Raw genomic sequence first — 144179 nt, 5'->3', positions numbered from 1 at the left:
AAAACTGTGAAGGACCTCGGCGTTACTCTGGACCCTGATCTCTCTTTTGACGAACATATCAAGACTGTTTCAAGGACAGCTTTTTTCCATTTACGTAACATTACAAAAATCAGAAACTTTCTGTCCAAAAATAATGCAGAAAAATTAATCCATGCTTTTGTTACTTCTAGGTTAGCCTACTGCAATGCTCTACTTTCTGGCTACCCGGATAAAGCACTAAATAAACTTCAGTTAGCGCTAAATACAGCTGCTTGAATCCTGACTAGAACCACATTTTTTAAAATCATATTACTCCAGTGCTAGCCTCTCTACACTGGCTTCCTGTTAAGGCAAGGGCTGATTTCAAGGTTTTACTGCTAACCTACAAAGCATTACATGGGCTTGCTCCTACCTATCTTTCCGATTTGGTCCTGCCGTACATACCTACACGTACGCTACGGTCACAAGACGCAGGCCTCCTAATTGTCCCTAGAATGTCTAAGCAAACAGCTGGAGGCAGGGCTTTCTCCTATAGAGCTCCATTTTTATGGAATGGTCTGCCTACCCATGTGAGAGACGCAGACTCGGTCTCAACCTTTAAGTCTTTATTGAAGACTCATCTCTTCAGTGAGTCATATGATTGAGTGTAGTCTGGCCCAGGAGTGTGAAGGTGAACGGAAAGGCTCTGGAGCAACGAACCGCCCTTGCTGTCTCTGCCTGGCCGGTTTCCCTCTCTCCACTGGGATTCTCTGCCTCTAACCCTATTACAGGGGCTGAGTCACTGGCTTACTGATGCTCTTTCATGCCGTCCCTAGGAGGGGTGCGTCACTTGAGTGGGTTGAGTCACTGACGTGATCTTCCTGTCTGGGTTGGCGCCCCTCCTTGGGTTGTGCCGTGGCGGAGATCTTAGTGGGCTATACCCGGCCTTGTCTCAGGATGGTAAGTTGGGGGTTGAAGATATCCCTCTAGTGGTGTGGGGCTGTATTTGGTAAAGTGGGTGGGGTTATATCCTTCCTGTTTGGCCCTGTCCAGAGGTATCATCGGATGGGGCCACAGTGTCTTCTGACCCCTCCTGTCTCAGCCTCTAGTATTTATGCTGCAGTAGTTTATGTGTCGGGGGGCTAGGGTCAGTTTGTTATATCTGGAGTATTTCTCCTGTCTTATCCGGTGTCCTGTGTGAATTTAAGTATGCTCTCTCTAATTCTCTCTTTCTCTCTTTCTTTCTCTCTCTCGGAGGACCTGAGCCCTAGGACCATGCCTCAGGACTACCTGGAATGATGAATCCTTGCTGTCCCCAGTCCATCTGGCCGTGCTGCTGCTCCAGTTTCAACTGTTCTGCCTGCGGCTATGGAACCCTGACCTGTTCACCGGACGTGCTACCTGTCCCAGACCTGCTGTTTTCAACTCTCTAGAGACAGCAGGAGCGGTAGAGATACTCCTAATGATTGGCTATGAAAAGCCAACTGACATTTACTCCTGAGGTGCTGACTTGCTGCACCCTCGACAACTACTGTGATTATTATTATTTGACCATGCTGGTCATTTATGAACATTTGAACATCTTGGCCATGTTCTGTTATAAACTCCACCCGGCACAGCCAGAAGAGGACTGGCCACCCCTCATAGCCTGGTTCCTCTCTAGGTTTCTTCCTAGGTTTTGGCCTTTCCAGGGAGTTTTTCCTAGCCACCTAGCCACCTACACCTGCATTGCTTACTGTTTGGTATTTTAGGCTGGGTTTCTGTACAGCACTTTGAGATATCAGCTGATGTAAGAAGGGATATATAAATACATTTGATTTGATACCCGGCCAAAACATAGAAATACAAAAACATAGAAAACAGAACATAGAATCACACCCTGACCAAACAAACTAGAGACATAAAAAGGCTCTCTAAGGTCAGGGCGTGACAGACCCTCGAGATCCTTGTTGCTGGAGACCCTCGTTGCGGGCCCCGGATGGGGACCCTCGTTGCGGGCCCCGGACTGGGAACCCTCGTTGCCGGCCCCGGACTGGGGACCGTCGCTGGAGGCTCCGGACTGGAAACCGTCGCTGGAGGATCCGGACTGGAGACCGTCGCTGGAGGCTCCGGACTGGAGGCCGTCATTGGAGGCTTCGTGCCATGACTCCTCACTGGAGGCTTCTTGCCATGGATCCTCACTGGAGGGTTCTTGCCATGGATCATCACTGATGGCTTCTTGTCATGGATCATCACTGGAGGCTTCATGCCATGGATCATCATTGAAGGCTTCTTGCCATGGATCATCACTGGAGGCTTCTTGCCATGGCTCATCACTGGATGCTTCGTGCCATGGATCATCACTGGAGGCTTCTTGCCATGGATCATCACTGATGGCTTCTTGCCATGGATCATCACTGGAGGCTTCTTGCCATGGATCATCACTGGAGGCTTCTTGCCATGGATCATCACTGGAGGCTTCTTGCCATGGATCATCACTGGAGGCTTCGTGCCATGGATCATCACTGGAGGCTTCTTGCCATGGATCATCACTGGGGGCTTCTTGCCATGGATCATCACTGGAGGCTTCGTGCCATGGATCATCACTGGATGCTTCTTGCCATGGATCATCCCTGGAGTGAGGAGACGTATGGGCAGCCTGGTGCGTGGAGCTGCCACAGTGCTCACCAGGCTGGGGAGACATACAGGAGGCCAGGTTCTGGGAGCAGCCACAGGACTCACCAGGCTGGGGAGACATACAGGAGGCTTGGTTCTTGGCGCAGGCACTGGATACACTGGGCCGTGGAGGCGCACTGGAGGTCTCGAGCGTAGAGCCTGCACAACCCGTCCTGGCTAGATGGTTATCTTCGCCCTGCAAATGCGGGGCGCTGGCACAGGACGCACTGGTCTGTGCAGACGCACCGGAGACACAGTGCGCAGAGCCGGCGCAGGATACCCGGGGCCGAAGAGACGCACTGGAGACCAGGCGCGCTGATCCGGCATCATCCGTCCTGGCTGGATGCTCACCCTAACCCGGCAGATGCGAGGAGCTGTGATGTAGAGCACTGGAGACACTGTGCGCTCCTCCGCATAACACGGTGCCTAACCAGTACCTCACGATAAGCACGAGGAGTTGGCTCAGGTCTCCAACCTGACTCAGCCAATCTCCTCGTGTTCCCAAACAAAACAATTTTGGGGGCTGCCTCTCATGCCTGCTTCGTTGCCGTGACTCCTGGTATCGTTGTCATTCCTCCCTTGCTACTTCCGCCTGTTTCCATGGCAGGGTCTTGTCCCCTGCCATATCCTGTCCAAGATGTCCTCCACTCTCTCTTCTCCCGGGCCCAGGATCCATGCTCCTCCTGGCCAAGCTGCTTGGTCTTTTGGTGGTGGGAAGTTCTGTCACGACCGTCGTTCAAGGAAGACCAAAGTGCAGCGTGGTCAGCGTACATTTTCATTTATTTAGTAAAATGTCACCAACAAAACAAGAAATAACAAAAATGACTGTGAAGCTTACAAGGGCTATAGTGCCCCTAACAAAGACAACTTCCCACAATGAGAAAAGGGAAAAGGCTGCCTAAATATGATTTCCAATCAGAGACAACGATAGACAGCTGTCCCTAAATGAGAACCATACCCGGCCAAAACATAGAAATACAAAAATATAAAAACAGAACATAGAATGCCCACCCAAATCACACCCTGACCAAACCAACTAGAGTCATAAAAAGGCTCTCTAAAGTCAGGGCGTGACAATTCCTCAACCCCATTGAGGAATTATTTTCCTCGTGGAGGTGGAAGGTTTATGACCACCATCCACATGATCAAATGTCCCTCCTGGACAAAATTAATGCTGGATGCCTGGACATATCTGCAGAAGATTGCCAGGGATGAACCAGGCATGCCAAAATATTATTTCCTATGTGTATTTCCCAAGATGACATAAGATGTGATGTGGATGAGAACCTGTGGCCAAATGCAGAAGACAGGGTTGACTAGCATTGCTACTGTATCTGTAGATGGTGAATATAGAAATTATTGTATTTTGCAATCACTCAAGGCCAAAAAATGACATAAAACATATTGAAGCATATTGCATCATGTCTGATTCATTCCTGTAACATATACTGAAGTGAATTCTAAACAGTAGAGAGGTGTCATTCTTGTTTTGTAAGAAATTTTACAAAAGAAAACCTTTGTGTAATGCTACCTATTGTTAGTATTTTTTAGGTCATTGTTAAATGAGTGACAAAGTGTGCTTGTTGGGTGACAACCTTTGCTGGTGTTATGGAAGAATTAGTTGATTTGAGACATGTATGAAGTGTTTTGGTAGTTTTACTACATTTTGGATGTGAAATTAACTACTGTGCCAAGCTGAAAGTTGGTTAGGAGAACTGTGTGAAGAGTTTTTAAAAAGTGACGTAAGTATTGAGAAATGGGTCCTAGCGATTGTAAAGAAAGTGGAAAGCAGCATCATTCTTGTCTCAAACAATTTGTTGACTGCATTTGATCTAACAGAACAGCATGCAAATGTATGTATCTAACTTTGAATCTAACATTGAGGAGAAGGAACTGCGCCGCTTGCGTGACAGAGGGCGAGGCTTTGTGTGTAGGAAACATCCGCAGCAGGAGAAAGGGAGAGAGATGACAATGAGAGTAAACTATAAAATGGGCGTTACACACAGCCCTAAAAACAACCATAGTTCCTAAAAACATGAACACAAGGGCAGGGGAGTAAAGTACTTAAGTAAAAATACTTGAAATGACTACTTAAGTATTTTTTGAGAGTATCTGTACTTTACTTTACTATTTATATTTTTGACAACTTTTACTTTACTACATTCCTAAAGTAAAGTATGTACTTTTTACTTCATACATTTTCCCTGACACCCAAAAGTAATTGTTACATTTTGAATGCTTAGCAGGACAGGAAAATATTCTAATTCACACACTTATCAAGAGAACATTCCTGGTCATCCCTACTGCCTCTGATCTGGCGGACTCACTAAACACATGCTTCATTTGTAAATTATGTCTGAGTGTTGTAGCGTGCCTTTGGCTATCCGTAAATTTTAAAAACAAGAAAATGTTGCCGTCTAGTTTGCTTAATATAAGGAATTTGAAATGATTTTCCATTTACTTTTGACACTTAAGTATATTTAAAACCAAATACTTTTAGTCTTTAACTCAAGTAGGTTTTTTATTGGGTGACTTTCACTTTTACTTGAGTCATTTTCTATTAAGGTATCTTTTACTCAAGTATGACAATTTTTCCACCACTGCACAAATATCATGGAACTCTCACCTGTAGTAGTTCTTGTGCTGTGCCAGTGGCTCCTCTAAAAGGCCTGAGAGTTCTGGAGGAACATACACATCCTGGTTCTCACTGTTCACGAAACTGGGCCTCTCTGCCCACATCTGGGAAAGCTCCACTACAACACAGAACAAATGGGATGCAGGCCTCAGTAAAACCACTGACAAACCAGATGAAGACACATACTGTATGTCTGTGTCACAGGTGGGATCTAAACCCCAATCTACTGCTCGGGAAACCGACCCTTAAGCCAAAAGGAAATTAACTTTTGGGCCAAGGGTAACATTGATTTTGAAGTTGCAGGCAGGGCTACCTCATCCCAAGAGCGTGAGTCCAACTCACCTCCACTCTATATATTACAATACATCTAACAGCCATCCCTCTCATGAAGTGAAGGATGGAATGAGCATTCCTATTGGATAAACTTAGGTGCAACACCCTCTATGTCTACTGAACGTCAACCAGCTATAGAAAATAGGAATGAAGAGTAAAATGCATTATTTAATGATCCTTTTATGTTCTTGTTTCAGAGTAAATTGTTCATATCAATGTTCACCAATGTAATATCCACCAAACAATATTTCAACAAATTAAATGCCTAGGAATAGAGTTACTGTACATTTTAAGGGAATTTGTGAGCAATTTCTGCAATGCAGCATTTAGTCATACACATCCGTAATGGTGTTTGCAAGAGTCAACGGCTGTCTAAAGTTGCATAGCTTGACACAGTTATAACTCACATATGGTCACAGGTTTCCTCCGACTTATGGATGCTCTGATGATGTCAGAACCATGGATCCTGTCTCTGTGACGCCTTGATTTTGTCTCATAGAACCACTCTCCAGTCAGGTACTTCAGCTTGCCCTTGTCACGTTCTTGCTTTTGTAGATTCCTAAGTGGAGAGAGGGTAAACGTTCAAAATATGGACACTTAACAATAGAAAACCAGTAATGGAGACCAGGCAGAGGCAATACAATAAGTTGATGACAGCTTATGTCAGAACCTGGAAAACCTTATTGAGTTCCCTGCTAGTAGGGGCATTTACAGTAACATAAGCATATGTGCTGTTTTTTTTAAAGAAGGTGCATGCTATTGGTTATGAATCTGTGATGTAATCCTTGTTATGAGTCCCATGTATTACAGTTGTTTCACATGATTGCAACAATACCTTGTCAACATTTCTTGTGAACAAAACACAGTGCAATCAAGCACACGTTTGAATTAATGTTGTCTAAGTGCGTGTGTGTGAGAGAGAGAGAGACAGAGAGAGAGAGAGAGAGAGAGAGAGACAGGCAGGCAGAGAGAGAGAGAGAGAGAGAAAATGTAATATTCAAACCATTTATATGTTGAATGAATTGTGAAAAAGTAGTAGAAGATACACCCAGTAAGTTTTTAAATACAAAAGCTGTAGAAGGTATACCCAGTAAGTTTTTTAATACAAAAGCAGTAGAAGGTATACCCAGTAAGTTTTTAAATACAAAAGCTGTAGAAGGTATACCCAGTAAGTTTTTAAATACAAAAGCAGTAGAAGGTATACCCAGTAAGTTTTTAAATACAAAAGCAGTAGGAGGTATACCCAGTAAGTTTTTAAATACAAAAGCAGTAGAAGGTATACCCAGTAAGTTTTTAAATACAAAAGCAGTAGGAGGTATACCCAGTAAGTTTTTAAATACAAAAGCTATAGAAGGTATACCCAGTAAGTTTTTAAATACAAAAACAGTAGGAGGTATACCCAGTAAGTTTTTTAAATACAAAAACAGTAGGAGGTATACCCAGTAAGTTTTTAAATACAAAAGCAGTAGAAGGTATACCCAGTAAGTTTTTAAATACAAAAGCAGTAGAAGGTATACCCAGTAAGTTTTTAAATACAAAAGCAGTAGAAGGTATACCCAGTAAGTTTTTAAATACAAAAGCAGTAGAAGGTATACCCAGTAAGTTTTTAAATACAAAAACAGTAGGAGGTATACCCAGTAAGTTTTTAAATACAAATGCAGTAGAAGATACACCCAGTAAGTTTTTAAATACAAATGCAGTAGAAGGTATACCCAGTAAGTTTTTAAATACAAAAGCAGTAGGAGGTATACCCAGTAAGTTTTTAAATACAAAAGCAGTAGAAGGTATACCCAGTAAGTTTTTAAATACAAAAGCAGTAGAAGGTATACCCTGTAAGTTTTTAAATACAAAAGCATTAGAAGGTATACCCAGTAAGTTTTTAAATACAAAAGCAGTAGAAGGTATACCCAGTAAGTTTTTAAATACAAAAGCAGTAGAAGGTATACCCAGTAAGTTTTTAAATACAAATGCAGTAGAAGGTATACCCAGTAAGTTTTTAAATACAAAAGCAGTAGAAGGTATACCCAGTAAGTTTTTAAATAAAAAAGCAGTTTGAATTCTGTCACAACTTTGTGTTTTTATTGTTTATAAATATCTCAGCAGTATGTTTTTTATTTTAAAATGCCTTTGTAGTCAACCCAAACCAACATTTTTATTATTAAACAAATTAGGATAAAAATAATAAGGAAACAGACATATCTATTAAATACATGCTCAATAACTTTGGTGACTAATAAGTATTTTTTAAGCTGGATGTATCAATGTATAGTTCAAACGTTCATAATCTATGAGCACAATTATTGTCTTACCTCAATTAGCCACGTTATCCCTAAAAACAACTGTTTTTCTGCATGCTGTTCTGCACCATTTTCCCTTATATTTTCCCCTACATGGGCCAGCCCCCTAGCAATTTGAGTTCTAGCCAATGAGCTACAGCCCCTCGCCATTTGAGTGACAGCTAGCAAAACATACACACAGTAGAGTGAGAGAGAGAGAGAGCAATGACGTGGTGCACATATCTGCACATATGTGCGGTAGTACGCAATTTTTGGGGACCACTTTTGGGGACTACTTTCAGAACCACAGAACTACTGGCTAAAAAAGTATACAAAGGTACCGGAGAATCTCTTTAATATCTTGGCGTTTCCCCACACTGCTATAATAATTTTCTTTAACCCTGCCACTGTTTTCCAAGGCGTGTCCTCAGGGCATGTGCTTACCATCTGGCAAGCATCTTCACAGACATTTTCAACCTCTCCTTGTCCCAGTCTGTAATCCCCACATTTTGAAGCTGACTATCATCATTTCTGTTCCCAAAAACTCTAAGGCATCCTGCCACAATGAATACCGCCCTGTAGCACTCACATCTGTAATAATGAAGTGCTTTGAAAGGCTGGCACACATCAACTCTATCATCTCAGATACTCTGGACCCAATCTAATTTGCACACAGCCCTGACAGATCCACAGACAACTCAATCTCAACTCTAAGGCATCCTGTGAACTCACTTCACACGCTGTTCCTCAGCCCTCTTCAGATCTGTGTCCCTCTTTAATACGGACAGGATCATCTCCTGCTCCTCCTCCGTCAGGTAACTCAGGTCAATCATGGTGCCAAGCCCACTCTGCAGGTCTTATCTCTTCTCAGAAAACAAAATGGTTGCCAATTCCACTCAAAGCCACTGTTCAGGGTGTCTGTGATGGTGATGGTTCTCCCTAGTTTGGGTCAGTGGCTTGGTGGAGAATCCAGGTATAGTTATGGATATGGGTTATTGGAATTCCAGCAGCCCCTGGTACAGAGGTCCTTGAAGTCAACGTATGGGTTAGTGAAGGTGGTTTATGTGCTAAAGTCCAGGCGTCAGTTGAGTTTCCAAAGGCTCATATTCAGTGGGTAGATGGCTGGATGAGAGGACCTCTGTCTCAATCTCAGTATTACTGATTCACTTTTTGCACTCTCCTTGCTGAAGGGGAATGTATTGCCAGGTTTGTATGGACGCGGTAGGGTTAACTTGGTGCAGCTGCTCGTATATGTGTGGTGGTGGTCTGTCAGTGATCCATCATTAGCACCTGTAAAACACAGCAAAACACAATATAAGAGTCTAATTTTAAAAAATCTATAATAATAATACTTCTTTTAGACGGACACTAAAACATACAGACCTGCATCTTCTTACATATTCTCTAAACACTTTCATGATCTTTTATTGAAAACATTTTTCCCTTTAGTAGCTTTTTATTCCAGAGCCTTTTCATCAAGTATTCAAATGTAATAATTTCCCATGATTGGGGTAACAGGCAGGATGCCATTTTCCCATATCAACCTCACGAGTCAGAGTGAGGCGTTGTGATTATAGGAGACATGTGATACGGTATTGTCAGCTGACTGAGAGAATGTGGCGTTTGAACACTCTTAAAAACATGTTGAGTGGATTCCCTTAGAGAAAGCCCTAGTTGTTCTAAAATTGAATTAAGCTTAACTCAAATTAGGCACCAGTTTAGGACTTGTATCCATATGGAAAGGCCATTTTATTTTCCTACAATCAGTTTTTGTTTCAGTTACGGTTTAAGTTATAGTATCAGTAAACGGTTCAAATGACGAAGAATTAACTTGTTTAGGTGAACTTCGAACTGGAGCTGATGTATGACGAGACAGTAGGACAGTGGAATGGTGCTGTAATGGATAGCTGCCGTTTTACGGAGAATCCTCGATGAAAGGTGAGTATCGGTGAGGACACTTCTGTTTGCCTACTAACAAATTGACATCTCCTTGACCACTTATTGGTTTCCGGGTCACGGAGGAGAGAGGGCGGAGGAGAGAGCATAACATTACTGAACGTCGTCACTTCCTTTTGAACGCGGAACGAGGGAGAACTTGGTTTGTTGTTTTGGAAAGTTTTGAAAGTCTCTGAAAAAGTGATCTATTGAAAAGGTTTTGTTACTAGCTAGCTACTTTTTGAATTTGGATCCCGCAACGGGGTTGGCATCCGTTGCTGGGACTGCTGCTATCTGTCCAGGGATCCTGCCGACCAAGGGTCTGATGAGCTGCTTGGTGTAGCAGCTAGCCTAGCTGCCACTATTAGCTGCCTATCAAGCTAGCAAGGTTTCCATGAGGGCTAGAACGCATACCATGATACAGTTAGACCTTGTGGATGGAACCGAGCATTGTGTTGGGCTTGTGACTGTCTAGATCCATGCTGTTTGTTTCTATTTCCATTATCACTGCGACCTGCTCTGTCCGGAACTGCGAGGACTAACAGTGTAGCCTACGTTGCTACCATGACAAAGACCAAAGCCGGTGGGAGTGCTGTTGAAGAAAGTGGTTTCTCTCTATCACGGGTGAAGGATCTTTTAAACAAACAAAAAGACTTCTAACAGCAGTTGTTACAAAAACTAGAAAACAGCTTCAAGTTTTGTGCCCAACACTGGTGGAGTCAACTAATAAAATAATGGACGACCAGACCAGAGAGGTCCAGGACCTGAAGAACAGTTTGCAGTTCTCTCAGGGTCAGCTCGATGAGTTTAAACAGGAAACCGGCAAGATGACAGCAATCTGTAAGTCATTGAGAGAGGACATCAGTTCTGTATGTGAATCCATGATAACAATGACAGAGAAATCAGATTATCTCGAGGGACAATCAAAGCAGAACAACACTGTTGGGGACGGAATTGCAGAATGTCCACATGAGACCTGGACGCAGTCTCAAGACAAAGGGAGGGAAATGATCTTGGAGAAACTGAAGATGGACCACAGGAAGATTGAGGTAGAGCATGCCCACAGGACTGGAAAACCCACCCCTGGCCCAGGTGACAGACCCAAGCCGATAGAGGTCAAGTTCCTGAGGTTCAGGTACAAGGTAGCTGTTCTGGAAAGAGACAAAAACTTGAGAGGAACATACTGTATATCTTCCTAAACAACGTCTATCCGGAAGCTGTGCACCAGAAGAGAAATTAACTTATCCCGGCCATGCAAGCTGCCAGAGCGAGTGGGGACATTGCTTACATCCGCTACGACAGGCTCATTGTCCACCCTCCCTCCCAAAAGCCTGGAATGGATGAGAGAACCAAGCCTATGGGTTTGTAGCTTCAACCCCACAGCACACACACACACACTTACACACACCAACTGATTAATGGACTGCTGAATGTTTTCAAAAAATATATATCTTGCTTTGTTTGTTCTTTTCCATATTAATATGCCTTGCAAAAGTATTCATCCCCTTGGCGTTTTTCCTATTTTGTTGCATAGCAACCTGTAATTTAAATGGATTTTTATTTGTATTTCATGTAATGGACATACACAAAATAGTCCAAATTGGTGAAATGCAATAAAAAAAAAAAAACTTGTTTAAATTTTTGTTTTTGTTTTTTATAAAGGGAAAAGTTTGCCCTATGCTATGAATATATGTATTCACCCCCTTTGCTATGAAGCCCCTAAATAAGATCTGGTGCAACCAATTACCTTCAGATGTCACATAATTTGTTAAATAAAGTCCACCTGTGTGCAATCTAAATGTCACATGATCTCAGTATATATACATCTGTTCTGAAAGGACCCAGAGTCTGCAACACCACTAAGCAAGGGGCACCACTAATCAAGTGGCACCATGAAGCCCACGGAGCTCAACAAACATGTCAGGGACAAAGTTGTGGAGAAGTACAGATCAAGGTTGGGTTATAAAAAATATCAGAAACTTTAAACATCCCACGGAGCACCATTAAATCCATTATTAAAAAATGGAAAGGGCCTCCCGGGTGGCGCAGTGGTTAAGGGCGCTGTACTGCAGCGCCAGCTGTGCCATCAGAGTCCCTGGGTTCGCGCCCAGGCTCTGTCGTAACCGGCCGCGACCGGGAGGTCCGTGGGGCGACGCACAATTGGCCTAGCGTCGTCCGGGTTAGGGAGGGATTGGTCGGTAGGGATCTCCTTGTCTCATCGCGCACCAGCGACTCCTGTGGCGGGCCGGGCGCAGTGCGCGCTAGCCAAGGTTGCCAGGGGCACGGTGTTTCCTCCGACACATTGGTGCGGCTGGCTTCCGGGTTGGATGCGCGCTGTGTTAAGAAGCAGTACGGCTGGTTGGGTTGTGTATCGGAGGACGCATGACATTAAGCCTTCGTCTCTCCCGAGCCTGTACGGGAGTTGTAGCAATGAGACAAGATAGTAGCTACTACAACAATTGGATACCACGAAATTGGGGAGAAAAAGGGGTAAAATTCAACAAAAAAAAATTGGAAAGAACATGGCAAAACAACAAACCCACCAAAACTCAAGGAGGGAATTAATCAGAGAGGCAACAAAGAGACCAAAGATAACCCTGAAAGAGCTGCAAAACTCCACAGCAGAGATTGGAGTATCTGTCCATAGGACCACTTTAAGCCACACACTCCACAGAGCTGGACTTTATAGAAGAGTGGTCAGAAAAAAGCCATTGCTTAAAGAATAAAATAAGCAAACACGTTTGGTGTTCGCCAAAAGGAATGTGGGAGACTCCCCAAACATACAAAAACTCAACCACACAAAGCACTAGCCAGAATGTTCTTGGATTAAAACAAAATACAGGAAGGCTATATAGTTTGTTAACACCATATGCTCTAATTTGCTCACTAAACAGTAACTCCAGAAGATCCAAATGTATATTCCCATGAAACTGATTGAGATCAAGTGATTGGTATGCAGACACAGTTTGAAGATTCACTGGTAAAACGTGAAGAATTATCATTCACAATTGACAGTGATGATAGACTATTTTGGTGTGGGGGTGCTGCCCACTCTAGCTCACATCAACACCATCATCCCAGGCACCCTGGACCATTAGAATTCACATAACGCCCCAACAGATCCACAGATGACGCAATCTCTATTGCACTCCACACTGCCCTCTGACACCTCTGTGAGAATGCTGTTCATTGACTACAGCTCAGCGTTCAACACCATAGTGCCCTTCAAGCCCACCACTAAGCTAAGGACCATGGGACTGAACACCTCCCTCTGCAACAGGATCCTGGACTTCCTGATGGTCCGCCCCAGGTGGTGAGGATAGGCAACAACACATCCGTCATGCTGACCCTCAACACGGTGGCCCCTCAGGGATGACTGCTTAGTCCCCTTCTGCAGTCCCCGTTCACCCATGACTGCGTGGCCGTGTACGACTCCAACACCATCATTAAGTTTGTTGACGACACGAAGGTGGTAGGCTTGATCACCGACGACGACAAGTCAGCCTATAGGGAGGTCAGACTAATGGCAGTGTGGCGCCAGGACAACAACCTCTCCCTCAAAGTCAGCAAGACAAAAGAGCTGATTGTGGACTACAGGAAACATAGGACCGAGTACGCCCCCATTCACATCGACAGGGCTGTAAGGATCTATCATGGTCCACACACACCAAAACAGTCGTGAAGAAGGCACAACAATGCCTTTCCCCACTCAGGAGGCTGACAAAAATTGGTATGGGCTCTCAGATCCTCAAAAAGTTCAACAGCTATACCATTGAAAGCATCTTGACTGGCTGCATCACCGCTTGGTATGGCAACTGCTTGGCATTTGACAGCAAGGCGCTACAGAGGGTAGTGCGTACAGCCCAGTACATCACTAGGGCCGTGCTCCCTGCCATCCAGGACCTCTATACCTGGCAGTGTCAGAGGCAGGCCCAAATTTTTTTGTCAAAGACTCCACCCATCCAGGTCATAGACTGTTCCCTCTGCAACCGCACGGCAAGCGGTACCGATGCACCAAGTCTGCAACGAACAGGACCCTGAACAGCTTCTACCGTCAAGCCATAAAACTGCTAAATAGTTAGTTAAATAGTTGCCCAGACCCTTTTTGCACAAACTTGTTTTTAACTAATCACATAGGCTGATGCTACTGTTTATTTTCTATCCTGTTGCCTAGTCACTTTATTCCTAGTTATATGTACATAGATAACTCAATTACCTCGTACCCCTACACATCGACTTGGTACTGGTACCCCGTGTATCTAGCCAAGTTATCATTACTCGTTGTGTATTTATTATTACTTTTATTATTACGTGTTTTACTTTTCTATTATTTTCTATTTTCTTTCTCTCTCAATTGTTGGGAAGTTTCACTGTTAGTCTACACCTGTTGGTTACGAAGCATGTGACTAATAAGATTTTATTTGATTGGGTTCCTTTGACCACACAGTCACACAGCCCCAGATCATTGGTACTCTGTTGTAACATGCAAGCATTCCTTTTGGTGCTCTAAGAGTTTCCTTCAAGACAGCTCGTGGTGTATGAAGGAGATTGGCGCTCGATAGTTAATTTCCATTCGATGTTAATCAGTGGGCTCGTCACAAGGTAGATTTGTCATACACTACATGACCAAATGTATGTGGACACCTGCTCATCTAACATCTCATTCCAAAATCATGGGCATTAATATGGAGTTGGTCCCCCCCTTTGCTGCTACAACAGCCTCCACTCTTATGGGAAGGATTTCCACTAGATGAGGCAACATTGCTGCGGGGACTTGCTTCCATTCAGTATTGCTTCCAAGACCATTCGTGAGATCGGGCACTGATGTTGGATGATTAGGCCTGGCTCACAGTCGGCGTTCCAATTCATACCAAAGGTGTTCGATGGAGTTGATGTTAGGGTTCTGTGCAGGCCAGTCAAGTTCTTCCACACCGATCTCTACAAAACACTTCTGTAGGGACCTCGCTTTGTGCACGGGGGGGCCTAAGGGCCTACCCCAAACTGTTGCCACAAAGTTAGAAGCACAGAATAGTCTATAATGACATTGTATGCTGTAGCATTAAGATTTCTCTTCACTGGAACTACTGCACACTTATTTGCCATAGAATGATACGTGGCTGGCCCGGTTGAGATCTAAACACCTGATAAAATCTCACCATTAGCACAAAGCAGGATATTATGCAACATCAGTGAGAGGTGCCTTTGACTATATTTGGAAGCAAAATTGTTCTCTATTCAATCACAGAACTGTTGAATTCTGCTGGCTCTGAGGTTGAGTCATAAGTGAGCCATAAAGAGGTGCTTCATTGTGAGGTGAAAAGGGAACAGATAGGGAACAGACAGGGAACAGGGAGGGAGGGGCAGCATCCCAAATGGCACCCTATACAGTATAGTGTATTACATGTCACCAGAGCCCTATAGGCCCTGATCAAAAGTAGTGCACTGAATAGGGAATGGTATGCAACTTGGGACCCAAGCAAATCATCCCCAACTTGTTGTATCAATAATAATCAAATAATATTTCTGTATTTTGTAGATCTCTTTTGACAAAGACAAGAAAGACACAGTGTGCAACTTTGCATCCATAAAGCCTCATTGGCCACCCCTCCAATAGCTGTGGTGTTCTTGAGCAATTTAGATACATTTAGATAATACTTTTGCTAAAGACCATGTAATGGAACCCAATTCATAATGTATAATTGTGTCATGTATGAATTTAGATGTAGAGTATAGTTTAAATAATCTGAAATTATTGCGCACAAGATGATTTAATAAATTGTCATCACAGAGAGAATCTGCTCAACCTGGAGCAGGGTGAAGTTGCCCCTAGACGCTGATCTTGGGTCAGTTTAGCATTTTCCTTACCTAATGGTTAAGATTAGGATTGGGGAGGGGAAGCTGATCCTAGATCTGTACCTAGGGGCAACTTCACCACGGGGCGCACAGCCTCATGAAATACATGTTTCCATTTTCCATTTTCCATCATTTAGCAGATGCTCTTATCCAGAGTGACTTAGAGTTCTTGCATTCATCTTAAGATAGATAGGTGGGACAACCTCATATCACAGTCATAGTAAGTACATTTCTCCTCAATAAAGCAGCTATCAGCAAATTTCCATACTGAACATGGTGGAAATTAACTATCAATCTCCTTTACACAACTGGTGAGTTGTCTTGAAGGAAACTATTAGAGCACCAAAATTAATGCTTGCATGTTACAACAGAGTACCAATGATCTGGGACTGTATGACTGTGGTCAAAGGAAACCAAATCAATGTGACTGGCAAAGCTTGAGGTACTAGGGGATTACCAATCATCTTCACCATTTTACAAAAATTTAACTAGGCAAGTCAGTTAAGAACAAATTCTTATTTTCAATGACGGCCTAGGAACAGTGGGTTAACTGCCTTGTTCAGGGGCAGAACAACAGATGTTTACCTTGTCAGCTCAGGATTTGATTTTGCAACCTTGCGGTTGCTAGTCCAACGCTCTAACCACTAGGCTACTCTGCAGCCCATAAACAGAGCACATCATTAACTTTAAAGAATGCTACAAATCCTGTTTTCCCCAAGGGGACTGGTTGCTTTGCTATGTACACAATCAGATTAGCCTTCATTTCCTTACTTGCAGCAGTAGCACTTCCTTCAGAGAATGGAAGTTTGAACCAAGACAACTATGCCAGTGATAAGCAATATGGGCACATATATTGCTTGTAGTAGTCCATGTGTCTTTCAATGTTGTAGCGAATGTATCGTAAAATAGGTTAGAACAAAATGGCTAATGGAGCTACAGTAAAATACTTCTATTCGTTCTTTGTCACCGGATGAAATGCATGAGACTGAAATAAAAACAGACAACTAATGTATAAATCTACTAATTAAGTTCCACAATCAGAGGGCAGTACACTTGGGATGGCAGGTAGGCTAGAGGTTAGAGTGTTGGGACAGTAACCAAGAGGTTGCTTGTTTGTAATCCCTGAGCCGGCGAAGTGGAAAAATCACCCGTTCTGCCCTTGAGCAAGGCAGTTAACCCCACAACTGCTCCCTGATGATGTTGATTAAGGCAGCTCCCTGCTCTTCTTTGACTCAGAGGGGTTGGGTTAAACACGGAAGACACATTTCGGTTGAATGTTTTTCAGTTGTGCAACTGACTAGGTGTCCTCTTTCTCTACACTGGCCTTTAAATCTGACATGTTTTCCCAATGCCCGTAGGGGCGGATCAGTCTATGAATAGGCAGCTAAGGAAAGATCTCAGATAAAATATGCATAACTATTTTCATTTACAATCTAGACTACCCTTGGTTTAGGTTTGTTATACGCTGTTGAACACATTTAAAAATCTGGCGTTTAGATCTCACCAACCACATATCATTCTATGGCAACTCGATGTACTGTACAAATTATTTGTATGCTAGAAGCAGGATGTATGCTTATAGGGATTTTACCCCCCCCCCCCCCCCCCCCACCTCCTTTACACAACTGGTGAGAAGTCTTGAAAGAAACGCTTAGAGCACCAAAAGGAATGCTTGCATGTTACAACAGAGTACCAATGATCTGGGACTGTGTGGTCGAAGGAAAATATCTGAAAATATGTGAGATCAATGTTAAGCCACAGGTTTGCAGAGAACATAACACAAATGTCAATGGAGTGTACCATTTTTTGGTATTTGTTTACGGTGGTTTATGGTTGTAGGTGAAACATCTAATTAGTGTAGCTTGCATAAGCACGTCTGCCCTGTGCTTGCTCACTTCCGAGAGCTCACCAATTTAGAGGTTGACTTGAGCATGCAGCATCCAAGACTCCTGGCACAAGTATTTTAAATTGAGACCAATGGAAGCTGATATTTTAAAGGAGGCCTGTCCACCTGGGCTCTGGAGTTGAAGTTTCCCCTAGGTACAGATCTAGGATAAACTTTTCCTCCCCCAACACTAACCATTAGTGGAGGGAATTCAAAACTGACCCCAGATCAGGGTCTAGGGTCAAATTCACACACACCATGGCCCTTGGATTTAACAAGACCTTGGATTAATTTTTAACTGGCCTTTCAACAAAGCATGAACATGCATGAAAAATAATCCTTCCCAAAATGTATGTCCTCCTATCATTTTAATGTTGTGATCTGATATTTTTTCTAGAGTTTGGGCATACACATTATTTTTCACTGATTTGATTCATTTTAGCAGAGGCTACTGGGAGATATACAGTTGAGTTGGAACTTCAATTGAATTTACGTAACAATGGGGAAATGGCAAAATTATCAGTTTGCAAGTTTTATTGAATCCAGGAAACAAAATTTACACGACATAAACCAAGTGCGGCAGTTGATTTACAATATGTAACATTTCCCGCAATGTATTGTTTTATGGCAAAAATATTGCGTTAGTTACAGTATTCAGAAATAGCCTTATTAAACCACGACTGTCATCATCGCACGCAATACATAGAGACAAATAAACATTGTTTTAATTTATAATCAGAAAAGGCAGATAACACTTACCCAAGACAAGACAACTGCGTTGCACCGTGAGAACAACTTCTTGAGTGGTCCCGAGGAGATGGATTATGTCCAAACCCAAGCACGAGGCTCAGTTGATGAGTCGAAACTCACAGCATGAAAGATTTCGTTAGATGCTGACATTTCCTGGTGAGCCTCGCTACTCAATGAAAGATTGTTGATGATGAACATGTCATAAAGAAATATGAATGCTGACTTCGTTGTTCTATTGGTTTTGTGACTGTTTAAATTAGTTTAAACTAATTTATTAAGTCTGGGTGGGGATTGCGTTAGTGTGTGTGTGTGTGCATGGGAATGTATAGTTTTTTGGGGGGAGAAATAACGGAATACATACATACATACTGTACATACATACATACACCTTGCCTTTCTACTTTATCCGAAATGTAATGTGCTGCTCTACCAGCTAACAATCATAGGGAAAGAGAACGGGTTTATAATGTTACCCGTAATGTTCCCCTAATGTTTGAGTGTCCAGTTTTCCGTTAGTTAGTGGAACATTCAGGAAGCATTCACACCCCTTTACCTTTTCCACATTTTGTTCTGTTACAGCCTGAATTCAAAATGGATTCAATATATTTATTTATTTATGTCACTGGCCTATATACAATACCTCATAATGTCAAATTTGATTTAAAAAATAAATAAATTATATTGTAGTTACTCCACAATACTAACCTAATATTTTAGGTTATGGGTATGCTTGTAATCTTTACGGACTGGGGAGTTCTTCAGGATAAAAAAGAAACGGAATGGAGCTAAGCACAGGCAAAATCCTAGAGGAAACCTGTTTCAGTCTGCATTACACCAGAGACTGGGAGATTAATTCACCTTTCAGCAGGACAATAACCTACAACACAAGGCCAAATCTACACTGGAGTTGCTTACCAAGACAGTGAATGTTCCTGAGTGGCTGAGTTACTGTTTAGACTTAAATCTGCTTGAAAATCTATGGTAAGACCTGAAAATGGTTGTGTAGCAATTATCAACAACAAATTTGACAGCTTGAAGAATTTTGAAAAAGATTATGGGCAAACGTTGCACAATCCAGATGTGGAAAGCGCTTAAAGACTTACCCAGAAAGACTCACAGCTGTAATTGCTGCCAAAGGTGATTCTACAAAGTATTGACTCAGGGGTGTGAAAAAGTATGTACATGAGATAATTATGTATTTGATTTTCAATACATTTGCTAAAATGTATAAAACATGTTTTCACCCAGTCATTATGGGATGTTGTGTGTACATATTCACAGAACATGGTTACCATGTTCTCAGAATACAAGACATTCATGTTCTAGACACGTTACAGGGGACGCTGCAGTAACAATGTGTCCAGCTTTAGGAGAATATTCCATCAACTTCCCACCAAATATGCACACAACATGGTTGCCACTTGCTCAGAATATAAGATATTCATGTTCTAGACACATTTAATTGGAATGTTGCAAGAACATTTCTGTGTATATCAGTTGTCAGGACGTCACCTGATGGTCCCAAAGAAACGTTCTCCAAAAAAGAAAGACACATCACACCCTGTTATTGTTGCCAAGCCCATCAAGGTCCTTATTGGTGAGCCACTGATCCATTCACAGCTCTTTTGTCAGTTGGCAAGGTTAGTGATACTCACATGTTCATTTATACAGTAATTATTATTCAACATATCTTCACCTAGAATATGAACTCCCAACCTCTTGGTTCACAGCATTTAGATATTCCTGCTATGCCACCATGTCTGTGTCAGTTATCTGTTCATTTGACTATTCTCTCATCATCAGCTATCTGCATAGTTGTCTAATCTTGGTGGGGCATATTAACCTGTTTTAATGATACTTCTGAATCACTATAATTAATGGAAAAAAAAATATTCAGTGTACTTTTAACAGAGCTGAGATTTACTTCAAAGTGCATTCCCCGTATTGCTTACACCTATCAAGTTGTTTCAGATCTACACCCGTGGAGGGGGTAGGTGTCACGACTTCTGCCGAAGTCAGTCCCTCTCCTTAATCGGGCGGCATTCGGTGGTCGACGTCACCGGTCTTCTAACCATCGCCGATCCACCTTTCATTTTCCATTTGTTTTGTCTTGTCTTCCCACACACCTGGTTTCAATTCCATCATTACATGTTGTGTATTTAACCCTCTGTTCCCCCCATGTCCTTGTCCGGAATTGTTTATTGTAGTGCTTGTGCACGTTATGCTGGTGTGTAATGGATTTTGTTTACCCATTGATTTATTGTTCTGTTTACTGTGGTTTTTGTTTATTAAACTGAGCCGTTGTAAATCAGTTTTTGCTCTCCTGCGCCTGACTTCTCTGCTGCCAGTACACACCCCCTACAGTAGGATTTCTTCTGGACATGGCCTAACTATACTGGCCCAATAAGCACATTCCCTAGAGCAGGAATCATAAATTAGATTCAGCCACAAGCCAATCTTTTCTTGAGCGGATGATGACGTAATTCCAAATAATTTGTAAATTAGCCGCAAGAAGCCAAAACAGACATATTACTAAAACATAATAATTTCAAACTTTGCTTACATTTGTAGACAATCACGTGTCTCTAAATTATGCGTGGGAATATTGGGAACAAATTTCCAAAATTAAAATGACTTAAGCTGATTTCCTGGTGTTTTTACAGTATTTCATGTTCTTTTTAAAAAAAAATGTAATTTTACCCCTTTTTCTCCCGAATTTCGTGGTATCCAATTGTTAGTAGCTACTATCTTGTCTCATCGCTACAACTCCCGTCCCGCTCGGGAGAGACAAAGGCTGAAAGTCATGCATCCTCCGATACACAACCCCACCAAGCCGCACTGCTTCTTAACACAGCGCGCATCCAACCCGGAAGCCAGCCGCACCAATGTGTCAGAGGTAACACCGTACACCTGGCAACCTTGGTTAGCGTGCACTGCGCCCGGCCTGCCACAGGAGTCGCTGGTGCGCAATGAGACAAGGATATCCCTACCGGCCAGACCCTCCCTAACGACGCTAGGCCAATTGTACATCGCCCCACGGTTCTCCCGGTCGCGGCCGGTTACGACAGCCTGGGCGCGAACCAAGAGTCTCTGGTGGCACAGCTGGCGCTGCAGTACACGCGCCACCCGGGAGGCCCAGTATTTCATGTTCAACAATAAAAAAGCAAAATAAAACCACCTTGCATTTCTGTCTGTAACATTCCTAATATGCTGCTGAAACATGTCCCAGAAATGTGTATATTTACAGTACCATGTCTGTACTTTCTCACATTTTCCATTTAAACAATGATGATGCCAGGTATACCAAAACAATACACAACACAGAGTTCCATCTCCAAGTTTTAATGTGGAAAAACAGACAAATTGCAACAGAATCACTTAGGACAAATCACAGAAATCACAATATGTTAAATCTCCAATCTGCAGTTGCTACATCCATTTTTTTTACTTTTAAATTAATAATATACATGGTATGTGGTGTGGATTTCAAGAAGACAATCGAGAGATGCTCAGCTATATTGAATGAATCAATACTGATAACATATCAGAGTTAGTGGAAATGTGGTCATAATTCGTGCTAAAGGGGTAATCCTACAGATTCCCATCTTTCAATGAGAAATTAATTTGAATTAGATCAGAGTGTTATAACTGTTGCCAAATAATGACATTAACGTACATTGCTATGAATGTGACAGTAGAGTTACTGCCAGGTCTTGAATCCAGGCCGCCAGCACCAACTACAAGCACCCTAACCGCTGTCCCAATGACGGATATTTCCAGGGTATGTGCTTATTGGGCCAGTATAGTTAAGCCCTGTCCAGAAGAAACCCTAAACCCTTCTCCCTAGACACTTGTGTAGGTCTGAAACAACTTGATAGGTGTAAGCAATGGGTGTGAATGCACTTTACAAGTAAATCTCTGCTCTGTTAAAAGTAAAGGACAGAAAATATTTTATTGATCATAATGATTCAGGAGAATCATTAAAACAGGTTAATATGCCCTACAAACATTATACAGAAGGCCCTTAAATTGTTGAAATAAGTCAATCACATCAATGATGAGAGAATAGTCAGATTAACTGATACCTTACACAGACATGGTGGCAAAGCAGGTAGATCAGAGTACTGTGATCAGAGAGGCTGTAAATTAAAATCACAGGTGACAATGTTGAATAATAATTACTGATTAATTGAACATACAATGTAATCATGTACAGTACCAGTGAAAAGTCAGGACACACCTACTCATTAAAGGGTTTTTATTTATTTTCTACATTGTAGAATACTAGTGAAAACATCAGAACTATGAAATAACACATATGGGATCATGCAGTAACCAACAAAGTGACTTGTTACTTTTATTTCTTATTATTACTCGTATTTTTTTGAAACTGCATTGTTGGTTAGGGGCTCGTAAGTAAGCATTTGACTGTAAAGTCTACACCTGTTGTATTCGACGCATGTGACTAATGACATGTTATTTGATTTGAACAAGGTTTTCCAGGAAACACAGCTTGGCGCCTGCTACAGTACTTGGCCAGGTATTGTACTTCAACCGGTATATTCTTACTCGTGTGATGGGAAACCTAGAATTGATAGAGGCATAAATTAACAGGTTAACCTATTGGCATAACAGGTCAAATGTAGGCAAAGGTTTTGGGGTGGAGGGTTAGTGGCTGTAAAGGAGGGTCGATCCTGGTTCAAGTCCATCCCTCACTAGTTGAATAAGAAAAGATGCGACCTTATCAGCATATTTGTAGAGAAAGATTGCCTTAAGGCTAGCTAAATCTAACTCTGTTAATGAACATTTGGCTGAGGGGAGGAGGTGGCGATGCAGACACTATATCGCCCGCTAATACAGAACTACTAAAGGCCCAGTGTATTGCTTTAGTGAAAAATATTTGTTCAATATTTTTTTATTCAGATTTTTCAGCACCCCTACTTCCCGAGGCTATGCTTATGTCCATTTACCAAGCTAGCTGCATGGTTGGGTAGATTACTTTCTAAATGTAATCTGTTACAGTTACTAGTTTACCTGTCCAAAATTGTAATCAGTAACGTAATTTTTGGATTACCCGAACACAGTAACATAATCTGATTACATTCAGTTACTTTTAGATTACTTTCCCCTTAAGAGGCATTAGAAGAAGACAAAAAATGTACCTTACCAATTGAATGACATCTATTGAAGGATAAATCCATGTTAAAGACGACATAGCTGGCAATATATGGACATTACATTTTACTTTATGGGTTGGTTATGTAGGCTTCTATCTAACCCATCGTTTTCTACTATGTACAATAATATGATTAAATTATATCTTTACATAAATACATAGATGTATGTATACATCCAAAAATGGATGTAGCAACTTCAGATTGCCCCTTTAAGTCTATCAAAAGTTTGCGAGTTTTAGCACGTGTCCATCAGGACTATTTTCTTTTATCAGCATGAATTAGATTGAGCAATAAAAGTGGGGCTTTTATTCCACAGGCTGGGATCAGCACTATGCAGCTGTTGCAAGAGCGCATTTTTCACTGGCTGTCCACTGGTTAGAAAAACTATGACTGATAGGTAGATTCAACTTCTTGAATTAAACTATTATTGGGTTCAAATACTCACTTAGATGTGTGAACAGCCATCCACAACAACCACAATCCGTGAGGCACAAATAGCTAAATGAGAGAGCAGCAGTGTGATTCACATCAATGCGCTATGTAGATATCAATAATAAGTGATATCCGTATCACCGTAGACTACACCACTGTAGTAGCGTTTATTCAAATTGGATAATCTTTGGATGCCGACAGCAGTCACACCATTGGAAGACACAGCTTGGACTGTAGCCTACAAAAGCCTATTCCTGCTCTTCCCCCCGATCCATCAAACACATTTAATGTGTCATCATATTGGTCCCTGACTTGTGGTCAGACTCGTTCAGGTGGAATCAATTTAAACTTGCGCCTTTTTCAAAGCTGATTTGAATGTCATTGAGAAAACAGAGAAGTGTCAAATCTTTTTTTTTGCAAACATCCTTTCTGAATTTAAAATTAATACTTTCAAAAGTATCTGTAATACGATTATATTTATTTGCTGGTAACGTAACGGATTATACAGCTACCGTTTTTTTTGCAACCCCTTACATGATTGCATGTACTCCGTTACACCCCAACCCTGGCTAGCTGCGATCTGAATTGAAAATCCCTACATGTAAAGCCTTATTTTTTATGATCCATTAGCTACAGTTGAAGTCGGAAGTTTACATACACCTTAGCCAAATACATTTAAACTCAGTTTTTCACAATTACTGACATTTAATCCTAGTAAAAATTCTCTGTTTTAGGTCAGTTAGGATCACCACTTTATTTTAAGAATGTGAAATGTCAGAACAATAGTAGAGATAATATATGTTTCAGCTTTTATTTCTTTCATCATGTTCCCAGTGGGTAAGAAGTTTACATTCACTCAATTAGTATTTGGTAGCATTGCCTTTAAATTGTTTATCTTGGGTCAAACGTGTCAGGTAGCCTTCCACAAGCTTCCCACAATAAATTGGGTGAATTTTGGCACATTCCTCCTGACAGAGCTGGTGTAACTGCGTCAGGTTTGTAGGCCTCCTTGCTCGCACACGCTTTTTCAGTTCTGCCCACAAATTTTCTACAGGATTGAGGTCAGGACTTTGTGATGGCCACTCCAATACCTTGATTTTGTTGTCCTTAAGCCATTTTGCCACAACTTTGGAAGTATGCTTGGGGTCATTGTCCATTTGGAAGACCCATTTTTTGACTTCCAAGCTTTGACTTCCTGACTGATGTCTTGAGATGTTGCTTCAATATATCCACATAATTTCCCCTTCCTCATGATGCCTTCCATTTTGTGAAGTGCACCAGTACCTCCTGCAGCAAAGCACCCCCACAACATGATGCTGCCACCCCCGTGCTTCATAGTTGGGATGGTGTTCTTCGGCTTGCAAGAATCCCCCCTTTTCCTACAAACATAACAATGGTCAATATGGCCAAACAGTTCTATTTTTGTTTCATCAGACCAGAGGACATTTCTCCAAAAAGTACGATCTTTGTCCCCATGTGCAGTTGCAAACCTTCGTCTGGATTTTCTATGGCGGTTTTGGAGCAGTGGCTTCTTCCTTGCTGAGCGGCCTTTCAGGTTATGACGATATAGGACTCGTTTTACTGTGGATATAGATACTTTTTCCTCCAGCATCTTCACAAGGTTCTTTGCTGTTGTTCTGGGATTGATTTGCACTTATCGCACCAAAGTACATTCATCTCTACGAGACAAAACGCTTCTCCTTCCTGAGCAGTATGATGGCTGAGTGGTCCCATGGTTTATACTTGCGTACTATTGTTTGTACAGATAAACGTGGTACTTACAGGCATTTGGAAATTGCTCCTAAGGATGAACCAGACTGGCGGTCTGCAATTTTTTTCTGAGGTCTTGGCTGATTTCTTTTGATTTTCCTATGATGTCAAGCAAAGAGGCACTGAGTTTGAAGGTAGGCCTTGAAAAACATCCACGGGTACACCTCCAATTGACTCAAATGATGTCAATTAGCCTATCAGAAGTTTCTAAAGCCATGACATAATTTTTGGGAATTTTCCAAGCTGTTTAAAGGCACAGTCAACTTAGATGTATGTAAACTTCTGACCCACTGGAATTGTGATACAGTGAATTATAAGTGAAATAATCTGTAATTATTTTCTGTAAACAATTGTTGGAAAAATGACTTGTGTCATGCACAAAGTAGATGTCCTAACCGACTTGCCAAAACTATAGTTTGTTAACTAGAAATTTGTGGAGTGGTTGAAAAACAAGTTTTAATGATTCCAACCTAAGTGTATGTAAACTTCAGACTTCAACTGTATTAGAAAATAATGCTTCAGAAATGCACAAGGTGTGTTAACTCTAGCTAGCTAGATACAGAGTATTTGTCTTAGAAATAGACAGATAAATGAAGGCTCTGGCTACATAGAGCTAGAGGTTTTGAGAACCAGAAAATGACATCGACTCCAACCACACATTCCCAGACTATGACTTTGTGTGGTATTTAGACTCCAAGTGAAGAGAAAGGAAATACAAGAGTTCTAGGTCAGTCAACTCGAGGCAAAAAAAAGTGAAGATTTGCAAATGTGAATTCACATGGTCTGTACTCATTTTCCATTCCCGAAATCAAGGTATTATGGAAGCAGGCTAAGGAACAGGAAAGGAAGCAGGAGCAGAGAGAGGTGGTAAACAGAGAGCTGATGGAGAAACCTCTGAAGCAGAACTTGGAGCTGGTCTGCAGACAGGAGAAAGACCTGGCAGGAAGCCTCTACTAGGCTCTGCAGTAGGATATTATAACAATCATCAAGCGTCCTGTCAATAACTGTTTTTGACCATTCACCGTTGCTCCCAACCTAGAATATTACATTTCCCAATAATGTGTAATGAATGTGCAATATTAATGTAACATGAATGTTACAAAATTAATATGTAAATTGTTTGTCTCCGTGTGAAAGAGCTGCACGCTGAAATCAGCTGTCCAGAGGAATGGAAGATACCTAGTCAGTTGTACAACTGAAATGTGTCTTCCACATTTATCAGAGTGGTGCAGAAATCAGAGAGGTGCAGGAGCTGCCTTAATCGTCATTGACGTCATCGGCGCCCGGGGGACAGTGGGTTAACTACCTTGCTCAGGGGCAGACAGCTCGGAGATTCGATCCAGCAACCTTTCGGTTACTGGCCCAATGCTCCTACCCTAGGATTAATGAGCAAGACAGCTAACTGTCCAAAATAACTTGTTTTTGGTAAATATAGATTTAAAATAAGGTATTATTAACTGAACATCAACAACAAATATACAATATTTTTTTTAATGAACCAGAAAATCATCAGTTACATGTGGCTGTTTATAAAAGTTAGCTGGCAAATATAATAGTCCTGTTTCTGGAATAGCCAACAGCTTGCCATTTACACAAGAGAGGTATACATTATGGAATTATGTTTCCATTATGGAAACTGGAGGAGAACCTTGAGCACGAGTCAACTGTTTGAGCATTGCCTGGACGACCTGCAAATCTCAACACAACTATTCACCCACATTCAGATAGATGGCCATATGTCCTGATGTATTGGCAGCATTAAGGGATAGGCTACTATCTCTATCTTTTCACTGTCTGTCACATTGTGTGACATGACATGTCATGTTAGACTGAAACTGGATAGCCTGGTCCCAGATCAGTTTGTTTTGTATAGCCAACTCCTATGGTCAATGTCATGCCATTTTTAGGCAAGACAGCCCAAAAAATCAATTCTATGCAATGCTATACTATTCATACACTCACCTGTGGTAAAACAGCGCTCTCCTTGCTTTCCACCTGTGGTCTCACTCATCTCTCTGCTGTCCTGTCCACAGAAACGTCTTCCTGACTCAAGCGGAAGGACTGGTACCCTCTGACTCCACAGAACAGGAGACCATCATAAAGAAGAACGCTCTGCTTGGTCCACCATCAGGGGATGACAATGTTTTTTATATTTTATTATTATTTGACAAATCCTTGTACAAATGGCAACAAAAATCTGAACTAAAAGTACCAGTTACAATGAAACAATTAAATATGAATTATTACAAGTTAACAAAACACAGTTAATATACAAAACAAAGCTATCTTTAACTGTTTAGCAGGCGAACCAATGCTGGGATGGCACTGCAATGATCACTCTCGGCTAGATTTAGGATGTCTTTCCAATTGAAATTATACAATATTTTTTTGTTGTTGCTAAAAGTGATGACATTTGTCCAATGATGCCAGTAGTGTTGCTCCTTGACTCGAAGAAGTGAAGAGCACAGGGACAGAGTAGTGACTCCTTGTGACTTTTGGAGTTTGTCTGTGCAACAGTTGCTGCCACTGTATTGACAAGCATATAGCATAAATATAAATATGTTAGCCTTTCTGAAATACAGTTTCTTTATCATCTGATATTGCAACTTCATCTGTGGAGTAGTGCCCAGGTGCCCAGATGATACAAATTTAAATTTAAATCGTCTGAAAAAAGAATATGAATATTGATAATGATCAATGCACAATTTCACATTTGAAATGGGAAGCATAGCGGATGGGCAAACAGAAATACACCTGATAATTTTTGATCCACGATTAAACGTTTTTAAAAAATGACGACGACAATTGTCCTATGATTGTTTTACTAACCAATCTAACCATAAGTGGGCACCAGTGTGGGAACGGGAAGCCACTGAGTCACACCACCCTTCCCAAGACTATTTGGCAACACTCATTTCCCTCGGAGACAGCATGACCTCTCAGCTAAACTCAAGATAAAAACTTAAACCAACAATGGCTACCACCAGTACGTTCCTCTCTTGGAAAATTGTGCTTTCATTTACTGAGCTTCTAATTATTTTCGACACCGAAACCCTAAACATTTTTTTCTCCATGTTGGGTACTGTACAGGCTTTTTTTTCAGTCAATAATTAATGTAATTTGAACCCCCTCCCTCCTCCCCATTTCTAATGATTTTCATGGTTCCCACCAGACAGGGTAAGCAACAGCCCCGTATCTCCCTTCCACCCAGCAACGGAAGCATAGCGGGCTCAGAAGCAGGCCAAAGAGCTGGAGATGGATGAAAGGAGCGGCAGCTGCAGCGAGGCATCCCACAGGCCAACAGAGGACCTCAGTGTGCTACTCTACGGCAGCCAGACCCACCTGCAGGCAAGACCCCATTAGGTCCTCCTCGGGCCATTCTTGTGTTCAACACATCAACTGGAGTCAAATTATAATTGATGTCTAGACTATGGGCGTATCTCAATAAGCATATGGTTTCCTCTACTTGCTTTTCCTCCATTTTCTTAGTAGCCAAAGTCCAATAGAAATATAAAGCTGTGCTGGCAGCCTCCAGTGTCATCTGTCTATGGATATATAGGTCAGCCTCAGCTGAGGGGCAGCACAAGCTAAAGATTACTTTGTTGTTTGGGTTGGGTGTTCCTTATGCGTGCTGCTAAATTGGGTTGGGGGACCGAGTGAAGCAGCGGTCTAAGGCACTGCATCGCGGTGCTCGAGGCATCACTACAGACCTGGGTTTGATCCCAAGCTGTATCACAACCGGCCGTGATCGGGAGTCCCATAGGGCGGCGCACAATTGGCCCAGATTCATGAGGGTTTGGTCAGGGTAGGCCGTCATTGTAAATAAGAATTTGTTCTTAACTGACTTGCCTAGTTAAATAAAGGTTAAAAATCACTCCTGATTCACTTGTGATAACACTTCATTTGAGAATTTCATTTTACCACAGTATTGACGAGAACATGATTTCAGTACGGTGCTAAAACAGTCATGAATGTGACATAGAACTTGGCTATCCTTTAACAAATATGCCATTCATTTTAGACTCAGAAGGTATTGAATCAGACATTCAGCTCTTTATTGAATCCTCCCCCCCATAAAAAGTCCAAGGCACAGAGGCTATGGAGAGTGAAGGGAGGGACGGGTGGAGAGAGAGCCTTAGGGATTGCCTCTGTGCCACTTCCATTTGGCAGTGGACACAATCGGGAAAGAGTAGCAATCTGAGAGTAACAATGTCTTTCCTTGTTGCGATGGGAAATCTCAGGCCAAACAGGATGCATCTCTTATATGGGACTACTTCTCCCCTTCTTTCTCCCTCCCCACTTGGTGCTGTCCAGCAGGGATACATGCACCTGGGACCTCTGGAGCAGAAGCTGAGTGTGGTGGGCCCTTCCCCATCCAAGACCCCGGCTAATTCTTATTTACAATGACGGTCTAGGAACAGTGTGCCTTGTTCAGGGGCAAAACAACAGATTTGACCTTGTCAGCTCAGGGATTCAATCTAGCAACCTTTCAGTTACTGGCCCAATGCTCTAACCACTAGGCTACCTTCCGCTACCGGCTACCTGCCAGCTACCTATCATCCACAAGAGGTTCAAGTAGCCAGGCCAAAGCATGGATACACACACACACACACACTTTTGTAAATCTAGCATTGGCCTCATGTTGGCATCAGAGACATGTATTCCCATTAAACATGCAATGAAACTACAAAGCAAGGATCCGGGAATGCTTTCTTAAACAAATATGCCACATGATGCTTCACAGGGTTAAATCTGCCCTGGTTATAACCTGGGGGGAATTAGAGCAATTTATTAGTCTCCCTCATATAAAACCCATCTACCTCATTTGGCCACTCGTGTCATTACCTGTATGTAATACAGTGGATTACAATTAATTATTATCCATTCACATACACCCACACAAACTCAAGAAACTGGGGCAAAATACTATGTGGAGAAAAAAAAAGAAAGAATTCAAATAAAACCCACTGAAAACTGCACTTTATTGGAAAATCAACCAAAAGTCTGCATACATCAATTTATTTATATTTAATATAAACAAAAATATACTCTGCAGGGACAATGCAGTAAATATTTGATGAATAGAATAACCTTCAGGTTCTGACCATCCTGCACATATCCTTTCCATCATGGGATAGGCTTTCTTCTATATACACACACAAAGCACCGATCAACAGTGTTCCATTTCTCCCTGCTTAACTGGACCCTTCTGCCCTCTTACCAGACATGGGATCAAATACTAATTTCACACTTTCTGTGCTTGATTGAGCTCGTCTGGCTTAATGGACCAATTTAATCGTCCCAAAACTGCTAACACAGCATATCTGGCACTCTAGACAGGCTAAAGCAAACAAAGTATTTAAAAGATGTCCAATAGTAGTTGAACCCAGGTCTGCCACTTACACAGAGCTGACCTTCCAGTGACACAATCACAGCTTTTCCCCCTGCCTCCTGTGAAGATCACCTCCCTCTTTCCCCCAATCCCAGTGCTGGTCTATGTAAAGATGGCCCCGAGCCTGAAGGACACACTGCACATTCAGGTTGGAAAGGCAGCCATGTAAAATAAACGACATGCCAAGCGTAAAGCAGAAATGCGGATCCATCTCAATGCCGCCGAATCACAAATGTAGTGCTTTGCTAGTGCGTGAAAATGTTCCCTTGCAAAAAAAGAAAAAAGACCCTAGCTCACAGAATGGACTGTATTGAATGAATACCCTTGTTTGACGTCCATATCACCCCTTACACATGGAGGGTTGTAACTTTGAGCCACAAAGAACTGTGCTTGACATTATGCCAGTTCAGTGATTAGAGCTAAACTGTCTGTTGACAGTCAGTTAAATTTTTTCATCTTTATATTAACTATTTTTTACTCTCACTCTCAAACTCCAATCATACAATCAATCATAACCATGTATAAACCTGAATACCTCCCACAAGGAAGAGTTCAATGACATTATTATTATCCCCCCCCCCCCACCCACCCCATTTCCTCCATGGGTAATTATAAATAAATACTAACAATACACAAGGAATGTCTACTGCAAATGTAATACAACTTTTTTGAAAGAAAAAAATATTGAAATCATGGTATAAAACAGAGGTTAGCGTTACTAATCAGTGATGGTTAAATTAGATAATGCACGATTGATGATCAGATCAAGCAATTCTTCCACTCGTCCCACTTGAACCCACGTCCTCACCCCAATAACATCAAGCTGTTTGTGATAACCCACTATTTTATACATAACAGCAAAGTCAAATTATCTCCCTTTCAACACCCATGTTTATCTTTTACAGAAGACAAATGGGATGAGTGATCCCTGTAGAGGGGTCACACACTTTTTCTCGTAAGACAAATTACAAAATGGGATCCTTGTCCTACGTATATTTGACACGTCTTGGACATGGCTTCCTCCCCTTGATTCCTTCAAGTCCTTTCTTATTTGGGCTGATATTCTCAACGATGAGTAAAAACAGAATTTTACTTGAAAGTGAAAGTTTAGCTGCTTCTTGGTTTGCCTTCAGAGGACAAAAGCCTCCCTTTCAGGTTACATGAACTGCATCTGCAGAGAGAAAGAAAGGTCATGCTGAATACAGTCACTAAGACGGGTTATCATTCAAAGCATTTGTTTTAGAAAATGATTATGCCAAACATTCATACTCCTTGCTTTCCTTGATAACAAATCAAACTCTTTCACAAACATAGGCCAGAATACAATAAAAAAATAATTTGATTGTGTGTGGTTTTTTTTTTACACAGGTGTTCTCAGCTGTGTGTTTGATTTGCACAGCAGTGTCCATAATGGAGGGCATTGACACTGATTCAGGAATCCCCAGTCCCGTGTCATGACCTGTTGAGCGGTCCCCCGGCATACAACAGGACTGACTATTCTTTAATCCAAAATGCCCTCCATCCAGGACATACTGCTGGCCAAATCCAACACACCTGAAACTGCAGTGCAGAACAATCTATTGAATTCTGGCCTCATTTAGATTTAATTTGATGCAAATGTGATGTATGCAAACAAAAAATGTAAATTGCAACATGATAAACATACATATAGGGCTCCAGTCCACTCTGGAGAAAATAATCAACATATTTAGCAGTCTACATTTAATTTAATTAACTTTTTTTTTTTTTAACATTTGACTTAATTAACTGTGTTAATTATTTTTTTTTTAAACAGTGGCATTTAACAGTCAACTTCCACAACATAATTTATGCAAATGTTGATTTGATATTTGATGCAAACCAAATGGGGCTGTGTTTTAAAATAAATGTCTCAAAGGTTAGTCAAGTGATAGATATGGTTTAATAACAGTACTACTTTTATTACACTGTCAAAATGTCACATGGACCAATGTACTTTTTGAACAGTGTTGTTTCGCAGTCTCGGTCAGACTTCCGTGCAGACATGCAAGGCATCTTACAGGTGGTTGAGTGACTATAAAGGGAATGACTGAGCCAGTGTTAGTTGTTGAAGCACAAATAAAATCAACAAACTCACTGTGTACACGGCAAGCGGAGCAAAAGTTTGCAGATATGAGCATGCAGCACACACGCCAAGACGCACACAGGACATGTACCTAAAGATGTTCTACAAGAAATCCTTGAGAGAGAGCTGGGCAAAAGGGTCCTTTCCTGGCGCTCTGAGAGGACTCTGACTGGAGGGACTAGAAGCTGCCGAGGACTAGTTCAGAGAGAATGACAGGGTCAGGGGAATGGAGGAACAGCTAAAGAGGGAAAAAGAAACGGGAGGAGGGGAAAACCTAGCTACAGATATGAAGGGAGTAGAATGGAGAGCACAAGGTCAGGTCCAGAGTGTAGCTGCCTAACATGTTCAGTGTGGAGGTAAAACCTTACAACTCTTGACATGAGGACAGCAGATCAGAGTATCGTGTCAGAAAAGATACCCTGCTTCCCCAAAATATATTCTCCTAAGGTTGCTACCATTCTGATTTAGAGCCTACTGAAGAGATGAAACAGGGATGAGGGTGTACATATCCATAGACTTACAGTAGTGAGTGCATGCATACATTTTCACAACATCACTGAAATGGCATGAGGGTGAATGTGGAAGCGCATTCTGAATAGAAGTCCCAAAACACAGAATTCCAATTGCCCTCCGGAATAGAATTCTTTATGCCACATTACATCATTTAACAGTGATATATGGAATACCTATGTGTGTATTCCAATACCACTTTTATGGAGAATGGGTTGTGGTGCTGGATGCTTCCTGCTGACAGATTTTTCCATACATACAACAGGCAGACCACCTCAGTGGGAGGTAATTTGGCCACAGAATCAGACTTAGATAGCAGAGATCAAATCCAATTTTGGAATTAAATTTAAATAAACTTGCCGAATTTAAATGGAATTGACCCCATTCTGATAGATACTAGTTCAAGGACGTGGACAATTTAGCCAGGCACCTCACCTCAGAAAGCAAGAAGATTTGGGATCTGCTCCAGGGTGAAATTTCCCCTATGTACAGATCTATGATCAGCTTCCCCTCACCCATTCCTAGCCATAGCCATTAGTGGGGGAAATTCTAAACTGATCCAAGATCAGTGTCTAGAGGGCAACTTCACCCTACTCCTTGGCATCTGTTCAGATGAAAGCTCCTGGGGAAGGGAGTAGAATGGAGAGCACCTGTACCTGTGCTCCTGGGGCCGGGCCAAAGGGGTTGGCCGGCCTCACAACCGGTTGGCTGTACATCATGGTGGGTTGGTTTATCATGGCCATGGAACCCATCTGGGGAGGCTGAAGAAAGAGAAACAAGCAAACAAAATTAAAATTGTGAAAATCAAAACGACATCCTGCTGAAGAAATGGCCATCATTCTGACATAACTGCTTGTGTTATTCCAGTGAGACATGACGGGTTATGTAGTAGTACGATGCCTCAGTCTCAAGTGCAGTGGAATTTGAACAGAACAAAATCATTGTTTAAGTTCCTCGGCTGATTTCACTCTGTTGACTAATTAACTGTAGTTCAAATATACAGTAGCTCCTTAATGAGACAAGCATTGGGCAGTAAAAGTTAACCACTACAGCTGAATCAGCCCATCTTGTGATGCATGGCATTGTCAATCATTACAAGACATCTGTCACTTTTCCATTTGATTCGTCATGAAAGCCTTTGGCTCGTCTATGGATGTAGAAATTAACGAGACCATAGTTTACACTATACTGTGCAATACACTGCCACAAATTGGTCCGGGTGTTACATGCTTCAAAAGCCAAACAAACACTGATTAAAAACATAAAAGGTATTCCCCATAGAAATATAATGGGAAAAAAATGGCTTAGGAACCTCTATCCCTGGCAATTTGACTGGTAAAATCATGGGTACACTCACAATGGCTACCTGGTATTGAAATGCAATTATTTCCATGGTAATGTAGGAATGTTCATTCAAATGATGTGGCTCATGCAACGGAATATTGTTTTCAATATCAGTTGAGTTGAATCAACAAATCACAGCACATATTGATGGGTACACTTCCTGTTTTACTTCCTGATTTGCACCTATGGCCGTTATTCCATAATTGCCTTGAATGTGGACGCCTGTTCTATTTATTCTATGGTATACATGCGGTAAAGAGGTCAATCAAACCCGACCAAAACAATGGAACTGCAATGGAAACGGTGGGGGAAAGATCCCGAACCTCCTCGTTGCCCCCCCAAGCAAAATTTGCCTAGTTAGGTTATTGTTTATATGTGTATTTTACACTATGTTGAGGTAAAAATCAAAGTATAATGCTTGTAAGGATGTCAACCCCAATATATGTTCATTTGATCTTAATCAACTGCATTGCAGTTAAAAATGACTGACTACCACCACCGATTTCCAAGTGCTAGCTTTGCCACCAGCATATACGAATGGGAGTTAGCATTTAGCAGTCACTTCTTCTAAACCCAAAAAAGGGACAACTTATAAATGTTTTGCAGCGTAAACAGCCAAATGTATATCCAAATCAGACTGTAGTAACCACATTGTGGGCCTGTTACAATACATCAATCATAACGAACGCAGTGGAGTGGCACTTTGGTCTGTAGCTCTCAGCAGCTGTTTAACCACCCACAACATCACCGCCGCTGACACCAGCTCTCTCACCACCCACAACATCACCGCCGCTGACAAGAACACCAGCTCTCTCACCACCACCAACTCATCAACACATCACTAGAGTAGGGCTCTGATGGTCATGGAATTTTGCCTGGTCGTCCAGTCTTCAGTCAGTTGTTTGTTCCACACAAATATATATTTTTTAAACAAAACGTTTTGACAGATGTTTTATTTTCATGATGGTCTTCATCCATAATCGTCAGTTACACGATTATACATTAATTGTGCCAGCCCTACACTGGAAGTCAACCAAATCTGTGCTACTGCAATATTATGCTGGTGAAATAGTACATTTTAATTATTGTAAGGACTTGGCCTTTTAGCTTCTTTAAAAGCACAGGAATGGTCACCTTTGCATTGGAAAGGCCTGTATTCATAAAGTGTCTATAAGAAGGAGTGCTGATACAGGTTCAGGCCCCCTCGGTCCATTCATTATAATCTAAAAAGGCTAAACTGATCCTACTATGATACGCTTTATGAACCCGGAACCTGGAGTGAACCAGTGTTAAAGGATTTCTTTTTTTTGCAGAAGTCAACCTAGCAAACAACAATTGTCATTGGTTCAAAGAAAGGGGAATGATAATTTCTTTCTGACAAACAGAAGGCTTAGAGATGTAAACAACATCAATTAATGTACTGAATGTGGTACTCACAAATCTCCAAACAGGTCTGCTACAGTATGGTGCAACATTCTCAGAACGTGTAAAAAATAATGTTAGATATACAGTACCAGTCAAAAGTTGATACACCTGCTCATTCCAGGGTTTTTCTTTATTTGTACTATTTTCTACATTGTAGTATAATAGTGAAGACATCAAAACTATGAAATAACACATGTGGAATCATGTAGTAACCAAAAAAAGTGTTAAACAAATAAAGATATATTTCATATTTGAGATTCTTCAAAGTAGCCACCTTTTGCCTTGATGACAGCTTTGCACACTCTTGGCATTCTCTTAACCAGCTTCATAAGGTAATCACCTGGAATACATTTCAATTAACAGGTGTGCCTTTTTGTGGAATTTCTTTCCTTCTTAATGTGTTTGAGCCAATCAGTTAGGGGTGGTATGTATACAGAAGATAGCCCTATTTGGTAAAACACCAAGTCCATATTATGGCAAGAACAGCTCAAATAAGCAAAGAGAAACAGCAGTCTATCATTACTTTAAGACATGAAGGTCAGTCAATCCAGAACATTTCAAGAACTTTTAAAGTTCCTTCAAGTGCAGTCTCAAAAACCATCAAATGATGAAACTGCCTCTCATAAGGACCGCCACAGGAAGGGAAGACCCAGAGTTACATTTGCTGCAGAGGATAAGTTCATTAGAGTTAACTGTAACTCAGAAATTGCAGCCCAAATATATGCTTCAGAGTTCAAGTAACAGACACAGCTCAACATCAACTGTTCAGAGGAGACTGCGTGAATCAGGCCTTCATGGTCGAATTGCTGCAAAGAAACCACTACTAAAGGACATCAATAATAAGAAGAGACTTGCTTGGGCCAAGAAACACGAGCAATGGACATAAGGCCGGTGGAAATCTATCCTTTGGTCTAATGAGTCCAAATTTGAGATTTTTGGTTCCAACCGCTGTGTCTTTGTGAGACGCAGAGTAGGTGAACGGATGATCTCCGCATGTGTGGTTCCCATCATGAAGCATGGATGAGGATGTGTGATGGTGCTTTTCTGGTGACACTGTCTGACTTATTTAGAATTCAAGGCACACTTAACCAGTATGGCTACCACAGCATTCTGCAGCGATAAGCTCAAACCAGATGGAATGGCGTAGTGGGACTGTCATTTGTTTTTCACCTCCAGGCTGTGTAAGGGTTATTTGACCAAGAAGGAGTGCTGCATCAGATGACCAGGCCTCCACAATTAACTGACCTCAACCCAATTGAGATGGTTAGGGATGAGTTGGACTGCAGAGTGAAGGAAAAGCAGCCAACAAGTTCTCAGCATATGTGGGAACTCCTTCAAGACTGTTGGAAAAGCATTCCAGGTGAAGCTGGTTGAGAGAATGCCAAAGGTTTGCAAAGATGTCAATGGGTGGCTACTTTGAAGAATCTCAAATATAAAATAAATTTGGATTTGTTGAACACTTTTTTGGTTACTGCATGATTCCATGTGATATTTCATAGTGTTGATGTTGTCACTATTCTTCTACAATGCAGACAAAAGTTGTTTTTTTTTACATTAAAAAAAATATAAAAATCCTTGAATGAGTAGGTGTCCAAACTTTTGACTGGTACTGTATATATAAAAAGGGTTCCGAGGCATGGCTTCATGAGATTGAAAAGATAAACCCCCCCAAACTACTTACCATTCCATATGCCATCATTCCCGTCGGCGTCGTTGCAGGGAAGGCCATGACAGATGGTGCCTGAAATGACACAAGCAAAGATGATCACTCAATGAACCAGGACACTTTTACAGAAAGTTAGTCATCTTATATGCAGTCAGTTATATGCTAAGTCTCTTTGGATAAAAACGTCTCCTAAGTGGCAGTGCCTATATAAAGTCTAGGCCCCCTCCATAAAAATGTATTAACTAAAATGGTTGTCGCACAAGATTTCATCCCCTTGGTTTACGCAAGCCTAAATTAGTTCCAAAGTCTAATTTGGCTTAACGAGGTTAAATTATATGGAATCACTCTGTATGTAATAATAGGTGTTGACATGATTTTTGAATGACTAAGACAGACAGAACATTTTCTGTAGTTGCGGATCAGACCTGCACAACAGTCAGGAGGAATTTTGGACCATTACCCTTTACAAAACTGTTTCAGTTCAACAATATTCTTGGGATGTCTGGTGTGAACTGCTCTCGAGGTCATGCCACAGCATCTCAATCGGGTTGAGGTCAGAACTGACTGGGCTACTCCAGAAGGCGTATTTTCATCTGTTGAAGCCATTCCGTTGTTGATTTACTTCAGTGTTTTGGGTCGTTGTCCTGTTGCATCACCCAACTTCTGTTGAGCTTCAATTGGCAGACAGATCGCCTAACATTCTCCTGCAAAATGTTGTGATAATCTTGAGAATTCATTTTTCCATTGATGATAGCAAGCAGTCCAGGCCCTGAGGCAGCAAAGCAGCCCCAAACCATGATGCTCCCTCCACCATACTTTACAGTAGGGATGAGGTTTTTATGTTGGTTTGCTGTGCCTTTTTTCTCTCCACATAGTGTTGTGTGTTCCTTTCAAACAACTCAACTGTAGTTTCAACTGTCCACATAATATTTTGCCAGTAGCGTTGTGGAACATCCAGGTGCACCTTTGAAAACTTCAGACGTGTAGTGAACAGCAGTAGCTTCTTCCATGGTGTCTTCCCATGAACACCATTCTTGTTTAGTGTTTTACGTATCATAGACTCGTCAAAAGAGATGTTAGCATGTTGCAGAGATTTCTGTAAGTCTTTAGCTGACACTCTAGGATTCTTCTTAACCTCATTGAGCATTCTGCGCTATGCTCTTGCAGTCATCTTTGCAGGATGGCCACTCCTAGGGAGAGTAGCAACTGCTGAACTTTCTCCATTTATGGACAATTTGTCTTACCGTGGACTGGTGAACATCAAGGCTTTTAGAGATACTTTTGTAACCTTTTCCAGCTTTATACATGTCAACAATTCTTAATCTTAGGTCTTCTGAGATCTCTTTTGTTTGAGGCATGGTTCACATCAGGCAATGCTTCTTGTGAATAGCAAACTCACATTTTGTGAGTTTTTTTTAATAGGGCAAGGCAGCTCTACCCAACGTCTCCAATCTCGTCTCATTGATTTTGAATCCAGGTTAGCTGACTCCTGACTCCAATTAGCTTTGGAGAAGTCATTAGCCTAGGGGTTCACATACTTTTTCCAACCTAAACTGTGAATGTTTAAATTATGTATTCGGGCAAGAAAAATACAATCATTTGTGTGTTATTAGTTTAAGCACACTATGTTCATCTATTGTTGTGACTTACATGAAGATCAGATCAAATTTGCTAACAAATGTATGCAGAAATCCAGGTAATTCCAAAGGGTTCACATACTTTTTCTTGCCACTGTGCACGCACATGCATGGTCCCTCAGTCAAGTATTGAATTTCAAGCACAGATTAAATTACAAAAACCAGGGAAAGCATAAATTACAAAAACCTTTTTGAAACCATGAAGAAGGGCAATGGTTGGTAGATCAGTAACAATAACAAATGGCTGTGATGGAAGAAAACAGAAGCTGGATCAACAACACTTTAGTGACTCCATAATTAACAACCTAAATGACAGAGTGAAAATAAATAAATATACAGAATACAAATATTCCAAAATATGCATACGTATGCAACAAGGCACCAAAGTAATGCTGAAAAAAAAACAAAAGCAAAGGAATAACATTTTTGGCCAAAATGCAAAGCCTTATGTTTGGGACAAATCCAACACAACATCAGAGTAACTGCCTCCTTATTGTCAAGCATGGTGGTGGCTGCATCACAGGGAGAGGATTTCACCTTTCAGCAGGACAGTAACCTACAACACAAAGCCAAATTTACACTGGAGCTGCTTACCAAGACAGTGAATGGTCCTGCTTGAAAATCTATGTCAAGACTTGAAAATTGCTGTCTATCCATGATCCTGAACAACTTGACAGAGTGCTTGAAAAATCTTTGAAAAGAATAATGGGAGAATATTGCACAATACTGGTGTGCAAAGTTCTTATGAGACTCACCCTAGGAGACTTACAGCTGTAATCACTGCCAATTGTGTTTCTAACACCTATCTAATGAAGGTATATTAGTATTTTATTTTTCATTCACCTTTTTAATATTAGAGTTGTGTATGTTGTGTAGATCGTGGACAAAAACATGGCAATTACATCAATTTTAATCACACTTTGTAACACAAAATGTGAAGAAATCCAGGCGGAGTGTCAACTTTCTACAGGCACTGTAACTTAGCATAAATAAATAGTTTCATATTCATGTTTAGTTAATGAATCACTTTTACAAAATAACAGGTGCAAACTTAGTAAATTTGGTCCTCTCCAGAAACAACCCACCTGAACAATGTTGTCTTTGTTCAGCTCTCTGACAAGCTACAATTGTCCAATTCACATGCAACACGTCATACTCAATGCCTGCCTGCTTCCACTTTGGCAAGGCTAATGGAACATCTGGGAACCATTTGTTGCATGCTTGTCCTTATTTCCCCTAGTTTACCCTTACAGTGTATGTTAGGGCTAACCAGAAGAGCTGTGTGGGAATCTTAAGCACAGAGAGAGCGAGAGAGCCCTGAAGCAAGAAGCTGTTACTTGCAGGTGCAGAGCTGCTCTGCTGAAAAAGACAGAGGGGCTTTTATAGAGGAACTGCTAGACTATCACACAGCCCCCACAGTAGTAAGTAACAAACCCTGATTTGTTCAACATCACAGGCATTCAGTTGCGTGAAAAAGGCACACTTGTGAAGGAAATATTTAATCAGCAATCAAGCCATTGAAAAGGGTCAGAATTATGGATGTACAAAGAATAAATGTTGGGGTAATTACAGTCGGCACTTGTTTCAAACACCCAAAAGTCCTTTTTCCAACTGCTCACTTTGATCAGAAATGCTTTGCATAAAAGCATACTCAGCAGGCAATATTTCCGTCATTGCAGAAATTTGCTTGAATAGTAAAATATGTGAGGATCACCAGATACTATTTAGAACGACCAAATGGAAAGCAGTCATTTTCAACAAAAGGAGGTGATGTGCGAAACATTGACTGTTGGTGATGGTATCCGAGTTAAGGTAGAATTTTATACAAATCAGGGGATGATAACCAAATCGGGATAGGGTATGTCTCGCTAGCCAGCTTTGACACTGTGGTAGATAGGCTTCCAGTCAACATGCTGTTTTGCACCCTGTTCAGAAGAAACAACCACGAGGGGAGAATGAGGAAAAGCCTTACGGCAAAGTAATATCTGGTGAAAACGTTTTTAAAAAGAAAGAAAAAAGTGTGAGTTATCAACCATGTAGTTACCTAAGATCATACCCCAGTTTCTCTTTTCAAACCAGACCTGTCCATATCAATAGACATATACCATGGTCTTTCAGTATATTTCCATAAGTGTTCACTTGATAATAGCTGAAACGTTCTTTTGGGGGGGGGGGGTTAACCACTCACAAAACATGCTTTTTTGGGGAAACCCTTCACTTGAGTCATTAGGCTTAGATGAACAAGTCTTAATAATGATGTTTGAAAGTGTCGTGAGCAGGTGAGATCAGCTTACGGAAACTGAGTTTAATAACTAACTGAGTTGGGGTGGCCTAGTGGTTAACACCATTGCCCTCAACACATACGAGAAGGGCACCCAGTGGCTAAAAATGTGTTCTTATTGTAGAAATTCAGATATATCCTAAATATTTTCTCACGGCTCACATGTCATGTTATAACTGTCATGATGTCACACCAGACATGTAATTATTATACAGACAGTATGTGACCCTCGTGACGCAGGCACTGAGCAAGGTGTGACCAGAAGTTCAATAACAAAATACGACAAAGGATGGTTTTTTTCTACAGTAGGTCTAAGACTGTCCATGGACACTTGTCCCATTCTAATGGTCTACAGACATGTTGTCAGACCTAGTATAAACCAGCCTCTGGAGAACAAAGGGCTGCAATAAGGAGGAGAGGAAAGCCAGGACAGGTCATGCTGTGGGTTCTGTGTTAGATTGAGGTCAACAGGTCAGAAGAAGCCCATGGTGCAGACCACACCGGTCAGAGAGAACACGTGGCTGGGTGAATGTGTGGGGTTAATACCGGGCATGCCAGCTTTGGTCAAAGAGCAGGAAATAGTACAACCATTGAGACTTACGTATTGTGGGAAATGCATGCCGTTCTGTATTTTTTCCCCAGGAGAACATTTATACAATGCAAAAGACATTTGAGACACAGATTAGAAAATATTGTAACAACAATGTTTAGTGAACACAGAGCAAAACCACACACACACCATTGGTGCTTTCTGTCCATATGATCTGAATGCATCAGGAACTTAAACCAAGCAGTGTTTGTGTTGGATAAACAATTCCCAAAGCAGATGAGGAAAAAGCACATTTCTTTTCATAAATCATATTATTTTATAGGATCCATTAGCTGGCACTAATGGTGACAGCTTGTCTTCCTGGGGTCTGACAAAAGGAAAAAGACAGCCAAAATACTTTACAATTTACATATACAGTGTATTCTGAAAGTATTCAGAATACCTTGACTTTTCCCACATTGTTACATTACAGCCATATTCTAAAATTGATTAAATTATCCCCCCCCCCCCCCTGACGCTTCGAAATTCAGGCCAAAGAGTTCAATCTTGGTTTCATCAGACCAGAGAAGCTTGTTGCTCATGGTCTGAGAGTGCCTTTTACTGAAGAGTGGCTTCCGTCTGGCCACTCTACCATAAGGCCTTATTGGTGGAGTGCTGCAGAGATGTTTGTCCTTCTGGAAGTTTCTCCCATCTTCACAGAGGAACTCTGAAGCTCTGTCATAGTGACCATTGGGTTATTGGTCACCTCCCTGATCAAGGCCCTTCTCCCCTGATTGCTCAGTTTGGCCGGGCGGCCAGCTCTGGGACGGGGCTTGGTGGTTCCAAACTTCTTCCATTTAATAATGGAGGCCACAGTGTTCTTGGGGACCTTTAAAGTTGCGGAAATGTTTTGGTACCCTTCCCCAGATCTGTGCCTCGACACAATCCTGTCTCTGAGATCTACAGACAATTACTTCGACCTCATGTCTTCGCTTTGTCATTATGGGGTATTGTGTGTAGATTTATGAGGAAAAATATTAATTTAATACATTTTAGAATAAGGCTGTAGCGTAATAAAATGTGGAAAAAGTCAACGGGTCTGAATACTTTCGAATGCACTATATTTAATAACATGTAGTGTGCATCTATCAGTTACACACACAGTGGGGCAAAAAAGTATTTAGTCAGCCACCAATTGTGCAAGTTCTCCCACTTAAAAAGATGAGAGGCCTGTAATTTTCATCATAGGTACACTTCAACTATGACAGACAAAATGAGATTTTTTTTCACCAGAAAATCACATTGTAGGATTTTTAATGAATTTATTTTCAAATTATGGTGGAAAATAAGTATTTGGTCACCTACAAACAAGCAAGATTTCTGGCTCTCACAGACCTGTAACTTCTTCTTTAAGAGGCTCCTCTGTCCTCCACTCGTTACCTGCATTAATGGCATCTGTTTGAACTTGTTATCAGTATAAAAGACACCTGTCCACAACCTCAAACAGTCACACTCCAAACTCCACTATGGCCAAGACCAAAGAGCTATCAAAGGACACCAGAAACAAAATTGTAGACCTGCACCAGGCTGGGAAGACTTAATCTGCAATAGGTAAGCAGCTTGGTTTGAAGAAATCAACTGTGGGAGCAATTATTAGGAAATGGAAGATATACAAGACCACTGATAATCTCCCTCGATCTGGGGTTCCACGCAAGATCTCACCCCGTGGGGTCAAAATGATCACAAGAACGGTGAGCAAAAATCCCAGAACCACACGGGGGGACCTAGTGAATGACCTGCAGAGAGCTGGGACCAAAGTAACAAAGCCTACCATCAGTAACACACTACGCCGCCAGGGACTCAAATCCTGCAGTGCCAGACGTACTGGCTTAAGCATGTCCAGGCCATGTCCAGGCCCGCCTGAAGTTTGCTAGAGAGCATTTGGATGATCCAGAAGAAGATTGGGAGAATGTCATATGGTCAGATGAAACCAAAATATAACTTTTTGGTAAAACCTCAACTCGTTGTGTTTGGAGGACAAAGAATGCTGAGTTGTATCCAAAGAACACCATACCTACTGTGAAGCATGGGTGTGGAAACATCATGCTTTGGGGCTGTTTTTCTGCAAAGGGACCAGGACGACTGATCCGTGTAAAGGAAAGAATGAATGGGGCCATGTATCGTGAGATTTTGAGTGAAAACCTCCTTCCATCAGCAAGGGCATTGAAGATGAAACGTGGCTGGGTCTTTCAGCATGACAATGATCCCAAACACACCGCCTGGGCAATGAAGGAGTGGCTTCGTAAGAAGCATTTCAAGGTCCTGGAGTGGCCTAGCCAGTCTCTAGATCTCAACCCCATAGAAAATCTTTGGAGAGAGTTGAAAGTCCGTGTTGCCCAGCAACAGCCCCAAAACCAAAACATCACTGCTCTAGAGGAGATCTGCATGGAGGAATGGGCCAAAATATCAGCAACAGTGTGTGAAAACCTTGTGAAGACTTACAGAAAATGTTTGACCTCTGTCATTGCCAACAAAGGGTATATAATAAAGTATTGAGATAAACTTTTGTTATTGACCAAATACTTATTTTCCACCATAATTTGCAAATTCATAAAAAATCCTACAATGTGATTTTCTGGATTTTTTTTCTAGTTTTGTCTGTCATAGTTGAAGTGTACCTATGATGAAAATTACAGGCCTCTCTCATTTTTTTAAGTGGGAGAACTTGCACAATTGGTGGCTGACTAAATACTTTTTTGCCCCACTGTACATGTCAGTACATACACACAAGTAGCAGTACGATTAATATTGATCAATGCATTACAATTTTGTGATCAGAACTTTGGATACTATAGTAAAGAAATACTTATTCCAAACAAACTTACCATAGTGGCAGGGTTCCATGTGGTAGAGGGAGCACTCTTTGGTTGCCAATTGTATCCACCTGTCAACTTCTTCTCACCAGGCTGACTCCAATGAATATCACTACATAGGAAATGGAAATGGTCATTCTTTTCATTCAACTGCAATATATCAGTATGGTAAAAAATTATAATTAGTCATTCCAGTTCCGTTATCATTGCATTCTTACTTTTTTGCCACACCATTGCCAATTCCCAAATCTAAAAAGGAGAGAGAATACATTGTTAGTTGAGCGCATAGTGCCGCTGACTTGACCATCTCTCATTAAAATACACCAAAAGAGATAGCATGTGACACTTCATCTGGCAGCTGGTCTGCTAAAATGTTAAGTATCAATAGCACATGTGCAGCAGACCATTATTTCTAGCACACCAAGACAGTCGTGAAGAGGGCACGACAAAACCTATTATATTTGGCAAGGGTCTTCAGATCCTCAAAAGGTTCTACAGCTGTACCATCGAGAGCATCCTGACTGGTTGCATCACTGCCTGGTATGGCAACTGCTTGGCCTCTGACCGCAAAGCACTACAGAGGGTAGTGGGTACAGCCCAGTACATCACTGGAGCCAGGCTTCCTGCCATCCAGGACCTCTACACCAGGCGGTGTCAGAGGAAGGCCCAAAAAATTGTCAAAGACTCCAGCCACCCTAGTCAAAGACTGTTCTCTCTGCTACTGCACGGAAAGTGGTACAGGAGAGCCAAGTCTAAGTGAAAGAGGCTTCTAAACAGCTTTTACCCCCAAGATATAAGACTCCTGAACATCTAATCAAATGGCTACCCAGACTACTTGCATTGCCCCCCTTTTACGCTGCTGCTACTCTCTGTTATTATCTATGCCTAAGTCACTTTAATAATTCTACCCACATGTATATATTACCTCAATTACCTCGACTGACTGGTGCACCCGCACATTGACTCTGTACCGTTACCCCCGTATATAGCCTCACTATTGTTATTTCACTGCTGCTCTTTAATTATTTGTTACTTTATTTCATTTATTTAAGTATTTCACTGTAAGGTGAAACAGGTGTAACCTGTTGTATTTGGTGACAAGCAAAATGTGATCATTACAGTATGGTGGGAGTAAGACCTAAGGAGCGCGTTGATGATACATACTGCCCACAAGGTTGGCCAAGGACGAGTCCAGGTCATCCGACACCAGTTTCCCAAGCTGCTGCCCGTTTGGGATTAGCCCCTGGCTGGGCGAGGAGGCCACTGTGGGTTTGAGGACACCACCTAAAACATTATTAATAAAAAAGGAAGAAGGGTGGGAGAGGGAGGGAGGGTGTAAAAGACAGAAATACACAGACAAAACAGGAAATATGATGTGGTTAACGTGAGCGGTGGGAAGCAGGTGTCGCACGTGAAAATGACAATAAGTTTGCTGGCGCAGTCCAGGGCTGAGGAGTGTGTCATCAACTCACCCAGTCATGTGCCATAAAACAGCCAAGGCCCAAAGTGTGTGTTCACCCAATGAACAAGGGAGAGAAACAAAACAATGGTGAGATTGTGAGTGAAGCACCCCAAAACCCACACATTAGATACATGTACACCACCGGTCAAAAGTTTTAGAACACCTACTTATTCAAAGTTTTTTCTTTATTTTGACTATTTTCTACATTGTAGAATAATAGTGAAGACATCAAAACTATGAAATAACACATATGGAATAATTTAGTAAACAAAAAAACAAAAAAGTGTTCAACAAATCAAAATGTATTTTAGATTCTTCAAATAGCCACTCTTTGCCTTGATGACAGCTTTGCAAATTCTTGGCATTCTCTCAACTAGCTTCATGAGGTAGTCACCTGGAATGCATTTCAATTAACAGGTGTGCCTTGTTAAAAGTTAATTTGTGGAATTTCTTTCCTTCATAATGTGTTTGAGCCAATCAGTTGTGTTGTGACAAGGTAAAGACACGAAGGTCAGTCAATACGAAACATTTCAAGAACTTTGACAGCTTCTTCAAGTGCAGTCTCAAAAACCATCAAGCGCTATGATGAAACTGGCTCTCATGAGGACCGCCAAAGGAATGGAAGACCCAGAGTTACCTCTGCTGCAGAGGATAAGTTCATTTCCAGCCTCAGCAACGGCAGCCCACATAAATACTTCAGAGTTCAAGTAACAGACACATCTCAACATAAACTTTTCTGAGGAGACTGTGTGAATCAGGCCTTCATGGTCAAATTTCTACAAAGAAACCACTACTAAAGGACTAAAAGTTCCAACTGCTGTGTCTTTGTGAGACGCAGTGTGGGTGAACGGATGATCTCCACATGTGTATTTCCCACCGTAAAGCATGGAGGAGGAGGTGTTATTGTGTGGGGGTGCTTTGCTGGTGACACTGTCTGATTTTAGAATTCAAATTCTAAATAATATTTTAGAATTTGTAGCGATAAGCCATCCCATCTGGTTTGGGCTTAGTGCGCCTGTCATTTGTTTTTCAGCAGGACAATGACCCAACACACCTCCAGGCTGTTTAAGGGCTATTTTACCAAGAAGGAGAGTGATGGAGTGCTGCATCAGATGACCTTGCCTCCACAATCCCCCAACCTCAACCCAATTGAGATGGTTTGGGATGATTGGACCGCAGAGTGAAGGAAAAGCAGCCAACAAGTGCTCAGCATGTGGGAACTCCTTCAAGACGGTTGGAAAAGCATTCCAGGTGAATCTGGTTGAGAGAATGTCAAGAGTTTGCAAAGTTGTCATCAAGGCAAATGGTGGCTATTTGAAGAATCTCAAATGTAAGATACATTTTGATTTATTTAACACTTTTGGTTACTACATGATTCCATATGTTGTATTTCATAGTTTTGATGTCTTTACTATTATTCTACAATGTAGAAAATAGTACAAATAAAGAAAAACCTTTGAATGAGTAGGTGTTCTAAAACTTTTCAGTAGTGTATGTGTATATTCTCCACTCTTCACTATACACTTTATTGAGCACCAAAAGGCACTTTGCTGACAAATGCACCTTTCTGTGATGTACTTATGACTTCGTAGGCATAACTACTCAGGGGCAGAAGGCTATGTTGAGAGAAGTTGAAATGGTGCCAATACTCATTTCCTAAGATCTTCCATTTCATGCAAGATTAGACAATGTGATGGAGAATTGTTACATTGCAGTGAGAAGATGAGGACAGCACTACCCTGACTCTTTGGGTTCTGTTCATGACAAACTGTCATGTTCCAGGCCCTGGCCGTGGCAGTGAAAGAATCAAGAATGTATGGCTAAAGGAGCTCGGAGGCACCGGAGCAGACCTTGCCAGTTATGAAACGCGCCATGTGTCGAATGACAGACAGGTAATTGAAAACAGTGCATGTAAATCCCTGAGGGAAGGCTGCGCTTTCCCATGCAAAATAGCAACAACAAAAATAAACATGAATGCTACTTTTGGAACATTTCAAAGCAAATCATTCATGACCATATCTCATGGGGGTACATTTTCTCAATCATTGATCAAGCACTCACTGCAAGTATTTTGAATTCCTTTCCAAAACATCCAAGCCCAGCGATGGCCCATGAGGTGAGACGCCCCCAGTCACGAGGTGAGTTGGGCCCAGTGGGCAGCAGTGCGGAAGTGATCTAATTGCTGATCCTAGATCTGTGCCGAAGGGTAACTTCTATGTGGCGCTTGTGCATGTGAAGAGATTGATGGGGAATTGGGAGAGATCGGGGAATGTATGATCCTTACCAGCAGAGTCAACATTGTTGGCGGAGGCTGAGTTATTGCCAAATACAGAGTCAAAGTTGACGTTAAGGCCTCTGGCGGTCTGGGGCTGCGTGGTGGAAGACACTGAGAATCCTGGTTAAGAGGAAGCAAGAGTGTTGATATTAGCTGAGGCATTAATCGAGCTATAAAGCTTTCTGATGCAAAACAGAAGTCTTTATTTCGCTTGTTAACTTAAGTATGATGGTGCCGTCATCTTTGCAGACACCCTTCTTGTCCATTTAAATATATTCTGTACACCCAATAAGTTTTATTCAGACCAGAGAGTAGACAGGGGGCAGTAGGAATGGCCAGCCCCAGGTACCTACCTCCAAATAGACCAGCTACAGCAGAGGGCTCAGACTGGAAGAGAGGAGTGGTAGGGTATGATGCTGGCCCACAGAAAGAGTCTGACACAACCAGAGGCAAGCAGGAGGGGAGAAAGGCAAAGAGATGGGGTTTTAGAAACAAGATTAGAAATAACGAAAAACACAACAAATGAAATGTAGTATAGCTCCAGAAAAGTAAGCAAGAAGATCAAGTCAAATAATATATATCTAGCTCAGCAGTTTGAGAAAAAGGAAGAGAACTAACATTTTTTTTAAAGCCACCTCAAACAAAACGCAAAATACTAAAATGTTAGCACTAAAGGCAAACAGCAATCAGGGAAGCAACTAGACTAGAGCAAACATGAACCCGGTGTAAGTTCAGGGTCCTATGCTTCCAGGAGTTTTCAGAAAACAGGTCAGTCAGGTTCCCGGTCATAGTACCTGAGATAAACTGCTCTATCCGCACTGTGTGCTCATGATCAGATGCAATGGAAGAGCTCGAAACAATAAAGGGATTGTAATGATCTGGAAAATTAAAAATAAAATTCAAATTCAAATCAACAATGTGGATTGTTTGTCTTAACACTTAAAAAAAAATGCAAAAAAAATAAAAGAGACAGAAGTTGTAAAGTGACATGCGATGAACACACATAGGTAAGGAAACGTAGTGAATGTAAATATTTTAAGGCCCATGCTATAAATAACCTAATCAGTCAGCGGCATGCCACGGCACACAGTCAAACAAAAACAAATATACAGTAACAGCAAGGTTTAGTTAATGGTGCTAGCAAGCTTTGACAAGGACCACACAGCTGAAATACGTCAGCTTAAAAAAAAAAGCATCATAAACTTAAAACCTTGTAGCTGTGGTCATTAATGGGAGATGCCATCACCGTTCCTTGTTTTTTTAATACCAAGGATCTACAACGACCAAGATAAGCACCCGATTCCTGAAAAACCTTTAGTAGCATCAGTACATCTAAATACCACATCATATACCGTATGTAAACACAAATTGTACGCACCCACACACACAATGTGAACAGCCCCAGACATTCACTGTTGAATTCTATATTCCCCTTCAGAATACTGGAGTTCTGAAGCAAGCACTTTTGACTCTGCATCAACTCAAGGGGCAATCTGCAGTGCTACATCCATTGTTGGCCTTCAGTCATGATATGTACCCACTGAGTCTTGAAGAATATACCTTAGAAATACCTCATGAGCTTAGTTTATTTTCATACCGCATCAGAACACAAAATAAGCGTGTTTTTGTTACTCCATCATGGATGGTCAGTCCTTGCATCCATAGCTCTGTTTATTAATTTGATAGTGGTTTAATTTCTCCAGCCACATCTCTCAGCTTTTTACGAAAAAAAAGGGGCGGGGATTAAGCTTTTGCATTATTGTTTCAATTGCTGATTGCCGCTTTAGTATCACTTTTGAGGCACACACGCACACACACACACACACACACACACACACACACACACACACACACACACACACACACACACACACACACACACACACACACACACACACACACACACACACACACACACACACACACACACACACACACACACACACACACACACACACACACACACACACGACAAGTAATGGTGCAAAGTCCCCAGTGTCCGGTCTGGAGCATTAATTCACGAGTTCTGCTGGCAACTTCAAACTAGCAGTGCCAAAAGCCCTGGTCTGCACTAGAAAGCCCCCAAAATTGACGGACGTATTGGGCTATAGAATTTGTTTATTATGATTAAGTTCGATCCCCACAGTGAATGATTTATAAGTTCGCTACAAATGGAGATATTTCATTAAATAGTGATCCATTCTGATCACTGCGTTTGTTGTCACACAGACCACGTGCCGAAACAGACCAATCACAGGCCGGCAGGCTATGAGGAGGCTCACGCCCTCATGCCATAGACACTAAGGTTAACCCGCTCAGGCACGATGAAAACGACTACATCGACCATGATCCTTTGCTAGTTAAAGGCACTTTCACCATGATTTAAACTTTTTTTTTTAGTGCCATTCAGTAATATGGCGCGCTTCAAATGTAAATAGTTTCTGGCTTCATGCACCATCGGGAGTTTTCCATAGGAATACATGGCTGATGTCAGAGCTATCACCATCTAATGGTTTTTATGTCTATGGAATGGTGCATTCAGGCTGAATATGACAATGGGAGACATTTCTGACAACACCATAACAGACAAAGAAAACTTAACACTAAAAAAATGTAAATGTTGTTTACCACCAAACATTTCATGAGTGGATGTCCTAGAACTAACACCATCGAAAGACACAACAGGCAGATGAACCACATCGACAACAGGATGTGTAAGGAAAGGGTTAACGTTTGGAATGGAGTCTTCGACAGCTTCTGTAAAAGTGAAAGGATCTACACAGGCAAAGGGGACAGAACAAAACGAAGTTAGAAGAGGACGGCGAGTCAAGTCAAAGGAAAGCATGCAGAAACACAACACCGGGTGCGGCTGAACATAAACCCCATGCCCCAGACAGAATTCTCCATAAACTGTGATTGTATCACAAATACTCCAAGTAGCATTGCAAGGAAACGAATATTGAAGTAGACTTGGAAACAAACAGCCTTATGTTGTCATCTAGAGTCCCAATAATCTTTGCCAAGCTATAACAAACAATATTTTACATAAAGCAGGTTATTTCATCACAGTGGTTATACCAAAGGCCATACTGAATTTTAACATGACATTTAAATAATTTAGCAGAAAAACAGCGACTTAGTTAGTGAATTCATCTGAAGATAGCCAGGTGGAAAACCACATCTCAGTCATAATAAGTACATTTGTCCTCAATAAAATAGTTATCAGCAAAGTCAATCCTAGTGGAAAAGAAGAAGAAACATGTGCACCATTCGATAATGTTCACTTCTAGACTTGACACAAACCAAGACAGCCTTAATCCATGTAACCTACACTTTACCGTCCTTATTGGAAATATTCAATTGGAACAAATGCAGCACATTTGCTTTAAAAAAGTTTTTGAAAAGTATACTTTTATCAAGTAAAAAAAAAAGTTGTGTACAATTATAAATAACAAGAATACAAAAATAAATAATTCTAGCTTCAAGTTGATTAACCTGAAACTTTGCAGGACTGACAAAAAGTAACAGTGGATTCATACTGTGACTACAATTCATAGTGACTACAAGAACCCAAACAGTATATTTGTAAGTGAAAAGGAAAACACAGTTAAGTAGGTTTATCTAATAATTTCAACCTTATCATTATTTACTTTCCATTGACACATGACCCTGAATTCCAAAGCACACACAACATTACAAGGCACTCCAGATAAAGGTGCCTCTTAATTTGGCACCTGCATCACGAGGTTTAAATACAAATGCCATGAATGGTGAACAACAGGTGTCATAGCAAATCAGAAAAGGTCCGTTACTAACTTTAATGATATGAATAAATAAGGTTACAGTCATGATACAGACCGTTATTTTAGAGTTGCTGAGAAACTGGCAAACTACTAAACTGATAATAAGATTTCAGGAGCTGTTTCATTAGACTTCAGTGCAGCTTTTGACTTGCCAGACAAACACTACGCCACACCCACTGATGTTAGTTTCTTCTCCGCAATGAGTCTCGATCTGAGTACCTCCCATACGATTTCTAGAATGGAAATACGTTCTAGACCATCTGATTGGTCCTAGAAACCGATGGATGAGTCAGAGACAGCACACACGTGGGTAATGCAACGTTTTGAAAATTTGTCATTTGCTTTGATACTCTGATTGGTTAGAGATGATCCAATCGCTGATTACTTTGTCTTATACAACACCCCTCATTTTGACATCACCACAACCAACTTCAAAGATGGCAGTCTCAGACTGAGGTATGTATTTTTAAAAGAATGTAACTAGGAAGTTAGTTAAGAACAAATTCTTATTTACAATGAAGGCATACCCCGGCCAAACCCTAACGACGCTGGGCCAATTGTGCTCTGCCCTATGGGACTCCCAATCACAGCCGGTTGTGATACAGCCTGGAATTAAACCAGGGTCTGTAGTGACGCCTCTAGCACTGAGATGCAGTGGCTTAGACTGCTGTGCCACTCGGGAGCCCTAAAAGCAAATGATTCAGTGGAATAATTCAGTTGAGTCATCAGGCAAGCTTATGACATTATTGATCATAGTCTGCTGCTGAAAAAAACCCTGTGTTATGGCTTTACATCCTCTGACATCTTTAATGGAATTCTCTAACGTAAACCAGGTAGTTAGGCATACCTCAAGATCTTGGCCCCTTACTTTTTAAAATGTTTACTAATGACCTACCATTAGCCTTGAGTAAAGCCAGTGTGTCTATGTACACTGATGACTCAACATTACACATGTCAGGTCAGCTACCACAGGAAGTAATAACTGCAACACTTAAAGAGCTGCAGTCAGTTTTAGAATGGCATCCTAAATATATCAAAAACTATTGTATTTGGGACAAATCATTCACTAAACCCTAAACCTAAACTAAATCTTGCCATGAATAATGTGGAAATTGAGCAAGTTGAGAAGACTAAACTGATTGGTGTAACCCAGGAATGTAAACAGTCATGGTCAAAACACATTGATGCAACGGTAGCTAATATGGGGAGAGGTCTGTCCATAATAAAGCGATGCTCTGCTTTCTTGACATGACAATGAACAAAGCAAGTCCTACAGGCTCTAGTTTATCACACCTGGACTACTGCCCAGTCACATGGTCAAGTGCCACAAATAAGGACATAGGCAAATTACAGTTGGCCCAGAACAAAAGCAGTACGACTGGCCCTTAAATGAAAACAGAGAGCTAATATCAATAACATGCATGTCAATCTCCCCTGGCTCAAAGTAGAGAGATTGATAGCATCACTGCTAGTCTTTGTGAGGGGTATTGACATGTTGAAAGCACCAAACTGTCTGTTCAAACTAACACATCCAAACATACCCCACAAGACATGCCACCAGGAGTCTCTTCACAGTCTACAACAGACTCTGGGAAACATACCCCACAAGACATGCCACCAGGGGTCTCTTCACAGTCTACAACAGACTCTGGGAAACATACCCCACATGACATGCCACCAGGGGTCTCTTCACGGTCTACAACAGACTCTGGGAAACATACCCCACAAGACATGCCACCAGGGGTCTCTTCACAGTCTACAACAGACTCTGGGAAACATACCCCACAAGACATGCCACCAGGGGTCTCTTCACGGTCTACAACAGACTCTGGGAAACATACCCCACAAGACATGCCACCAGGGGTCTCTTCACGGTCTACAACAGACTCTGGGAAACATACCCCACAAGACATGCCACCAGGGGTCTCTTCACAGTCTACAACAGATTCTGGGAAACGCACAATAATACAGAGCCATGATTACATGGAATTCTCTTCCACATCAAATAACTCAAGCGAGCAGTAAAATCAGATTTAAAAAACAGATAAAACACCTCACGGAACAACGCAGACTGTGAAGAGACACGCGTATACCCACACACACTAATATTTTAATGCTGTACATTTTATGTTGATGTTTTTTTTTATATAGTAATTATGTCTTACATGAAGTATTGTTTTATTTATGATGTAGGCTGTTGTTTTATCATGTAATTGTTATATTCCTTTTTGAATCCCAGGAAGTATAGCAGCTAATGGGGATCCTAATGAATACCTAACTGTGATTTGATTGTTGATCAACTGTACCTGATTTTATCAGTGGTCTTAACATCCAATTTCAAATTCAAGCTCACCGATAGCTTTCAGGAGTGAGGTCAAATACACCAGGTACTGTATATCCACCACCAGCAAGCTTATCGAGTTAATAAGCTGTTTGAGAATGCTAAGGGTTGTATCCACTATGACCTGTGGAGAGGCCCATCCCAGTTTACCCAGAGGAATCTGAATGAAAAAGAGTGTGTGTGAGAGAGAATCAGGCGTGTAAAACAGGCAACCGGCGGTGTGACGGGAGCTCTCACCTCCCCATGTGTTGGCTGTTGGTAGGCCAGTGGAGAGTAGCAGTGCCTGCTGCTGAAATGCAGGCTGCAAGTCCAGAAGGTCACTCGCCGCCTTGGAAGTGCTTGAGGGGGGAGGAATAAGGGAAGTTAAAAATTCTCCCAAAAGCAAAACCCCAACTCTCCCATAGCCTACTCAAAAGGTTTTCATAACGCTCCAGGTAGAAGTTTCACCTAGCAAAGGGTAGGGGGGGAACATTCTACCTACTCCTTACTCCCACCCTTCACCTACAAAAAAATAAATAAAAGTCAAAAACACTTCACGTACACTGAAGGCAAACTTGGCAGGCTTGATTAAGCAGCCAAGAGGGAGAAACAGTGGAGTCTCTGAAAGTCACATGCAATCAATACCCTCTGTACAGCCATGGAGGCTCGGTAAACAGCTACCCCTGAGCTTCATGCCTTCAAACGGGGGAATGCACCCTTGCCATCCACCTTTAAATTGGCGCTACGATTTATTCATTATTCTTCTTATTTTGTAATGCTCACATTTATGTACAATATTATTTTTAGAAGGACATTGTAGAGCAGTGTGATATGGACAGAAATCCATACCCGATAAATGTCCTGAATTGATGCGATAATGATAAATAGAAAGTCTATAACATTAATGTGCACCAGTTGTTGTTTTATTATTATCCTGTAAACTACTACTATGGTTGTAGCCATCAACTGTCCCATTAACAATCACCCATATTAGCAAACTTATTTCATTTCAAACTTCACATTTCTCTAGTATAGGCTACTTATCGTAATGAACAATATCAGCATAATGACTGTGATGTGATCGGTAAGGTCGGTGTCCATTGATCATCCCAGCTTTAGTACACTGACATGTGTGCAGCTGGGGCACTACAGAATAGTTCCACTAGCATCAAATTCATTAGGTGGGCAAAGGCATAGGGAAGAGTGGGTAAGAATAGATGGGCAGGCCAATTAATAGCAATGGAGTCTTTGGCTCTATGGATACATGGCATTGACGGTCTAGTCTGGCTTCAACAACCCCAACCACTACGCTATTATTAATACTCCCTCAAACATCTGAAACAACTGGATGGGTAAGCAAATGTAAACATAGTTTGCATCTCAAATGGCACCCTATTCCCCATTTAGTGCACTACTTTTCACCAAGGTTCATAGGGCTCTGGTCCAAGGTAGTGCACTATATAGGGCACAACCATAAACTCAACAAGGAGCTATGAACCGTGCCTGGGCACTATACATGTAACCTAGCATTTTGGCAAAGTCAGTGGGGGTAAGGCCTAGGAGAGAATGGGTGCTCTAACCTGTTTGTGGAGCTGGGTGTGGAGAAAAGGTCGATGGCCGGTGCTGTGTTGATGGTCCGCCCGTCAGTGGACACAGGGGAGGCAACCGTGGTGGCATAGGAAGAATGACCGTTCTGGAGTTCCTTCAGACGCTGCTCCTAGGTGGAACGAGCAAAAGTCAACAAAAACAAGCACCCGGGCCTACCTATAGTACACTGGCCAGCTAACATTTTCTGAGAGCATGTATTTTGACTTAATTTTTAACAAAGGTGGTGGGGACTCCGTGGCCTGATGACCTCTGGAGAGCAACTTATTAGCTAAAAAAAGATCCCTTCTTTGGATGACCTCAGGCTTGATGCTTGGTTGGATACCATAGCATTAATTTAGATTAAAACGAGAACAAAAACCTAATTGAAGACTTGATCGCTGTAGTGTGAATACTGCTCAATAAAATGTTCGACCAACTTAACGGCAGCTTATCCACTCCAAAACAAAATAAAGAAACTCCCTCGACATTGCCTTTCCCCCCCAAAGGCAGAAAATCGTTTAATTTTTGTTCATTATCACTGAATGTTCTACAGATGCTGCTGACCAGTCAGCACAGATTAAACCCAGTAGGGCAATAAGCCGAGAGGATAGTTGAAGGGGAGAGCGAGAGAGATCAGACAGTCAGATAGAGAGAGGAGCACAATGGAAGGAAAATGTACCTTCAGCGCTTTTAGGCGAGCCTGCTCTTCCTCCAGAGCTGCCTGCTTTTCCCTCTCGTCCACTTTGGTGAAAGATATGCCCGTGTTGGCCAGAGAAGAGACAGCGTTGGAGAGAGTGCTAGCCCTGGATGGACAGAGACATAGGAAGAGAGAGACAGTGGTCAGTTAGTGGGGGCTATGGTAAAACTGTTTACTGATCATTGTCAAAAATGCTGTGTTCTACAAGCTCAGTGAAAGAAAGTGGCACATCTTTTTACAACTGCACTTTGATAGATACAGGCTACAATAGTAATAGGAGGTTGGAATAAAATAGAAAGGATTCTGCTTGACAGGGATAGTTTATAACACACCTTTCCCACTAAACAGAGAACCTGAATGAGCACTGATGGTACGTGCATACTATTATAGTACATTGAAACTAAATCAAATGCGCCTGGCATTAGCCACAGACAAGTAGGTCTTTATTAACAATATAGGACTTTCATAAATTTAGGGTAAAAACACTGCAACTGTGGCATTCGTCAATATTTTCTCGGAAACAACTGGCAAAACACACAGGAAATAATACTTTGGACAGCAGTACAAAAACATATTTTTGAGATTGCTGCCCACCAACAAACACTTCAGCTCCAGCTCACACCCACTTGCTAAATTTGGTACCTGAGCAAAACAGGCTTTGTCTGACTGGACTGTATTGAATAGGCAGTGAGTAAATGGAAGGGAAAATAACAGTACCTGCTGGCTGCTGTGGAATCTTTCACCTTCTTCCCTTCTAAAGAAGCCAAATGCTGCTCTAAGGCATCCAAGAGGCTACTGGGGGCCTATTAAAATGGAAATAAATAGTGAGTTCAATGGTTGGGGGGAAAAATGCAATCACAAAGGTGGAATAGCAGACGGAACACAAACAGTAAGCATGCCTAGTTATTTCACAATGCACACAAAGAAAACAAACTACCCTTACAAACACTTAAAAAGAGTGGGATACAGATACTTACACAAACTGTAATCTGAAGATGGAACGTTAAGGAAAAATACAGAATACAAAGGTGGCAATTATCAGCGATGATAAAGATCAGCGATGATAAAGTTTTGGGAGAAAGGTACTATCGAAAGGCATTATTTAAAATCCAAAACTGTCCTAATAAAATACAAATCACAAAATGAATGCCCTTGCAAAATACCATTTGTCTTGCTAAAGCACCATCTGAACATGGTGAGAAGAAAAGTAAAAACATAATACCATTTTATTCTAAGACTGGATACGCAAGCGAGAGATGTAGCTAACCCATACAACATGTGGCCCTTCTTGAAAGGTGACATGGAACAGTATAATAGCATACAGTGTTTATAATTTGCCATTTTCAATGTATACAAAGTGGAAGTACATTTTTCCTTTTATTCCTTTCATCTCGGGTCTAGCCTACTCTGTGTATGCCTTGACAAAGGTCGATGTTAACACCTTTATGAGCTGTATGCCGTGCAAGGTCAGGTGAGAGGGAGTCCCTGTTCGAATGCAAATAAAGTGCACCCTTCCTTCCTCGATCACAGATCTAGAAGTGATTGGAAAGATGAGGGCAGGTTATCATCCTACTGCTTTCATCAATCCAACCAAATCAGATCTGTGATTTGATTACTTGAAGGAAAGAAGCATTTTGAAAGTATTTGGGCTGGGCCTGAGTCTGGCGTTTCCTTTAGTAAGGAAACATGCAGTGTGCGCCCAAGAAAGCAATGTATGATAGCTAGGGCTGTGCAGAGGTAACCATTTGGAAGGTCTGAAACTGCAGGAGGTGGCAGGGTGGTGAGAGAGGCTGGCAGCCAGCACACTGAGGAGTGTTGAAATAAAGTCAAGCTGAGGGGTTCAGCAGGACCGCTGCACTTTCGGGCCACAGAGATACGAAAGCGATAGATAGCATCAGGTCTTACCTGGGAGAGGTCTGGGATGTCCCCTCGATCTATCCCTACTTGCTGCAAGGAAGGAGGGAGGAGGGTCAAGATAACATGGAGGTAAAAGTGAATATAGGGGTAAAAAATCTGATCACACAGAAGTTAGCAGGGTTGGATCTTACCGCCGCTACTTTAAGGAATTCAGAGATTCTTGTCATTCTAGTGAGGAATTTCTTGTAGATGTCAAGGCCCTCCTTGCATTGAGTTTTCTTCATGTCAAAATACTTCTCTGTGAAGTGAAAAGAGTAACATGAAAATGAAGCACTGGAACTTAAATGTCATCAAATAAGGATAAACTATCAAACTGTATCAAATTAATCAAACTGCCTTTGCAAATTAATGGGGGAGGTGTTGAATATTCCATAGTATAATTCTAATATTACACTTTTCTCCAATCAGAAAATCGTCCCTTAAAATGTAGATGTCTGCAGGAAGTATACAAACTCTCCAGAGGGGTGCATGAATCCTAAACATGTCTCACTAGCTGGTAAACGTTCCACTGATGTTTGCACATATCCAATTTGCTCCTCCACCCCCCCCACAGGCCTGCTCAGTCCCCCAAAAGGAACAAGGCTCTCACCTGAGTGAGAGAGGCATCCATCCTCATAGCAGAGAATACAGCCTTGACCTGTATGTAATGACCAGCAATTTATCATAGTCTAGGAACCAAGTGCAATTCTCTAACTCCAATCTAATGTCCAACTTTGTGGAGAAATAGAATGTTAGTGTTCTGGAATTTCTATTTCCAACGCTATTGACATTTTTTCATTTCCAACTTGTGCACTGAACAACATGTGCACTAAACTACATGTGCACTGAACTACATGTGCACTAAACTACATGTGCACTGAACTACATGTGCACTGAACTACATGTGCACTAAACTACATGTGCACTGAACTACATGTGCACTGAACTACATGTGCACTGAACTACATGTGCACTGAACTACATGTGCACTGAACTACATGTGCACTGAACTACATGTGCACTGAACTACATGTGCACTGAACTACATGTGCAAACAGATATGCAGAGTAGTCGAATAGACTGTGTGCAAGACCAGTCTCTCCACCAGCATTGGGGTGCAATTTCATTTTAACACAGTCCCTTCAGGAAACGAATTTAGAATGAATTGGAAACTAGATTTCTTCCCCAAAGTGTTTCAGACATTGTCTGAATTTCAAAAGGCAATTCAACCAACCTACAGACCTTATGTCATCTTGCAAACCCAGTTCACTAAAACAAAGCAGAGCAGTAGTAGAACACTGTCGTTTATTGGCCCTCGTTAAGTCAACCTGATAACATGGGGCAGGCTGATAGTGAGTTGTGTAAAATAATTTGAGGCCAGAGATACAGTATCAACCCAGAACGACAGGGTGCAAAGGTGTCTCTGCATCAGTGCTGCTCCATGGTTACGATGATATGTCAATAATGACTGGCAGGCCAGAGCCTCTTGAGAGCCAGAAGGCAGAAGTACTTACCCAACAGGTTAATAATGCCTTCGTTGTAGGCCGCAAACAGTCGAATGGCATCTTTGAACAGAAGCATGAAGGCCGCGTTTATCACTCCGTTGGTGAGCTCATTGGCATTGACCTGGAGATGGAGGGGGGGATCCAAAGCAGACCAATTGAATTGACAGACAACCCATCAAACATTCTCATTGGTCTGACTCAGCGGTAACTCCTAACCACACGATAGAGCTACTCATTCACCAACAGTTTTTTTTGCAATACTGTTATATTCGAGAGCTGGAGCGTTTATTCAGGCCATAGCAGTACAACAAGTTACAAGGAACTTACATTGAAATCAAGTAGTGCATCCATCTGGTTTTGGATAATGGGTAGGGTCTTCAGTAACTTCTCTGTGTTCATGGTTCTCATAACGCCATCCGCCCTTGGGGAAAGAAAATATTCCAATCATTAGGAGCCCAATATTGTTGATGTTGGACTGTCAATGTCATGAAGTATGCAACCTAAAATAATGAATTTGAATTAGGCTTAGTAAACGACACTTCACTTACTCAGATGCCCAATCCCAAATCAACCCCTACACCATGTGCACTTCATGCAGGAGTAAGCAATATACCCAAAAATATATCCAAAACACACTTCCCAGGAGTCGACTGTACATTGTATATACAATATAGGACAGACTAGCTGGGCCGGATGCTATAAGAAAACATTTGAACAGAGAATTAAAGTCCTTACCCTCGTTTTACTTTGGTGAAGTCAAAAGCGACCTGTCGATACGATACAGCCTTCTCGTTCAGGTAGCGACTATACCTCCTTATGAACGTCGACATGTCATAGCCTGAAAAAGATAATAGGGGAATAAATGTTTTAGCATCAGCTGCATCTTGATGATGATACACATCTCACTGTAGAACTGCCACATAATAACCTTTTCAAACAACTAGCCTATACTCTTAACTGTTTATTTGTGGAACTAAGCGATACAATAAGCAGAGGCAAAATCTTTCCATTGATTTTGGAAATGAAGACGACTTCAGAGTTTATTGGTGGATATACAGGTAACTGATAAAATTAAATAAATACTAACAAAGTGTCTTAAATAGGACATTGGGCCACCACGAGCCGCCAGAACAGCTTCAATGCACCTTGGTACAGTTTCTATAAGTGTCGAACTCTACCGGAGGGATGCAATACCATTCTCCACGAGAAATTCCATCATTTGGTGTTTTGTTGGTGGAAAACGCTGTCTCAGTCGCCCCTCCAGAATCTCCCATCAATGTTCATTTGGGTTGAGATCTGGTGACTGAGACGGTCATGGCATATGGTTTTCAGCGTTTTCATGCTCATCAAACCATTCAGTGACTACTCGTGCCCTGTGGATGGGGGCATTGTCATCCATTGTAGCAAAAAGGAATGGGCAACTGCATTTTTTAAAATATGGTCTGTCCCGTATTTTCTTCTACTGTCAAAGACAGCCAATAGGCTGTCTTTGACAGCTCACCATCTTGTAGATTTCTGTCATGAGTGCTATACTCCCCAACCAAGTCATCATCCTTAAACAAACTGACAGCTCCCTATTACCGTGATTTATCAGTAACACAATCTGACAAAAGGAATGTGGGTTATTATGATTAGGGACGCTTACTCTTCCATTATACTCCCACTGGTCTGGGCTGCCAGGCATCTTGTTAACATTTATTTTTATTTAAACTTTATTTAACTAGGCAAGTCAGTTAAGAACAAACTCTTATATACAATGTCGACCTACCTGGGAACAGTGGGTTAACTGCCTTGTTCAGGGGCAGAAAGACAGATTTTTACGCTCTAACCACTAGGCTACCTGCCGCCCCATGGGACATATTTACCTTGAGTAAATCAATTCTGCTGCGCTTGATGTGAGCGGAGAGTCTGCCATGATGCCTTAACCATTCCATTGGGAATAGAGGGGAGGGAAAAAGGGCAGGACTGTCTAAAAGAACATTTCTCCACTCCTCTCAGTCTTGCTAGTCTCAATATTACACACAGTGTAGTAGGCAAAAGTTACGGAACGTTGCAGTTCTAGAATAGAATTGACGTGATTCCTTATTCTATTTCAAATGTATTTTCTAGAAGAAGCATGCCTATCTGAATATTCAGTGACATTGTTCCCTGCTGGACGCAGCCCTGTTGATTGACCTGAAAGAATAGACCTTAAGATACTGTATGAGATCAAATGCTCCAGTGAAGACGATACTGAACCTGTGATAAAATGCAGAGTGCTGCAGAGCTGACTTCACTCACCTTGTAGGCCACTTTTGTCCAAAAAGTTACTGAGGTTAAAAAGTGTATTCCTTGAAGCCAGGTACTGTATAAATCTCTGCAACACAGAAACATGTGTAAAAACTTTCTGCAATACAAAAGGAACTCCTAGATTGCCAATAATTGCATTCACCAACAGCAATTGAAAATGCATAGCAATGTTACATACAGTTGAAGTCAGAAGATTTACATACACCTTAGCCAAATACATTTAAACTCAGTTTTTCACAATTCCTGACCTTTAATCCTAGTAAAAATTCCCTGTCTTAGGTCAGTTAGGATCACCACTTTATTTAAATAATTTAAAATGTCATAATAATAGGAGTGTGTGATTTATTTCAGCTTTTATTTCTTTCATCACAATCCCAGTGGGTCAGAAATTTACATACACTCAATTAGTATTTGGTAGCATTGCCTTTAAATTGTTTAACTGGGGTCAAACGTGTCAGGTAGCCTTCCACAAGCTTCCCACAATAAGTTGGGTGAATATTGGCCCATTCCTCCTGACAGAGCTGGTGTAACTGAGTAGGGTTTGTAGGCCTCCTTGCTCGCACACGCTTTTTCAGTTCTGCCCACAAATTTTCTATGGGATTGAGGTCAGGGCTTTGTGATGGCCACTCCAATACCTTGACTTTGTTGTCCTTAAGCCATTTTGCCACAATTTTGGAAGTATGCTTGGGGTCATTGTCCATTTGGAAGACCCATTTGCGACCAAGCTTTAACTTCCTGACTGATATCTTGAGATGTTGCTTCAATATATCTACATAATTTCCCCTTCCTCTTGATGCCTTCTATTTTGTGAAGTGCACCAGTACCTCCTGCAGCAAAGCACCCCCACAACGTGATGCTGCCACCCCCGTGCTTCATGGTTGGGATGGTGTTCTTCGGCTTGCAAGAATCCCCCTTTTTCCTCCAAACATAACGATGGTCATTATGGCCAAACAGTTCTATTTTTGTTTCATCAGACCAGAGGACATTTCTCCAAAAAGTACGATCTTTGTCCCCATGTACAGTTGAAAACCGTATTCTGGCTTTATGGCGGTTTTGGAGCAGTGGATTCTTTCTTGCTGAGCGGCCTTTCAGGTTTAGACGATATAGGACTCGTTGTACTGTGGATATAGGTACTTTTGTACCTGTTTCCTCCAGCATCTTCACAAGGTATTTTGCTGTTGTTCTGGGATTGATTTGCACTTTTCGCACCAAAGTACATTAATCTCTAGGAGACAGAATGCGTCTACTTCTTGAGTGTTATGACGGCTGCGTTGTCCCATGGTGTTTATACTTGCATACTATTGTTTGTACAGATGAACGTGGTATCTTCAGGCGTTTGGAAATTGCTCCCAAGGATGAACCAGACTTTTGGAGGTCTACAATTTTTTTTCTGAGGTCTTGGCTGGTTTCTTTTGATTTTCCTATGATGCCAAGCAAAGAGGCACTGAGTTTAAAGGTAGGCCTTGAAATACCTCCACGGGTACATCTCTAATTGACTCAAATTATGTCAATTAGCCTATCAGAAAAAAAGCCATGACATAATTTTCAGGAATTTACCAAGCTGTTTAAAGGCACAGTCAACTTAGTGTATGTAAACTTCTGACCCACTGGAATTGTGATACAGTGAATGATAAGTGAAATAATCTGTCTGTAAACAATTGTTGGAAAAATTACTTGTGTCATGCACAAAGTAGATGTCCTTACCGACTTGCCAAAACTATAGTTTGTTAACAAGAAATTTGTGGAGTGCTTCAACACCTGCAATGCTTGCTGTTTGGGGTTTTAGGCTGGGTTTCTGTACAGCACTTTGAGATATCAGCTGATGTACGAAGGGCTATATAAATACATTTGATTTGATTTGATTTGATTTGAGTGGTTGAAAAACAAGTTTTAATGACTCCAACCTAAGTGTATGTAAACTTCGACTTCAACTGTAAGAGCATCTTCTCAAAAGAAGAAGTATGATAGAATTATGTAATTTGTCACTGGATACTGCTTCACTTCAAACCAGTGTTAAATGGATTTAAAAATACCTTAACACCACTAGTAGACTGTGTTTACACAGACAGCCAAATTCAGATTTTTTGCCCAATTAATGGCAAAAGATCTGATTCAATTGGTGAAGAGTTATATTATGAGTCGATACTCACCTAAGGAATCCCCTCAACCACGCCCACAAATTGGGGAAAACAAATATAATTTTGACCCCCATTGTAAAAGAGCCAACTTTGTAGACATGCCAATATACTGTTGTGTTGTTCACTGTACAGTACCAGTCAAAAGTTGACAACTATTTAATTCCAGCATTTCTTTATTTTTTTAACTATTTTCTACATTGCAGAATCATAGTGAAAACATCAAAACTATGAAATAAAACATACAGAATCATGTAGTAACCAAGAGTGTTAAACAAATCAAAAATGTATCTTATATTTGATATTCTTCAATTGCAAAGTTTAACCATCATAGTGTGAAATACAGTTTTACTGGCGCTGTTACTTTTTAAAGTCATAATTCCCTAAATCTCAGTGAAAAGATAAAGACAAGACAGATAGATGTGTGCTGTGTTTTATTCTGAAGCCTGAAGGTTGATTTTATTATTTTTTTAAAGCAGCTGTGTATACTGTTCACGTGAACAGGGCATGTGGAATCCCAACAAATCAATCCTGGATGCTCACGTTGACAAAAAGGGCAGTGACAGCCATGGAGCTAGCGGAGGAGCTGAAGAACTAGAAAAGCCTCCAGCTTCATTTAAGTCTCATGTATGGGAGCATTTTGGCTTCCCTGTCAAATATGATGGCGGAAGAAGGGTGGTGGACAACACCATTACGGTGTGTAGGTATTGTGCCACAAGAAAGCCGTATGATCATTGAGCATGGCCACACATTTAAAGCATCATCACCTGTCATCACAGTGACAGGAGCCTTCTCAGCCAAGAGACAACAACTTCTCACCGCGGCATTTAAGCAGCCCTTCGCTGCAGAATCAGACCGGGCTAAAGCCATCACCAAATCTATTGGGATGTTTATCGCTGCAGACATGAGGCCATACTCTGTTGTGGAAAACAAGGGTTTAAAAATATGGTGATAGTGCTTGAGCCACGCTACGAAATCCCCTGGCGCACCCACTTCAGTATGAAGATCGTGCCAGATGTTTATGAACAGGAAAATAGCAAAATTGTCGACAAATTATCCAAGGAATCCTCTGTTGCCCAGACGGGTGGACCTCCAGGGCAACGGAAAGCTACGTGACTGACTACTCACTACACCACAGAGGAGTGGACCTCCAGGGCAACGGAAAGCTACGTGACTGACTACTCACTACACCACAGAGGAGTGGACCTCCAGGGCAACGGAAAGCTACGTGACTGTTCACTACACCACAGAGGAGTGGCCCTCCAGGGCAACGGAAAGCTACGTGACTGTTCACTACACCACAGAGGAGTGGACCTCCAGGGTAACAGAAAGCTACGTGACTGTGACTGCTCACTACACCACAGAGGAGTGGACCTCCAGGGTAACAGAAAGCTATGTGACTGACTGCTCACTACAACACAGAGGAGTGGACCTCCAGGGTAACAGAAAGCTACGTGACTGTGACTGCTCACTACACCACAGAAGAGTGGACCTCCAGGGTAACAGAAAGCTACGTGACTGTGACTGCTCACTACACCACAGAGGAGTGGGAGATGCGAAGTCCAGTGCTACAGACACGCCCCTATGAGAGTCACACAGGCACAAATCGGATGCAGGTACTGCTAGGAGCAGTAGCAGAGTGGAAGCTAGAGGCCCAATAGCAATATCCCAATCACCACAGATAATGCCAAAAACCAAGTAAATGCAGTGATAGAAGCTGGACTGGGGCCACAGATAGCTTGCTTTGCACATGTGATCAATTTAGCATCCCAAAGGGGAATGTATGTTGTTCTGTTCTTGTCTAATGATGTTCTGTATTATGTTTCATGTGGACCCCAGAAAGAGTAGCTGCTGCTTTTACAACAGCTAATGGGGATCCTAATAAAAAAATACCAAATCTCAGTGAACCAGACTGCCTCCTTGGGAGGATCAGGAAGGTGGTTTCCTTTTTCCACCGAAGCACAACAGCCACTCATGTGCTTAAGACCAAGCAAGAAATGTTACAGCTACCGACCCACAAGCTCGTACACGATGTTACAACAAGGTGGATCTCCACTTATGACATGTTGGAGCGCTATCTTGTAGGTTGATTTGGAGTTCGGAGTCCGTGTCTTGGATGACATGCCTCTCTGATCACCTGGGAGTCAGATTCATTATATAATATGTAGCTCAGCTGGGAGTGTGGAGTTGCAGAGCTCCAGGGTGAAGTTTTCCCATGTACAGATCTAGAAGAATCAGCTTCCTCTCCCAAAACTAACCTTCACCATGAGTGGGGAAAATGCAAAACTGACCCAAGGTCAGCGTCTAGAAGCAGCTTCACCCTACTCCGTGGAGTTGCAGACAGGTTTTGCTCACCTCGTTGCCGTAGACCATGAGGTGGTGTGTGGCGGTGAGAGACTTGAAGACCACCACCCAGCTGGTGCTGGCAGTCCTTTCAAACAAGGTGTCTGCCAGCTGGGGGATGTTCACGTTCATCTCATTGGTGCAGTGGATCAAGTCTGGGGGAGAGAGTGGGGGAAATGGTGGTTAATGTAGGATCCTATAGGCATATTATTTTAAGTGATTGAGACACAGACAGACAGTCTGCCTTAGAGCAAGAGGAAGTGTGACTGTGTGAGCATAGGCAGATGTTTTGAACAACCAGTTCCACAGAATAAAGCTGTTATTGTGAGAAAATGACAAAACTTCCTGGTACAGGCTTTCGTCACATTGACCGACCGGGTTCGAGAGAGCACAAAGCCCTTAGCACAGCCCAGGATAGGATAGGCCAGGATAGGTTGCACCCAGGGTATATATTTTGCAGCTATGGTCACAAACGTCTGTCTGAGGATAGCACATGCATTCTGGGCATTATTTTGGACTTTGGCAGGGCCCCCATGCCATCTGGCCTGTAGTGAAAGCCGATGCCTTCTGGCACCTTTCCATCAGTGCCATGAGAATGTGCTCTCATGCCAGATCTCACAAGGTCGGACACACACACACACACACACACACACACACACACACAGCTAAAAAGGAGATCAAATCAAAGTGTACAGATTTGCAGATGCAGCGAAATTCTTGTTCCTAGCTCCAATAGTGCAGTAATAATACCTAGCAATACACACATAATCCAAAAAGTACAAAGAAATAAATATCATAACGAGCAATGACAGAGTCCGGAATCTAATATACACCGAGTATACAAAACATTAAGAACACCTGCTCTTTCCATGACAAACTGACCAGGTGAAAGCTATGACCCCCTTATTCATGTCACTTGTTAAATCCATTTCAATCAGTGTAGACGAAGGGGAGGAGACAGGTTAAAAAAGGATAAGCCTTGAGACAATTGAGACATTGAATGGCACACATACACAATCCGAGGGTGAATGGGCAAGACAAAATATTTAAGTGCCTTTGAACAGGGAATGGTAGTTGGTGCCAGGCGCACAAGCTTGTGTCAAGAACTGCAGGGTTCTTGACACTGGGTTTTTCACACACAGTTTCCAGAGTGTATCAAGAATGGTCCACCACCCAAAGGACATCCAGCCAGCCAACTTGACACAACTGTGGGAAGCATTGAGGTCAGCATGGTCCAGCATCCCTGTGGAATGCTTTCGGGGGGGGGGGGGGGGCTCAATATTAGGAATAGATTTTTCAACGCCGATACCGATTTATTGGAGGGCCAAAAAAAGCCGATACCGACAATAATAACAATAATGACAATAACACTGAAATGAACAATGAACCATTTTAACTTAATATAACACATAAATCAAATATATTTAGTCTGACATAATTCATGAAGCATGTTCAATTTGGTTTAAATAATGCAATAATACAGTGTTGAAGAAAGTAAAAGTGCAATATGTGCCATGTAAAAAAAGCTAACATTTAAGTTCCTTGCTCAGAACATATGAAATCTGGTGGTTTAATATTCCCAGTTCTTCAATATTCCCAGTTAAGAAGTTTTAGGTTGTAGTTATTATGACGCGTCGACTATTTCTCTCTATACCATTTGAATTTCATATACCTTTGACTATTGGATGTTCTTATAGGCACTTTAGCATTGCCATCCTAATCTAGGAGGTTGATAGGTTTGAAGTCAAAAACAGCGCTGTGCCTCAAGCATTACTAAGAGCTGCTCGCAAACGCAGTAAAGTGCTGTTTGAATGAATTCTTACTAGCCTGCTGCTGCCTACCACCGCTCAGTCAGACTGCTCTATCAAGTCAGACTTAATTAGAATATAATAAACATACAGAAATACAAGCCTTTGGTCATTAATATGGTCAAATCCAGAAACTATCATATGTTTACTCTTTCAGTGAAATACGGAACCAGTCCGTATTTTGTCGAATGGGTGGCATCCCTAACACAGAACCCAAACCGGCTGCATGCGTGTGCCATCGTGCATAAATTTATTTTGTCCCCCCACACCAAACGTGATCACGACACGCAGGTTAAATTATCAAAACAAACTCTGAACCAATTATATTAATTTGGGGACAGGTCGAAAAGCATGAAACATTTATGGCTATTTAGTTTGCACTTGCTAGCTAATTTGTCCTATTTAGCTAGCTGCTGTTGCTAGATAATGTGTCCTGGGATATAAACAATGAGTTGTTATTTTACCTGAAATGCACAGGGTCCTCTTCCCCAACAATTAATCCACACATAAAACGGTCAACTGAATCGTTTCTTGTCATCTCTTCTTGACTTTATATTGCCATTGGCAACTTTCCTAAATTAGGTGCATTACTGCCACTGACCTTGTTCGTCTTTCAGTCACCCACATGGGTATAACCAATGAGGAGATGGCACGTGGGTACCTCCTTCTATAAACCAAATGAGGAGATGGGAGAGAAATCTGCGTCACAAATAGAACGGACTTCTATTTTAGCCCTTGGCAATGCAGACGCTTGTTGGCGCACGCAACGTGAGCGGTGTAGTCAGCCTGTAAGTCTAAATATTGCTGTTACATTGCACAACCTTCATTGTTATGTCATAATTATGTACAATTCTGCCACCCCCAAAAAACGGTCTTTGTTACGAAGAAACACAGTTCGCAACGAGCCAGGCGGCCCAAACTGTTGCATATACCCTGACTCTGCTTGCAAGAGAAGTGACACAATTTCCCTAGTTAATATTGCCTGCTACCATGCATTTATTTTAACTAAATATACAGGTTTAAAAATATATACTTCTGTGTATTGATTTTTAGAAAGGCATTGATGTTTATGGTTAGGTACATTTCTGCAAAGAATGTGCTTCTTCGCGAATGCGCATTTGTTAAATAGTCACCCGTTTGGCGAAGTTGAAGTAGGCTGTGATTCGATGATAAATTTATAAGCACCGCTTTGATTATATGCAACGCAGGACAAGCTAGTTAACCTAGTAATATCATCAACCATATGTAGATAATCACTAGTTATGTGAAGATTGGTTGTTTTTCATGAGATAAGTTTAATGCTAGCTAGCAACTTACCTTGGTTCATTGCAGCCACAAGGTCCTTTTGACGCTGCACTCGCCACGCAGTTTCCTCATGGAATGCAATGTAAGCGGCCATAATCGGCATCCAAAAAGGCCGATTACTAAATGTTATGAAAACTTGAAATTGGCCTTAATCAAATCGGCCATGTCGATTAATCGTTCGACCTCTAATTAGGAAGGTGTTCTTACGGTTTGGTATACTCAGTGTATATAATGGTGTAGATACAGACAGTATGGACAGTATATGAATATAAAAGGTGTGTACCGCAGTAGTTATATAGGATGAGTCATGCATAGAAAACAGTATATCCATATAAAGTGAGTAAACATTATTAAATAGGGGCAGCAGTCTCTAAGGTGCAGGGTAGAGTACCGGATGGTAAACGGCTAGAACAGTAACTAAGGTGACTGGCATGGAGATAGAAGCTGTTTATCAGTCTCTCGGTCCCAGCTTTGATGCACCTGTAGTGACTCCTCCTCCTAGATAGTAGTGGGTTGAACAGGCCGTGGCTCGGGTTGGCTGTGATCTGCTGCTAGCACGGTACAGGATTGGTAGCATCAAGGTGAACAGAGTAGATGGCTGATCAAACATCGAAATATACTTTTTAATCTATTTCAATAGTTGACAACACACTGATTTAACGTACAAATTTGTAATCATGATTCAACTGTTCTACTTGTTCCTCTGAAGCGCTGACTGTTGCCATTGCCTGTTAGTGCAACCTGGGTGGTCTACAGAGCACCTTTACTGACTGCAGAAGCTATTCTGACATCCACAAAAGGATGCCCATGTGAAAACAAAAGGCCTTTCAGGTCTGACAGAAATGACTGGTGGTGATGCAGGGAGGGACACATGCATCAACAAGTCCCATCAAAGTGATGCATAAGAACCAAATGGTGTTATAACCTGTTTGGAGTCTTCTCCCTTTAACAGGGCGTTGGACATTGACACACACCGCGTTCAAAACTGGGAACTCGGAAATCTCAGACTTCCGTGCATTCAAGACAACTAACTGAAAAAAAAAAAAAAAAGAGCTCAGACTGGGAAAAATATTAAAAACATTAAAAACACTAGGCTAGCCTAGTGGTTAGAGCGTTGGACTAGTAACCGGAAGGTTGCAAGTTCAAACCCCCGAGCTGACAAGGTACAACTGTCGTTCTGCCCCTGAACAGGCAGTTAACCCACTGTTCCTAGGCTGTCATTGAAAATAAGAATTTGTTCTTAACTGACTTGCCTAGTTAAATAAAGGTAAAATAAAAAATAAAAACGGTCATCCAACTCGGAATTCCAAGTCGGGAACTCGGGCCTCTGTCTAGTTTCGACTTTCAAACCTGAAGATCACCGATGTCAAGATTTGACCTCGTCCCCCTCACACACACTCTATCTAGGTGCATTGAATGTGCAAAATACTTATTATACAAGTACCATCCTTCTTAATGTGTAAAACCCATTTCGAGACCCTCATATAGATACACTGTAATCAAGCAACCAATGTGACTTCAAATAACTGTAGGGAGCTGTTCCTGCAATACAATATTTAAAACAATCACTTGCCAAATCATTACTTGGCAAATGACTGCAATAAATATTTGAGTAAAATTCTTTTGTTGTAGAAACTAATTATTTTCATGTGGAATTTATTCATCACAAAGTAGTGAGTAATAACTAGCCTGTATTTCACTGTTACCTAAAGTGCTGCCATGTTTGTTGACCTATATATTTATATGTAAGTCTAAGCAAATTTCGGAGAATTAAACAACGTTACCTGCTCGCTGTGGCTTGTGAAAAGGGCGGGATTGTAAATGTAATTCTACTCACCTTTGTCCTTTAATTTCAGTTTGAAAGCAAAAAAGTTAGACTCAGCAGCAGGATGATTTTCACTTCATGAGAGGATACTGAATTGAAATGAATCCCAGCTGCACAAGCACCTTATACAGGCAAAAAGCGGTCATATAGATGCCGCTATAGAAGCCTAAAGAGAAGAGGTTTGTGCTCAAACACCTAGACCTAGAGGTGCCATCTAAAATTAAAGGGATACTGAACATGGTTGAATGTATATCACGCCTCTTCATATAAGAATACTTTATCCCTAGATAATGCAATAAAAACACTTCACCGGGGTAAACCTTCAGAAAATCCTTCTATATCTGACTGGCACATCCCCAAGGGTAGTAGAGAGGAAACTGATCTACTCACAGGGAGTATTGAATGCCTTCAAAATCCATAAGACATTTGTCAACCTAAGCATAGCACCTTGTGGTAGACGGATACAGCTGACGGAAACGGAGTATTGAATAATGGCACACCGTCATCTCTCGTTGCTCTGCTTACTGACATCTGGATACAAAGTTGCTGTAAGTGCAGCAGGGGAAGTGGACGAAAACTAGCTTGACAGAAATTGAATTAGGCAGAGTGCCTGACATCTTGGCTCAAAAGGAAAGCCAGACAGAGCCAAGTCCAGAACATTACCTTAGTTTCACTCTATTAAGAAAACCAAGCCCAATTTGCATGTTCTTTCATCTTACCCATGTATTCCCAGTAACAAGTCAGATTCTGTTAAACTCACAAGATGTCACGCTGAATTCAGAGATTGTCTATGTGTACAGTAAGCACTGCAATCATGACCTACATACATCACAAATCTTATGCAACAGAGATATAGGGTCTCCTTGTGAGAGCAGTCTCTCTACCCAAAATAACATGGTTGGTCATCTGTCCTTTATTTTAGTTACCCAACCAAGGTTAAACAATCTGTCTGATGTCAGCTGAAATTGTAAAGGACTCGAATCCAAAGCATGAAAAGGAAGTGAGTGCTAAGAGCAAACTGGTGGGAATCAGACAAAGCTGGATTTTGAATACTTTGTGGTTTGGGAGGGTTGTGTGGAAAGTAAAAAAATGAAAACCATGACAAAGGATTCCAGTGATGAACAACCAAGTTATTTCAGGGAGATGTCCGCAAAAGAAAAGCTTGCATCAGCAACTGTAACCACATGGCAAGTCATAATCACACATGGGAAAGAAAGTGAAAAAAAACTAAACCATCCTATAAAATAAAAGCTAGGTCACATTCATAAGCTACTGTGTAGAATTGATTTGTAATCAATTTTTTAAAGAATTATAATACACTTTACCATTAATACATGTAAGTCATGAGTCCAGATTTAGTTTGATGACACTAAGTGCTATGTAATGCTCATGCAGTAGTTGACCTGGACTTCCTGTTGAAAACTTTTTTCCCACCATCATTTTCTCAACCGTCTGTCATCGAGTCTACGCACATTTATTCCAATTGTAAGGGTCAAGGCCAAGGGCTTGTACATAGGTCATGTTGGGTGGCTCAGTTTGCACTTGCAACACCAGAGTTGTGGGCAAGTCATTCAGGATAAGAGCATCTGCTAAATGACTAAAATGTAAATGTGAAAAATGTTGGGTGGTGTGGTATTCACTTGATTTTCCTGTGTTTTGTGGACCAATGCTAACGTTCCCTTAATGTACATTAAGGCATTTAATAGCCATTACAGGCTGCTAGTGATGACATGGCCAGTGCAGCTGACATGAACTAAAAGCATTCAAATTAACTAAACATGAACTCTGGAGCAACGATCGGAATGCAATGGTCGAAGCATTTCCGTAGCTCGCATTCCTTCGAGAGTTCCTTCTTAATAAACACACCAGATTTCAAGGCCCAAAACATGCAAGGAACACATTGATGGCTTTGGCAAACAGTTCCAATAGGCTCAGCATAACAAAACGGTTTAAAAGATTATAATAATTCAAGTTTGGAAATATTGGGTAGCATTAATTAATCAAAACAATTCCAAAAGGAACACCGACATGAGAATGCTGTTCAATGACTACAGCTCAGCGTTCAACACCATAGTGCCCTCAAAACTCATCACTAAGCTAAAGACCCTGGGACTAAACACAGACCCTCTGCAACTGGATCCTGGACTTCCTGACACCACCATGGGGCGGCCTAAGGGTGGGCAACAACACATCAACATGGAGGCCCCTCAGGGGTGCGTGCTCAGTCCCCTCCTGTACTTCCTGTTCACCCACGATTGCGTGGCCAAGCACGACTCCAACACCATCATTAAGTTTGCTGATGACACAACAGTGGAAGGCCTGATCATCGACAATGATGAGATGGCCTATAGGGAGGTCAGAGACCTGGTAGTGTGGTGTCAGGACAACAACCTCTCGCTCAGGAGGAGGCTCAAAAGATTTGGCATGGGTCCTCAGATCCTCAAAAAGTTCTAAAGCTGCACCATCGAGAGCATCCTAACTGGTTGCATCACCGCCTGGTATGGCAACTGCTTGGCATCCAACTGCTAAACGCTAAAGAGGGTAGTGTGTATGGCTCAGTATAGAGGTCGACCGATTAAATCGGAATGGCAGATTAATTAGGGCTGATTTCAAGTTTTCATAACAATCGGAAATTCTTATTTTCAATGACGGCCTAGAAACGGTGGGTTAACTGCCTTGTTCAGGGTCAGAACGACAGATGTTTACCTTGTCAGCTCGGGAATCAATCTTGCAACCTTACAGTTAAGTAGTCCAACGCTCTAACCACCTGCCTCTCATTGCACTCCACGAGGAGCCTGCCTGTTACACGAATGCAAGGTAAGGTAAGTTGCTAGCTAGCATTAAACTTATCTTATAAAACAATCAATCATAATCACTAGTTAAACTACATATGGTTGATGATATTACCAGTTTATCTAGCGTGTCCTGCGTTGCATATAATCGATGCGGTGCGTATTCCCAAAAAAGTACTGTCCTTGCTCCAATGTGTACCTAACCATAAACATCAATGCCTTTCTTAAAATCAATACACAGAAGTATATATTTTTAAACCTGAATATTTAGCTAAAAGAAATCCAGGCTAGCAGGCAATATTAAACAGGTGAAATTGTGTCACTTCTCTTGCGTTCATTGCACGCAGAGTCAGGGTATCTGCAACAGTTTGGGCCCCCTAATTTGCCAGAATTTTACGTAATTATGACATGACATTGAAGGTTGAGCAATGTAACAGGAATATTTAGACTTATGGATGCCACCAGTTAGATAAAATACGGAACGGTTCCGTATTTCACTGAAAGAATAAACGTCTTGTTTTCGAGACGATAGTTTCTGGATTTGACCATATTAATGACCTAAGGCTCGTATTTCTGTGTTCAATTATGTTATAACTAAGTCTATGATTTGATAGAGCAGTCTGACAGCGGTGGTAGGCAGCAGCAGGCTCGTAAGCATTCATTCAAACAGCACTTTCGTGCGTTTTGCCAGCAGCTCTTTGCTGTGCTTCAAGCATTGTGCTGTTTATGACTTCAAGCCCATCAACTCCCGAGATTAGGCTGGTGTAACCGATGTGAAATGGCTAGCTAGTTAGCGGGGTGCGCGCTAATAGCGTTTCAAACATCACTCGTTCTGAGACTTGGAGTGGTTGTTCCCCTTGCTCTGCATGGGTAACGCTGCTTCAAGGGTGGCTGTTGTCGATGTGTTCCTTGTTCGAGCCCAGGTAGGGGCGAGTTGAGTGACGGAAGCTATACTGTTACACTGGCAATACTAAAGTGCCTATAAGAACATCTAGTCCAAGGTATATGAAATACAAATGGTTTAGAGAGAAATAGTCCTATAATTCCTATAATAACTACAACCTAAAACTTCTCACCTGGGAATATTGAATATTCATGTATTACCATTCTTCATATTTTCAAGCATGGTGGTGGCTGCATGTTATGGGTATCCTTGTCAATGGCAAGGACAAGGGAATTTTTCAGGATAAAAAGAAATGGAAAGGAGCTAAGCACAGGCAAGATCCTAGAGGAAATCCTGGTTCAGTCTACATTCCAACAGACACTGGGAGAATAATTCACCTTTCAGCAGGACAATAGCCTAAAACACTAGGCCAAATATACACTTTAGTTGCTTACCAAGACGACATTCAATGTTCCTGAGTGGCCTAGTTACAGTTTTGATTTAAATCTGCTTGAAAATCTATGGCAATACTTAAATGGTTGTCTAGCAACAACCAACTTGACAGAGATTGAAGAATTTAAAAAATAATAAAAATGGGCAAATATTGTACAATCCAGGTGTGCAAAGCTCTTAGAGACTTACACAGAAAGACACAGCTGTAATCGCTGCCAAAGGTAATTCTAACATGTATTGACTCACGGGTATGAATACTTATGTAAATTAGATCTTTCTGTATTTCATTATCAATACATTTGCAAAAAATAATAATAATAATAATAATAATGTTTTCACTGTCATTATGGGGTATTGTGTGTAGATGGGTGAGAAAAAAAACATTTAATACATTTTGAATTCAGGCTGTAACAACAAAATGTGGAATAAGTCAAGGGGTAGGAATACTTTGAAGGCACTGTAGCGTACAGCTTTTAATGAAGGCTCTGCCTCCTCCAGCAAATCTAGATAAAGCAGAACAGTAACACCAGTAACGGTTGGAGTCAATTCAATTCATTTATTTTCAGAGAGGATTTTTCCCATTTTAGAATTTATTTAAATTAATTTTTTAAATTCTAAAGGGAACTGTTCCAGGTGAATACAATTAGGTTAGTTCATTATTTGATCTAGCAGTGGACAGATGAGAAAGCAATTGTAAATGTCATTTCTTGTCAACAATCTACACAAAATACTCTGTCAAAGTGGAAATAAAAAATAAAATGTTTAATTCTTAACAAAAATAGTCGCATAAGTATTCAGCCCCATGGTTTAGTTCAGGAGTAACATTTGGCTTAACAAATCCCTGTGTGTGAAGTAGTAGGGGTTGACATTTTTGAATGACTAACCCTTCCTCTGTCCCCCATACAACATCTCTAAAGCTGCATAAAGAAGGGCAGTGGTTGGTAGATGGGTAACAATAACAAATCAGACATTGAATATATCTTTAAGCATGGTCAAATTAATAATTATGCTGTGGATTATGTATTAAACAACCCAGTCAAATATACAGTTGTCCTTCTGAACTGAGCTGCAGGACAGGAATGAAACTGCTCAGGGATGTCACCATGAGGCCATTGGTGATTTTAAAACAGCTACAGAGTTCAATGGCTGTGATGGGAGAAAACAGAGGCTGGATCAACAACATTGTAGTGACTCCACAATAATGACCCTAAAATGGCAGAGTGAAAAGAACACAACTTTAGACAGACTGCCCACTTCACTTCATTGCAGACGAGTGGCTGCTGATGTTTATCTATGAAAGGTCAATTCTAGCTCTGAATAGTGGCACTGGAGCTTTTTGAGGCTAGAGAATAATGGTTTGGTGGTAGTGCCCGGTTTGCAGCCTTTGAATCGTGATATTGATTCTGAAAGGCTTTTTGAGAGTCACAGTGGGCTCTATTCAGTTCAGTGGTGTGTCAGCACTCTGATGGACAGTCATTCGATGCCACTGCGGTCACATGCGTTCCATGGGGGGGGGGGGGGACCTGTGGGCAGAGCCTCTCATGCACAAAGACTGCAGACATGTGTTAGTGTGTCCTCTGGCCTGACTCGCATGACCCACCAACATACTGCTGCCTCAGTGGTTACAGTGGACCCATGTGCTCTACATTTTAGCTACACCAGGGAGAGACTCTCAGCTTGTCATGCACCCTTGTTTACTTCATTGATCAACTTCAGTCACTAATTAGCTAAATTGCACCAAGAAAGATTGTGCACACTGCTGAAATTGTTCTCAATGTGGATTTTAGAACTAGAATTGATTAAAATTACCATAACTAACCCGTCCAGAAAAAGCTTTTAACCCAAAGTCATTTTTTTGCTAGTTCCTATTTATGAGTGAACCAGGTTAAACACAAAACCACAGGTGATGATGAGAAAGAACATTCACACATGTATCATTACATGTCAATGAGCTTGCAGGCCTTGGGTGTGAGTGGGTGAGGCCTTATTTCATAACTTCATGTAGGCTATACAGGTTAGTTGATAGATTGGCATACAACCTACTGAATATAAGCCTCAAAGAAACAGCAGTATCATTTCATTATTTTACTTTGAAATCATTCAAGCTGTAGGCTTAGGCAACCTAATGGGATCTAAAAACAAGGCCCACTAATGTGCCACATTGTGCAATATACAAATGATAAGAAAGAGAAAAAAACAAGCAAAGAAGAGCAGGTTTAACATTCAGTGGTTCAGAGTTGAATTCATACACACTATCTATGAAAAAAAACTAAATGGCGTCTTCATGGCACATGAACGTGGACGTTTACACTTATCATTACCACAGCTAAAAGAGAGGGCCCAATTCAACCAATCCCAGCTGTAACAATTATCCTTGTGGATCACTTTTATCAATCACCTTTTGGTTTCATGTAGGCTTGCTCAACATGCAAATGATAAAACTCAAATGCACATAATTCAAACCTGCTCAGCAAGGAGAATATTATTTCTCACTTTATTATCACAGAAACATGGTCACCAGTTTGATTGAATATGGTTGTCTCCATTTCAAATCCTGATGGCAAACAAGAAAAGAGCTCTGGAAAACTAAAGAGATTTAGAATGTTCCTCTCCAAACACTGCAGTGGTTTGAAACCTACGTGGATCATGCCCTTTACTCTCTGCTGATTGTAGGGCGCATCATGTTGAAGTGTTGACTCATGAGTTGAGCTTCCAGAACAAGCTTGGATCCAATAGAACATGTTTGCTCAGTATTACCACATGCACAGAGAGGAGAAGCTCACAACTTAACATTGTACTAAAATTACCTTTTGCCTATTTTGTTAATAATCACATTTTTATTTATTTTATTTGACCTTTATTTATACAGGTTTTTCTCATTGAGATAACATCTCTTTTCCAAGAGAGACCTGGTCCAATAGCAGCAGGGGGAACAACGTTTCAGACAAAACTTACATACACTAACACAACATTAAACAAAACTATAAAAACACACATACAGTACAACTAAAACATTTTACATTAAAAACACAAAGGTGTTGACTAAAAACAGCTGGCCTAAAAACAATTACACTCTTCTATGATATATACATCGATCAAGTGATTAAACTCCACAAACGAAACTAGATCATCGAATTTTAAAATGTTCAGGAGAAAATTCCAGGACCACGGAGCTAGGTAACTAAAACTATTACTACCATGACCTGTTCTAATTTTTGGTACTGTTAGAAGCAAATGAGAATGGGACCGTAATTGATATTTATTTACCGACCTGACAAAAAAAAGAACCTGGCCTCAAAAGAAAAACAAGCCTTATGCCGGTAATAAAAACCTATTTTCAGCTTGAGCTTCCTTCAAGTTCTCTACATGCACAGTGAAGCTCAGCTTATCATCAACCCACACACCCAAATATTTGTACACTTTAACTTGCTCTATAGTATGTCCAGTCAATGTAGCAATGACATGATTATTAACATGCCTGGCATTTGAAAATACCATGCATTTTGTTTTACCTGAATTTAGAACCAGCTTTAAATCATACAGATTCTGTTGTATGATGTTAAATGCTCTTCGGGCATTTTCAAAAGCTAAAGATAAACTACTACCACTTGAATAAAGAACAGTATCATCTGCATAAAAATGAACATCCGCTGTTTCAATAAGATCCCCAATCTTGTTGATATACAAAATGAACAACAGTGGGCCCAAAACAGAACCTTGCGGAACACCTGAGCACACCTCTATGGACTTATTTGCAACCATTCGCCATTACACATTGTGTACGATTTTATTGGCTTATAAATTACCTATCTAAAGCATGACCACAACATTTTAACCTTTGCACTGACACAGCATGGTCCACGGTGTCAAAAACCTTAGAGAGGTTAGAGAGACACACAATGTAACTTCTTATCAACAGCACAGTGGATGCCATTTAAAACCTTCAATATTGCTGAAACAGTGCTGTGGCCAGACCTAAAACCTGATTGCATTCCATTTAAGATGTTGTTTTCTTGGAAGTAGGCCTTTAGCTGCCTACTAACTAAGGACTCCAGTACCTTTGACAGTACAGACAATGTTGATATAGGTCGATAGTTGTCAAGTAGCGAAGGATCTCCACCTTTCAGGAGAGGCAGTACAAAAGCAGATTTCCATAACTTAGGCATTTCCTTTACATCAAGTGTGAGGTTAAAAATACATGTTAAGGGGGAGCAATGATGTCTGCAGCTAGGTGTAGGAAGCGGTGGTCTAGTTCAGCAGGGCCAAGGGATTTTTTTCCCATCAATTTCTTTCAGGGCTTTACACACTTCTGAAACAGAGATGGATGAAAAGGAGAACCTGGTGAAGGAGTGCACAGGGGTGTCAAGTAAATTCATAGGGGGCTGAATTATACTTTTGACCTTTTCAAATAAACTGCCTGCATCTAAAAGATGCTGATTCAAGGCTTTCAGAATGGAGGTTCTCTCAGTTACAATCTGTGTGTCTACCAAATTTTGGGGGGGCAGCTGTGTATCTTTTATGCACTCCAAACCCTTCACTACTTGCCAAAATGTAGATGGATTATTTAAATTATGTGAAGTAGATTTCAGGTAGTGGTCCGCTTTCAATTTGCGGATCATAGCCACACCCATATTTCGAAGACGTTTAAAAGCCATTCAATCATCTGCCAAACCAGTCCCTCTTTTTTTAGCCTACATAGCATTTCGCTCCCTTATGATGTTTGTAAGTTCCTTAGTAAACCAAGGGTTCTCTCTGCCCTTAATAATGCATTTTTTTAAAAGTGGCATTGAAACCACTCCGGGCCTGGAGTAGGAGGTGGTTGAATTTGACTGAAACCACTCATAACTAACATATTGTCAAAATAGGTTCAGGAATCAAAACAAGTAAGGCTTGTACAAAACAATACAGATATTGTAGGCCTACATTTCAAAGTAAGACTATCAGGTAAACTAACACTTCCTAGTTTCAGTCTGACTAATACACCCAGTATTCTGACAACCTTGTTTCAGTACGGTAGCAACAATATAACTGAGACCTTTATTTGCATTGTCATAAAAGGAAACTATAGGAAAGCCAGTGTTGAGGTTTCCTCCCCAAAAGTAGTTAACTGATTCTAGCTGTGTGTCCAGATCATTAGGACCACCGAGGTACTATGAGTTGATTACCATCACTGCGGGATCTACTTCCTCCAGTTCATTTTGGTTTAGAGTGTGTGGAGTATGGTCTCAAGGTCAAATAATAAATCAATATTTCAGAATACTGCATCTCAAAGTAAATTCCTTCTGGAAATAAACAAAGTTTAACTTTCATCGTGTTTGCCAAATGATAAAGAACTTGGCATAAATACAAAAAAACACAGGTAATTGTTTTACTTTATTGTTCACCAAAATTCACCAGGTGTCAGGTGATGTGGGAAGTTGGGAACCATAGTTTCATTACCTCATTATGATCACACATCCTGTTTTGGGATGCCAAACAAGTCAAGTCAAATGACACAATAAAATAAACTTCCCATTTACAGTGGCTGAAAAGTCCCTAAAGCATCAAATAGGCTACACTTGCGATTGAACCTTGCACTTTGGGACTGACAAATGGGTTTACATAAAAAGCCATTTATGGTCTAACATACAATAAAAGTGCAGTCTTTTTCCTCTCTCTATAAATAGATACATCAATATTGAGTGGATAAGTTACACTGATTACAACAAACTGGAATCTAAAGTGGTAGCTTGTCTATATTTTTAAAATGTCAGGAGCAGTCGTCTCTGAGCTCATTTCTCACCAAAGCAGACCAGCGTTCAAAGCAGGCTCATAGCCGGGAAAAAGACAATTGTTTGACCTTTCCCTATTTTCATTCTCTCTGGTAACAAATTATTTGGTGGAGTTTCTTTAACAGGCCTGTGCTAAAGAATGTGCACACTGGCCGGAAACTCAGCCCAAATCAAAGGAGCTAAGAGGGAGCCATATCTTGGGTACAAATCAGACAGGAGGAGAGCTAGACACGACACTGCTATTTCAGTCGGAGAGGAAACTCCAACACAAGTGCTACCAGCCCTCCTGAAATACCTATAACCTTTGTCACATTCCTGCTCTGCTCCTGCAAGCCCCAGACTACAAAAGAGGTCTTAAGAGGTCCTCTCTAGCAGCCTTCTCATGAAGGAGAAGCCAATCAAGAAGCCTTCTATGCACAGGAGTCAGTGAGGTATGGCCTCTCCACTCACTCAGAGTTTCATACATGCCCTTCAAGACCCCCCAACAAACACCACATATGGCATTTCTTATTCTGGAACCAATGCTAAAAATAGTGCCCAACAGGAAATTGGTTTCACCATCTCTCCCCACCAAAACATTGTATGGGGGGGGAAATAAGCAGCGGGGTGTGAACAGCTTGATGTGGTGATGCCTGCAGTCGAACTGCAGCACTGATGCTAGGGCACTGAGGTCAGCGCAGAAATAAAACCCATTGAACGGGAGTAACCCAACACAGAGAAGGAATGGAGAAGGAAAACTGTGAATCAACAATGGTAAAATGTCAGGAAGTGCAGAGGGTGTCTTTAACATCCGTAGTCAGACCATCTTGCGGACAACGACACTAAAAGTTGTTTCTCTTGAAGTTCCCCATTGAATGCCTGTGAAGAACTGAGTCAGCCAAAAACACGGAGGGGAGAAAACATCTACGTATGCTAAGCATAAGATCATGTAGGGACACTCACTGGACGGTAAATTGCCTGTAGGCATGTACCGTCGCTATTGAAAGACAATAAATAGGTAGACATCTCAATAGAAGACTGCATAAACAAATCACGGAGCAGTTAAGCGATTTATTTTATTAAATCATTGCATAAATAGCACTTTAATAACCATCATTATTGGTAGAATACTGGTTATCATTCATAGGTCTAAGATGGCATCGACAGATAAGGCAGCTCTGCTTCTAGCACCTGAGCAACTTTCCAGTATTTTGTTTTTTTGTGTTATTTCTTACATTATTAGCCCAGAAAATGGTTTGTTTTATTACATACAGCCGGAAATAACTTTTGGATATCAAAGTGGCAGTAACTCCGGCATTATGACAAGGAATGCGACTTTCCCAAATTGGATCCTTGTTCGTAAACCCCAGGGCAATTGAACTTATTCCAGAGGGTGCTCCAAAATACCGCCGGCGGAGAAGGTGTATCAGGAGGAGTGCACACCATCCACCGCTTCAGAGTATATTACCCGCTAATGTTCAGTCTCAGGATAATAAAGTAGACGAGCTCAGGGCGAGGAGCACCTTCCAGAGACATCAGGGATTGTAACATACTATATACTGATATACTGCGACAGTGATATGTTCTGGGTAGCCTCTAAGAAGAACATTGACGAATAGACAGATACGGTGACTGAGTTCATCAGGAAGTGTTGTACCCACTCTGACTATGAAAACCTATCCAAACCAGAAACCGTGGATAGATGGCAGCATTCTCGCAAAACTGAAAGCATGAACCACCACATTTAACCATGGCAAGATGACTGGGAATATGGCCAAAAACAAACGTAGTTATTCTCTCAGTATTGCAGTCAAACAGGCAAAACATCAGTACACAGAGACAAAGCGGAGTCACAATTCAACGGCTCAGACAAGAGACGTTTGCAGCAGGGTCTACAGACAATCACAGACTACAGGGTGTCATCAAGGCAAAGGGTGGCTACTTTGAAGAATCTTAAATATGTTTTGATTTGTTAAACACTTTTTTGTTTACTACATGATTCCATGTGTTATTTCATAGTTTTGATGTCTTCACTATTATTATACAATGTAGAAAATAGTACAAATCAAGAAACCCTGGAATAAGTAGGTGTGTCCACAATTGACTGGTACAATATATACTGTATTCTATTCTACTGTATTTTAGTCAATCTAATATTTATATATTTCTTAATTCCATTATTTTACTTTTAGATGTGTGCATTGTTGTGAAGAGTAAAAAAAAAAAAAGATACTGCTGCACTGTTGGAGCTAGGAACACAAGCATTTCGCTACACCCGCAATAACATCTGCTAAATATGTGTATGTGATCAATAAAATTTGATTTGAAGTCAGACCATTTCTTGAAGTTTAAAGTCTAGGCTACAACCTCATCATCCAGTTAATCACATGATTTGCATGCCAAGCACAGCGCTAATTTCCATTGTAAAGATGATAGCATTTTAAAACAATTACCCTACATCATGCTATGAAATCTCGCATTGTTTCAGAGATAAGCAGTTATTTTCTGATGTTTGCCTGATTATAGCCTACCCACATGTAAAATAATAATAATAATAATACTACAGTGTACTTACTATAATGTATATGTAATAAGCTGTAGTATCCCTTGACCTCCACACTGTAGTATACCCCTCGATCATGTAGTGCTCGTAGAATTTTGTAGTATAGTGACGAATACTATAGTAAATACTACAGTATTGTCCACAAAAACACTCATTTTTTTAATTATAGTAATACCACAGTATTACATTTGCATAATCCACCCATTCCCCAATTTGTGCCACCCATGGGTGAGAAACCTTCATGCCAAGTATATACCATTATATTATGTTCCCTACAGGTTACAGAAAAGAGCAAACTCTGAACGATCCGTTCAGACTCCAGTCCTACCTACGTACAGGTTATGAAAAAGGTGCACATTTAGTATTTGTTCAGTAGGTTTCCTACTGGAAAAAGCCCGCACTTCTATGTCAAAGATAATAAAGCAAAAACACTACAGTATACTAGTTATGTCTGCAAAAAGACTGCAGTAAATACTACAGTGAATACAAGTGTATAAATATTGTAATACTACAACATTTATGCCATAGTACTATATTTATATACTATAGTATGCACTATAGTATTTTTTCATGTGGGTTTGTAGGCCTCAGCCACAGTTCAATGCCAAAGGAATAGACTACACACACACACACACACACTTGAACAGACGCAACAATGTAGCAACTCGCCGACATATTAATACTTACAATCTAAATGTTTCTTTTTTGGTCCCATAATTTCATGTGTGGTCGCCTTGCACACAGTTTTGGACACCGCGGAGCCGGTTACACTGTGTTGAGCTGCAGTTATCCTATCCGTAATGCTTTGTCCAGACATCTTCGTACTTTTGTATAAAGTATAGAACAAATGTTTCAAATCCTGTGGAATCGATATTGTCCTCTGTAGCTTCCACAGTTCAGCCACCTGACACAAAATAAAGAGAGGAGAGAAAATTTGACGTCAGGAACGTTTCTCGTGTAGCTAAATCCCAGGGTGAAATATGCACCCCACATCCACGACTTGATTTGAGGCTGTAATTGAAGTTTGGGTGTATCGTCTACGTCGGAAAACCACGAAGATACAAACCCAGAGTGTTTTACTTCCGTTCAATTTCCGAATGTCATCTAACTCCTCTCCCTAAAATTACTTTGTTCGCACTGACGCCCCCTCTCGTTTCGTTCTCACTGAAGAAGTCTGTGCTCTTTTCTACTTCGCCTCCCCCTGCTGGGTTTAAATGGACTGGAGGTTTTCAGGAAAATGGCGGGTCTCATTCCTCCATAGAATTGGAGCCTTTATAGAGATAGATAGAGGACTTATTTTTGTATCCGTGCCATTGACGTGCCTGTGACAGCATGGGCAGCGCCTTTTAGGCTATCTCCATTTTAAAGTAGTACATTTTCTTATTTTTCTTCATTGGCCCGACTTCTAAGAATCCCCACCCAGTTGACTACTTTAAACTAGTGGAATCCCTCAATGGCAATGTCCACGCTGAAACACATCATATCCAAGATGAGTTCTCTATCTATCTCTATGGGAGCCTCCCAAATTTTATGTGGGTGTTGCTGAGTTTAAAGCAGGGCACCATTGTGGCTCTTAAGTTTCAATTGATTGATTGTTTCGGTCACCTACTTGAGCCAATATGGATGGGCAGGCGACAGTTTTGCAGCCATTATAATTTCCTTGCCACTTGCTTTCCATTCTTTTCACACAGGGACACTGTTTTTTGCAATAACTTTTTTATTATATTTTTTATATGAATCTTTATGTAGGCCTATAGTTAATCAACATGGTCATGCCCCATATCGTCCTAATCCTTCCATTTTCTCATGGCATTGCCCCTGATTCTCCTTTAATGGTTTCCACATTGAATATCTTTTAGATTTTTAAAAGTTTTATTTTAACATTTTTTATTTTATCTTTGTTGTTGAAAAGGAAAAGTCGGAACTCTCGCTCACCTGAAACGCAATGTTTAATTTAAGCAAAGTAAAAAAAATAATATTTTAACATTGCTTAAATTAAACATAGAGTTTTTAATGGCAAGCCAGTGTTGCGCCTTTTCAATTCTGATCACATTTTTTGGTTGTACCTCGACTCATATTAGTTGAGCGTCCTCCACTTCTTTTCAATATAGCCTGGATACAAACTGGTTGAATCAACGTTGTTTCAAGGAAATTTGTCAACGTATTGTGACTTGGAATTTATGTGGAAAATACATTGGATTTCAACCACAGGATTATGTAGTCATTGAAACCCATTTTCAACATAAACAAACCTTGAATTTGGAACTTGGCAGCACCTCCTACTGAAGAGTTGATCTATCTACAGCAGGGGTGTCAAACTCACTCCACGGAGGCCCTAGTGTCTGTAGCTATTTCCTTTCAATTAAGACCTAGACAACCAGATGAGGGGAGTTCCTTACTAATTAGTTAACATAATTAATCAATCAAATACAAGGGAGGAGCAAAAACCTGCAGACACTTGGCCTTCCGTGGAATGACTTTGACACATGCGATCTACAGCTATTAATTTGGTGTCCCATCCAGGGTTTTAACCAAGCCCTGCTTAGCTTAGCTTTAAAATTTGACACTGACTATTACCGATGTGCTATCATGAGAATGATTTTTGATAGATCTCTTAATAACTAAATATATTCACTGTTCCTATCAAACTCATTCCAAAGAGTAGGTTTAACAGAGCAAATTAAATGTAACCATACTTTATAAGTCATATCATCAATTATACTATTTAGGCCTATATAGCATTTGCAAAGTCATCAACAGCTATTGTTTCAATTCAACCCAGGGTTAAATTAAAAATACACAATACGTATAGGCGTAGAGTTTCAAGAAAATAATAATTGATATGTTGGATTCACATCTCCATCTCAACCTAAAATATAAGTTAAAGTATAGGACCATTCTTTAACTTTGATTCTTTGTTGGAGACGTGTATCCAACATAACAGTTATTAACTTGTAGACTAACTGGAATTAAAGGCAGACCAAGTCAGTGGCACACAAGATACATATCCTTCAAATGTTGAAATTTGGTTGCATTGACAACCAAACACAATTCAATGTCATTTTTGCGATACAGTAAATAGCTTATTAACTGAAAATCCAGACTTATGAATGTACAGTAACATTCAAAAGTTTGGACGCACCTACTCATTCAAGGGTTTTTCTTTATTTTTTACTATTTTCTACATTGTAGCATAGTAGTGAAGACATCAACACTATGAAATGACACATATGGAATCATGTGGTAACCAAAAAACTGTTAAACAAATCAAAACATATTTTATATTTGAGATTCTTCAAAGGAGCCACCCTTTGCCTTGATGACAGCTTTGTACACTCTTGGCATTCTCTCAGCCAGTTTCAGCTGGAATGCTTTTCCAACAGTCTCGAAGGAGTTCCCACATATGCTGAGCACTTATTGGCTGTTTTTCCTTCACTCTGCGGTCCAACTCATCCCAAACATTCTGAACTGGGTTGAGGTCAGGTGATTGTGGAGGCCAGGCCATCTAATACAACACTCCATCACTCTCCTTGGTAAAATAGCCCTTCACAGCCTGGATGTGTGATGGGTCATTGTCCTGTTGAAAAACCAATGATAGTCCCACTAAGCGCCAACCAGATGGGATGGTGTATCGCTGCAGAATACTGTGGTAGCCATGTTGGTTAAGTGTACCTTGAATTCTAAATAAATCACAGACAGTGTTACCAGCAAAGCACCCCCACACCATCACACCTCCTCCTCCATGCTTCATGGTGGGAACCACACATGGAGAGATCATCCGTTCACCTACTTTGCGTCTCACAAAGACACGGGGGTTGGAACCAAAAATCTCAAATTTGGACTCATCAGACCAAAGGACAGATTTCCACCAGTCTAATGTCCATTGCTTGTGTTTCTTGGCCCAAGCATGTCTCTTCTTATTATTGATGTCCTTTAGTAGTGGTTTCTTTGCAGCAATTCAACCATGAAGGCCTGATTCACGCAGTCTCCTCTGAACAGTTGATGTTGAGCTGTGTCTGTTACTTGAACTCTGTGAACTCTATTTGGGCTGAAATTTCCGAGGCTTGTAACTAATGAACTTGTCCTCTGCAGCAGAGGTAACTCTGGGTCTTCCTTTCCTTTGGCGGTCCTCATTTCACGACTGCACTTGAAGACACTTTCAAAGTTCTTGACATTTTCTGAATTGACTGACCTTCATGTCTTAAAGTAATGATGGACTGTCATTTATCTTTACTTATATGAGTTGTTCTTGCCATAATAAGGACTTGGTCTTTTACCAAATAGGACTATCTTCTGTATACCACCCCTACCTTGTCACAACACAACTGATTGGCTCAAATGCAATAAGAAGGAAAGAAATTCCACAAAATAACTTTTAACTTTTAACAAAGCAATGCATTCCAGGTGACTGGTTGAGAGAATGCCAAGAGTGTGCAAAGCTGTCATCAAGACAAAGGGTGGCTACTTTGAAGAATCTCATATATAAAATATATTTTGATTTGTTTAACACTTAATAATAAAGAAAAACCCTTGAATGAGTAGGTGTCCAAACTTTCACAAACAAAAATTATAATAATTTAAAAAATCCTTTTAACTTGTCGACAAGTTAACAAATTATATGTTGGATTCAAGTCTCCAACTAATCCCCCCCCCCCCCAAAATGTTCAAGAATAGGATTAAGCCAGTGGCTCAGATGAAACTATCCAAGCATTGAATATCCTTTAAATGTTGATATTTGGTTGCGTTGTCTACCACAAAATTAAATATTACTTTTTTAATACAGTAAATAGCCTAAAGTTAAGGCGTTCTTATGTAATTATAGAAAGTGTGCATGTTGAAGATAACATGCTACGTTTGGGACAGTCCATTTAGTATAATTTGTTAGACTTCGTATGGCATATCTGAATTTATGGATGCCCATTACTCATTTTGTATGATACGTTCCGAATTACAATTTGTTTTGTATGTAACAAATTTGCTAAACTTATATGTTATGAATTTTAGCTTGGTGGCTAGGTGGCTAACGTTAGCTAGCTGGCCAATGTTAGCTAGGCTAGGGTGAAGTTCAGGTTAAAGGGTTAGGGAAAGTTTAGCTAAAAGGGTCAAGGTTAGGGGAAGGGTTAGCTAATATGCTATGCAATTGCAAAGTAGCTAAAAAGTAGTAAGTAGTTGAAAAGTTGCTAATTAGCTAAAATGCTAAAGTTGTCCATGGTGAGACACTAGCTTGCTAAATAGCGATTTTTGTAAATTAACAATATGGACACAGAGATATCCACTACAAACTAATGGACAACATGAACACAGACATAATGAATCATAATTACATACTTTTCTATTTTTTCTAAAGTGCAAGTATAAATTCATAAAGTTTTCATTGATTTTTTTATTTAACTAGGCAAGTTAGTTAAGAACAAATTCTTATTTACAATGACAGCCTACCGGGGAACAGTGGGTTAACTGTCTCGTTCAGGAGCAGAACAACAGATTTTTACCTTGTCAGCTCAGGGATTTGATCCAGCAACCTTTTGGTTACTGAGCCAACGCTCTAAACACTAGGCTACCTGCCACCCAAAAATTAACTACCATGGTTTCTGAAAATTCATGGAATATTGCCACATTAACAGGAATTTTGTAACCTTAATAAAATTAATTGCTGACAAATTTAAAATACATTATTAACTCATGTCAAACAGATTTTTTTTTTTACAGTATCTGTTAGGACAGACGCTGGGAGACGAGAAGCAAGTACATGGAGTAAAAATTTCCTGGATATACAGACATAAAACAAAACAAGAACAGCATTTAAATGTATTTATAAAGCCCTTCTTACATCAGCTGATATATCAAAGTGCTGTACCGAAACCCAGCCTAAAACCCCAAACAGCAACAATGCAGGTGTAGAAGCACGGTGACTAGGAAAAAATCCCTAGAAAGGCCAGAACCTAGGAAGAAACCAAGAGAGGAACCAGGGGTGGCCAGTCCTCTTTTGGCTGTGCCGTGTATATATAGAGGGGGCGATCAACAAAGTGAGGGAGTCCAGGTGAGTCCAATGGAACGCTGATGCGCGTAACGATGGTGACAGGTGCACCAGGGAGGGGGAGGGGGAGTGGGAGCAGGTGTGACAGTATCTTCATCATTCAATCTCAGATTGGGTGAGAATAATTCAACCTCCCTTTCAATTGAGGATAGCACTTTTAAAACTTTTTGGGGAGTAGGCTACATAGGTCTCACAAACACTAAAGTCAAATCGTTTTGGTGGCCTTGACTGAAAAAAAAACCTCACATGGGCCACAGGTACAAGGACTGTCACAATGCACTTTGATTAAACCTGAGACATTATTCATTCAAAGAGTGCTGACTAAAAATCTGTTTAAAACATCCTTAAAAAAACTCCCAAATTGAATGAACAGGTCTTTCAGAAATGTGCAATTGGTTGATGGATTTGGAAAAAAACATACATCTTAATCATCTCTTTCTTTTAGCTTTAGTTTGTCTGCGTTTTACATTATCATTTAGAATCAATGACTGCACATAGGCTATATCAACTCTAAAACAAAATAATTCAGATGAGCCTTTCTTTTCACTCCCATGCAGCCAACTGACTAGACTAAACTGTTAACAGTGACCACCTACATTTAAAACAAATGCTGTTGCCTACACAGGAACTATAAAACATTCACATCTGTAAATCAAGTCCACCTATGTATTTGAAAGAAATAATACAATTTAAACCAAGGTGTTATTTACATACACATTCATTGTATACAACCCTGAATAACGTTTCAAAACCAATTTGTCATTACAAACAATATATTCACTTAGGCGGACACCAAGTGGCCAATATCTGCAATGATCTTAGATGATTTCTCCACTTAACATGGCTGTTATTATGTAGTCGATTCCTCAAGACAGTTTTAGGATAATGCATTTCGTTTATATTTTTAAAAGTCACAGCATTATTCTTGCTCTAACCCACAAAATAACACACACAAACTGTTGATGCTAAGAATTATTTGTATATTTTTTAAAGAAGTTAGTAAAATACGGTATGGGTTCATAGCTCACTTGCTCCTCTCCGTGACTATCCTCTTTAAATTAACTGGGTTCTCTTTCAATACATGTACAGGGCTAACAGTGACCAATAAATGTTTGACGTTGAATGGCTAGGCGACAGACCATAATGCCCCGTGTACACTAGCATGCGGTACCGCGCAGTGAAACACCGCTTCCCATTCATTTCAATGGAAGGAAAGCGGTGAGAAGCGGAGAGAGCAGGGACCATTGGCATCACGAAGGTGGCATAGGAAGTGGTTAAAAAGTTCTAAATTCCAAAAACTTTATGCAAATCACCAGCAGCGACCAGCGGGCGATGACCAATCATATGGAGTGGTTTCCATGACGAATTTGACTCTCTGCGACCCAATGTAACAGTATAACTTTAGTCCATCCCCTCGCCGGGCTCGAACCAGGGACCCTCCGCACCACCGCTAACTAGCTAGCCATTACACATCGGTTACACCAAGGCTGGAGACTTTCTTCAGCAAAGATGGCTGACAAAAATACTAATATGGAAGCAAATATAAGTAATTATAATGTCATAACGAATCATGCAAAAATGGTACAGTTGAGAGGAATATGTTAGTTAATGTAGAGACAAATGATTATGCATATTTATTTGTCATTGTTTATTTGTTAATTTACGAAAATCGCTATTTAGCAAGCTAGTTGACTAGCTAACATTATCCGGCTAGCTTTATGGGTGTTGTGACATCAGTATGAAATTGTAATTCTGGTTGTTTAATGTTTTAGGGACTCCTTAAACAACCAGCAAACCAGGCTGGCATCTTGTGAAACAGTGGATGTAAAGAATCTAGCTAGCTAAAGCATTTACTGCAAATTGAATGTACAATTTTGTAGGCTTGCCTTGCTGATATTTGCCATGCAATGCAGCTGAAGTAACGTAGCTAGCCAACAATTTTCTTGCTTATTGCGCAGTGGAGAAAACAAATAATTGTATGCCTATGGATGTGTAGCTAGCCATGTAGCCGATCTGTGTATGGACCCTAAAACTTTTGGTATACATATTAGTTCAGAACCTAGCTACAGAACCTCAGCTATCATAGCCAGTTATATCAACTTCAAACCAGTCTGAATGACATTAATGAAGCCTATGGATTGAGTAGAATATATTATAACTTTGTGCCAAGGACACAAGTCATATATACATGTAGTTATTACCATGCATGAGATCAACACATTGTAGCATGTACATTTAATATATTCACTAATCATGTACTCTACCTTGGCAAATAAAGGTGCAGTTCAGGTATGAATGTCTGAGATTCAATCATATCCAATACCAGGAGTATCAAATTCCAGTCTTTGAATGATGCAGTGTCTTTATGTCTGTATTACAATTATACACTTCAACAGTGTATACCAATCCTGGTCCAGGGACATCAATGGTTACACATTGTAACTATGTAAAAGACTAGAAACATGATTTGACTAGTTAAAGGCTGATTTGTCATTCATATATAAAGAAATAGAATAAAAAAACAGTACACTGCACTTATTATGCATCATGTAAATACTCTAAAACCAGTTAATCTCAAAATCGAATTTCCTTAATCTGCATTGATCTGATAAACACAGGATAGGTGTAGTATTTCATCAAATGAGAGAATTAATTTAAACCAGTAGAGAATGTGAAACACTTTATTGAAAGAAGTTCATTGTCCAAGTGTTATAAATACATAATACATGCATTAAAAAATATTATAATTGTAATATTATATTATAAATACAAATTAAATCTGTACTTCAATGCACATCTGGTGTGCATTATAAAAACAGAGGAAGAAAGCAGAGGTGATGAGAGAGTAAAAGACAGAAAGGGAAAGAGGGGCAGGGAAGACAGCATATGATTAATGATTCATAATATACCATAATATTCTCTCAGTTCATCACAATTACATAATAGTGTCTCTAGTGGTGTCTCCTAACCAGCCTTGGGCTCCCAGTCGGCCCGAAGGTTATCTTAAGAGTGGGTGAGGTGGCGATGACGGTACTGGGGGTTGGCATCCTCTCTCACATCAAAACATACCTGCAGACAAGAGACAGATGGATAGAGCAATAGCATGCTTAAGCCTTGTGTTTTTTTTATTTTAACACGGTCAATCAACATAATCTTCAGGAGGTGAAATGCAAAACTGACCTTGGATCATAAACTCTTGGACTACTACATCTCTATCTGTATTTCATTGTAAAGCATCTCTTTCATAATACTTCCTGTTGACCCGAACAAGTGACCTCTCACTTCTGATCATGCTGTGCCCTCTATGTAGCCAGTAGGGTTGGGTAGATTACTTTCTAAATGTAATCTGGTACAGTTACTAGTTACCTGTCCAAAACTGTAATCAGTAATGTAACTTTTGCATTACCCAAACTCAGTAACGTAATCTGATTGCATGCTGTTACTTTTAGATTACTTTCCCCGTAAGAGGCATTAGAAGAAGACAAACATGTATGTTACCAATTCAACAACACTATTGCATGATAAATCAATGTTAAAGTTTACCTAACTGGCCATATATGGATGTTAAATTTTACTTTATGTGTTGGTTGTGTAGGCTTCTTCTAACCCATCGCTTTCTACAACATATTATTAAATTAGATCTTTACATTAAAAACCAAAGTCTATTAGAATTCCAGTCATTCCAATAAATGTTATACACCTTGATTTTAGGACTTGGAAATATGGGAGTATAGATTAGACAAATTGTTTTACCTGAGCATAATCCCAGAACAAAATATTTATTAGCCAGCCCTACTCTGTTGTTTATGATTTTGTTGTCATGGAGGACTGATTGGGCTCATTGATTCAAGTTAAAAAATAAATGCTGCGCTCATGGAATGGTATGCTTTGAGCACTACTGAAAAGAGCTATTTACATGTGAAGAATGAATGCCATATGCTGCATTCGCTGTAGGCCTATTGTTTACCTTTTAGTTGGTGACACTGATAATATGCAGCTTTTTAAAGGGCAAATCCACAGATGAAACAATAACAAAACAGTCGCCCCGGTAAAAAGCTTAGGGATTGGCCTGGAGAAATGTAACCACTCTCAGATGAATAGACAGAGATATGGATGCAAGGATTGACCATCCATGATATCAAAATTATTGTTTTAACCAATGTTTACATATTTGTTTACAAACATTGGATAAAAACAAGCTTATATTTTGGGTTCTCATGGAGTGTGACAGTTGAACTAAGCTCATGAGGCATTTATCAGTTATATTCCTCAAGAATCAATGGATGTACACTACCGTTCAAAAGTTTGGGGTCACTTAGAAATATCCTTGTTTTTTAAAGAAAAGCACATTTTTGTCCATTAAAATAACATCAAATTGATCAGAAATACAGTGTAGACATTGTTAATGTTGTAAATGACTATTGTAGCTGGAAACTGCTATTTTTTTAATGGAATATCTACATAAGCGTACAGAGGCCCATTATCAGCAACCATCACTCCTGTGTTCCAATGGCACATTGTGTTAGCTAATCCAAGTTTATACTTTTAAAAGGCTAATTGATCATTAGAAATCCCTTTTGCAATTATGTTAGCAAAGCTGAAAACTGTTGTTCTGATTAAAGAAGCGATAAAACGGTCCTTCTTTAGATTAGTTGAGTATCTGGAGCATCAGCATTTGTGGGTTCGATTACAGGCTGAAAATGTCCAAAAACAAAGAACTTTGTTCTGAAACTCGTCAGTATATTCTTGTTCTGAGAAATGAAGGCTATTCCATGTGAGAAATTGCAAAGAAACTGAAGATCTTGTGCAACGCTGTGTACTACTCCCTTCACAGAACAGCGCAAACTGGCTCTAACCAGAACAGAAAGAGGAGTAGGATGCCTCGGTGCACAACCGAGCAGGAGGACAAGTACATTAGTGTCTAGTTTGAGAAACAGATGCCTCACAAGTCCTCAACTGGCAGCTTCATTAAATAGTACCCGCAAAACACCAGTCTCAACTTCAACAGTGAAGAGGCGACTCCGGGATTTTGGCCTTCTAAGCAGATTTGCAAAAAAAAAGACACCAATAAGAAGAAGAGACTTGCTTGGGCCAAGAAACACGAGCAATGGACATAAGAACGGTGGAAATCTGTCCTTTGGTCTGATGAGTCCAAATTAGAGATTTTTGGTTTCAACTGCTGTGTCTTTGTGAGATGAAGACTAAGTGAACGGATGATCGCTGCATGTGTGGTTCCCACCGTGAAGCATGGAGGAGGAGGTGATGGTGTGGGGGTGCTTTGCTGGTGACACTGTCTGTGATTTATTTAGAATTCAAGGCACACTTAACCAGCATGGCTACCACAGCATTCAGCAGCGATACACCATCCCATCTGATTTGTGCTTAGTGGGACTATCATTTATTCTTCAACAGGACAATGACTCAAAACACACCTCAAGGCTGTGTAAGGGCTATTTGACCAATAAGGAGAGTGATGGAGGGCTGCATCAGATGACCTGGCCTCCACAATCACCCGACCTCAACTCAATTAAGATGGTTTGGGATGAGTTGGACCGCAGAGTGAAGGAAAAGCAGTCAACAAGTTCTCTTCTTCAAGACTGTTGGAAAAGCATTCCAGATGAAGCTGGTTGAGAAAATGCCAAGAATGTGCAAAGCTGTCATCAAGGCAAAGGGTGGCTACTTTGAAGAATCTAAAATCTAAAATCTATTTTTATATTTGTTTAACAGTTTTTTGGTTACTACATGATTCTATATGTGTTATTTCATAATTTTGATGTTTTCACTAATATTCTACAATGTAGAAAATAGTACAAATAAAGAAAAACCCTTGAATGAGTAGGTGTGTCCAAACCTTTGACCGGTACTGTATATATAACTTCTAAGTTATAAAATGGATGCAGCAACTACAGATTGCTCTTTTAATCTTTTAAGTCTATCAAAAGTGTACGAGTCTGAGCATGTGTCCATAACATGCTGACCAGCGTCACAAAATAAATGTAGAAATCCATGTTATTCAATTATTGCACCCACACTGCCTGCGCAAGCCAATGAGAGTCTGCGATGCCAAGGGCTAAAATAGAACTCCTTTCTATTTCTGACGCAGATCGCGCTGAAAGTCCTGCCTCTCCCATCTCCTCATTGGTTTATAGAAGCAGGTACCCACGTGCCATCTCCTCATTGGTTATAGCCATGTGGGTGATTGAAAGACGAACTGTTTTGCCGGTCGTCGTGGTAATACTATGAAAGTTTAGATGCCGATCACCATATAAGTTCAAAGATGAAAAAGCCTGGAAGGAGGAGAGATGACTTGAAACGATTAGGTTGGCCGTTTTATGTGTGGATTAATTGTCGGAGTTGAGGACCTTGTGCATTTCAGGTAAAGTAATAACTCAATGTTTATATTCCAGGACAATTTAGCTAGCAAGTTCACACTAACTAACCAGTTCACACACCATACATGTTTAATGCTTTTCGACCTGTCCCCAAATTAATGTCATTGGTTCAGAGTTTATTTTGATATTTTAACCTACGTGTCGTGATCGCGTTTGGTGTGGGGGGACAAAATACATTTCTGCACTATAGCGCGCGTGCAGCCGATTTGGGTTCCGAGTTAGGCCTATGTATAATTGTTTTTTATCGGCATGAATTAGATTGAGCAATAAAAGCCCCACTTTTATTTCATAGGCTGGGATCCGCACAATGCAGCTGTTGCAAAAGCGTATTTTTCAATGCCTGTCCACTGGTTTCAAAAACAATGATTGAGAGGCAGCTTAAACTTCTTGAATTCAACCATTGGGTTGAAATATACATTTAGATTTGTTAACAGCCATCCACAACAACCACAATCCATGAGGCACAAATAGCTAAATGAGAGAGCAGCAATCTGATTCACATCAATGCACAATGTGGATATCAATAATAAGTGATATCCGTATCGCTGTAGACTACACTACTACTGTCATCCTTACCACCAAGCGTTTATTCAAATTGGATAATCTTTGGATGCCGGCAGCACTCGCACCATTGGAAGACATAGCTTGGACTGTAGCCTACAAAAGCCTATTCCTGCTCTTTTCCCTGGATCCATTAAACCCATTTAGTGTGTCATCATAGTGGTCTCTGACTTGTGGTCAGACTCGCTAATTTGGAACAAACTTAAACTTTCACCTTTTTTCAATGCTGATTTGAATGTCATTGAGAAAACAGAGGATTGTCAGAGGAGTTTCTGAATTTAAAAGTAATTGTCAACGAGATCAACTAGTTTTTCAGAAGTATCTGTAATCTGATTAAAATATTTTTGCTGGTAATGTAACAGATTTTTTGGATTCCCTTACATGTAACGGATTACATGTAATCCGTTACTCCCCAACCCTGGTAGCCAGTTCAGATGCTGGAGGGGTTCACCAACACAGCTGATATAACCTAGAGGATTTAGGGAGAAGGGGAGAGAGGGATGAAGTGAAGGAGAGAGACTGTTATTGAGAAAATAAGGTAGAGACAGGGTTCAACAGGAATCTGTGTGTGTGGTCTCAACTGGTGTCCACACTAAGTGGCTGCAGAGTACTTTATGCTGACGTGTAGTTTTAGAAATAATGAAGTGTCTGACTATTCTCAATGGTTGGCCCTCTTGCCTATTCTTTGAAGGTTGAAGGAGCAACAGTTGTACACCTGAGCCTGCTTACTGCACAACACAATCCATCAATCAGATTGATACATGAGTGTGTAGGTGTGGGTTATAGGGTGTCTAATTGTTCTAAATGTTTTTCAATATGGGTAAATTAAAATAGCCTGTTTTTTTTTTTTTTTTTACAGACATCACACCCTTACCTAAACACCCTCACCTGAGAAGTAGAAATCAAAGGGAGAGAAACTGTGAATTAAATAAATGCAGTTGCTATTAAATAAATGCATAGCTAAGTAGATGGAAGAACACTCTTATTGCAATGTGGATGGCTCTTAAAAGAGCCTTAGGTTCTGCATAGTTTAGTCTATGGTGTTGCCAGGGAACAGCACCCTCTTCGAAGAAGATCTCCCGCACACAGTTTGCCTCTCTTGCTGCGTTGTTGGACCCCATCCTTGAAACATCCTGCAGAGTAGCAGATTCTCCTCTGGCACACGGCGGCGAACTGCAAATCCACTCCTGGTCCTCGTGTCCATCCTCATGAAGTTATGCAGGACACAGGTAGCCTTCACACACCTGAATTCCCTCAGGAGGCAGTCCCAGATGGCCCTGGTCACCCAACCTTGCAGTGCCCTACACGGTAACTTTAGGGAATCGTTTTGAAGGAATATCCAGTTACAAGGCATCTGTAGGATTATGGAAGATAATGTCATTATTAGACTTTTACATTACCAGGTCATTGTGGACTACTAAAGTATAATATCCCTCATAAAAAATCATGATAACATTGGATAGATAGATGCATGTGCATGTGTAGCAAGTGACAATTAGCACGGATCATATCAAGCATGGCGTCACAAATGAATAAATAAATACTACTTGAAGCTTGATTATGACTTGATAATTTGAAACAGCTGCGTAGTGCTAAGGCCAAACAAAAATGTGCACCCCTTTGAGTTCCCAGGACCAGGATTGAGAACCACTGCTCTTCATTGGGACCTCTTCATCTGCAGGCAGGCTTTCACAGCTCTCTGTATCTGAGGACAGAAAACCCCACAAGAAACAGACTTCATTATACTCAAATTAGACGGCACTGAATATTATGTTACTATTATCTCCGGCCTCACTTCTATGGACTGGAACTACACAAAAGTACCTGTCTTATCCAGAATAACCCACTCTCTCACTTTGACAGTTGGAGTTGCTATCCTTTCACCCTCCTCCATGGCTGTTAGCTAGCTACCTACAAATGCATTTTGAGTTTTTGTTTTTACAGTGATAAATACATCAAGATAACTTCATATTAGCTAGCTATCTGGTGATATGTAATTCACTTAGCTCGCTATCTATACAGTATGTAAAGTTGGCTAGCTAGCTAGCTACGTTAGCAGCTCATTTGAGTTAGCCTGCACTGTAGCTAGTTAGCTAATAATACATTGTTTTTTTTACATTTTCGAAATGTATTAACTTAATTGAATAGGTTCTCCCAGACATGTGGATGATTGGAAACAGGGCAGCAAAGTTTGTTTGTCACCAGAGCGTTTTAGAGGATATTACTATTTACCTGTGAATAAATTCATTAAATGATGATTGGATTAAACTATTTACCCATTTAACAACCAGACCTTAATACAAACGTGTTATGCTGAATTCTTGACCCACAATCGAACGTGCTGCTTATGCTGCCAGCATGCCCACAAGCGAGCCACACAGGGCGGCCTAAGCGGTACTCGGCAATTTACCAAGTGCTAGTGTTCAAACCAAAACGCATGTCTGGGTTCATAGCTCACTTGCTCCTCTCCGTGGCCTCTCTCTCTACATTCACTGGGTCCTCTTTACATTTACAGGGCTGCTATCCCATTCGTATCGTATCCCATTGGTATCTACGGCACCCCCTCACCACCCTTAAGCAGACCGGAAGTGTGAAGAAAAAAAATCAATGAGTGTCAGTGAAAATCAGTGAGTTCAAGACAACTGGGAAGTCAGGAATAAACAAGCTCCGACTGGGAAAATACGTTTTGAACGGTCATCCAACTCGGAATTTTAAATCCAGGTATTTTCTAGAGCTACAACCTGAAGATCACTGATGACATCATGATTCAACCTTGTTTTTTTCAGAGTTCCCAGTTGTTTTGAAAGAACCATAAATCCAGAGAATGCCAGACTTTGATGACAAAATTTGCCCACGAAGAACCGCCGCTCCACCTTCCTGTTCAAGTGAGCACAGCACAACAAGGTGAGTTCAAAAATGTATTGTATGCTGCTGCATAAATGATGCAATGTGCCAGGGAGATATGTATACTGTAGCTAAGAAAGTAATACTAAGTGTATGTTGTGTAGTAAGATGTTAGTAGCCCATGTGCCTCACCCTTATAATTTGGTCTACTTACCCCTCTTCATTTTGCCTACTGTTCTGACTTGGTGGTGCACATGTAGCCTATAGCCTGTTTTAGAGAAAGGTATGAATATTGAATATTGTAAGAGCTTTCATTGTCTGCTAATATGCCCCTTTATTTATCTTACGGTTCTGAATTGGTTTACAGGGAGAACACTATAAGAACGGCCCATATTCAGAATTCTGTCGCTCTACATTTCAAAAGTGCTAAACAAATAGTTATATTGACTACATCCGTAATAGCTCACTCATTAATGTCTTAATCAGAATTCCGGATTGCCTCTTATCCGTTTGTCGTCCCCTTATGCCATAGTTAGTACATCTCAATTGTCATTAGAAACCACATTTGTTTAAGCAAGTCAGCCATATCTGCTATGTTTTTTTAAAAGGCAGTAAATAAGGCTGAATGAACTGTTTCGCTGCCAGACAAGGCTCCACTGATTGCCAGGTGTAGCAGTGGTAAGATGTTTGGACTGCTGTTGGGACAGCTTTATGTAGACTCTTTGGTATGTGAGTCGTCATTTAACTCGGTCTTTTTTTCTCCCCCGCCCAATCTAGCTAATGTTCCTGTCAGTGGGCTAATCTAGCTAGCTCCCTGTCAAGTCTCACCGTATTCATAGTTGGTTGGTCTATTTTTTTCAGTAGCGATCTCCTTGGTTTCATACTGTTTCTTTCCTACACCACTGCCAATAGCTGGTTGGTTTAAATAAACATATTTATTTTCCATTCAGTACCTCCTTGGTTTTATACTGTTATCAACCCCTACACCAGTATTCATGGCTGGTTGGTTATACTGTTACTAAACCCTACACCAGTATTCAGAGCTGGTTGGTTATACTGTTACTAACCCCTACACCAGTATTCATGGCTGGTTGGTTATACTGTTACTAACCCCTACACCAGTATTCATGGCTGGTTGGTTATACTGTTACTAACCCCTACACCAGTATTCATGGCTGTTTGGTTATACTGTTACTAAACCCTACACCACTATTCGTAACTGGTTGATATACTTTTGGTTGGTATACTTGTCTCTATTGCCTCAATTTACCAGTTACACCTATCTGTAGCAGTTTGGTTTCTTTAGACTCACACAGGTTTCTATACTGAACAAAAACATATACGCAACATGTACAAATTTCAACGATTTTACTGATTGACAGTTCATACTGCATATGGCAATCAGTCAATTTAAATAAATGAATCTATGGATTTCCCAGGACTGGGAATACAGAAATGCATCTGTTGAAAAAAAAGTAGGGGCGTGCGACACATCTCCTTCGCATGAGTTGATCAGGCTGTTGTTTGTGGCATATGGAATGTTGTTCCACTCCTCTTCAATGCCTGTTCAAAATGACTGGATATTGGCGGGAACTGGAACACGCTGTCGTACACGTAAATCCAGAGAATCTCAAACATGCTCAATGGGTGACATGTCTGGTGAGCATGCAGGCCTTGGAAGAACTAGGCCATTTTCAGCTTCCAGAAAATGGGGGAAGATCCGCGCGACATGGATTATCATGCTGAAACATGAATGGCACAACAATGGACCTTCAAATCGATTAAAATGCAATTGTGTTCGTTGGCCGTAGCTTATGCCTGCCCATACCATAACCACACCGCCACCATGGAGCACTCTGTTCACAATGTTGACATAAGGCAAAACGCTCGCCCACATGACGCCATACAGGTGGTCTGAGGTTGTGAGGCTGGTTGGACATACTGCCATATTCTCTAAAATGTCGTTGGAGGCGGCTTATGATAAAGAAATTAGCATTTATTTCTCTGGCAACAGCTCTGGTGGACATTCCTGCAGTCATCATACCAATGGCACGTTCCTTCAAAACTTGAGTGACAAAACTACACATTTTAGAGTTGCCGTTTATTGTCCCCAGCACAAGGTGCACCTGTGTAATTATCATGCTGTTTAATCAGCTTCTTGATATGCCACACCTGACAGGTGGATGGATTATCTTGGCAAAGGAAAAAATGTGCACTAGAAGAGGTGTAAACAAATTTGGGCACACAATTTGAGAGAAATAAGCTTTGTGTGCATGGAACGTTTATGAGATCTTTAATTTCAGCTCATGAAACACGGGACCAACACTTTACATGTTGCATTTATATTTTTGTTCAGTATACATAACTATGGATCCATGTGACCGATTTATGACCGTCACTGTCCTTTATCGCTAGGAACCTGTTTCAGCGTTCCAGATCATTTTTATTAATTTATTTTATTTCACCTTTATTTAACCAGGCAGGCTAGTTGAGAACAAGTACTCATTTGCAACTGCGACCTGCCCAAGATAAAGCAAGGCAGTGTGACACAGACGAGAACACAGAGTTACACATGGAGTAAACAATAAACAAGCCAATAGCACAATGAACAAATCAATGACACGGTAGAAAAAATAAAGTCTATATACAGTGTGTGCAAAAGGCATGAGGAGGTAGGCAATAAATAGGCCATTGGAGCGAATAGTTACAATTTAGCAGATTAACACTGGAGTGATAAATGAGCAGATGATGATGTGCAAGTAGAGATACTGGTGTGCAAAAGAGCAGAAAAGTAAATCAAATAAAAACAGTATGGGGATGAGGTAGATAGATTGGGTGGGCTATTTACAGATGGACTATGTACAGCTGCAGCAATCGGTTAGCTGCTCAGATAGTTGATGTTTAAAGTTGTTGAGGGAAATAAAAGTCTCCAACTTCAGTGATTTTTGCAATTCGTTCCAGTCACTGGCAGCAGAGAACTGGAAGGAAAGGCGGCCAAATGAGGTGTTGGCTTTGGGGATGATCAGTGAGATATACCTGCTGGAACGTGTGCTACGGGTGGGTGTTGTTATCGTGACCAGTGAACTGAGATAAGGCAGAGCTTTACCTAGCATAGACTTATGACCTGGTGCCAGTGGGTCTGGCGACGAATATGTAGCGAGGGCCATCCGACTAGAGCGTACAGGTCGCATTGGTGGGTGGTATAGGGTGATTTGGTAACAAAACAGATGGCACTGTGATAGACTGCATCCAGTTTGCAGAGTAGAGTGTTGGAAGCTATTTTGTAGATGACATCGCCAAAGTCGAGGATCGGTAGTATAGTCAGTTTTACTAGGGTAAGTTTGGCGGCGTAAGTGAAGGAGTCTTTGTTGCGAAATAGAAAGCCGATTCTAGATTTGATTTTGGATTGGAGATGTTTAATATGAGTCTGGAAGGAGAGTTTACAGTCTAGCCAGATACCTAGGTATTTATAGTTGTCCACATATTCTAGGTCAGAACTGTCCAGGGTGGTGATGTTAGTCGGGCGGGCGGGTGCGGGCAGCGACGGTTGAAAAGCATGCATTTGGTTATACTAGCGTTTAAGAGCAGTTGGGGGCCACGGAAGGAGTGTTGTATGGCATTGAAGATCGTTTATAGGTTAGTTAGCACAGTGTCCAAGGAAGGGCCAGAAGTATACAGAATGGTGTAGAGGTGGATCAGGGAATTGCCCGCAGCAATATATAAGATATATACAGACAAAAGAGTCGGCCCAAGAATTTAACCCTGTGGCACCCCCATAGAGACTGCCAGAGGTCCGGACAACATGCCCTCCGATTTGACACACTGAACTCTGTCTGCAAAGTAGTTGGTGAACCAGGCGAGGCAGTCATTAGAAAAACCAAGGCTATCTAGACTGCCGATAAGAATACAGTGATTGACAGAGTCGAATGCCTTGGCCAGGTCGATGAAGATGGTTGCACAGCACTGTCTTTTATCGATGGCGGTTATGATATCGTTTAGTACCTTGAGCATGGATGAGGTGCACCCGTGACCGGCTCGGAAGCCGGATTGCATAGCGGAGAAGGTACGGTGGGATTCGAAATGGTCAGTGATCTGTTTATTAACTTGGCTTTCAAAGACTTTAGATAGGCAGGATGGATATAGGTCTGTAACAGTTTGGGTCTAGGGTGTCACCCCCTTTGAAGAGGGGTATGACCGCGGCAGTCATTCCAATCTTTAGGGATCTCGGACGATACGAAAGAGAGGTTGAACAGGCTGGTAATCGATGTTGCAACAATGGCGGCGGATAGTTTTAGAAAGAGAGGGTCCAGATTGTCTAGCCCAGCTGATTTGTACGGGTCCAGGTTTTGAAGCACTTTCAGAACATCTGCTGTCTGGATTTGGGTGAAGGAGAAGCTGTGGACTTTACAGTGTCCCAAAACTTTTTGGATGTTTTTGTGCTGGTCAAGGGCAGTCAGGTCTAGAGTGAAGCAAGGGCTATATCTGTTCTTAGTTCTGCATTTTTTGAACGGGGCATGCTTATCTAAGATGGTGAGGAAATTACTTTTAAAGAATGACCAGGCATCCTCGACTGACGGGATGAGGTCAATATCCTTCCAGGATACCCGGGCCAGGTCGATTAGAAAGGCATGCTCGCAGAAGTGTTTTAGGGAGCCCATGTGCAGTTGCAAACCGTAGTCTGGCTTTTGTATGGAGGTTTTGGAGCAGTAGCTTCTTCCTTGCTGAGCGGCCTTTCAGGTTATGTTGATATAGGACTCGTTTTACTGTGGATATAGATACCTGTTTCCTCCAGCATCTTCACAAGGTCCTCCTGTTGTTCTGGGATTGATTTGCACTTTTTGCACCAAAGTACATTCATCTCTAGGAGACAGAACACGTCTCCTTCCTGAGCGGTATGACGACTGCGTGGTCCCATGGTGTTTATAATTGTGTACCATTGTTTGGAAATTGCTCCCAAGGATGAACCAGACTTGTGGAGGTCTATAATTTGTTGGCTGATGTATTTTGATTCTCCCATGATGTCAAGCAAAGAGGCACTGAGTTTGAAGGTAGGCCTTGAAAAACATCCACAGCTACACCTCCAATTGACTCAAATTATGTCAATTAGCCTATCAGAAGCTTCTAAAGCCATGACATCATTTTCTGTATTTTTCCAAGCTGTTTAAAGGCACAGTCAACTTAGTGTATGTAAACTTCTGACCCACTGGAATTGTGATACAGTGAATTATAAGCAAAATAATCTGTCTGTAATCAATTGTTGGAAAAATGACTTGTGTCATGCACAAAGTAGATGTCCTAACAGACTTGCCAAAACTATAGTTTGTTAACAAGAAATTTGTGGAGTGGTTGAAACACTTATGTTGGAGTCATTAAAACTTGTTTATGTAAACTTCTGACTTCAGCTGTATGTATATTCAGTATTTTGGGGGTAAATAAATATATAAACATAGAGATATATATTATACAACTTTTTAAATTAATGTAATGTCAAAGCTAAGTGAGAAAACCACTCTGGAAAAGGGCGGAATAGCTCTTTCGGATGTGAGCATGAAAGAGATTTTAAATTCACTGTCTAGTGATATAACTGTCTAGTGATATAAAAAGCCATTTCAAAGTAGAGGAGGAGACACGGGTGAAAAAGTCAGACGTGACCCCCACCTGTGGCCTCTGTTCTTCAATCTTCTATTCTCACATTGAGTTGTGTAAGGCAGATCAGGTTTCAAGCAACTGGTCAGCACTACTTGGCTTTGAGTCAAGAGACTCTGACAACAGTGACAAACGATGTCTTAGGCCAACCAGAACACAGGCTGTAAAAGGAAGTAAAGACAAACTTCTAGTGACAGTGATCACACATAAATCAGCATCTCCAAAACAAAGCATCCACGAGACGTGGTTATCAGAGTTATGCAGGTTCCGAGTGAAACCAACAACATTATCCATTCAGTTAAAAAGAAACCTGGTGTATGTCATTATTGCGGGATTTCTGGTCACCGGCAACGAGAATGTCAGAAAATTAAACGGGATTTTCTGAGAAGTGGCCACGAGAAGCAGGGTCCGTCTAAGGGAAAATGGAATCAAGACAACAGCCCAAATTACACAATGTTGGTGCAGAAATGTAAGAAGCTCTGTCTGGCTCAGCAGCAGAGTTTGCTGGATGCTGTGGAGGTAAAGTAATAGACTCCCTCTTACATCCCATCTCAGCTGGTGTACATATGAAATCGGGTGGAATATATGTGAACATGATGGTTAACAACTTTGCAGTAGATCTTTTTAGTAGATACGGGGGTGCTGAAGTCACAGATTTTCCATATCTTGTGCAAAAAATACATGTCCTCAGTACAAGGGCAAGAAGATGAGAGCAACAGGAGTGGGACACACACACACACACACACACACACACACACACACACACACACACACACACACACACACACACACACACACACACACACACAGAGATATGAAACAAACCAAACCATTATCAATTTCTATTGGTCCAATAAAGATTCATGCAGGAATCTACAGTTCAGAACCATGCTATTTGGACTATGAAGAAACATTTGTGTGGAACTTTAGATATGGAATCAGTGTGCTTGACAGGTGTTGCCCCACCTTGCACAAAACAATATTCCATCAGCAAGGAAGCTATGGATGCTACTAAAGTATTGATTAAAGATCTATGGGACATGGGTATAGTTGAAAAGACACCATGTAATCGAGCTACTCTGATGTATCCTCCAGATACCACATTACTTGAACACGACTGTTATGAGTTCAAATCAAATCAAATGTATTTATATAGCCCTTCGTACATCAGCTGATATCTCGAAGTGCTGTACAGAAACCCAGCCTAAAACCCCAAACAGCAAGCAATGCAGGTGTAGAAGCACGGTGGCTAGGAAAAACTCCCTAGAAAGTTTTTGGGGATCAGCTCTCTGATGGGTTTATAGAGTTATTCGTTGGAAAACCCTGAGTTTATCTTATACACAGACGGCAGACTACACAGGCAGGCTGGACATGGGTAGTTACTACAATGGACAACGTGATAACACAGGCACGTTAGATTTGAGAAAAGCAAACGTTCACTTTGAGTGACACAATGTTTAACTATTGCATACAACTCTCTAATGGGGAATAACTCCCCAGGGGGGACATGATGTAGTGCCAGGACAGTGGGTGATGGTACAAAAATGTGACAGACACATTAGGGCCAAAATGGGAAGGTCCTTATTAAGTTTTGCTCATGTGGTCAGCAGTAAAAGTTCAGGGTAAATCAGGATGGATACATGCCATTACCTGCAAGGTTGTCCATATTCATTGCAAGTTTGTCCATGTTGATGACAAAGTGGAGCCTGGAGAATTAAGAACTGATTGATTAGCAATCCGGGGCCAATCTCAGGTGAAGAAGCATAGTAAGATGATCAGAACCTGATAAGCTTCTATGTTGTACACCGCAGTTGTCGTATTAGTGATATCTAGGTGAAATGTCAATTTTTTTTCCAGAAAATTGGGACAAGCTTACTTATGGAAATCTATGTGTAACATCAATTTCTCTTGAAACCAGAACATGTTACTTTTTTGTTTCCTTTGTTACAGGTTAAGAGAATCTATCATCTGAGGCTGCAGCAATATCCATGACTGTACTTGAAACGATACAAGATCACCGAAGTGTTCATGAGAGAAGTCCTTATCAACCAGTGGAACGGAAGAAGAATTCCTCAGTCCCGGCAGACTGTCAGAACATCATTTTTAATAGTTATGTGGGACTGATACCAGTGCGGAAGAGCTGGTCACTTTTAAAGGACTTTGTGAATGATTACCTTGACAATAGGAATCTTACTGTCTTGAAGACAAGTGAAAGATGTTTTGTGAATTTACACCTATGTACACTCAGCAGGCCTACACATTGCACACCCTTCGGTTTGTCCATTTTCATCCCACACATTTTTACATACATTTTCCAAAATGTAAAATTTCAATAGCTCCTTGGTCATGTGACCTACTGGACTCAAACAAGGTTCAGAATGGCCACTGATCACCCTTTGGTTTGTCCATTTTGGCCACTGATTACCCTTCTGTCGCACACCCTTTGGTTTGTCCATTTTGGCCACTGATTACCCTTCTGTCGCACACCCTTTGGTTTGTCCATTTTGGCCACTGATTACCCTTCTGTCGCACACCCTTTGGTTTGTCCATTTTGGCCACTGATTACCCTTCTGTCGCACACCCTTTGGTTTGTCCATTTTGGCCACTGATTACCCTTCTGTCGCACACCCTTTGGTTTGTCCATTTTGGCCACTGATTACCCTTCTGTCGCACACCCTTTGGTTTGTCCATTTTGGCCACTGATTACCCTTCTGTCGCACACCCTTTGGTTTGTCCATTTTGGCCACTGATTACCCTTCTGTCGCACACCCTTTGGTTTGCCCATTTTCATCTCACACATTTTTCAAAACGTTCTAATTTCAATAGTCAGGAAACCTAAAACGTACTCTGCCCATCCATGACAAATCACAACTACTTTTAAAAAGTCCCAAACATTTTATTAGCGTCATTTCATCTTCATACTAAAATTAACAATTCTTTACCATTATAATGGAGTATTTTCAATATACAAGTATCAATAAGCATGATTAAAAGATCAATGGCTTCGTTATATGTCCGTGTTAAAGAATTTCCCATATCCTATTATATTAAAATATTTAATATATAGTGTCTGTATTTAAACAGTTTCAATAATAAAAAGTGAGTTCCCATACAAGGCAATAACAGTATTTAATCAGATCGGGAATCTCATAAATTAAACTAAAAAAAAAAAAAAGCTAGTTGTTTTGAATGTCCATGAGGAGAGGAGAATGGGTGAGTGAGTCTTTGAAGGAAAGATCTAACCCAAGAGATGAGACGGCATTCCATTGCTTAGGGGCAATTCCAATTCCACAGTAACAGACATCATGCATAGTTATGGTTTGTTTAACTTTGCAATCACTGGTTTTTGTTTGAAATACATTGTAAAGTGAAATATTTGAGTCACTGTTACCGTGGAATTCCCCTTAGTCAACAACATTCAAGGCAGGAAATTATAACGAGCTCTGTTCACCTTTAAAAACATCTACATTTTGGACTTTACATTAAGTCTAGAGATTTGTTCGACACAATAATAACCAAACTTCTGTCCTTTACCACTAATTGGTAGATGACTATTGTCATCATCGTAGCTGAGATATACTGTATTCTTATGCATAAGGGGACATCCAATAATAAACAGTCCGAGGTTAGACGATACTCCTTCAACATGGCCTTCAGCATGATACATATATTACTTTATTAACAAATACAACGGTGCTTTTTGAACAAGACTTCACATCCATAGCCAGAACTGTATCTGAAAAGATCTCTTAGAAAGCATAGTTCTATGAGAATAAACACTGATTTGCTCAATCACTGATGTACATAATATCGTGTCATGGATTCCCTGGTCTTGACAACATGTTCCAGCTGAAAACAAAAAGAGCCAAATCAGAATTAGCCAAGTTGCCTCTGTCCATGTCCTGCTCACCACAAAGTTTGATCTGTTTGAGAGAAAGTCTGCGGATGGGGGGGGGGGCAATCTTTAAGAAAGGCAATGCTAGACAAGAATAGTGCGCCATAACTGAAGATGCTGTGAGAGGCAGCCGTCCCTGACAGGTTCAATCTTCCCAATGTTCGTTCACACACGGATGCACATCCTGTCAGAGTTCCCAGGGCTGACTCCATACGCTGCGTTTACTTGGAGACTTGCTGTTGGACGTGGAGTAAAAACTCATAGTAAGATAGGGCCGACTCTGTCCGATCCTCAATCATGTTCTGCATAAAGCTGGCTTTCAGTGGGCTCTCATCCCTGGAAAGGAACAGAAAAGGGAAGGTTGGATCCACAACATTTACACAGTCTCTTGCAGAATTGAACTCAGTCGTTTGACAGGTCAGCAAAACACGCTGTCAATGAGTTCAACCTGATCTTAATACTTCTCATTTAATTTTGGGCTTCAAACTCAACCAAATGGCCCCCTATTCCCTAAACAGTGCACTACTTTTGTACCAGAGCTCTACGGGCCCTGGTAAAAAGTAATGAACTATTAAGGGAATAGGGGGCCATTTGGAATGCAGACATTGCCTCTGAACTCCCCCAGTGATCTCATCTAGTTACTACTGCCTACCTAATGACATGCAGGATGGGGAAAAAGGGCCTCTGTTCCCTCAGCCAGCCAACAAACGCTCTGGTTCTCTGGGACTCTGCCGTGTCCAACTCTGGGAGAAGGTTCTGGGAGATACAACACATTATAATAATATCTTTATGGTCTCCCTTTCAGGAAATGTGTTGTGCATCGCATTTTAAACAGCCTTATAGTGCAATATATACACACACACACACACACAGTACAATATAAGTCACAAACAAAAGATACAACCAACACATGTCAATGAAGTGGTATATGGCCAATACAGCAGGGCTAAGGGCTGTTCTTAAACACGACGCGCCGCAGAGTGCCTGGATACAGCCCCTAGCCGTGGAATATAGGCCTTTTACAGCAAACCCAAGGTGCCTTATTGCTATTACATAAACTGGTTAACAATTTAATTGTAAAAAAAATGGTGTCATACCCATTGTATATGGTCTGACATACCATGGCTTTCAGCCAATTGGCATTCAGGGCTCGAACCACTGTTTATTATACTGTGTTATAAACAGAGGTCTTGGTGAGCGATACAGAATCTTGTCAGGAGCAGGGGAGCTGGGCTAAGAGAAACAGTTAAAGGGGGAGCAGGTGCTTAGGTTCCTTACCATGTTCTGAGGCACAGCAGCGTAGTCTGGGACCCCCAGGACTTGCGTGAGGAAGTTGGGGTTGCAGTTTCTTCCGATCCAGATATAGATCACCTGTTGGAGAATGGAGAAGACTGAAGTCAGTCACATTGTGTTCGTGTTATGCATCTGTGTGTTTGTTGAGAAGAATCCACTGTAGATGTGTTGTAAGTCTATCTATTGTGTACGCCAAATGACAGAAGGATTCCTCAATAATCATGCAAATTAGCGCAAGCTAAAGCATGATGGTGAAATGCATCCGACTGTTGATGATGCAATGTGTCAATGCTGTCATTGTAGCTGTCCCTAATAAATTAAACACCACATGACCAAATGTATGTGGACACCTGCTCATCCAACATCTCATTCCAAAATCATGGGCATCAATATGGAGTTGGTCCCCCCTTTGCTACTATAACAGCCTGCACTCTTCTGGGAAAGCTTTTCACATGTAACATTGCGTAAGGGACTTGCTTTCATTCAGCCACAAGAGCATTAGTGAGGTAGGGTACTGATGTTGGGTGATTAGGCCTGGCTCGCAAAGGTGTTTGATGGGGTTGAGGTCAGGGCTCTGTGCAGGCCAGTGAAGTTCTTCCACACCGATCAACAAACTATTTCTGTATGGACCTCGCTTTGCGCATGGGGGCATTGTCATGCTGAAAACAGAAAAGGGCCTTCCCCAAACTGTTGCCACAAAGTTGGAAACACAGAATCGCCTAGAATGTCATTGTATGTTGTAGCATTAAGATTTCCCTTCACTGGAACTAAGGGAGCCTAGTCCGAACCATGAAAAACAGCCCAGACAACTATTCCTCCTCCAAAACGTTACAGTTGGCACTGTGCATTGGGCCATGTAGCATTCTTCTGGCATCTCCCAAACCCAGATTCGTCCATCGGACTGCCAGATGGTGAAGCGTGATTCATCACTCCAGAGAACACGTTTCCACGGCTCCAGAGTGCAATGGTTGCAAGCTTTATACCACTCCAGTCGAAGCTTGGCATTGCACGTTGATCTTAGGCTTGTGTGCGTCTACTCGGTCATGAGAACCCATTTCATGAAGCTCCCAACGCACAGTTCTTGTGCTGACATTGCTTCCAGAGGCAGTTTGAACCTCGGTAGTGAGTGTTGCAACTGAGGATAGATGATTTTTACACCCTATGCGCTTCAGCACCCGGTGGTCCTGTTCTTTGAGCGGCCTACCACTACGCTGCTGAGCAGTTGTTGCTCCTAGACGTTTCCACTTCACAATAATAGCACTTACAGTTGACTGGGGCAGCTCTAGCAGGGCAGGAATTTGACGAACTGACTTGTTGGAAAGGTGGCATCCTATGACTGTGCCACATTGACAGTCACTGAGCTCTTCAGTAAGGCCATTCTACTACCAATGTTTGTCTATGGATATTGTATTGGCTGTGTGCTCTATTTTATGGCTGAAATAGATTAATCCACTAATTTGAAAGGGGTGTCGACATACTTTTGCATATATGGTGTACATCATCATCATGCTACTAACCGAGCCAGCATCCATGAGGAAGGCCCCCTCTCTGCTCAGCTTCTCCACAGACAGCTGCTGGACTCTGGGCTGGGGGATGGCACGCTCACTGATGTTCAGGGCTCCCTGTGGAGGGGGTGGAAGGAGGGGGACGAAAAGAGAAGTTTGGTTAATAAAAGAGGAAAAGTGAAATATATCCACACGTCAGATGGAAGCCGAAGCGTAGACCTGAATATCCGTGTTCTTTCTTTAAATGATCTGAGTGTATAAAAGGTGATAAACTATAAAAGTAGAGAAAAATATTGCTCTTCTCATTATCTATGCACTGTTCCCCTAGCCCTCACCTCGTCAGTCAGGTCGTCTACGCGGTACAGCGCTGGGTGGATCATCAGCATGACGTAGGCCAGGGGCTGGTACTTCAGCTGACACATGGCAAACACACGGTCGTCCAGCCTGGTGCTTGTACCAGTTCGGAAGGCTTTCTGTGGACCACAGAGAATAAAAACAACATATGAGCAAAGCAGCACAAAGGACATCCGCAAGCCAATAAAGGTAGCTTGGTCAGTTTCTGACTGACTCAATTTCTTATAGTGTTTTAAAGCTGGTTTTTATGCTATGCTGAGTTGTAATTATAACTACAGGAATAGCCTCTCTTCTGTGAAAGTTGAAATCCCAATGGGAAGTAGGCTTCATCCCACATGGCACCCTATTCCTTATATTGCACACTACTTTTTACCAGAGCCCAATGGGCCCTGGTCAAAAGTAGTGCAGGGAACAGGGTGCCATATGGGATGAAGCTGTAGACTGCCAGGGTACTAGCCAGGGAGAGAGTGGGTGGGTAGTGTACCTGTTTGAGCAGGGCCAGGATGTAGAGGGGGAACAGCCTGAGGCAGGCGGGGGCCAGGAGGCCAGGCTGCTGGATAGTGAGCACAGAGGTGCGGTAGGATGTCAGAGAGTCAATGGAAGCGTTGGTCATCGCGTCCCGGGCGTCACTCAAACTGGACGTCACCGAGCGATCCACAGCTAGAGGGGCAGGACACATCAGGAACAGGGCATTGAATTCAAAACTCAGCTACATTTTTACCTCAGGGATTGGGATTCACAAGTTACATGATTGTACAGTACAAGTTTGCAGTCATGGCCTTCATTACAAAAGCAACCATTGGGTTCAATCATTTCTTGTTGCATATATAAGGGTAAACCAGCAATAATAGTACCTTATATTACAGTAGTTTCTCTTTAAAAACAGGTAACACCATTTGGATAGTCCATCTGTAGATGCTCTACACACCATCTACTAACCCCCATTCTAACCCTAAACTTAGCCCTTATTCTAAACTTAACTCTAACCTTAGCGAGCAGTTGCTTATCTGTAGAGCTTCAACAGATGGACTTTCCAGACCATCCAAATAATGTGACTGAATAACATGTAGAATAATAATATTTGATCAGTGACTGATACTAATAAAACCTCCAATACATTATAAGAAGATCAGTCTTCAGTCAGTTTGATTTAGCCACTTGGATTCCACAAAGGTCACAGTAACCAGGCAACCATCTGACATCACCATCTGTCCATGCAAATGAGGCAGCTATGGATGGCACTGTGTGGATGACAAGCGTGTTCTCACTAAAGACCACAGGATGATGGGACAGTCTAAGGACTTCACCTGGTACTGATGGAAATAAACATGCCTTTAATAACTACACCAACACTGCGTCCCTGGAACTACCTACCCATGCTAGCCAGCAGACCAGTGATGGCCTGGACATCAGCCCCAGCAAAGATGTCCGACAGGGAGTTGACAACAGGCAAACACATGGTGTGGACTCGAATTCTTCTCTCTCCTGTAGAAACACCAAGCAACAAGTTATTATTTCAGCATTACAATTGGTATGCATCGGAAATATATTTGTCAAGAAAGGAAACAAAACAAAACTATTTGGGACGCACCCAGTGAATCTAAACCAAGTAAATCCCACAGAAAAATAATGACAAAAGCTGTGTTCGAATACCCATACTAACATACTGTATACTACATACTTAATGAGAATATACACTACATACTATTAGTTCATTTTAGTTTACTGTATTCCAACGGTATCCTTTCAGTTGAGTGTACTTGCGCTTCGCCTGTCTACCGGAAGTCGATGCTTTTGCTATGCAACTTCTTGCTAGCATAACAAATACTAGCTAGACATCTTACGGACTTCATTAACAATGTCCATTGAGAAAGCACAACAACTATACCATGTAACTAACCTATGTATGACGTGAATAATCAAGTCAATAAAAGTCAGATAGTATATAGTTAATATACTGGCAAGTTCAATGTATTAGTAGCAAACCAAAGTTAGGTAGCTAGCCAACATACAAGCAACTGCTGTAATGATATGCTATGTGGTTCATAAGGTTAGCGTAGCTAACAAATTGTCAGACAACATAACATGTAATGTAACTTATTTGAAAAGTCATTACTTTATTACATTGCTCAACATTTTAACATTTGTCATAATTAGTTAAATGGATGAATTTGTATCCGCTCTCGGACTTCGGCAGCATATCCCCCCCCCCCCATTTTCTTCTAAATCTGAAAATGTGAAGCCACGCCCATTCTGAAGAATTGCATTATGGGCCCTAAAAGCATAGAAATAGTGTCCCACTTCTTGTATACTTTGAATTTTGGTGAATGTAGTACAACATCCAGGAACTTCTGGCATACTAACTATATTCATAGTATGAGCTATAAGCACACTACATACTCAAAGTACGTCACAAATAGTATGGTTAGTGTGAGTATTCGAACACAGCTAATCTTTTTATGGTAAAGCTCCCTACACCCCCATCACAGCAGCTCCAAGACAGTGTACCTTTGCTGGATGTGTAGAGCAGCGCAGCCTGGAAGGAGACGGACTGCATGTCCACCAGGTTCTCCTCAATGGACATCTGCACAGCAAAGCCCGCGTCTGGGTTCACATTGGGCAGGGACAGCAGATCCGTGGAGCGCACAAAGAAGTTCCCATGGAACGTGTGGATGGACAAACCTGCATGGAAGTTGAGGGGTCAGAGTTATATATTTTCTTTTCACAATAATCAACATACAAAATAAATCATCCCCTTTTCAGGACCTGGTCTTTCAAAGATAATTTGCAAAAATCCAAATAACTTCACTGTAAAGGGTTTAAACACTGTTTCCCATGTTTATTCAATGAACCATAAACAATGAATGAACATGCACCTGTGGAACGGTCGTTAAGACACTAACGGCTTACAGACGGTAGGCAATTAAGGTCACAGTTATGAAAACTCAGGACACTAAAGAGGTCTTACTACTGACTCTGAAAAACACCAAAAGAAAGATGCCCAGGGTCCCTGCTCATCTGCGTGAACGTGCCTTAGGCATGCTGCAAGGAGCCATGAGGACTGCAGATGTGGCCAGGGAAATAAATTGCAATGTCCGTACTGTGAGACGCCTAAGACAGCGCTACTGGGAGACAGGACAGAACGCTGATCGTCCTCGCGTTGGCAGACCATTTGTAACAACACCTGCACATGATCAGTACATCCGAACATCACACCTGCGGGACAGGTACAGGATGGCAACAACTGCCCGGGTTACACCAGGAACGCACACTCTCTCCATCAGTGCTCTTACTGTCCGCAATAGGCTGAGAAAGGCTGGACCGAGGGCTTGTAGGCCTGTTGTAAGGCTAGGACTGGCAAAAAGTGCTCTTCACTGACGAGTCGTGGTTTTGTCTCACCAGGGGTGATGGTCGAATTCACGTTTATCTCCAAAGGAATGAGCGTTACACCGAGGCCTGTACTCTGGAACGGGATCGATTTGGAGGTGGAAGGTCAATCATGGTTTTGGGCGATATGTCACAGCATCATCGGACTGAATTAGTTGTCATTGCAGGCAATCTCAAAGCTGTGCGTTACAGGGAAGACATCCTCCTCCCTCATGTGGTACCCTTCCTGCAGGCTTATCCTGACATGACCCTCCAGCATGACAATGCCACCAGCCATACTGCTCGTTCTGTGCATGATTTCCTGCAAGTGTTCTGCCATGGCCAGCGAAGAGCCTGGATCTCAATCCCATTGAGCACGTCTGGGACCGGTTGGATCGGAGGGTGAGGGCTAGGGCCATTCCCCCCATAAATGTCCGGGAACTTGCAGGTGCCTTGGTGGAAGAGTGGGGTAACATCTCACAGCAAGTACTGGCAAATCTGGTGCAGTCCATGAGGAGGAGATGCACTGCAGACCTTAATGCAGCTGGTGGCCACACCAGATACTGACTGTTACTTTTGATTTTGACCCCCCCCTTTTTTCAGGGACACCTTATTCAATTTCTGTTAGTTACATGTCTTTTGTTGAATCTTATGTTCGTACAAATATTTAAACATGCTAAGTTTGCTGAAAATAAACGCAGTTGACAGTGAGAGAACGTTTCTTTCTTTGCTAAGTTTTGATATAGAAGTGGGTCCGAGAGATTTGAAATAAATACATTTAATCTGACAGTTTTACTCTCAGATACTGAAATCAACTGGAGCACAGACAGACTCACAACCATAAGTTTACAGGGTTCACAGTATCCTTCATCAATTGTCATTGAGATTTCCTTCAGCGAACACTTTCCATAAGGACGTTATAGAATATAATGTCTGACATTTAAAGTGCTGCTGCTTCCATGTGAAATAACATAATGCAAGGCAATCAACATAGTGAGAAAATATTGAGTGATGACTTGTTACCTTTAGTGCAGCGGATCCTCATTACAGCCTCCAAGCCAATCTTCCTGGTGAGGTACCTCTTGAGATCCTTCTGGAAGCACTCAACCCCGGCTGGGTTGTGCTGCTGCTGGTATGAGGGGTAGTAGTACACACTTCCTGCTGAGTACCTGGATATGCAAGCTGAGAGAACGAGAGAGAGAGAAGATGAAGCAGAGATTACACATGAGTCCAACCAGAGTAAGATGTTCTATACGAAGGGCCTTGTGGCATTTGAATAAATGAAAATTAAAAAACGCAACACCTAACAATTTCAAAGGTTTTACTGGGTGAGACTTCATATAAGAAAATCTGTCAATTGAAATAAATTAATTAGGTCCTAATCTACAGATTTCACATGGCACCGGGAATACCCGTTGGTCACAGATCCCTTAAGAAAAATCAGTCCGTATCTGGTGTGACCACCATTTACCTCATGCAGCGCAACTAATCTCATTTGCATAGAGTTGATCAAGTTGTTGAATGTAGTCACACTCCTTTCTAATGGCTGTACGGAGTAGCTGGATATTGGCAGGAACTGGAACACGTTGATGCAGAGCATCCCAAACGTGCTAAACTAAATGGGTGACATGTCTGGTGAGTATGCAGGCCATGGAATAACGGACATTTTCAGCTTCCATGAGGTGAGGGTGGCGGATGAATGGCACAACAATAGGCCTCAAATCTTGTCATGGTATCTCTTTGCATTCAAATTTCCATCGATAAAATGCAAAGTGTGTTATTTTTATATAGCTTATGCCTGCCTATACCATAACCCTACAGGCAACACAGGGCACTCTGCTTGCACACACACCATATGCCTGGTAGAGTTGAAACCGGGAATCATCCGTGAAGAGCAAACTTCTCCAGCATGCCAGTGGCCATCAAAGGTGAGCATTTGGTGAAAAGGTGAGCATAACACTGAAGTCAGTTATTATGCCAAACCGCAGTCAGGTCAAGGACCCTGGTGAAGACGTCGAGAACACAGATGAGTTTCACTGAGACAGTGACAGTTTTTGCAGAAATGCTTTGGTTGTGCAAACCCAGTTTCATCAGCTATCTTGAGTGGCTGGTCTCAGACAATCGCGCAGGTGAAGAAGCCGGATGTGGAGGCCCTGCACTGGCGTGGTTACACGTGGTCTGTACTGCCAAATTCTCCAAAACGACATTGTAGGCGGCTTATGGTAGAGAAATTAACATGCAATTCTCTGGCAACAGCGCTGGTAGATATTCCTGCAGTCAGCATGCCAATTGCACGCTCCCTCAACTTGAAACATCTGTGCATTGTGTTGTGACAAAACTGCACATTTAGAGTGGCCTTTTATTGCCCCCAGCACAAGGTGCACCTTTGTAATGATCATGCGGTTTAATTGGCTTCTTGATATACCACACCTGTCAGGTAGATCTTGGCAAAGAAGAAATGCTCACCAACAGGGATATCAACAAATCTGTGCACAGAATTTGAGAGAAAAGCTTTTTGTGCATATGGAACATTTCTGGGATCTTTTATTTCAGCTCATAAAACATGGGATCAACACCGTAAAATTTAGAATTTTGATCAGACATCAAAACAACATATGGAATCATGTCTTCACTATTATTCTACTATGTAGAAAATAGTAAAAATAAAGAAAAACCCTTAAGTAGGCATGTCCAAACTTTTGACTGGTACTGTATACAGCAACACAGACAGATAAAGAGCACTGCTGGCCGCTGAAATAAGGTGACTTTGTTAATAATAACACACTGAAGTTCAGATGTAAGTCAGAAGGCACCACTCACCTAAAGAGGCCAGGTCACAGTACTGGGAGCTCAGTAGGAATAGGTCCACAGCCACCTGCTGTCCTGAACAGTCCAGGGCCAGCTTCTTATAGAAGTCTGTGGCAGGAGACAGGTTCGGGATATCCTGGGGAAACACCACCACACAATGAGCACAACAAAACATTTCTAAATGAGAATATTAGGCATAAGAAATGTCTGAAACTATATCTCAAGTATTGAGAAAGATATCAAGTTTCTACCACCACTGCAGAACAGATGTGCACACTGCATACTTCTCATTACCAAGTAACTAAAAAGAAATGTACAGCAAATGGTACCCCATTTCCTACACATGGGACCTTAAAAGTAGTTCACTGTATAGGTAATAGGGTGCCATTTTGGATACAAAATACATAAACCAGTGAGACCCAGGCTCTCACTAGTCCCGACCTTGGCTGAAGCTCTCTGGTTGGGGTCCTCTCTGGACTTGAGGGCCCCCACGCCCAGTTTGGGCAGCTGGGTCTGGAAGACGGACACGCGCCCCCCGGTGGGCGACAGCAGCTTGAAGGCTGCCTGCAGGGCCGGGCCCAGAGCAGACTGGGTCTCCATGGTCTTGCCAAACATCTGGGGCAAGCTCTTCAGCAGATCCTGCACCAGCTATACGAATAAAAACACATTTTTCAATAAAGTTTTGAAATGCAAAACAGTATAAGAGAGGTTCAGGCAAAAAAAGTTACCCAATGTGAGTGTGTCTTGATGCATTTTCACGATGTTGCTGTGAATAGTTTTACAGATTGGACTTGTAACATTTTCGTTGAACATTTTGTTGAGAGCCTGTCTCTGAGGAATCTGCACAGGAATAGTTTTAAGAGCTCCTTACCTCCTTGCATTCATTGAGGTTCACTAAAAGGCTGTCTGGTGTTGGTAAAAATATATCTGGAAGAAAGGAAAAAACAGCATAGAAGACCTTTAGACCACTGCAACCTCCTGAAATAAAGACTTTAAAAGTACAGCATCATTTATATTGCAGCCCTATCTATAGGGTGTTTTTCCATGTTGTCACAACTTATACACTGATGAAGCCCGATTGGGTGAAGCATGTGTCACAAAATAACAAATACATTTTCCTTTCTTTCACAGCAAATAGCGAGTGTGGACCTTCCTCATTTTCTTAAGCATTTCTAGACAGTGAATTATTCTAATGACAAAGCTTGTAAGCACTTTCTGGTCTCTCACCTTCAATGTCCGAGACGATGAGCATCTGTGGTTGGGCCAGGCCTTCCTGGAGGTTGTAGAAGTGGATGGTGCTGTCAAAGGAGATGAAGCCAATCTTTGTCCTGGAGTCTCCAGGGAGCCTGGAACACACAGCCGATACTCACAGGTCACAGTGATGTGTGGTCCGGTTCAGTTAATATTGACTTTCTTCTTCTTGCTCAATACTTCTGTAAGTTATTTTATTTCTGTGTCTGAATCACTTTTTGTTATTAATCTTAATGACAAAAATGTGTATATAGTCACATTAAAAACTCAAATACACATTGTTTTAGGGCTATCTGATGCTAAACTGAAGTCTTTAAGCTACCTAGTATTGATCAGTACAGAATATGTTATTACATAGCTTAATAGGACAATACGTAATGAACCATCATATCAGGGCTGTGGACATTATCCCAGGAGTGTATTTAATCTGCATCCCAATGGCTTCCGGGTGCCATTTGGGAAGCATCCTCAGTCTGTAACTGATGTACACATACGCGTTGATGTTCTCCAGCAGTGACTGACAGACGACATCTAGGTATCCTGTTTCCACGGCGTTGTGGGATACATCCAGCACGAAGAGATAAACGGCAGGTTGGGGGGGTCTCAGCTGAGGATGACAGGTTTAACACCATCAATACAAACACACTGATACACCACACTCTCTTACCACATCGTAACAAAACATGCAAATGATTCCTAGATAAACAACTCCAGGAAATCATAAACAACTCCATGGAGTCAGAAAGCCTGATGGAATCACTATGAACGTGGCAACAGTGGAACACTGCTCATTTCATCTGCATTTAAGTAGCAGATAAAAGGGGGGAATGTAACCACTTACCACAGATTCAGGCAAAATAACATGCAATGCTTTAAATAGACAAATCTTAAAACTATATAATGTGTATTTACCATGTATTCTGAGGGTGCGATGAACTCGATGGTGGCGTTCTGGACCTCAGGTCTTTTGTGTGGCTCTCCGTACGATCTGGTGACTGGGTTGTACATGAATTCCTCTGGAACTGCACAACAAACATGGAGGTTGTCATCAGTCAGAAAAGAACAGGACTGTCCATCACTACCGCCATCAGGTGAATGAAATTCTGAACGTTTAGGTCAAAGCTATGTGCTGGAATATATTGGTAGAGCATGGGTGAAGTTAGGCCTTGGTGCTCAAGTGAATGTCCTTTTTCCGCTTCAGACCAGCCTAACTTCTCACTTAAAACATGTGTTTGGAATGAACTTCAAATCTATGATACGCCCCGCCCCCACTTAACATACTGCTTGACTAGTTGGGCCCAAGCTTGCTGTACAACATTAAAACCTATTCAGTCTGTCTACAAACAGCCTCTCAAAGTGCTTGATAGGAAGCCCAGTAGCCATCATCACTGTTACATCCTCAGAAAGCATGAGCTCCTGAGTTGGGAAAATCTTGTGCAATACACTGACGCATGCATGTCTTGTATTCAAGATCCTAAATGGCCTGGCTCCCCCTCCACTCAGTATTTTTGTTAAACAGAAAACCCAAACATATGGCAGCAGATCCACAAGGTCTGCCATGAGAGGTGACTATAGTTCCCTCAAGGAAAAGCACCTTTACTAAATCTGCTTTCTCTGTGAGAGCTTCCCATGTCTGGAATACACCGCCATCAGACACACAACTGCACCACCTATCACACTTTCACAAAATGTATGAATACATGGCTAAAGGGCAATCAGATTTGTGAACATAATCCCTAGCTGTGTATTGCCGCTTTCCATGTTGTCTGTTGTCTGTAGCTTGTGAGGTGTGGAAACAACTGTTGCTTTTATGAATTTTGTCTTGCTGCTTTTTGTTCTATGTTGCTCTGTCTGTATGCTACTTGCTTGTCCTATGTTGCTCTGCGTGTGCTCACTGCTCAATGATTGTCTATATTGTAATTGTTTTTAATAACCTGCCCAGGGACTGTGGTTGAAAATTAGCCGGCTGGCTAAAACCGTCACTTTTACTGAAACGTTGATTAATGTGGACTGTCCCTGTAAAAATAAAATAAACTTAAACATTGGATGTGGTCAAAAGTGGTGCCGAATATGGGGAATAGACAGGGTGTAATTTAAGAGGAGCTCGTGGCTGTGGTCCTTACCGTCGTTGACCCGGTAGCACAGGTTACACTTCCATCTCCTCTGGTCCAGGAAGGTCACGAAGGGGTTGATATATGTCCTGCAGGAGCGACACCGCACTATAGTGCTGGAGGTGACCACAGGCAGTTGCTGCAGTGTACAGACAAACCAAATCATAAAAAAAAAAAAAGGTACAATCGGATTGGTACATCATTTAAAAAAAAGCTATAACCATTGATTCTTGAAGAATAAAACTTAATACAGCTAGTTGCTGCAGTTCACAGAAAAATCAAACCCGTAGGACATGTTAGGTTATGACAATCGTCAATGCCAAGTTCCATACAAATTAAAAACATCAAATTACATTTAAAAGACATGATCATAGATGCATAGATTAAATACAGTTATTCTAGGCTAAATGCATTCTTCTATCTTTTACCAGAAGAGGGAAGGGTTGAAGGAAGTCTACTGAGGGTTGGGAGATAGTGGGCAACATCTTACCGAGAGATCTTTGAAGGGGTGGAGCAGCAAGCCGAGTGGAAGCTTGGCTTTGTTTAACAGAGACTGGGTCTGGGGGATGTTGGTCAGGGTACTGCGGAATACCCTGTAGAGAGATGAGGCAAGAGAAACAACAGGTCTAAACCAGTACATTTCACAGTAAAAGTACATTAACACTTTTGACAATATTCAACATTGTGGTGGGGATTGACGTTGAAAAACAGCGCCAGACAAACTATCACTCACTCTGGGTGACAGTTGATTTTCTGCAGGTCCTGGGGCAGGCAGGGTGTAGGAGGGGTGATGGGGCCCGGGGGGAGCAGGTTCCTCTCCTGCAGCAGGTTAACCACCCTCAGGGTCTCAGGGGTCTGGGACTGCAGACTCAAACCAGCCAGGGAGGGGCTCAGCTGGGCTGGACCTGCAGACGGCTGTGGAGGAAACATAGTACAGTGGTGAGTACAATGAACAAAGGCCTGGTCAAAAGACGTGCACTATATGGAATAGGGTGCCATATGGGATGCAACACTGGTAAGTTTCAATATTTGAACAGTCTATCCATGTACCATTTCAACATTCAGAGTTCATATTAAAATGTTTAAGTGTTCACGTGATCAGACAAGTGCTAAGCTCTGTATATAATAGAGAAAGTTGAGCGTTGTACTGTTAGTATGTCAGTCTTGGATTTGGTTTGAGAAAGCAGAGAGCAGTCTGGTGTTTTACCTGCTGGTATGACTGAGGTGCATGGCTGTAAGGCTGCGTCTGGGCCTGCATGGGGGAGGCGGAGGTGTTCTGGTACCCTGGGGGTAAAGAGGGGTAGGACAGACCCATGTGTCGAACAGGGGGGGCTGGCTGCTGGGGTGGGCCAGCTATAGGGACAAGCACCAAAACAGGCCTCATGTCAGTTCTGAGTGTTGCTAGCAGTAAATATAGGGGACTAAATTGTAATATTAGTCATTAATTTCTGATTAAACTATGGAGTAGTAGAGGACTTACCCATTTTAGGGCTTGTCTCCAAGTGATCAAAGCTGTTGGGAACTTGAGCGCCATTGGCAGGTGTGGGTATGTGTCCTGTTACAGAGCAAAGATTCCAGAGTCAGGATGAGTTCAGTGTAGTTTTTTTTTGTTTTGGGGGGGGGGGGGGGGGGGGGGGGAGTGTTGACAAAATGTTTTTGGAGAACTTAGTAATTAGCATAGATGTTTTTGTTTTATGTTTCAGGTCACGTTGTTTCATTGCCACATGAGAGGAAATTTAGGAATTGCATCTTCAACGCACCTAATTTCAGTCACAATGAAAGACATTAAGACATAATTTAATGAAAAATCTGATACCCATGAGGTCACTAAAATGTAATAATGGCAAAAACTAAGACAGTATTGAATGTAAACACAGAATATCTGAAAGATCCATGGAAGTTCTCTAGGCCTTTTCTCTAAGAAACCATGCTAAAAATCTAATAGAGGACATCAAAAGTACACAGGGACCACATACACACAAGTACCACAACACTGATAGTGACTAAACCACACCTGGACACTCAATATCATTCTCCTGGTTGTCGTACTCAGTGTGGGCAGCATCATCACTAGCATCACTCCCACACTGAGCTGTCACGGTGGGAGGAAAGAGAAGGAAATGAGACCCCAAGGGTGGCTGCTGGAGATACTTGGATACAGCCCCCCCTCACTAAAACTTCAATTTACAACAAATAAACTACAAATATATGTGGATGCTTCAAAGACCAAGGTAAACAACATATTATTAGATGAGAGGATAAAAACAAAAAGTCTCAGAGTAGGAGTGCTGATCTAGGATCAGGTTACCCTCTAATTCATTATGATTTAAAATACAAAACTGAACATGGATCAGCACTCCTGCTCTGAGATGTAAGACTACGGTCCCTAAACTGATATTTACTTACCATCAGTCTTGGGGCCAAAGGGAAGGGGAGGGGTAGCATTGCCCATGGGGGGTGGAGTGGGTCTCATCGAGGGTGTGGGTCCTGTAGGTGGGTGGCCGTAAGGTGCTGTCATTCCTGGCTGGTATGTGTGAGGAGCAGCCACAGGGTTCATTGGAGGAGGGGCAGAGCCTGGACAACCACAACAACATATCATTCAGGATAATTTGCCATACATATTAAAATGTCTTATACAGTATCCTATCACAACCCTCAACACAAACCTTGGCCAATGTTAACATAACAATTAGATATTTACAGAAGTGGCTCCTACATAGTCGTGTGCTGCCAGCCCATGCATCACTGGCTTGGTCGAGGCTAACCTGTACATAGGCCTAACCTAAGGCAATAAAACTGGCACCTATAGGCTGCATGATGATACCTGATGCATATCATGACAATGTAGCCTATGGCTGCATTTACACAGGCAGCCCAACTCTGATTTTCATTTCACAAGTCTTTTGACTCTGAAAAAAAATGTGATATGATTGGTCAAAAGACCAATTAGCCATAGAGAAATTAAGTATATCGTATATGGTATGGGGACTATTGTGCATAAGAGGAAACTAGGCCCCTCTGAGGAGAGTAACATTATATCCCTACACTGGAGGTGACGAGTCCCATGACAGCTGATGCTGGTGACCCAGAGCTAGCTAATGTCACTGAACCCCAGTACCTACAGAGACTACACTGACTGGTGCATTTCAGACAAGAGTGAACCATTCTTCCAATAGCAAAAATCTGTCATTCAGATATTGTAAGTGTGAATATACTGTCATCAAATCAATTTGAATGAAAATAGTCAACTGGCCAAATTGGAGTGAATCCTATTCAAAATCAGTCATCAGGGAGTCATCCTTGATGCCTAACGTGATATTTCTTACACCACATTGTTACATAATGCGATAATCGTCATTCATGAATCACTGATGTCGTCTGACCACATAACAGCCACACACCATAAATACCGCTAGTGGTGTGAGTCCTGAGTAAGTGACTAAACTGCCTATCTGAACCCAGGAAATGATGCTTACCCAGACTTGCACTGCCTCTACGGACATTCACAAGACTATATACGCACACACACTGACACTCACACACAGGTTTGCAAACTGAAGGTGAATTACTAGAAACTTTACCAGATTTTTTTAAACCAGAATTTTATGTAATCTAAATCAGAATTATCCGATTTTTACAGACATCTAATTATCTCAGGTTCTCTGTGTGGGCTCATCACATAAAAATATATGAAATAATTAAATAAGATGGTTTTCAATTTAGTGAATACTATTGGTGTTTAAAATGAGGGTTTCAGCATGATTCTATATAGCGCAGACATATTTTACTATGTTAATGTGTCTTTGTTTTGGTGGCAAACTGTTATCAGTTGTGAAATAAGTCAATAGCTAGAAGGGTTGCAGAGTTAATTGAAAATAATGCCATTGCTGATTAGATGTTTTTTTCATTAATTAGGCTATTTTCTCTATCTACTAGAAACTCATGAACAGACATGAACACTATAAATTCATATTTATTTTCAGCTATTCCAGTATAAATTACCCAAATGTACTGAAGAACAGGCGCACACACTCCCTGCTGCTACTCTACTCCCTGCTGCTACTCTGTTCTTAATCTTATTATTACTACATATCCTGATGCCTAGTCACTTTACCCTGCCTTCATGTCCATATCTACCTCAAATACCTTATTATGATCTATCCTGATGCCTAGTCACTTTACCCTGCCTTCATGTCCATATCTACCTCAAATACCTCTGCACATTGATCTGGTACTCTGCCACCAGCCTATACCGTTGACACCAGGCAGGTTGGGGCCATGGACTCACGCTATTTACGGCATCAGCATGACGCAACAGGACCCGGGATTAGTCGGACCAGGCAAAGTTCTTCCACTCTTCAGTTGTCCAGTGTTGGTGATCGAGTGCCCACTGGAGCCCTTCTTGTGATCTATCCTGATGCCTTGTCACTTTACCCTGCCTTCATGTCCATATCTACCTCAAATACCTTATTACCCTGTTCATTTAATTCCTTGTTTTAATACTTGTATTTTGTATTATATGTTTGTTTAACTGCATCGTTGGTAAAGGTTTGTAATCAATAATTTCATGGTAATGTCTACACCTGTGGTATTCAGCGCATGCGGCAATACAATCTGTTTTTGATTTGATATTGGTGATGGATTTGAATATCACCAGAGGTTACTGGAACTCTCCATCGGACCCTGGACAACTTTTCAAGAGTGTCTGCCAAGAAGATATGTGCAGCCAATTGGGTGTGTGTGTGTGTGTGTGTGTGTCAGCAGGGGGCAATGTCCACTTCCAACATCAGCTTGCTAGAACACTTCTGGCGCTTCCCTGTGACATCATAGTGACCTGTTGTTACTGTTGTTACTCCTGATATGAAGTGTCACTACACAGTCAAACCACCAGTCAATGTCATAACATCATTATGCCTAAATGTTTTTCAACCAAGTGTTTTTCATCATAGGAAGTCAAACTGCTGTAGCATATGTAACAGTGTGTTAATCAAAGAGCCCTTCTGCACTGCGTTTTACCTGGCTGGGTGGATCTGTGGAGGGAGGTAGGAGGCAAGGGAGGACCCGAGGGTTGCATGGCGTTGTGGTAGACAGGAGAAGGAGCAGCGCTGTACCCCGCCGAGGGGGCCTGGAGTGGTGCCAAGTTAGGCGAGGAGGTCACGTGATTATCCACAAACGCGAGGGGAGGAGTGGCCATAGGAGGCGGCGCCCCCATTGGTGGAGGAGCTCCCATCAGTGGAAGGGCCCCATACTGCCAGGCTGGGGGGTGCTGGTAGTAGCTGTTAGCAGACACAGGTAGAGCAGGGGTGACCTGCGCTGGGGGCATCCTGAGGCCTGGGCAAGGGCTGGTGGATTGAGGGGGCGTCATGGGGTGGAGAGGTCCCATAGGAGGCCTGTTTAACATGGGCTGACCTGGGGAGGCCTGGTAAGAGCTGACTGGTGGGATGGGCTGGTAGGGCCCAGAGTTATAGAGTCCAGGGCCAGGCGGCATGGGGCCCTTGGCTTGCATTGGGTTGTATGGAGGCTGGTGGGCCATGTTGTAACCCGGTCCTGGTGGCTGCAGCACTACTTGATTCTGTAAGGGACCTGGAAGACAGGATCATGACAGATTAGACTACAGGCCAGAATTTGACATAAAATACAGCAACACACTGAAATCCCATGTGAATATCCCATGACTATAGTCTGCATTCCAAAGACCTAAAGAGTAATAGCTGACTGCCTCATTTGCCTGCCAGTTAATAAAAAATATGAGAAAATGTTTCATTACTAGATGTAGAACTGCCTGGCAGTATTGATTAACTAGTCCTACAACAGTTTGTGGCTCTGAAGAAGGATTTGGGCTAGATAACTTTGAGAGTAGCAAAAACATCAGGCTAAATGCAATAGGGCTGGGAATTGCCAGGGACCTCCCAATACAATATTTTCACGATAATTTAGGTGCCAATACGATATGTATTGCGATTCTCCCGATTCTATATGTATTGTGATACGATACTGTGATTTCTTTGCGTTTCGATGTCCAAACAATATGCTCACCATATGTCTGATGCAGAGGGACAAGAGAGCCATGAGAAAACAAGTTTAGATCAGTCACAGAAAGTGCTGAAAACAAATTGGCACCCCATTTCAAAAGATGGAGAATATGCTATAAAGGGCAAATACTGGAGTTTGTGCAGGTACAGCAAGCTTGCCCAAAATAATATTGCGATATTGTAAAAACTATATAAGGTATAATTGATTTAACTATATTGTCAAAAATAATATCCCGATATGTAACTATTGATTACCCCCCCATCACTAAATAGCAGTGAGGGAAATTGGGATGAAAATACAGACAAAGTCTCCAAAATAAGGCAAACGATATGTGGACAGACTGACACAGCAATCACATTTCTCAACACAGTAACGGTGCAGGATATAGTCTAATCTCACCTGGACGACACTCCTGTACTGACAGTGAGTGTAAATAGAGGATCTGAACAAATGATACCAGACACAAAAACAGAACAAAAATAGAGCTTTTCCAATCAAATACTCCTCCTAACCTTGAAGATTGTTAGGTAGAAACAGGGTTTACTATAATTAAATAGTCATGACTGACTGGCGGCAACAGCGTGCTACATGTCCAACAAGTCTTGAGCTACATTACAAGCCAGGATAAACAGGTGGGATTAGAAAACAACTCCTCAATGGTGAAGATTAACACCCATAATCCTTGTCTTTCCGGGCAGCGCCAGTGAAATCGCCAACATTAAGCTGCCTGCTGGCCACAGTGATTGTGTTGAAGGCTTCCCTCCAATCACAGTGAACCTGGCCTGTGCCGGGTACACATGCTCAGCCAATTAGAGGCAAGTATAAGAGTCAAACATGGAGACAAAATCTTAGCACAGCTGTACAGCAAACAGGTCACTGATAAAATATGCAATCATTTCGATAAGTGCACTGCTTAGGCCTAAAGTAAATGAAGTAGGATGAATTCACCCTAGATTAAATCCACTTTGGTCAGAATGATCAGATTTCAAAAACCTGTTGGAGTAGAGACTTTTTATTGCCTCGAATACAGAGATAAGGAAAATATTAAGCTTAATCATAAATCATCAATAGCCAAACCCAACAGCATAAAGAACATGTCCTGCTCTAATCGAAACACTCTCTGGTTATCTATAGACAAAGAATGAGTACTACTGGTTCTGTACAAATAACACAGTTTGACAGTTAGTGTTTAATTCAGTCCAGTTGGATGGTTAACATTCCCTCCAGAGATTATTGATATGAAACAGTTTTCAAACTGTACACACAGTCAAAAGTTTATATACACATACTCATTCAAGGGTTCGTCTCTATTTTGACTTGTGTGTACTACATTATTTTTTACATTGTAGAATAGTGATGACATCAAATCTATGAAATAACACATATGGAATAATGTAGTAAGAAAAAAAAAGTGTTAAACAAATCAATATATCTTATATTCTTCAAAGGAGCCACCCTTTGCCTTGACAGCTTTGCACACTCTTGGCATTCTCTCAAGCAGCTTCACCTGGAATGCTTTCCCAACCATCTTGAAGGAGTTCCCACATATGCTGAACACTTGTTGGGTGCTTTTCCTTCACTCTGCAGTCCAACTCATCCCAAACCATCTCAAATTGGGTTGCGGTCAGATGATTGTGGGGGCCAGGTCATCTGATGCAGCACTCCATCACTCTCCTTCTTGGTAAAATAGCCCTTACACAGCCTGGAGGTACGTTGGGTCATTGTCCTGTTGAAAAATAAATGATAGTCCCACTAAGCACCAACCAGATGGGATGGTGTATTGCTGCAGAATGCTGTGGTAGCCATGTTGGTTAAGTGTGCCTTGAATCCTAAATAAATCACTGACCGTGTCACCACCAAAGCACCTCCACCACGGTGGGAATCTCACATGCAGAGATCATCCGCTCACCTACTCCGCGTCTCTCAAAGACGCAGCGGTTGGAACCAAAAATCACAAATTTGCTCTCATCAGACCAGAGTACAGATTTCCACCAGTCTAATGTCCATTGCTCGTGTTTCTTGGCCCAAGCAAGTCTCTTCTTCTTATTGGTGTCTTTTAGTAGTGGTTTCTTTGCAGCAATTCCACCATGAAGGCCTGATTCATGCAGTCTCCTCTGAACAGTTGATGTTGAGAAGTGTCTTGTTACTTGCAGTTAACTAATGAACTTATCCTCTGTAGCAAAGGTAACTCTGGATCTTCCTTTCCTGTGGCGTTCCTCTTGAGAGCCAGTTTCATCATATCGTTTGATGGTTTTTGAGACTGCACTTGAAGGAACTTTAAAAGTTCTTGAAATGTTCCAGATTGACTGACCTTCATGTCTTAAAGCAATGATGGACTGTTGTTTCTCTTTGCTTATTTGAGCAGTTCTTGACATAATATGGACTTGGTGTTTTACCAAATAGGGCTATCTTCTGTATACCAACCCTACCTTGTCACAACACAACTGATTGGCTCAAACACAATGAGGAAAGAAATTCCACAAGTGAAACACAAGGCATACCTACTAATTTAAATGCCTTCCAGGTGACTACATCATGAAGCTGGTTGAGAGAATGCCAAGTGTGGGCAAATCTGTCATCAAGGCAAAAAAGTGGCTACTGATGAATCGCAAATATAAAAAATATTTGTATTTGTTTAACACTTTTTGGTTTCTACATGATTCCATGTGTTATTTCATAGTTTTGATGTCTTCACTATTATTCTACAATGTGGAAAGTAGTAAAAAAAAATAAAGAGAACCCCTGGAATGAGTAAGTGTGTCCAAACTTTTGACTGGTACTGTATGTATGTATATATGTACTTTACCTGTCATTCAGGGAGAGAAATGCCAGACAAAAAGTATATTTATACTACTGAATTTAAAAATAAAAAAAAGTAATGCAACTAAAATGGATCGTCCCAATGTGCCACATGTACACAGAGGTAGAGCACAAAAAAAGCGCTGTGGTACGTCATTCACTTCTGAGTAGATGTTGCAAAGCATAATACGATTATAACTATAATTTTACATTTTATGTGACACCAGCCAAGTGATTCGAAAAAGGCAACGAAGTACGCAACAAAGTCACGCGACCCTTACACAAAGAACCTCAACAAATGAGAGGAAAGTTTAGCCCTAAACAAAGACTAAATCAACTAGAGGATGATAGTTTAGCAGTCGACAGGGTATCATTAAAATTACAAGACTCAAATGATATAGCTAATATTTTTGGTCAATTACCCAAATATAAGATCCACGTACGAGTCAACTAGTTATAGCTAACTACAGTAGCTCAACTGACAACTTGTAGCATCATCATGACCCAAACTATCAGTCTCTCCCCTGAACTTGATCTTCAATTGAGTTGACTAACGTCATGCAAGGTAGCACTAGTCGCTAGCTAACGTTAATTATCAGTTAGACTAGAGACTGACACAAATTGCAACTATAACTAAGTGTAGATAGCTAGATACGTGAGTAAATTTGTCAACGACTCAAGCTAAAACATATTATCCTAGCTAGCTAAAAGTTAGGTATCAATCAAAGCGATCACTTATATCCAAATGCTAACTTAACATGAACAATGTTAATTTTAAACTGTAGTCTTGATAAGAGTAAATTAGCCCACCACTAACATTAGCCATCTTTTAGGTTAGCATTATTAGCAAGGCAGCAAGCTAATGTAGTTAGCTAGCCAGCTTGCTAACCAGCCAAATCAGATTAGGATAAAGTAAAAGCCTATCTTGTTAACGCGCTAGTTACTAAACAGTTGTGATTAGGTAATGTTAGCTAGCTAATATTAGTGCGAAATTGCTCACCATTTGCGTATGGCTGTCCTCCTGGTCCATTCTGAAAGTTGAACCCCGTACTGGACATCTTGAAATAGACACCGACCGTAATCAAATTTAAAAGCTTCGTTGGCGAATAGTTAGCTGCGTCTTACTTAGCTAACCAGCTGTTTAGCTAGCAATGGGATATGTTTGTTTAACGGAGCGTCTTTCAGGTTGAAAAAAAAATGGGAAAAAAAAGTGAATTAGTCGACTCGTTAGCTATCACAGACCATGGTTAGGACCGGTCCCCGTCCAACTACGGGTGTAGGCCTTGTCAATAAAATCGTGTGAGACTGTCCTTTCCGTAATATCTGTGTTCCTTCACTCTTCTTGGGATTCCCCACCAACGTAAAACCTCTTCAAGCATGCGCAGTTGGTACACGTGGCACTTCCTGTGCATAGTGGATTTCTACAGTACTGGAAACACTCGCAATGTTGTACTGTCTTCGCTTCCTCTGATGTTTGAGTAAAAACATGTAGGATCGGTTAAATACATGGTGACAGACTGTGTATTACAAATACAATTAGTTTATATAAAACCAGACTAATGGTTAACTTTTTAATTAATTCGTTTCTCCAGGGTTTCTCCTGGAGTTGAAGACTCTGGACTGGTAGGAGAAACATGTTCAGTAGAAACACGTTCAGATCAGAAATATAGACATACCAAACTGCCTTGTTATCAAATAACATTGCAGGATGAATATTATTATTTAAATCAAATGTGTTCTGTGTTAACACGTTTAGATGACATAAGTGCTAGAATATGGTTCACATTTATGTTCCCCTACCGGAAAGATGATTGTGAAACATAAACAGGAAGCGGCTATGCCTGGGCCTGGAGAGTTATTGGACACAGATTGCATTGCTGTGTCGTGGCTCTGTAACATAACGCGAAGGTGGAGAAGAAGACGTGAATTGCGTGCTCTCATTTGACCGTAAAGCAAATTTTCATGATTTTAAGAGCAAACATATTTCCTCAATTGATCTACACTTAGATAACGGGTAAGTGTAAGCATCAATTATTTCAAATATGGGGTTTGCGAAAGTGTATTTGAACGTTCGGTATTAAGGCTAGCGCGGATAGCTAGCTAACGGTATATGCTAACGTGAGTTAGTCGGTCAGGAACCCTCAATCAAATTGCCGACGGTAGCTAATGAACAATTTCAAGTTACTTTGACATGTAATGTGGTAACCTTAAAGTAGGTCCATTTGTATGTGCATTTTTATATTGCTATGTTCTCTAGCTGTAACAAACAGCTTTACTGTCAATACACCTAGCGCTTCCTTATGTTTGCAATTAACTCGATGCTACTATAACTTAGTTATCTATGAAACTGACACGTATCTATGAATTCAGATGCACTAATTTAGCTAATAGCAACTCACCTGTGTAACTATGTCAACGCTACTGTAGCTAGATTTTAATGTTAGTTAGCAAACTAGCAAACTACAACAATTGTGAACAACAAAACATATTCTCGCTGCCAGCTAAAGGTACAATTTGTGACTCACAGCTCGCTATCCTTTAGCTAGCTTGGCTATCAAACGTTAGTTAGCCAGCTGTATATAGTCGTCATAACTATATTATTAATCATAACGGTTTTGCATCGTAAATTCAAATTCAATGTTACGGACAGCCACCATTTCGAGCTCAAATAGTTTTTATTTGTAGTAAAAAAAATCTAAATCGATAGGTGTCGGAGACATAATCCACATTGTTTGTGTGTGAGTTGGTGAATTCTTGCATTAGTTGGACACTTCTGCTCGCTGATATAAATAGCTAAATCAGTCAAATAAATGTTTATTACCAGGTTTTCCGCTATGTGACTGTCCTTTGTCTTCCAATTCCTGCCAATGTTAAATGTTTCAGATTAGTTTGATACGGACTACACTGAATTTAATCCCAGTAACATTACCTTTCCCCCATTTATAGCAGCTATTTTTTAGCTATCTGCTCTCACCTCAAATTCTACTAGGTCTAGAAAACGGTGACTTGATTGATCAGTGTATGTAAATTATAGCGAGCTGTCAGAACCTGTAGTTTGCTTCCGTTTTAATTCAAATCCTTCAATTTGAGAGGCTCGAGCAACAAGGTGAGAACACGAGCCAGCTGGACTGGCATTTAGATCTGTCAGGGAGTCTGGGGTGTAATAATTCGTCCAAACTAGAAAACGGTTGCATTAAATATTATTGTTGGGCTTATATTGATCAATGACATAAAGGACTGTGATGTTCAGAGGAATTAAAATAATTAAGTAGAACATTATTTAACCCCTAGACTCTATTGATGTAAAAAATACTATCAAAATCTGCCAGTTTAAGCTAGAGATCCACCGCTTCTGTCTACGGTGGCTTTCCGCATTTGCAGTGTTAGGTGGCCGAGATACAGCTGTCAGACCATGAAACATTCCGACAGTCTGTCTTCTCATGAAAACGTCTGTAGCGTCCGAATGGTTTGGCCCCATGGTACTCGGCTGAAGTTGGTACCGCCGAGGTGCCAACCTGTTTGTAGCATCTGAACCGTTTGGGCAGACTAATGTGACCCCACTGTGGAAAGGGGAGGTTCTCTCCGTTTGGTTCTGTGAGTGTCACAGGAATCGTCTGAAGGTAACTGGTAAAAAGTGTATGGGGGTGTAGTTGGTGAATGGGAGGTAGTTGGTGAATTAGTTGGACACTATTCTGCTCGCTAATATAAATAACTAAATCAGTCAAATAAATGTTTATTACTGGATTTTCGTAAAAAAAAATGTTTCTCCTTTGCACCCCAGTATCTCTCTACTTGCACATTCATCTTCTGCACATCTATCACTCCAGTGTTTAATTGCTAAATTGTAATGACTGCTACTACGGCCTATTTATTGCCTATAGCTATTTTTTAAAAACTTTTCCTGTTGAAAAACAATATCACATGTATAAATACAGTAATGTACATATAAATAGGTTGGAGTGTGCCATTCAAGGAGTTGGCTTGATGGTGTCCTTTGTCCTCGGCCTCACCCCTTGCTTGAGGAGAAATAGTAGGACTTAAGGATTCCAGTTTTTTAAAACACAATAGAATACTAAATATATTGTATCTCTATGCAGGGTGACTACAGTAGTCATTTAAAATCAGAATGGTGTGGTCGCCAGCTTAAAGTAATCAAGGTAACTGTTCAGAGTAGGGCTCTGTTATCTTGCTTTGATAGCTAGATGATACATCTCCACTAGCCTATATCTGCTGGCTACACTGTTAGACCAGCATCTTCTGCTGGATCACGTCACACACAGGGAGCCAGCCAGGAGGAGAGCTCCTGCTGACGTGTAGCCTAGTTCAGCTGTATTTCAAATCAAACGTATTTATATAGCACTTCTTACATCAGCTGATATCTCAAAGTGCTGTACAGAAACCCAGCCTAAAACCCCAAACAGCAACAATGCAGGTGTAGAAGCTATTTGCATGGTCTTGACCTTTAACTCCCTTATACTTTAGCCCTGGAGCTGTTTGCATGTTGTGTAACTAGAGCCACAGGTTGGCCAGCCTGCCTGGCACATTGTGGTGCCACACTAGCTAGGGAGAGAGTTGAGTCTGAGTGCTGAGACAAAAGTCTTGGTGTCGTGGAATTGCGGTGGAAAATAGCCTCCTCAGCCAGCCACGTTTCTTTCTTTTTTTCTCCCCCAGATATATTTTCTCCTGCTCAGTGCTCACTGAAGGAAGCGTTTATGTGTAGATGTTAGAACACGTTTCATTTGTTGCAGTGAAAAATAGGAAAGGGAATAAGATATTCAAGGGTAACTGACCTTTTGAGTGTGAATTGCAGTTTATTTTAGAGGACTTTTAGATGGTCATTGGTTTGTTTAGTTAAACAGTTTTTACGGATGCGCTATGCAGAAATCTTTGTTCTTTTGTCATGGAAAGTACAATAAGATAAAGTTTGGCAAACAAAATCTGGTGGGGGTTGGGATTATCCCAAATAAGACCCATGGTCCACTTCAGCATGCTCTGAGTCAGTGTTGTTAAGGCTATGTTCAGGAACACACGTCTTGGCTGTTAGGAAAGAGACAGAGTGAAGATTGGTCTGAACTGCATGTACTTCTGTCCAATTAATCTGACTGGAACAAGATGATACTTCCTGAGGGGAGCCAATTATTGTCATGGTTCTTATCACGTGTGGCTAAATCCTTCAGATAGGAGGGCCTCTCTCCTTGCAACTGTGCAACATGTACCATGTTCTTCAGGCTGAACTCTGATAGCAGGGATTGTAATGTCTTCTAGGTCGTAGACTCTTGGTTAATTGTTCTTTGGAAAGTCAAATATACTATCCTAATCGTGTCTTGTTACTTTGCCTGTGTCACTGATACTTCTGCTGGTTGAAGTAGCCAACTCTTAATCTTGTAATATGGATTGATGATTATCAACAGTTTTGGAATCCGGGGATAAATAATTAATATTTAAAATCCACTGTTGGATTTTTTAAATAGATTTTTTAAAATGTAACCTTTAATTTAACTAGGCAAGTAATCAGTCACTCGTTTTGTCATGTGCTGTACTTGAATGCCTGTTCATCACTTCTGTTCTTGCTTTCTTACAGGATTCACCAGCTCTGGATATGTCCTTCATATTTGATTGGATTTATAGTGGTTTCAGTAGCGTATTGCAGTTTCTAGGTAAGTACCATGTAAACATCACCTATTCCACTTTCAATACTGTCGTCTGAATGGCTTGAATAGGAAGCTGGATCTCAAGCTACTCTGTACTGATAACTTTTATTTTTCGTATTTCCTAATTACCACTTGTTGTAAAGACTGACAACAAGTGTGGTGCTGTCTGTCGTTCCTAGAAATCCATATTTTCCCTCTTGTGGTTGAACATGGTAGCTGGTAATTTGAGTAGTCTGGGACTAGGCCTATGTGTTGTTTTACAACGTGTGCCCACTGCCTAGCTACAGTGAAACACAAAAAAGCTCACTTCAGGCTGCTGCTACCACTCCCTTTAGCCTCCCTCTAGAGCCCTCTCTAGTTTCTGTGACACTTGCTAGCTCTTATCTCAGAGAGGTGTGGTGGCACTCCTGCTTACCTTGTTAAACAGGTACTGCTGAGGTTCTCTTGGTGTTGCGTAATGATGATGACGAGGCCTAAGAGCTGACTCAGAAAAGACAGGCATTCATCCAGGGCTCTAGGTATAATATTTGTGTGTGGTAGTGCAGGTCAGCAGTGTATTTTGAATCTCAGATAAAAAGTTTGGTTCACTATATTTTATGTATACCTGTTTTAACTTGATACTTTCAACTTTGACTTCTTTTGTTGGTGAGAAGATTTATTTCTTAGACTTTCCAAAGATTTGGTTTAATTGTGAATACATTGTTAGGCAAAGGACAGACAACAGGTCTCAAAAGGACAAGGTGATAAAGTCACAGCTTCTTTGTTTTCAATGTACAAAAAATGTTCAGAAACACATTTAAATGACATTGTAGGACTGTACAAGAAATCGGGCAAATTAGTATTTCTTGGACTGGACAATGCTGGCAAGACGACGCTACTGCACATGCTCAAAGATGACAGATTGGGACAGCATGTGCCAACTTTACATCCAAGTGAGTAGATATTTTATAGTCACGTTTTAATAATTTTTCAATCCAGCTTCTTGACAGACCTAATGGTTTGACAATCAAGTGAAGTATGGATCATCCTCTCTGTTCATAAAAGGCAGCGCTATTTGATGGTTACTCAATTGACCTAGCTTGTCTAGTAGTTTCCCAATGTAAACATGACCCATTTTACCCACCAGCCTCGGAAGAACTGACGATCGCTGGCATGACCTTCACCACCTTTGACCTTGGAGGCCATGCACAAGGTATGTGTGCCCGACTGCCCGTGTGTGTGTGAGAGAGAATTGATTTGTTAATTTGTGTATCCCAGCAAAACTGCACTAATCTCTTTTATTTTGTGCGTATGTTCACAAAGCTCGCAGAGTGTGGAAAAACTACCTCCCCGCCATCAACGGCATCGTCTTCCTTGTGGATTGCATCGACATCCCTAGATTGCCAGAGTCCAAAACAGAACTTGATGTGAGTGTCATTGATTTACAACCACATTGGAAAAACCTCATAAGATGGATAGGACTGAACACATTTCAACTTAAACCATGCCAAATATGTTCTATGAAAAGATGGCCTTTTCATAAGCAGTTAATTTGTTTCATACTGATTTCTTGATATGCTTGATGAAAGAATGGTTTCTTTACCATTCCTAAAGTCTCATGAACCCTCATGATATCTGCTAAAAGTTAGTCAGTTGAGGGGCCTCCCGAGTGGCGCAGCGGTCTAAGGGACTGCATTGCAGTTCTTGATGCGTCACTACAGCCCCGGGTTTGATCTCAGGCTGTGTTACAGCCGGCCGTGATCGGGAGACCAATGATGCAGCGCACAATTGGCCCAACGTCGTCCATGTGAGGGGAGGGTTTGGCCAGCCGGATTTCCTTGTCCCATCGCACTCTAACGAGTTGCAAGCTGACTTCAGTCACTTGTTGTACAGTGTTTCATCCAACACATTGGTGCGTCTGGCTTCCGGGTTAAGCGAGCAGTGTGTCAAGAAGCAGTGCGGCTTGGCAGGGTTGTGTTTCGGAGGACGCACGGCTCTCGACCTTCGCCTCTACCGAGTCTGACCAGGAGTTGCAGCGATGGAACAAGACTGCAACTACCAATTTGGATATCACAAAATAGGGGAGAATAAAGGGGTAAAAAATAAAATAGATAAAATTTTCAGTTGCAATGAAGGCATGCCTTGCCGTTTCACAGGTAGATAATGTCGAAGATCATGACATGTTTAGTGGACTATTGTGATAACTAACCAGACATTTCCGTCCTGTGGTCCACGCAGGCTCTAATGACAGATGAGACCATTGGAAACGTGCCTATCCTGGTCCTCGGCAACAAGATTGACAAAACAGAAGCCGTCAGTGAGGAGAAACTACGTGAGATGTTTGGATTATATGGTCAGACAACAGGCAAGGTAAGGAGATCCCTGCACGAACACACATCTCCTGATACTACTGTGCCACCCACTTCTCCTCCCAGTAGAACTACTGAACTCTACAACAAATAACAGTGCACCTGTTTTCAGAATTATACAAACCCTCATCCATTCAAGGGTCTATATGTGCTCATAGGGACAAGACATGGCTATAACTAGGGCCTACAGTTTCACCCTGTCGGCTCCTGGCCCCACCATTAACCAAAGCAATATCCTGTTGAAAGGCCACCTCTATGATGTAGTTAAGGTTTTAAGAACAGAAGAACAAAACAAACGGAGCCCCACAGCTGCTTAGAATAACCATACATTTTAATGATGTGGTTCCCTGACAATGTTTGTCTGGTCTCCAGGGCAACATTCCCATGAAGGAGCTGAACACGAGACCACTGGAGGTGTTCATGTGCAGCGTGCTGAAGAGGCAGGGTTACGGCGAGGGCTTCCGCTGGCTCTCCCAGTACATTGACTAGAGCCTCGGCACCAGGAGGTGCTACAGGGAGACACCCCACTTCTACCGCCACCACACTCAGTCCCATGTTTGGTTTATAAAGTCTGCCTCCGCCACCAGAAAAAAAACAGTACAACTTGAACCCAAGACTTTTATTGGTCTCCAGAACACTTTTTTGGGGTTACACTGTCTCTTTTTTTCCAAGAGAATTAACATAGCATTGGTTCTGCAGAAGTGTTAAAAACAATTCAAATGGATTAATCTTTTCTATTTTGTTTCCATCTATTCGCCTCCCCATGACATCTGTTGGTGTGACAAATGCAGTATATAATTGTAAATCTGTAAATGAATCTAATCTGCCACCTTCCAACACATTTTGAGCAGTGAGACAGCTGATTAGTTGTACACATCGCAATACACTTTTTTAACAGGAAAGGCAACATACAGACATGACTCGTGTTTAGTTTCATTAATGTCTTTTCTTCATCCTATATTTTTTACATAGTAAGAAGTGTGGCCAAGTAGACAGCAGCACTCACCTTAAAGAAAGCCCTTCCGTCTCTCTGGCTGTGTCATTTTCTTATAATAAACCGAGCCCTGCATTGATCTACATTAATGTATTGGAAATAGTTACATTTCTTAAGAGTTTGTCACTTGTATTGGCATTTAAGGTAATCCCATTTCCAAACAGCAATGTGTTGTCTGTGGACACGGACTAGTCCCATGCTCCAAGACTGGAGTGTAGGTAGGCCAATGGGTTGTAGGCAGCATGGAACTCTGGGGGTCGACATGCTGTGGTACGATCAAAAGGACCATATACGACAATGGGAGAGGACATTTTAATTTGTAAGAATATTGGCTATATAACCATCTCTCTGGGGTACGAGGTTCAAATTGTTAGCTAGCAGACAAGATCTTTAACTGTGAATGAAATGATTGAAAATAGCTTGATGATAATATGCAGTAAAAAGTGGTTGGAGCTATGTAACATCTCAGTAGTTGGAAATGTTAGAAAGCCAGATGAGTTCCCTCAAGCAGAGCTGGGCCCAGGTTCACCTTAGAAACATAACATCCTTTTGGGAAACCGACCCTGAACAGGATGAATATAGTGTCCAAGTTAGATATGAGGAATAGTCCACGAGTGAAAACCTAGCAGAAAGGGACCATATGGGATTTTTTAAATAAGTGGTTTCCTTGATCAATGTGCATTATAAAACTATTATGCATGCCTTGTTCTTTGTTTTTTATCGACCATATACAGAAGTACAACGAGGGAGCAAATGCCAAATTACAGTGTAAGGAATTGAGTGCTTATCTCAAAACCTGTCATTTTTTTCCTGTTCTGCCCTTTGGTGTTTTCATTTCCTCATATTCCATGAACTGTTCCGATAAGGGAGAGACTTACTGTTTGCATCATAAATTGTAATAAACATTTGCAATGAATAACCGAATTAACAGTGGTCTGTAACCAACCGTTATTTTGGTGTGGCTCAGTCGGTTGACTTTGCAAGAAATTACACAACTGGTTTCTGCTCTGATGGACTCTTATCAAGGTATACCAATAGACCAGGAACATGTTTTACTTTCTACTGACAATAGATCTGTCCCAAATGGCACCCTATTCCCTATAGTTTGCTGAATTTGTTCTTAACTGACTTGCCTTGTTAAATTAAGGTAAAATATAAAACAATATATAGTGCAATACTTTTGAACAGAGTTTTGTGGGACCTGGTCAAAAGTGGTGTACTGAATAGGGTGCCATTTGGGGGGGGACACAAGGTGGTTTAGATCATTTGGTTGTTTACCCTGGGGAACTGTTGACTGACGAGTATAGGGCAATATGATTTGACCTGTATTTGCGGAGGGGTGTGGACACAACAGTTAGCAAGCAGTACATGGTCATGCCGATGCGTTGCCACATTAGTCCACTAGAGGGCATAGCTGATAAGGCAGAAAACTGATAAATGTTGGACTAACGGTAGCCTTTAAATTACATTTCAGACAGGTAGTCAGTAAACAATATATTTGATAGGTAAACATTGCTTCTTTAGTGATGCAATTTTCAAATGATCAAATACAGTATCAAACAGTTTAAGTACAAATGTAAGTGTTTTTACACATTTCTTTAGACTTGCCTGATTCAGCTTCTCTCTCACTATGCTACTGTCTCTTGTGAATACTCCCATCAGTCTCTTTAAACATATACAGTTGACAGTGATTTCCATTTTCTATAAAATAAAAATGAATCAATTATGTGTCCTCATCTTGCTTACAACAGTCCCCTTTAACAATATCAACCATGCACAGTCCCACTGCTATGGCGGGAGAAAACAGCCAGGAATTACCGCCAGGAACATGTGGCCACACTTCCCACAGTGTCTCTGGCTGTTCTGGTCACCTCGGCCCTGCCACCTCCACCACCGCCTCACAAGGTTGCCCAGTCGGGAGTCCAGGGGGATGTTTCTGGGGCTGGGAGATGGCCAACATCTGGCTCTCCTTCAGGGTCACCCTGGTGGTCTTTCCTCCATCTTGAAAATATGTCATTATTCATTATACAAAGACCAAAAGTATTCCTAACTACTCCTGTGAGTCTGCCATGATGTCTGTCCTGCTGCAGAGAGTAGTGTGACTGTTGTGGCGCATATAGTGACAGCACAGGACATACAGTATGACACAGAGGTGACTTCCCATTGATTATGATGATGATGATATTCCCTTTGTCCAATTTCTGATTAAATCAGCATGAAGAGAGCACCATCCTTCCTTCTCAACAACTCACCCATGTCTGTATTTTATTACCTAAAGCTATCTCTAGCAAACTACCTGCCCTCCAGGACACCTACACCACCCGATGTCACAGGTAGGCCAAAAAGATCAAGGACAACAACCACCCGAGCCACGGCTTGTTCACCCCGCTATCATCCAGAAGGCGAGGTCAGTACAGGTGCATCTAAGCAGGGGCCGAGAGACTGAAAAACAGCTTCTATCTCAAGGCCGTCAGACTGTTAAACAGCCACCACTAACATTGAGTGGCTGCTGCCAACATACTGACTCAACTCCAGCCACTTTAATAATGGAGAAATTGATGTAATAAATGTATCACTAGCCACTTTAAACAATGCCACTTTATATAATGTTTACATACCCTACATTACTCATCTCATATGTACAGTATATACTGTACTCTATACCATCTACAGCATCTTGCCTATGCCGTTCAGGCATCACTCATTCATATATGTTTAAGTACATATTCTTATTCATTCCTTTACACTTGTCCAATAAGGTAGTTGTTGTGAAATTGTTAGGTTAGATTACTTGTTAGATATTACTGCATTGTCGGAACTAGAAGCACAAGCATTTCGCTACACTCGCATTAACTGCTAACCAATTATCTGCTAACAATGTGTATGTGACAAATCAAATTTGATTTGATAGTGAACTTCCTAAACTTCTGATGACAGTTATTGAAACTCATGAATACATATGAGACTCATCAGTAATGGTTGAACGTAGAAGACACATTTGATATAATTCCATTTTAGTAACTTTAGCTATGTTTCTTATATACATCTTTTAAATTAACTGCATGAAATAATTCATATTTCAATATAACGTAAAGGAGTTCTCTTCATTTTTACATAACATTTATTTATCCAGGTTAGTCTCATTGAGATAAAATCTATTTCGCAAGAGACACCTTCATT

General features: G+C 41.3%; 4 protein-coding genes across 24 annotated transcripts in view; 1 reads left to right on the top strand and 3 right to left on the bottom strand.

The window, feature by feature from the left end:
- LOC139418050 (synaptotagmin-like 2a) overlaps positions 1–18396 on the bottom strand; it is a 42794-nt gene extending 24398 nt beyond the window's left edge. For all 6 annotated transcript variants that reach the window (XM_071167179.1, XM_071167177.1, XM_071167178.1 and 3 more), the window contains exons 1-4: positions 18290–18396; positions 8590–9147; positions 5989–6140; positions 5240–5366 (exon numbers count right to left, since the gene is read on the bottom strand). In XM_071167179.1, the coding sequence (XP_071023280.1) occupies positions 5240–5366; positions 5989–6140; positions 8590–8690 (380 nt within the window). In that variant the 5' untranslated portion in view covers positions 8691–9147; positions 18290–18396. The remainder of the gene's footprint in view (positions 1–5239; positions 5367–5988; positions 6141–8589; positions 9148–18289) is intronic.
- Positions 18397–30622: 12226 nt separating this feature from the next.
- On the bottom strand, positions 30623–86332 carry LOC139418047 (phosphatidylinositol-binding clathrin assembly protein-like). Of its 15 annotated transcripts, XM_071167173.1 has the most exons (24): positions 85799–86250; positions 67745–67887; positions 63246–63321; positions 61701–61803; positions 61293–61386; positions 60975–61086; positions 59613–59719; positions 59470–59511; positions 58282–58367; positions 57547–57670; positions 56861–56997; positions 55539–55639; positions 51786–51932; positions 49952–50035; positions 49511–49591; positions 49167–49277; positions 46585–46683; positions 45639–45669; positions 45433–45532; positions 42620–42643; positions 38116–38175; positions 34322–34426; positions 33247–33350; positions 30623–32222 (listed from the first exon to the last, which is right to left on the bottom strand). In XM_071167173.1, the coding sequence occupies exons 1-23, from the start codon at positions 85926–85928 to the stop codon at positions 33258–33260; spliced, it is 2190 nt and encodes a 729-aa protein (XP_071023274.1). In that variant the 5' UTR covers positions 85929–86250; the 3' UTR covers positions 30623–32222; positions 33247–33257. The 15 variants fall into 15 exon arrangements, with proteins under 15 accessions (XP_071023274.1, XP_071023259.1, XP_071023260.1 ...); XM_071167158.1 differs by lacking the exon at positions 51786–51932; XM_071167159.1 differs by lacking the exon at positions 51786–51932 and having other exon boundaries at positions 56861–56991; positions 85799–86210.
- A 23134-nt stretch (positions 86333–109466) lies between these two features.
- LOC139418045 (protein transport protein Sec24A-like) lies at positions 109467–133437 on the bottom strand. 2 transcript variants are annotated; one of them, XM_071167154.1, is made up of 24 exons: positions 133007–133385; positions 128191–128757; positions 125581–125748; positions 125189–125266; positions 124655–124729; positions 124382–124527; positions 123908–124089; positions 123665–123767; positions 123187–123313; positions 121976–122085; positions 121558–121670; positions 121040–121158; positions 120684–120739; positions 120254–120460; positions 119825–119948; positions 118028–118186; positions 116147–116320; positions 115013–115123; positions 114123–114298; positions 113620–113757; positions 113297–113401; positions 111765–111857; positions 111139–111242; positions 109467–110822 (listed from the first exon to the last, which is right to left on the bottom strand). In XM_071167154.1, exons 1-24 carry the CDS (start codon positions 133062–133064, stop codon positions 110708–110710), a joined length of 3408 nt encoding a protein of 1135 aa, XP_071023255.1. In that variant the 5' UTR covers positions 133065–133385; the 3' UTR covers positions 109467–110707. The 2 variants fall into 2 exon arrangements, with proteins under 2 accessions (XP_071023255.1, XP_071023256.1); XM_071167155.1 differs by lacking the exon at positions 125189–125266 and having other exon boundaries at positions 133007–133437.
- A 378-nt stretch (positions 133438–133815) lies between these two features.
- LOC139418046 (small COPII coat GTPase SAR1A) lies at positions 133816–141991 on the top strand. The gene is made up of 7 exons (XM_071167156.1): positions 133816–134020; positions 137588–137663; positions 138470–138589; positions 138784–138849; positions 138960–139063; positions 139875–140006; positions 140378–141991. Exons 2-7 carry the CDS (start codon positions 137606–137608, stop codon positions 140492–140494), a joined length of 597 nt encoding a protein of 198 aa, XP_071023257.1. The 5' UTR covers positions 133816–134020; positions 137588–137605; the 3' UTR covers positions 140495–141991.
- Positions 141992–144179: the final 2188 nt, after the last annotated feature.

Source organism: Oncorhynchus clarkii, chromosome 10, assembly GCF_045791955.1.
Source record: "Oncorhynchus clarkii lewisi isolate Uvic-CL-2024 chromosome 10, UVic_Ocla_1.0, whole genome shotgun sequence".
Lineage (NCBI taxonomy): Eukaryota > Metazoa > Chordata > Actinopteri > Salmoniformes > Salmonidae > Oncorhynchus > Oncorhynchus clarkii.
This window is presented reverse-complemented; position numbering and strand designations above follow the sequence as displayed.

Bases quoted from the DNA above. Each gene is read 5' to 3' on its own strand.
- LOC139418046 (XM_071167156.1), top strand. From the start codon at position 137,606: ATGTCCTTCATATTTGATTGGATTTATAGTGGTTTCAGTAGCGTATTG. The intron at 138,590-138,783 runs GTGAGTAGATAT...TTTACCCACCAG, and splicing joins TGTGCCAACTTTACATCCAA to CCTCGGAAGAACTGACGATC. The intron at 139,064-139,874 runs GTGAGTGTCATT...TGGTCCACGCAG, and splicing joins AGTCCAAAACAGAACTTGAT to GCTCTAATGACAGATGAGAC.
- LOC139418045 (XM_071167154.1), bottom strand. From the start codon at position 133,064: ATGTCCAGTACGGGGTTCAACTTTCAGAATGGACCAGGAGGACAGCCA. The intron at 122,086-123,186 runs GTAAGGACCACA...TTTGTTGTGCAG, and splicing joins GTGCTACCGGGTCAACGACG to TTCCAGAGGAATTCATGTAC. The intron at 120,461-120,683 runs GTAAGGAGCTCT...TTATTCGTATAG, and splicing joins ACCTCAATGAATGCAAGGAG to CTGGTGCAGGATCTGCTGAA.
- LOC139418047 (XM_071167173.1), bottom strand. From the start codon at position 85,928: ATGTCTGGACAAAGCATTACGGATAGGATAACTGCAGCTCAACACAGT. The intron at 51,933-55,538 runs GTGAGAGCTCCC...TTGCCTGTGTAG, and splicing joins AACAGCCAACACATGGGGAG to ATCCTTTCACTTTTACAGAA. The intron at 33,351-34,321 runs GTACAGGTGCTC...TCTCTGAACTAG, and splicing joins GCCCGGCCCCAGGAGCACAG to TCCTCGGCAGCTTCTAGTCC.